This window comes from Lytechinus pictus, chromosome 2 (assembly GCF_037042905.1).
Source record: "Lytechinus pictus isolate F3 Inbred chromosome 2, Lp3.0, whole genome shotgun sequence".
NCBI classification, from domain to species: Eukaryota; Metazoa; Echinodermata; class Echinoidea; order Temnopleuroida; family Toxopneustidae; genus Lytechinus; species Lytechinus pictus.
The window spans coordinates 22,416,029-22,560,207 of NC_087246.1; the positions used below are offsets into that span (position 1 = coordinate 22,416,029).

Below are 144,179 nucleotides of genomic sequence, written 5' to 3' on the forward strand. Positions count from 1 at the left end.
ATACTTTCTAAGTTATGATGTCATTTCAAAAACTTAACCTTTGGTCTAAGTTCATTGACCCTAAATGATCTTTGACCGTGGTCATGTAACCTGAAACTCAGGCAGGATGTTCAGTAATACTTGATTAACCTTATGTCCAAGTTTCATGAACTAGGTCCATATACTTTCTAAGTTATGATGTCATTTCAAAAACTTAGCCTTGGGTTAAGATTTGATGTTGACGCCGCCGCCGCCGTCGCCGTCGGAAAAGCGGCGCCTATAGTCTCGCTCTGCTATGCAGGCGAGACAAAAACGATTGGAGAAATGAACACACGATGATGATGATGATGATGATGAATAAGAAAGGAGATACAAACACAGAGTCTCTGATGGCACAACAAACTTAGGGCAATCTAAAGGCTGGAACATCATAGGAAAGAATAATCAGCATTCGAGCTATTAACAAGAACTTGTATAATGAGGAATTTTGATAGAATAGAGGTATAAATCATCGAATATACTTGTAACAAATTCATTCTAATGAGGAAAAAAATTGCACTATTTTCTACAAAGTAGCAAATACTACTATATTGATAACACAACCCTTATTTAGATAACTTGGAAGATATTTCATTCGCACCACTAAGGACAAACGAAAAAGGATAAACATACAGATTGAGGATGTATTCTTTCAAATAGATAATACGTTTACGCGTACATGAACGTAAGTCAATATCAAAAGCCACATAGATTCACACCAACCCCCCCCCCCAAAAAAAAGGAATACATAAGGCTATCCGCACAGAGAATATAGAAGTGTTACTTACAATACGTACACTGTGACCTTATAGAAAGAAACAATAATTTTGAAATGAACGAGTGCCAGAATAATCCAACATTTAATCGTGGCAAGTATTTTGATTTGTGGGATAAACACGACTGTATAAACATGATTACGTTCTGGAATATGATCGAAGTAAGCATTTTGTAATATAAGAAGACATGCGCTACTCATTTATCATGACAATGGATCAATGACAATAATTGCATATACAAAAAACAATTGTTAAGAATAATAATTTGACGGCGATTGTGTTTAACCGAATTAAGAACTGTCCATCTGACTAAGCTGTTAAAATACATCTTCTCGATTCTAATCGTTAAAGAAGAAGAAAATTGAGTCAAAACTAATCAGTGTGACATAACTGCTTTACTAATGTTTTATTCACATCAAGATAAAATTAGGTTTACTAAGAGTAGCCTGGGCCAGATATGTTTACCAGGCCAGTAGTATGAATTAAATTTATCCATAGAAGCGATTTTACATTTGTAGGCACATGTGCTTTAAAAAAATAAATAAAAACTTCAGCAATAGGAATTTAATGAACCACTTTCGCAATGTGTTGATTTTCTTTTCTTTTCTTTTTTACAAGTTTGATCAATGATTATCCACTCAACCGACAAAACCCTTTCAAAATCCAAACGGTCCAAATGCAAACGCGGGCTCAAACACTATGTAGGTTAGGCAAACATTAATATTCACTCAACCCAGCAACACACGGTGCGTGTAATGTGTATTATGAATACGTATAACAAAAAATGGCAGATGTAAAGGATCTGAATATAACAAAGAAATATGTAAAAAAAAAATTTAAAAAGAAGAACCGATCGCAAGTACGAAAAGGTTCATTATCCATGTTCATTATCAGTTAATGTATGCAGGAGTTCAGCATGTGCATTAATAAAAACAAAGCGGGAAAAGTACTGCGATGACCAGATAACACTGATCGATGCCAATGATAAAAGCTATTATTTGATTTTAAAAAGTATATAAGACCCATACACAGGTAAGTATGTTGTGCTAATACAGCTCAAATGAAAAAGATTTGAAGCTACCATACTGGATAATCCTTATCTTAAACTGCACTACCATAAACTTAGTAAGATAATTGGTGGAAGCTTAATGCCGGGAAAACAATATATACATTCGGAGCATATACTATTTCTGTATAGAGACGTTTTAAAGACAATATAATAAATGTGAACAATACTGATATAATGCAGAAATCTGATCATCAATGATAAAGGTTTTGTGACATCTGCATATGCGTACTATTGAAACATCAGGTCAAACGAGATCATGTCAACTGATAATCCTCAAGTGCAACATCATTTGCTTTATTCTACAGAATAAAACAAGTAATAATTATGTGTTACATGTTTCAAATTTTGAGTAAGCATGAACAAGCAGTAAACATGTTTATGCTATAGCATGTATAGTAGGAACCAATTTACTATTATTAAGGCATGCAAGTGGAAAAAACTGATTTAGATGGATGTATTTGGTCACTTTCCAAGTTATCTATAGTTTTTATGCAATACTTTGAGTTGTCAAAAACCTTGTGAAAAAAAAGAATGCTTGCGAAATACAAAATATGTTTGCGATAAATATCACAACACACTATTTGGTTTGGTATTATGAAAAGAAAATGGTTTTCAAAGATGAATTGTGGGACATAAAAATACCAAACATGCTTGACATGCTTAAGGAGACTATTAGTGGCAATACAAATCATGATTAGCATTAAAAACAATGATATACCTGAAATCAGTCAGTGCATGATTCTAAAGAGTATATTTTTTATGAAAAAAAAGGCATTTTGATATAAAAAATATGGAAGATATTCATTATCATTAACATGACTATCATGACAAAAGATAAAAACAATTTTTTTAATGCAATGTAGTTGTCTTACTCTATGGACTGTAGATATAACTCAAGACACGTTAAGTTTTAGGCATGGCAATTAAGCGCTGCTAAGAAAAAACAAATTGATTTTATCATTTCTCTGAAGTTAAAGGTTCAAAGAAGAGTTTTGATCTTGCTGGAAGCCATATAACTCAGTATATCTATCTCGGCTATCTCGGCTCTTACACAGGATGAGTGCATGGGCTAAAGCAAAGATGTTATGGTTAGAAGCAAAAATAACAAGGACTCATTTAGAAAGAGGCAATTGACAATTCTGCATTCTAAGACATAATGCATTCTCTAGGTTCATCAAAAATTGAATCTGGATAATAAATCAGTGTTAACTCACTTTTGTCAGACATTTAGGCATTACTTGATGCTTTATTGGCTGATATCAAACGTAAATCAGTAACCAAACATCTTTCAATTTGGATGCAACACAAAATATAATTGAGACGAAAATAATCTGGTTGAAAAGACCTTTTTCAGGAATTTTATTGCATCACTGAAGAAAAACATAGACACTCGGATCCACAATAAATGTTAAAATAGATTCATCACTTACATGTGGATCAAAATCAGCAAAGCATTCCAGACTGCATCACTCGTCCCAGTTGCTCCATGGCGATTGGGGCGAACCATTTGGCGCTTTCTTGTGGGTCTGGAGATATAGGTTGATTCCGTTGACGCGAATTCTCGTAGAAAGCTGTTTTGGCGATTGAAGCTAAACGTCCACGTTCACGTTTCATATCCGGTGGGAGATCCGTACGAATCGTAACGCAATCGTAGCAATTATCATGTGTCTGCTGCGGTTGAGGTTGCTGGGAGGTCTGTTGATCTGGATGAGCGGAATTATCAGGACGTTGACGGTTTGGGTTTCTCGAATGATTGAAGCAGTCGATTGCGGTCTTCCACAAAGGCGAATCGAACAATAATAGGGCGTGGCGGCGGCGGCGTTGCCCTCCCAGGATTTCCTTGCTTCGGGCTCGGAAGACGATGTGCATTGACAAGTGGCGTCCTAGCTGCCACGGGGATAGGGATCTGAAGGAAATTGGCAATAACTCCGGCCGTATACTGCAGAATACACATTTTCACTTTTCTTTTCCGGGACTCCATACAACAGCAGATTTTGTTTCCTATCATGTAGCTCTAGCAGCATAAGTTTCTCTTCTATTTTTTTTGTTTTTATTCTCAATGGTTTCCAAAATTTGGGGGATGATTTCCTTTTCGATCTCTCTAATCTCTCTAATCTTACTTGTGTTGAAATTAACCGCATTTTCTAAATCTTGTATGGCTTTCCTTGTTTCACCAAGTTCAACTTTCATCATCCGCATATCTAAGCTGACGTTATCGAAACGTGAATTCATTTCTTTACTCAAAATGAGCAAACATTTCCTTCATTTCTGGCAAAAGATTAGACTGACCTGAAGCCATTGCGTGATATTCTGGGCTTGATTGGGCGTTGGCGGTTTGAGCGGTCACGTGACTGTTCGAGCGTCCACTGGTATTTGAATTGCTGCTATGTTGGGGCGAACCACTCGGGAACCTCTGGGCTGGAATCTCGGTGCGTGCCGTGTTGTGCTTAGCAATTCCTGATGCCCCAGCTTTGCTGGTCTTGGAGGCCGTTAATTTACCCTTTTCCTGAGTTTTTACTGACGATTTGGAGTTAGAAGACGATCTAAGGGTATAGGAACGCTTCTCATTAGGCATGCATCGAAATAAGGTCCTCTAACATAATTCAAAATCTTGAAAATTGAGAGCTCATATGCTGATGACGTCCGCACGTTACGAATGCATTATTATTGATGAGCTATAAGGAGCTATTTCAAGCATCGTAGGAATATTGTGGACATCGATCGTACTTGACAAATTATGCGAGAGAGAAGCGCGAGCCGATTTTTTAAAATTATAATTTACACCATGCACCCGGGGAAATTGTAAGGACATTTTGTCATCATATGAAAATGACTATTTTCCTATTCATCTTTCTTAGCGCGAGATGAAACTTGTCGATACCGATATTCCATTCTGAAAAAAAGGACAATTTCATTATCAGGAATTCATGAAACTGTTACCTTATTTATCAATCTAATATTAATGAGAGCTCGAAATCTGTTGATATTAAGGCCTGAAAACCGGACATTTAAAGCACTTTTTTTACTATTGTTTTACGACCCACTTGAGCGCATATTATGGTAATACTCCAAACCGGTCGTTGATGAAGTGTAGGAGACCCGTGTGCAGGAGAATGTCTTGATGCGCGCACAGTTGAGAGAGCGTGGTTTGCCTACATGCGAACCAACAGAATGCGATGTCACTGCGAGTGGGGCTGTGGGGATCCGTTACGAGGCCGTTAATTAAACATGGGTATAATACCTCCTTCGTACTTTTCTTTGTTTTTCAGTGTTTCTCTCAAGATAAAAGGACCTTTTTTTGTTGCCAAAAATAGAGGATCCTTGGATCCGCGCATGCGAGTGAATGTGTGAATGGCACGACGATGATTCAAGATTTTCGTTTGAAAAGGCCCTCAAATATGTGTTGTCGTATCATTTTTTTTACCGTCAGAATTTTAACTCGACTGGATCCGCTAATGCCGACAAGATGATCACGAAGAACAAAGTCTTACACAATAGTGATATACATGTATATACTAAAGTAATCATATTTTTTTTCAAGACTTACCGTTCCGATGTACTGCAATCGTATGTTTGATGCTGCCGGTCACGTCAGTATTAGTCCGGGCAATTAGTGCTCTTGGTTGTTGATGAAGCGGGTCGAAGTATTTTATTATTGTGTAGGCCCATTGGGGTATATCGAATTGACATCGGTATTGCTGATTGAGTGTGGATTCTATTGTCAGCAATATAACAAAAATAATTTGTAAGGCTTATTGCATTTTCGAACGGGAACACTAGCGTACCTAAAGGTGGGGGGCAGGGGAGACTGCCCCCCCCCCCCTGACGAGTCACAAGCAAAAAAAATAATAAAAAAGGAGAGAAAGGGAAAGAAAAAAGAAAAGAGGAAAAAGAAAAGAGAGAAAAAAGGGGGAAGGGGAAAAAGAAGAAAGAGTTTAAGAGAAAGGGGAAAATAAAAACTGGACTGCAGACTGTCGGAAAAAATGATAAACTGTCGGGCACATGGGGCTGTTCCAACTGATTTGGTTTTTTAGTTCCACCATCTTTGTCGGTAAATGTTAATTAAACAATACACTTTTATTGGTAAATCAGTCTGGCGCACTAACGATTTCCCGCTATTCACGAAAAGAATGGAAATGCGCTATCGCACTTCGCTGAGCCGTCCTCCAAGGTCGCACTCTCTTGACTGCCCTACATACTGTTAGCGTTCTGTTACGTAATAACGCTTCTGTGCGGCCACCACTGGTCCCCCCTTTCTATCCTATATGTACCCGATCCCTTCGTCAGCATATCTATCTTTTTCCAATTTCAATTCCCTCAACCTTTTGACATTCCTGCCAGTGAATGAGTGATTTTCCCCATATCTAGTGATACATCATGTTACTGTCGCATATATTTTCACGTTCATATTTATTTTTTATATGAGTGAATGGATGCATTTATTTTTGTTTTAACTGTGTATATGGAATCAATACATTAAGAAACTGTCATTTTTTTTAGCGGACGAAATATCCTCCCAAAAATTTGCCCCCCTTTTGGAAAATCCTGGGTACGCCGCTCAAGTTAAAGTTCAAGTTTTATTTTCCATTCCCATTATCAACATTATAAGCAAATACAAATCAAACATACATTATAAATATAAACAAATACAAATGGTCGGCCCCCAGCTTATATACCTTTCAGCAAGACAATGACCCCAAGCATAGTTTTAAGCTTTGTAAGAAATATCTATAAATAAAAGAAAGAACATGAGAGTGAACTAAAGGTTATGACATAGCCTTCATTGTCACCCGATCTGTATCCTATTGTGGGATGAACTTGACAGAATTGTAAAGGCAAAGCAGTCAACTTCAGCTGAGCATCTTTGGGAACTCCTCAATAGGCCTGGAAGAACATCTCACCAGACTACAAGAAACTATTCAACCGAATGCCAAGTATTTGTCATGCCATTATCATGATCACTAGCGTACCTACGGGGGGGGGGGCAGGGGGCAGTCACAACCCATGCAAAAACGTATCTTTGCCCCCCCTGACGGGCTTGAGAAACCTTTTTTGCCCCCCTGACGAGCTTTAAGACCTTTAATGCCCCCCTGACGAGCTTGAAGACCTTTTTTTTTTTTTTTTTTTTTTTTTTTTTGCTTGTCAATTTATTTCTGGTACGAAATCCTTTATTTGTTATTTGTGATCGAAGACCTTTTTTTTTTTTTTTTTTTGCTTGTCAAATTTTTTGGTGGACGGTTTTGCCCCCCCTGTGGAAAATCCTAGGTACGCCACTGATCATGATTATAAAAGCCAGAGGTGGATTCTTTGAGGAATCAACGATTTAAGGAAGGTGTATCCTTTGAACCTGTCAAGAAAGTCAGATATTGCAGATACAGAAATAACATTTTTTTACACGGTACATTTAAAAATGTCGAGAATGACTTGTTATTGCTCCAACTCTTTGCTTTTCAATTTCCTTCACTTTAAATTACAATTTTTGAATTTATTCGCTTTTTATGGGGTGGGCGTAATTAAAGTGACATATCGGCCTACGCACCCAAGCAAATTCTCTTTCACTGATAAAAATGAAATACATGGGGCGAGACCGGACCCCTCCCTGAAGTGAAAATTAACATTATATAATAAATTATTGTGATTTTATGCACCTCCACCACTTTCAAAATCATTCCACGGCCCCGTACAATAATTTTTTCATCCATGGAAATCTTCTTATAAAACAAACCTGAATAATCAAACTCAGGCCCATAGGCTAGCCAATGAAATTAAAAGAAGAAAATGAGAAAATCAAATTCAGTATATACTTTAAAGATGACAAAACTGAATAATGCAAAACGCATGTTTATCTGTTTATAATTATGTATAGGCCGGTGTCAGTGTTTGGAAATCTTTGGCATAAAGTTAATATTCAAGCGACACAGACACACTCAGTTATTATACTTGAGGTAACAATTAGGATGATCACTCAACAGCCGACAATTTGTAATATCTTATTCCAAGTATTTGTCAGTTTTGTAATGTATACTCATGAGTTTGCATTCATCTCTTTCATGATATTAGTAATACTATTCTTTGTAGTATAATACAAATTATAATATACTCCTCCCCCCTTTTTCTTTTCCTCTACTTCTCCTCCTTCTTCCTCTCCTTCTTATTATTCTATCCTTGATTTGTTCACATAATATTGGTCCAATCATTTTAGGGTTACACTTCGTAATTCCGAAGGTTCTTTATTCCGACGGTTCGTAATTCCGAAACACGTAAATTGCCTATACCTCGATGTTCGTTAATCCAAAAACGTAAAAGGGTTCGTTAATCCGAACATTTGTGGCGTTATTCCGAAGGTTCGATAATCCGAAAACGAAATAAGGTTCGATGTTCCGAAGGTTCGTCAATCCGAAAACGACATAAGGTTCGTTGTTACGAAGGTTCGTTAATCCGAAAACGAAATAAGGTTCGTTGTTCCGAAGGTTCGTTAGTCCGAAAGCGAAATAAGGTTCGTTAATCATTAGTTTTCGGACTAACGAACCTTTGGAATTACGAACCTTCGGAAATACGAACCTTCGGAATATCGAACCTTCGGAATATCCGAACCTTCGGAATAACGAAGCTTCGAAGCTTCAAATTACGAATGTATGCGCATTTTAGGATCACAAACACGGGCACAAACACCGGCGATATATCAACAGAATATTTCAGCCAGTTTGTCGATCAGCATATTCAGCCGGGGTGAATCATGTCTAGACTTTCCAGAAATTGTTCTATGTTGCGTTAAACACGCATTGTAATTTGTTTACTCTCCGAAATATTGAAATGTTTGCAAGGCAACATAATTAGGCCTCCTGTATATACATAGCAAATAATTTGGTACGACTGCATGCGCGCATTTGATGTGCAAATGTTGTTGTCAACAAACTTTTCTACATTGATCGCACGTTAAGAAAGTATGATCGGATGGTTGCCAGCATTGGAAATTTAAATCAGAAACTTATCAATTAACTGGACCAATGCGTAAATCATTTTCAAATATTATCAATAAAAAGTCATTTCATAACTATCGAGTTATTTTCATTTTGGTTACATCGACGTTTAAACCATGGGGGGGGGGGGGGGGGGGTAGGCTCTATACATGATTTATATGCATTATGTAAAATAAATTATAACAATTATCAAAAGTGAAGAAATAAATTATCAGCAATCGGCGTCATAGTAATTACGAAACTATACGTGAAAAAAAATGCAATCGTGTTTTTTTCGTTTTCGACTATGTACATGTGTCTCGGATGCATCAGACACTGTGATAGGGCCTATGGAATTTTTGAGGTCAACTTGAACACCAGATCATATTTTAACATGTTAAATTTGTTAATCAGGACGTAGACCGATATACATAGGCCTACATGTACATGTTATTTTCAATATTCATCCCTTCCAAATTATTAGAAAACAGAAGTGTATCGAAGTGTTATGACCAAAGTAATAACAATTGGGGATGTATATCGTTGGCCTGTATTATACCCAATTATGTCCTCAGTTTTGTTAGATTTTTTGTTAATTTGAATTTTAATTCAGTGCAATAAATACAATTTTGCTTTTCCATTTGCGCTCATATTATGTCATTATTTTCGGTTCTGTGCTATTACCATGATTACTATACATGCCCCAAATACAAGAGCAGATATTGACCTTTTTATGCAAGTGATTTTCTTTTTGAAATTCAGATACACCCCGCCAAGTGACATTTTGGTATCCCTTTTTCAAATTGTTTTTACTCACTCATGCGTGAATAAGAAGTCTTCTAATGTGTTTCAGATAGTAAAAGATAAGACTCTATCTAAGCTTTACAATAATAGGTCATTTGCCTATTGTATTTGTGATTAAGAATGTGATAAATCACTAAATCTCGGTTTCGTTTATTGTTGGACGCACTGAACATGTATAATATACTTTCGAAGTTATAACTTTTAAAATAATTAATCTTTAATTCACTGTTGATGCCAAAACGGAGCATTTTTCTCGCTTCTGCTATACAGGAAAGAGAAAATTTACAAAATTTTATGTTCTTATGAACTCTTTATGAAGTTTTCACATTGGTTAAAATACCGGATATCCCAATAAAGAATGTATGCAGGTAGCCTACACTTTCATAGAAGGGCCATCATGTGAGGGTCCAGTAACATCTGCCACCAGTCTTGCCATCCGTGTTAACTCCGGAGACTTTTTCCGATAAGGTCCGTACATATCCATGCTATCCGCGTAGACTCCGTACTTGCTCGTACCCTCCGCATTATACCAATTGGGGATCGTATTTATCGGATGGTCTAATACCACTTGGTCTTCTTATCAGTTCGTCCAACTTATAGTCTAAACTCATTTCGTCTACAACCAGTTTGTCTAATCAATTCGTCTAATTCCCACTTGGTCTAATATCCAATTCGTCTAATTTCCATTTGGGCTAATAACCAGTTGGGCTAGCTCACTTGGTACTATGGTTTAATATCCAATTCGTCTAATTCCCACTTGGTCTAATATCCAATTGGTCTAATGAGCAATTGGGCTAAAACCATTTAGTCTAATTTCCAGTAGGTCTAACACCACTTGGTCTAATTTCCACTTCAGCTAATTTCCACTTGGTCTAATTTCCACTTCAGCTAATTTCCACTTGGTCTTATTTTCATTTCGTCGGTTTGACCTGCGACCGATCGCATGCGATGTTTTGAAATCGGCCGTGAATAATACGTGTGCGGAAAAAGATACTGGCCCAAAATCACCAATTTTGAGGATAACCGGAGGATGGACACGGAGTGAAATATGAGTGAAGAGTAAGAAATTAAGCTATTTTACTTTCTCGTTATTTTTTTTTCTATAATTTTTACAATAAATGACATTTCCATCCCACCTTTGTCACTGATTGGTAGCAGCCATTACTCATTAAATTATAGTCTACGCTTGCAGACCTTTATCAGTTATCACCACAGTAATCCTTCATCTTCTCATTCTGATTCTTGTTCTACTTATTCGCCTCCTCCTTTATATAATGGATTGGCAGGGTTCCCAGCCCATCAGGGAAATCAAGGATATCAGGGATTAAAAAAGAAAAAAGTCGGGGGGAAATCGGGGAATTACCTCAAATCAGGGGAAAATGCCTCAAATGGGGGCAAAATCAATTCGATCAGCCCAAAAGTCGAAAATACGATAGTCAGTCAGACTCTGTTATATTTTGTTGTGCATTAAAACAATATTCATAGAATGACATGCTATGGTGGGTTTTTTTTTAGTGTAGCCTCTTTTACTACATTACAAGTAGGCCTACCGGTAAGTCTACTGGTACATATAATTAGAAATAATAATAGGCCTACATGTATTAAAAAATAATACAAGTAATTCACTGCAACAACTTAGAAAACATGAGAAACTGGGAATGGGTTTAAATAATAATCAGGGAATTTTTTAACTTCATCAGAGATAAATCAGGGATTTTTGTTTTCTTGAAAAGCCGGGAACCCTGATTGGGTTAAGCTAGTCGTTAACTAGTAGATCGTATATAGAGGTGGATAAATATAAACCTTTTTTTTCACCTCTATGATCGTTTATCAGCGTTATTTTACAGAAAAATAGCAAATTTAAATGTTTTTCATCAAAACCTTAAAACGTCCCCTTATATAGACAAAATATCCCCAAATCTTGTTTGATCCCCAAATGTTTTTTTTTCATCCCCAAAGGATTTTGAAAATCCAAAAATTTTCTAAATTTGGGAATGAAAATATACGTCGTTCTAATTGTACTCCAATATCGAGGGGCGCGCGAGTGTAGATTCGAAGTCGGCGCGCGGAAAGTAACTTAATAAATTTCACCAGAAAATTGAAAACAAGTCGTCAAACTTTACAAATTACACGAAAAGGCATGTAGACGAAATTAATATTAGACCATCTGGAAAATAGACCAAGTGGACATTAGCCGAAATGGAAATTAGACCAACTACACATTAGACCAACTGAGTAATGGGCCGAATGAGGATTAGACCAACTGGTATTAGACCAACTAATATTAGACCAACCGACTATTAGACAAAGTGGTATTAGACCAAATGCAATAAGACCAGGTGACAATAAAATACATTAGACGAAATGGCAATTAGAACAAGTAACGATTAGCCCAACTGGGCATTACACCAATCGGTTATTAGACCAAGTGGTCATTAGACCAATTGGCTATTACACCAAGTGGGCATTAGACCAAAAGAGAATTGGACTAAGAGGATTTAGCCCGAATGCTGTTAGCCCATCTGATTATTAGACCAAGTGATTTTTAGACCAACCGCGTCATTAAACCATCGTATTAACACTGGCAGTGTGCCGAAAATTGCGCCTTATTGATCCGACAACGAACAAGGTAGATTGATCCTGACCACATGAGCAAAATCGTGGAAGCATCGTGGTGTAGCGATTCTGACCCTCGCCTTGCAATCAGAGGGTCAAGTGTTCGAATCCCACCGCGGCCTAGCGTCCTTTGGCAAGGCGCCAATCCACTCTTTGCCAATGCACTCTAGCAGGTGTTAAATGCGTACCCGGTAGGATGCGAAAGCCTAAATGTAGTATGCCTAGCAATCGAGTCTTGGAACTCTTGTTGGAATGCTCCCCAGGGAGTGGAGAAAGTGCATACATTGTATGCGGGCATGTCAGGATCCGATGACCGGGGCAATATTTTATCTGCAAAGTGCATAGAGACGTCGCGACGTTCCGATGCATTAAGCGCTATGTAAAAGTCGATTATTGTTATTATTATTAGATTAGGTTGAGCGGACCCAAACGATTTATTAACATTGGGAAGCTTGCACAACACGAATAAATAAAGGAAGCAATTAAAATGTATGAAAACAAGATCCAAGATAGAATTGAAAACGTAGATAAAAATCTAAAAAGTAAAACAATACAAATAAATCACTATGTGTTGTTTTCTCGGTGAAACAGTATCATGGGTATCAATGAATGAGATGATGTAAATCTCTCTTCTTCTTAATTTTATCGTAGAAAATTACGATTATTTCAATTGAGGCTACAATAAATCAAAAACGTTATTATCTTTGGTACCTAATTTGTAAAATCATTACTTCAGTATTTTTGCAAAATATTTTTAATCACAGGTATGAAATTTATTAAGATTCAATTTTATGAATTAAGAAATGTCAAACTGTATGAATCCCATTATATCTTTATTTTGAATCCGCTTTCGATGAAAATATACGTCTTTCCGTGTTAAATTTTCTTCTATTTATTTAACTCGTGTCACTTTCGAGCATGTAGGAGTAACATTTTAAGTAGTACGTACAGCATAGAAAAAATACATTCGCTTTTTTAAATACTGCCCGCATAAATATTGCTGATAGTCAATCAAATTCGCAAGGTCAAGGATAAGAAATAATAGACAGCGTCTTCTCCAACAGAACAAAATATAAACCATGCAAGAATTAAATATTACTCCCCAAAATGCCGGAAAAAGAAATAAATTCATGAATGAACAAGATTAGACTATGGTGGTGGAATGAGGTTATAATATGGGTTCGATCCGCGGCCGAGTCATACCAGAGACTAAGACAATCGATAGCTCAGATCTTCAGCTGGTATCACAGGATTATCATCATTATTGTTATCAGGATTATTATCATCGTATAAATTTTTTTTTTCATTAATGATGATAATGCTGATTGTCATCACTGTCATACCATTATAACAACATTGTTTTTCATAATATTATTTTATCTAAAAATGATTGTTCTACAAATATCATTACTTTCCTATTATCAATATTCTACATATATAAACATTCCTTTAAAATGGTATCAATACACTACATTCCTTTAGAAATAGTATATTTTCACCATGCAGTGTTACCCCTCCCTAAGTGCCCTAATCTCAATGAGAACTGTGGCGCAAATTACCCGATGACTGCAAATAGGAAGGTTGAGCAATGTTCCAAATGTCTCATTCATTTTATCAAATTTATTTATTTTATCATATTATCCTATTTACTTGTGGAATGTTGACACGGAGGAATAAACGTGCCATGATTTCTCCAAAAGAAAAAAAAGTAGGGGGGGGGGGTGAAAGGGAGAAAAAAAGGAAAAGCGAAGAGAGAGAAGAGAAGTGCACAGCTTTATTGTTTTCCCTTCTTGTACTTTATCAAAGAATAAAAACCTAAACGGGATATTCTTCTCTCTCTTCATACAAAATTTGCTCCTGCGCTCCGCGAGGGAAAAAATGTCGAAATTGCCTTCCCTCTTTCACCCGGAAACTCCCCCTCCCTGCACACTAAGAAAAATAGGTTCACCTTTGCACCTTTAAAGGTACAGACCAGATGTCACACTGGGGGCACCTTTAAGGTGCAACTTTGTACCTTTTTGGAAAGGTGCAACTTTGCACCTCTCTGAAAGGTGCAACTTTGCACCTCTCTGAAAGGTGCAACTTTGCACCTCTCTGAAAGGTGCAAATTAGGAAAAGCGTTCCATAATACCCCCACCAAAAATTGCAAAAGATTGTTGGAACTTGCGGTTTGTTCACTTCATAATATTTTTTTATGGATTTTTAGGTGTTGCTTGCCTTGCTTGGAACTCGAACTCACCCCGTTGCAGTCAAGACCTCTTAACCTCTTAACTGGTTTGATAGCCGATAATAATGGTGGATTCGATGCTTCGCATCCAGCATAATAGTATGCGGCCTCCGCCTATACAGTGCGTATATAAAAAAACGGGACAGTTTTGAAAAGTCTATAAAAAATTTGTTTCAAATTATTATATCTATATTTTGATGTTAATAGATGCTCTGATAACTTATCTTTGAAATGCAATTTAAAAAAACATATTTTGTTCATGCTTGAGCGAACATGGGACGTTTTTGTCGGGGGTTCAAAAAGAGGCTTGCACCAAAATGGCAGAAATGAGAAATTTGATGATTAGACTTTTGGCAAATCAGCAGACTTCCTCTTAATCTTTTCATTATCTTTGCCATAATTTTCAAATTATGCTGTCAAAGTTCATTTACAAATTTATTTATTTACCTGAATTATTTTGTTTTTCATTTAAACTTCTTTTACTTTTGAATTTTCCTTCATAAGTAAGAAAAGAAGACTTTTTGTCAACCCAAGTAAAAAGATTTGCATTATTAATTAGGAGAATTTGTAATTATTCAAATCCTTTTATAATGTGAAACAAATTATGTTATGGTACCTATAAAAGACATGAATCCTATTTTCAAGGGGTTATTGAATCCTTCAAGTTTAATTATGTCTTATGTGCTTGGCAGGACAAACAGGAAAGGATTCATGTCTTTCAATGGCAATGGTGTAGCCTATTGAGTATATTTTGAAGGAGCAAGATAAGGCAGATCGGGTAAAATGTATTAAAAAGTTGTGAAGCGAGCAAGCAAAACATTTCCACTTTTTTATTAAAATATCAAATTTTGTGATTTTGACATAATATTCAGTAAATTTCACTTTCTATGTTTTCTGTGATTTTCCTTTTCACTTTTTTTCTTGGTCATGATTTTTTATTTATTTTTTATTTTATTATTATTATTTTTTTTTTTTTTTTGGGGGGGGGGAGGGTGGGCACCCCGATCCCCCACCTATCAGTATGCCACAGTTCAAAGGCACCATAACCTTTGTAGCACATAATGAAAGGATTTGAAAAAAATATTGACGCTCTCCCATACTTCGGTTGAAAAAAAATTGTTTTTGCTTAGAGAAGGAATATTCAAAGCTGAAAGAGAACATATTAAAAACGAACAACAACAGAACTCTTCAAGCAAATAAGTAGATTTGGAAACGAATTTTGACCGCATAATTCGAAAATTATGGCAAAGATAATGAAAAGGTTAAGAGGAAGTCTGCTGATTAGCAAGAAGTCCGACCATCATATTTATCATTTTATGCCATTTTGGCGCAAGCCTCCTTTTTAAACCCAGACAAAAACATTCCGTGTTAGCTCAAGCATGAACGAAACTAAATTATTTTGATGGCATTTGAAGGATAAGACCTCAGAACACCTATTGATACCAAAATATAGAGATCATAATTTGAAACTAAAATTTTATAGACTTTTCAAATCTGTCCCGTTTTTTTATACGCACTGTATAGGCTACTCAGTCTCAGGTCTCACTCACTTCTAATACCCGAAGCACTCTCGCCATGCAGTCGTTGCATGTAGTAACTTGTTACGCATAACGACGTTATTGAATGTTAAAATAATTTCCTGAAACTAAATCAGGAATTTACCTGAATGCAGTATAATTTCCTGGAATCGTAAATTTGCATTTGAAACCCAAATTCAGACTACAATACCCTCAAGCATAATGTGTATAAATGTCACTGTGTTAGGCATAACCTTTAGAATAGAAATACATATTTTATCTATCCTTTGTGCACCTCCTAAAAATAGGCAGAGAATGAAATGGGAAGTTCATCCTGAAATTTTATTGGTTTTAATAAATACAGAAAAATTTGAAAAAGTTTGAAGAAAATTGACCATAATAGCGAAGTTATATGTAGTGTCTAGATCTAACGTTAGATCTAGATCTAAAAAGTTTTGATTAGGGTCTAGATTTAGTTCTGTGTGACATCACGTGCGAGCACCTCTCACATAAGTCGTGCATTTAGCTTACATAAAAATTGCCCTTTTTCATGGTTCTTTATAAAGAAACGGGTCGATTTGATAAAGTGGGACATTCTCATGTACGTATTTGTTTGTATTTCATTGATTATAACTTTACATTACATCCCATTACATGTGCAGCCAGTGCTTAGACAAGGAGAGGTCAGAGGTGAGAAAGTGAAAACAGAGGTGATGAAGTGGGAATAAAGTAGAGAGGGGGAAATTATGTTCAGAATAGCTTCAGAAGAGAAATAGAGACAGATTGCAATCAAACCAATAATAACTTGTGTATAACTTTATGTCTAATTCCAAGGTAAAGCCAAGATATGTGTGTCGAAAATAATTTTGTTCATTCCACTCGCATGCGTAAAAAATCATGGGCTGGATCATGCTGGGCTCACGATGGTGTACCATGCATGATTATTCATGAAGGCTAATATACCTTTGAACCAATCAGGGGGCAGGATTTTACTGCCATATGTACACCTTTTTGGGGAAAAAATCGCGGCCAGCCCCCCCCCCCCCCGATCCGCCTACATGTACATATGAAAAAGAGAGTTGGTTATTATGAGTCGTGATAACATAAACACATTTATGTGTTTAAGATGGTATTCAAAAACATACTCTGAATTGAACGCTCCCAAACTAAACTGAAATTTCCTTGTACATGCAGAGTATACATTTCTCTTTGAATAATTCTTCTTTTAATGATTTCCGTTACCAATCGCAGTAAAAACAAAGCGGCGGAAATGCAAGAGACTGAGTGTATTTCCATTTCAATACTATCAATTATCAACAGATACATTATGCAGGTACACTCATACTCGGTTTTCTCGACGAAGCAATAAAAGCACTCGAAACTGAAAGAAACAAATTCTTCAAAATAGGGAATCGATTAAAAAGACTGAAATATACAAGGAAAACACATATATTATCACAATAGGGTTCAGGATTCACCAAAGATGGGGGGGGGGGGGCATTTTCGCACAGAAAAAAAAACAAGCCCCCCCCCCCCACTAGCGTACCTAAGGGGGCCAGACTGCCCCCCCCCTGACGAGTCACAACTCATGCAGGGGACGTACCCCTGCCCCCCCCCCCTGATGACGAGTCACAACTGATCCAGGGGACGTGCCCCGTCTTTTGAACTTGAAGACCTTCTTTTTCTGTACGGATTGTCCTTTATATGCGGTTGAAGACCTTTTTTTTTGTTTTACTTGTTTTACTTTTTTTTCATAAAAGATTCCATTGTTTTATTTGTTAGGATGCAACAGAAAGGCATAAATATAAATGTCAGTATTGGTGAGTGACAAAGTGAAATCTAATATTTGTTTAAACATATCTAACTTGAAATGATATCAGTGAGTTTTGGATGAGGAGGTATACCTTTGGGGATTAAAGGGTAAGTTTTCCCTTACGAAAATTTTATTGTAATAATAGCAGAAAAAGCACTTGTGAAGGTCTGAGGATAATCAATCAAAGACTAAAAGAGTTATTAGAATTTTATATATATATAAATGCTTGAATTATTTACGCCTATATATATATATATATATATATATATATATATATATATATATATGTGTGTGTGTGTGTGTATGTGTGTGTGTGTGTGTGTGCGTGTGTGCGTGTATATATATATATATATCAACAAATAAATGTGATGTCATTTTTTTAATGGAAAATGGTTTTGATTGTAGGCCTATCTTGAGTATATCATCAAACAAATCATATCACACCCGCTCCCGAATAAGGAAAAGGTTTAGGCACCATGAGCCATTCAATTCATGCATTTTATATTACATAATATATGAGGGAGCTGCTTGCATATGACGCCAAAAAATAAACTAGTGGAATGCCTCTGGCGGTCTCACCTGCATCACGCGATTCAATATAGCAGCAGTGCTGACTTTGAAAAACACCATTTAAATAATTATTCACAAAAACACCATTCATATAATGATACAATACTACTCTCATTGACATTGGACCTTGATCATGTGACCTAAAACTTGTCAGTGATACTTGATTACCCCTATATCCACATTTTATACACTATATCTATAAACTTTGAAAGTTATGACAGCAATCTAATAATTACCTCTAAAATGGCCAAAGTTCAATGACCTTAAATGACCTTAGACTCTAGTCATGTGACCTGAAACTCGCATGAGATGTTCAGTGATACTTGACGACTCTATTATGTCCAAGTTTTATGAACTAGACCAATATACTTACAGAGTTATGATGGTAATTCAACAAATACCCCCAACATGGCCAATATCCATTGACCTTTGACCTTGGCCATGTGACCTGAAACTCGCACAGGATGTTCAGTGATACTTGATTACACTTGTGTCTAAGTTTCATGAGTCAGATCCATAAACTTTCAAAGTTATGATGGTAATTCAACAAATACCCCCAACATGGCCAATATCCATTGACCTTTGACCTTGGTCATGTGACCTGAAACTCGCACAGGATGTTCAGTGATACTTGATTACTCTTATGTCCAATATACTTTCAAAGTTACGATGGTAATTCAACAAATACCCCCAATTTGGCCAAAGTTCATTGACACTAAATGACCTATGACCTTGGTCATGTGACGTGTAACTCATGCAGGATGTTCAATAATACTTGATTAACCTTATGTTCAAGTTTCATGAACTAGGTCCATATATTTTCTAAGTTATGATGACATTTCAAAAACTTAACCTTAGGTTAAGATTTTGATGTTGATTCCCCCAACATGGTCTACGTTCATTGACCCTAAATGACCTTTGACCTTGATCATGTGACATGAATCTCAGGCAGGATGTTCAGTAATACTTGATTAACCTTATGGCCAAGTTTCATGATATAGGTCCATATCCTTTTTAAGTTATGCTGTCATTTCAAAAACTTAACCTTCGGTTAAGATTTGGTGTTGACGCCGCCGCCGCCGCCGCCACCGCCGCCGTCGGAAAAGCGGCGCCTATAGTCTCACTCTGCTATGCAGGTGAAACAAAAACAGGTTCTAATAACTTCTTAATCTTTGTTGGTTTTTCCTCAAATATCATCAATATTTTTAGTTATTTTCTGGTATTGTTACAACAAAATTGTCTTCAGGGCGAAATTTCCTTGAAAGGCCTTCCCCTCCTTAAAAAAGTAAATATTAAATTTAACTTAATTTGATGGAGAGAATAGACTGTTATGAAAAAAAAAATACTCATAAATGCTTAAGATTAGAAGACTGAGAAGAATGAAGCAACATTATTTTTTTAATTTTCAAACAAAATCTTATGAAGTAATTTCAACAATATCGTTCACTTGACGGCCAATGTAACACAACTCTATGCCATAAACAAGTAGAACGCCTTTAGCAGCCTCGCCTGAATTTATGTCATTCACTGTGGTAACAGTGCTAATTTGAAAACAATTACAAGTCTATGTGCAATGAATACTTTTTCCAAAAGAGAACAATCGAAATATAATGATAATAAAATCTTAACAAAATTGACCCCAAATAACCTTTGCCTAGTGACCTGAAATTATATCATTATATTCGCAGGGCCCTGGAAACGATTTTTTACTGAGGGTGCCGATGTAAATTTGACAAGCAAAAAAAAAAGGTTTTTACTTCAAAATGAAGATTACTTCGTTCCCAAAAATTTGAGAAGCAAAAAAAAAACGGTTTTCACTTAAAAATGAGTTATTTCTGTCGCGAGAAAACTGACAAGCTAAAAAAAAGAAGGGGGGGGGGGGGTTACTCCAAAATAAAGCTCACTTGGCTTTAATTTCTCCATTTTTTAACACCTACCAGAATTCCAGGCGGTGCTGCCTATGGAGAATGATACACGCAGCACCTCGTAAAAAATAAATTGGGGTGCATCCTCGCCTCCCAGGCCCATGTATATTCGTCCATTTGCTGATACCTGACTAACCTTTAAAGGATTTTTTTTATCTTTGAAATTAAACGACCTTTGACCTTGATCATGCAAGCTGCAATTCCACGTCAGATGGTCAGTGATACTTGATTACCCTAATGTTAAAGTCTCATGAAATAAACCATTACATTTGCAGCTATGATGACATTATATCTTGATTAAGATTTTGAAGTTGATGCCCCACTAAGGTCAAAGTTTATTGTCTCAAAATGACCTTCGGCCTTGATCATGCGGCCTTAAACCTCATGCGAGATTATCAGTGATACTTCATTAACCTTACATCAACGTTCCATGAAATAGGCTCTTATTACTATCACAGCTATGATATGACTTTTCAAACACTTAACCTTGTTAAGATTTTATTGTTCCCAAATATGGTCAAAGTTCATTGACCCTAAATGGCATTTAACCTTGATCATGTGACGTGAAACTCATGCCGGATGACCACTGATACTTGATAACCCTTTATCCCTTTCATTTTATGAAAGGTCATGACACGTTGGAAATTTAGCTTTGGTTAAGATTTCAAGGTTGATGACGTCGCCGCCACCACCGTCAGAAATCTGGCGCCAATAGCAGCCTCACTCTGATATGTAGCCGAGACAAAAATGAATTTTAGGTCACATTGTTCTTGCCGGGCTATTACCCAGTTGCACTAGCTGAACAGATGAATTGTTAAGAGAAAGAAACTTCTCCATTCCTCAACACATGGCTGCATCCAAGACTTCTCACGAACGCTTTTCGAAATGATTTCATGGTAAATAGATAAATGAATGAATTCATACAGCTATTGGCAAGAAATAGAACCATGAAGAAGTCGCTGAAAGCTCCCGGATGACAGTCTGGCTTGGCGATAGCCATTCTGTAGGTGTCAAAGACCAATTCTGGAGCACAGCACAGGTAAAAAGTAAGGACTACCAGAAGTAGAGTAGTTATGCCTTTCACGTTGCGTAGCTTGGGGGGTTTCTGGTTGAGCGTGTCAACCTGTTTCTTGATGCGACGAATGTGATCGAGGACGATTACCAGAAGACATGCATTCGTAAAGGTGATGATCACGGTGACGATGACTGGTATGAAAAGATAAATTACGATGAATCCAGGGTAGATATGATTGCAAGTCCTGACTTGAAAATAGCAAAACGGTTCACCTGTATTCCAATGAATGCTATAACTATATAGATAGCTCCCGAAGGCCTGTAACACTCCTATCACAAATACTACAATGAGAGTGATGACCGTTTTACGACGAGTGACCACTTTGTATCTGAAGGGCATGGCAATAAGAAGATATCGATTAAGACTTACACAGCCGAGGATGAGCAGGGAGTAGTTGATGCAAATGACAGTGATTAATGAACGAATTTGTGTAAACACAATATTGCCGCCTGCAGACGGATCCAGAACAATATCCACTAATTTCCCGCCACTCCCGAAGATACCGGTAAGAAGGTCGACGGCAGCTAGAGCTCGGAACAAAAATACGGTGTTGGCTCCCAGCTCCACCGTAACGTGTGGCAAGGCGAAGAGGTTTCCAATATTACTGACAACGATGATCAAACTTAGGAAACTGTAGATGATAGCAAGGATGATGTTGGAGGAAGTCAACCCTTGCGGCTCGTTGTCAGTCGCGTTTGAATAGTTTGCCGGTGAGCCAATGCAGTCGTTGATGACACTCATTGTGCTTCTTCATTCGCTCACGTTAGTCCACATGCTTGTAAAAAAATGAAAACCAAGCTTCATCTAACGGTTGAGTGTCTTACATGCAGTGCACACGAGGATATTTGAGCATGGCTAACCAATGATTCATCACCATTTACACTGCGATGTGCACCCGGAACATGTTGGAATAATCTACTAGTAGCTAGGTGTTGAGTAGATATTGTCATTCGACATTAATAATTTGTCATCGGATGCATGATGTATTGCTTGCGAGAAATCATATCCACTTTGAAATTAATACCATTCTTTGATTTCACGTGACCGTATCAAAACTATTCTTCATACGAGTTACAAACAAACAGGGAACTGTCATGGGAGTGGATCTGTAGACGAGCATTTCAAAAGTGAAACCAATATTTTATTTTGATAGTTCGTTTTGCCACTTCAGGAAACTATAACTGTGTCAGCTCGGCTATATAGGCTTAAAGCTCGACAGTCGTTGATCGAAGTCCGGGATCGAAGTATCAGTTTGTTGTGATATATTTTGCACTTGTTCTTCAAATATGTCCAAAAAGAAAATATAGTGTTCACATTCAAGTATCGTTAGAGAGAACGAACATGTAACAAGGTCTTAAGTTGTGAAATGATGTCAGACTGACAGAGCAATTATATTCATATGCTTGCATGGATGCCTAGCGGAAGTCGTGTGCAGTGCATAGTTGCTGGCACTACTCCTCTATCTGACCCCTGAATATCTAACAAGAGGAAGTATTTTCTCGAAGAGCGAGAGGCAGAGAGGGACTAGAGGAGAAGTAAGCGAGTGAGCGAGGGGGGGGGGGGCATGGCCGTACGCATATTTTTTTTGCTGGGGGCAGCATGCGTAAACTATTTTGAAAAACACAAAAGCGAGGGAGCGAAGCGACCGAGCTTGTCTTTGGTGCGCTTTTGCCTTTTTAAAGTGGAATAAAAAAATGTCTTGCATACTTTTGGTGAATTTGGTGAAAATTTTCAGTAAGAAATGTAAGTTTTAAAAATTTCCGGAGGGGGGTGTCTGCCCCCTTCTGCGTACGGCCATGGGGGTGGTGAACTTGGGGTGGCGGGAGAGATGAGGCTGGAATGAAAACTATGGCGCAGGGTGCCGGGACTGAATTAAGGACCAGGGTAAGTATTTTCATCATATGATGCTTAAGTAAAAACTGAGGCCAGTACAGTTTAGGGCGTCGCTAGGACTTTTCCCGTGGGGCGGTGGAGGCCCTGATTACCGACAAATATCGGTACCGATTACCGACGTCCGGAGGGTTAGTCCTAACTAAATTTTCATTCTTAGAAACAAGATAAGGTAATTCACGTGACCTGAATATGAAAAAAAATACCATGCGAGCGCGAAGCCCGAGCTCAAATTTATATATATTTCATATATTTCGACCTGAAAATTTTACATTTCGAGCAGCTTTTTTCTAATATGAACTAGATGCGTATCTAACTAGAGGATCCATGCAAGCGCGAGCTGAAATTTTTATTTTTCGACCTGAAAACTCGATTGTGATAATGAAGAGGATGGATATATTAACCAAGCAATTGACGCTATAACGCGAAGGGCGCGCTGAAAATTTTAGTATTTCGACCTGAAAACTCGACTGTAACCATGAAGAGGATGGATATACTAAATAAACAACTGATGTGACCGCAAAGCACGAGCTGAAAAATTTGATTTCTGTCCATACAACTAGACATTCTAGACATTCGGAATAATATGTGTATACGGCAATTCATGCAAGCGCGAGATGAAACTTTTAATTGTTCTGAAAAGGACATGTTAATGACTGTTTGCAGTGACTCGTGAATAGAATACATTTCAAATAGAAATCAAATAGAGCGAGCGAGCGACTGGTAAGGACGTTTTTACATGGTAAACAAGCAAGCGTGAAGCGCGAGTTGAATTTTCTTCAGATTTAGAACTAAAAACAGGACATTCGATGCAATGTTATCATGAAGAACGTGGACATAGAACTATAAACAACTGTTGCGAAAGCGAAGCGCGAGCTGTTTTTTTTAAAGATTTTGAATTGTAATCGTACAGTCATTGCAGTTATTGTAATCATTGAAAGGAAGCGCATCAATACTAGTTATGCGAACGCAAAGCGCGAGCTGAAATTTGTTTATATTTCCAATTGATAATTAAATATGTTACACGTTTTTATATAAAGAACAAACTCAGATATATGCTGCATCTGTAATTGAACAAGCTGTGTATCTTAATAAACAAAATGCGAGCGCTATGCGCGACCTGAAATTTGTGATATACTAACCAGAAAGGGAAATATTAAGCACTGACCAATATGACAGAAAATTTTGGAGAGGATATCGATCTCAATAAATGTATGATGTGAGCGCGAAGCGCGAGCTGATTATTTTGTTTAGATTTAGACCTGACGTTCTAATCACTGTCGGTAGAAAAGCTGACAACTTTTGATATAATAAATTACTGTCGGTACACAGAGCTCCCTACGTTCGCGTTGCGGAAAAATATACAATTTAATTAACGATAACATTATGGAATTTGACATTTATCGACAAATAGAAAGACCGAGTAAGAACAATTTTTTTTAGCAGTTAGATCAATATTTCTTGACCCGATAGTTTGTCATTTTTCCGACAGGCATCAGTCCAACTGCCCTGCGCTTGCGTAACATATATACGTTTTCCAACATCTCAGACTCCGCATCTTTTATTCTCCTTTCGTTTTCCTCTTATTTTCATTTTGTTTTCGTCTCCCTTTTGCCTTTCTTCCTTCCTTCCTTTCTCCCTTCCTTCCTTCTTTCCTCTTTCTCCCTTTTTTCCCTCTTGCCCCTTTTCATCATTTCTTCCCGACGGCAGCCCAGATTTACCGACAATATTCAGAATAGTAGGAAGATGTCGCACCCCCCCCCCTTTAGCGACGGCCCTGCCCACACCATGGAACATTCTTCCTGAAGACATCATGAAATGTATCTCGTTGAGTCTTTCAAATTTGTTCTTAAAACCTGTTTACTTCTTCTTTTTCTTATAAATGCGCCTTGATCACACTACGGAGTGGATTTAGCGCTTTATAAGTCACATGTATTATTATTATTACTACTGTATTATCATACTATTATTATTACAATCATTATTATATTATCATCATTATTATTAAGATTTTATCATACCGGAAGTAAATAATGAAGTCAATTAATCATACGCAAAAACGAAGCCTTTAAAGTGCCATTGACTTGTAGAGATGGCGAGATAATTCATCCCACCAAATCGACATGATAACGTCATTATGTCGACTTGGCGAGATATAAACGTATCTTGCCAAGTTGATAAACTTTTTTTCTGTCGATTGACAGGATAAAATATCTGGCCAAGTTGACATACACTTTTTCGTATGTCGACTTGGCGAGATAAGTTATCTTGCGAATTTGACATTCACCTTCTTGTCGACATGGCGAGATATAAATAAGTATCTCGCCAAGTTGACATGTTATGTATCATACGTCGACTTGGCAAAATAACGTGTCTAGTAAAGTTGACATACAACTATTTTGTTTGTTTACTTGGTGAGATAGAAAATTCTTGCCATGTTGGCACAATAACATTATTATGTCGACTTGATCTCGCCATCTCTACAAGTACAAGTCGATGGCACTTGCCTACTAATACGCTAAAAAATACAATGAAAATTTCATGCACTGTAACAGCTGAAGTCACCTGCTCAGTTTATTAGTAAAATTATTTTCTTCAAATAGAAAAAAAAATTCTCAACATTTCTAGAAAACAAACATTAACAGTATAACATTTAGAAACAAGTGCTTTCCTATTCATCCTACATCCTAACGCTCTGTTCCAGTAAAATACAAAATCGATAATACTTAACTAGACAAAAGATAAGTATTTATGTAGAAATGCAATACATAGTTTTATCCAATATATTAAAAGAGAAATATAAAAAAAATCGGGGATACCATCAACGTAACTGAATAACATATTCTTCTGCATGGTAAAATACTAATCAGAATTATTACCTTTGGTTGTCATTGGTTCATAATTATATTGCAGGTCTTTGAAAATTTGCAAAAAAGTAATAATTCAGGAAAAATCGACACGAAATCCGGGTCTGTTGGTGCCATAGCAACTACCAGGTAAAATGACCGGAGGATCAGTCCCAAGTTAACATAATAACGTTATGTTATCGAACCTTATTTCCGGTCAGTTTTGAACCGGAAAGGGGTGTGTCACATGTAGATCCGGTATCTGTTAATTGCGAGAATGAACATTATACCACGTTTTATCCTGCTCTTCAATATTCTATATTTTTACGACGTCTTAATCAAGAGCTTAAAACACTACATGTACTTTAAGTTCAAAGAGTAAAAATGTAATTTCATATCAAAATGAACTAAAAACTATCTGAAAAGATTAATCCCACCCCCCAAAAATAAACCCATTACAAAATATGATTACATCAGGTCTCTAATTTTGCAGAATACACGAAGTTTATAATCATGTACTAAGTGCCTGTCTTGCCTTGAACTTTCTGTGCGGTGACTCGATGATAGTTTCAATAAAGTTTCAGGACATCGATTCAGAACTCAGAATAGTATTCATTTAAAAATCGACCACAATGATGTACACATGGTATATTAAATTGCTATAACATAAATAAAATCATCAAAATAACATCAGAGGAACCAAACAATCATTGCATATCAATATATTGGTGATACTCTGATAAAGAATTTCAGTGTAGAATAACCTTTATACAACAGCGATAGAAATATAATCTACGTAATAAATTTGATTTTCACCATTCAATGAATTTAATCGCTCATCTAACTGAAATCGTAAAGTAATCGAGTATTGATAATGGTGTATGATGCGTGTATCATTGGAATACCGAATGGAGTTCATTCTTGTGTACGGGGATATTGGAGCCGAGTATTGCGGTATATTGTAGAAATCGTCGGAGAAGTTGCCATCATGTACGTCAGAATAGCAATAAGAAGGAAGAAGATTCGGAGACGAAGCAGCTAGATGTAGTACTAGCCAAGTAGTAATATACAATGCGTCCCACAAAAAACGAAACCGAGATTTATCGATGACTTATCATAACTTAATCACAAATACAATAGACAAATGACCTACCATTGTAAAGATTAGAATCTTTTCTTTCATCTGAAATTACTTAGATTATTTCTCATTCACGCATGAGTGAGCAAAAACAATTTGAAGAGGGGATACCAAAAAGTCATTTGGCGGGCTGTATCTGGGTTTCAAAAAGAGAACCCCATTTTTAAAAAGTTCAATATCTGCTCTTTAATTTGATACCTCAATTACAGAAAATGGTCAAGAAATAAAAAAAGTTCTGGTTATTTGAAATAAGGCTTAAATTTCAATAATTTCATAAAATTAAGAGGTTCTACAGGCTAGCGTTCAAACTCACTTGGCACTCCGTTTTGTTGACGATCAGCCATGCATTAAGTCTTTTGTTAACCATGCGATAGCTTCTGTGGGAAACCGGTGAAAACACGTTTATTTAATGAAATTATGGAAATACAAGCATTGTTTCGAGGGACCATAACTTTTTTACTTCTTGACAATTTTTTGTGATTAAGATATCAAATAAAAGAGCAGATATTGAACTTTTTAGGCATGTGATTTTCTTTTTTGAATTCAGATACCCCGCCAAATGAGTTTTTGGTATACTTTCTTCAAATTGTTTTTGCTCACTCATGCGTGAATGGGGAATAATCTAAGTAATATCAAATGAAAGAGGAGATTCTAAGCTTTACATTGGTAGGTCATTTGTCTATTGTATTTGTGATTAAATTATGATAAATCATCGCTTAATCTCGTTTTGTTTTTTTCTGGGACGCACTGTATAGTAGGAGCAATAGCCAGTAGTGACAACAATGGCAGAAAGTGATAACAGCAACAGAATATATAATGAAGTTTTAATTGTTGATAAATTTTAGTAGTGGTGGTGGTAGTAGTACTGTTGTCGTCATTGTTTTCCAAGTAGCAGCAGTAGTAGTAGTAGTAGTAGTAGTAAAAGTAGAAGTAGTCGTAGTATAAGTAGAAGTAGCAGTAGTAGTAGTAGTAGTAGTAGTAGTAGTAGTAGTAGTAGTAGTAGTAGTAGTAGTAGTAGTAGTGGTAGTATAGTAATAGTGTAGCGTTGTAATAGTGGAGCGTTGTGGCCCAGTGGATAAGTCTTCTGACTTTGAAACAGAGGGTCGTGGGTTCGAATCCCGGCCATGGCGTAATTTCCTTCAGCAAGAAATTTATCCACATTGTGCTGCACTCAACCCAGGTGAGGTAAATGGGTACCCGGCAGGATTAATTCCTTGAATGCATGAGCGCTGAAAGGCAGCTCGAGCTAAAGCCGGGGTAATAATACCAAAGCGCCTCGGAATAGAATATTTCTAGAAAGATGGCGCTATATAAATGCCTATTATCATTATTAGTAGTAGTACTAGTAGTAGTAGAAGGGGGAGTAGTAGTGGTATTCGACACGTTGTCGTTCGTCGCAGTTATGAGTAGACCTATAAATATGCACATAAAAATAGCATTTTGCAAGAGTTGATAAAATGGAGGCTCCAATATCAAACCATCACTGTTTACATGAAAATACATTGAATCAATACAATTTCGGGTTACGATACAATTTGTCAGACAACCCAATGGAAGAACTTGTAATGTAACAAGATGGTTGGTTACGACTACGGACTGATGTCTGATTTTGTCTTAGCAGCCTTCACGGTTCGACAAGTGCATATAGATAGACCAATAAGAATGAGGACCATTACTGCAATCAGACAAATTAGAGCGATCCACCAAGGATCGATCAGCAGATTAGATTGGTTCGAAGTGTCTTGGATTCCATCATCATCTGCAGTAAAGAAGGGAGGGAAGGGGCGAGTAAAATGGAGAGAGTGACAGAGAGAGAGAAAAAAGAAAGAAAGAAAGACAGGAAGAAAGAAAGACAAAGATAGAAAGATAATCAAAAGGGTGACCAAAGGAAAAGGGGCAAGGGAGGGAGAGAGAGAGATAATTTTTTTTTGATAAATACAGAACGAAAGTTACTCCGACAAAGCCCTTGGAGCAAGAACAATGACGTGGAAAACGGACTTTCTTTTCAAGTGGTTGATCACCTTTCAATAAATGTACTAATAATAATTGTCAGAAATTTTGGCATTAACAACTTAATTTGTGAGCAGAGATTTGAAACATTCAAGAACCGGAGGGAAAGACATGAAATGGCATTATTTTCTGTTCTTTATATACAAGTACAATGATTTTCGTGAATTCCTCCAGAAAAAAGAGAATGGCATTTTCGAGGGGCGGATAAAGAGGGGGGGGGGGTTGTACTGGAAAATATGTGCTAATTTGTGAGCAAGAAATAAATTACCTATATTACATAATTCTCCTTTATATCCGTTCATACACGAGCAGGCAAAGCCATCTATTAAGTCCACACATGTTGAAGTTTGTGAAGGGCATGGATCTGTAGCACAGTCATCAATGTCTACAAGGAAAGAAAACCAATATATTCAGAGTTTGTAAGAAAACAAGGAAACCCATTGATACAATCTAAATATATTAAACTCATATAAGAAGTAAGAATTTTTTTCGTTTGCGGGCAAAATGTTTGGTAAAAGGTATCCATGATAACTGGGAGAACAGTGCAAACTTATCCGAGAATACCCGAAGCTACCAACGCGCCGCGTCCGTGAACATTTCATCCACAATGACACAATACCATGTTGTATCTATTTTTAATCCGTAAACGATTTTGTTTTACCTTAATTTGGGCCTTAGTCAAAGGGTTTTGCCCAGCAACGTAAACGGAGGATTCGAGAACATGGTAAATTCGAAAACAGTAATTGTATAAAGTCCGTCAACTGACAAATGACGGCTGAGAAGTCTTTGTCGAAAAATTGGTGTACCTGAACTGCAAGTTCGCCCTTGATTCAGGGCGAACGGTACATTTCCAATTTTTAATCTGCTCTGAATCTATGACGGAACTGATGCTCCGGATCAACTTTTTTTTACTAAGACTTCTCTGCCGTCATTTGATATGCAATTCACAAGTCAGTACTTTGTTCTTGGATCCTCCGTACTTCGCAGAGCAAAAAACACTAATCCTATAGAACGGACGCTATTTCGCTTGCATTATATCCTTCGAAAATAATTCGTACTACATCTTATTCATGCTCAGAGAGATATTTCTCACAGATTCCCAATGTTTTCCAAGTTCTATCAATTAAGATTACAATCCTGTAAAGAAAACATATATACTGCAATCAAATAGTATAATTATATAGGGCCGAGTAAAATTTGTTTTACTTCCTTGCTTGTTGTCAAATGCGTTGATCATAAGTCTATACTGCTGCTGTCAGTACTTTAGTTCAAAACTGAATTCTAATTAATCTGTTGTAAAATTCGGTGTATTTTTCGAATCAAGGCAAAGAACCTTTTTATTATCCGCCTTAAAAGCATGTTTTCTTTTTTAAACAAATGGCACTATTGGAGCACCTGAAAGTCGCTAAATTTGGGTGAAATTAAAGGAGAATGAAACTCTTGGAGCAAGTTAGCTTTTGTGAAAGCAGAAAAATCAAAGAATAAGATCAACAAAAGTTTGAGTAAAATAGGACTAGCAATAGAAGAGTTATGAGCATTTGAATGTCGAGATCACTAATGCTATGGAGATCCTCCCATTGGCAACGCAACCAAGATCTATGATATCACAGATGAACAACTCTCCCCTTTTGGACACTGAAAATATACCCCAAAACATCTCTTTTTGCTAATTCTAATCATATGACAAACGATTCATCAATGATATAATGTTGTGAAACCTCTGTACTTGTCCTCTCATAAAGAGAACACCTTACCTTGTGATAGATTCTATAAAAGTGAGAATATAAGTGAAATAAGTACTAAAGCAATGAGGGAGTTGTACGTGTGTGACATCACAGATCTTGGTCGCATTGCCAATAGGAGGATCTACATGGCATTAGTGATCTCAATATTCAAATGCTCATAACTTTCTTATTATTCATTCAATCTTCCTCAAACTTTCAACAATATGTTTCTTTGATTTTTCTCTTTGATATGGATTCAGCTGGTTTCAAGGATTTCATTCTCCTTTAAGAATGATTTTGTTTAGTAAAATAATGTTAACAGTAGGCAAAATTCTGCAAATGGTAGGTTTGTGATCAAATGAATTGATATATAATCAAATTAAGTTATATTAAAAAAAAAGTGATACCGAGGAGGAAAAAGAACAAAGTGCTCTAAACTAATTCCGAACTTATTTTTTATTCATTGGTGAACGATTAAAACGATTTTTTTTTATATAGTATCATGTGGTGATATTATACACCATTTTGATACCTATAATATATTAAATATTCATACTTCTTTACTATTTTTTTAAAATATATTCGATGGTGAACGATTAAAAAGATATTTTCCAAATAGTATCATGTGGTGATATTATACACCATTTTAATACCTATAATATATTAAATATTCATACTTCTTTACTATTTTTTTTAAAATATATTCGATGGTGAACGATTAAAAAGATGTTTTCCAAATAGTATCATGTGGTGATATTATACACCATTTTAATACCTATAATATATTAAATATTCATACTTCTTTACTATTTTTTTATAAATATATTCGATGGTGAACGATTAAAAAGATATTTTCCAAATAGTATCATGTGGTGAACACTGGTGATATTATACACCATTTTAATACCTGTAATATATTACATATTCATACTACATTACTAATTTTTTAATATATTTATATCTATCGCAATTCAAAGATATCTACATAATCTACTTACTGGTTTCGCACAAGGGTCCGGTGAAACCTGCTTGACAGACACAAAGGTCCGAGAGGCATCTGGCGCCATTCTCGCACGGGAGAGGGCCTCCACAGCCTTCAACTGGGGGCTCCGTCGGAGCTGTGTGAAAACAAAAATCGTTAAGGTTGTATTCAGTGTTCAGTAATTGTGATGCGAGATCTGCCTTGCAATTCGAAATGTTGATAGAACCTAAGCTTGAACATCATGGCTCCAGACTAGATTGTTATGGGTATATGCGTGTCAGAGGAACTGCGGCAGCATGTGAGGTTATTCATTTCTATTGATTTATCCGAATTTGGATATCAAACAGATTGGAATTATAAAGAGTTTGTTTGAAAATGTTCTTGTTTTATACACAGTAAAAAACCCACATTATTTAAGCCTGTCACTCTAACAAAAAGTTGTTTAAATTTTTTTGTGTAATTGTTCAAACTTTTTTAACTACTAGTTTATCAAGTTTAAACAGTTGTGAAAATTTTAAACAATAGTTGTTAGAGTGACGGGCTTAAACAATGTGCTTTAAATTTTAAACAGCATTTTTACAGTGTGGTTTACAAAACGAGATCCAGATCAGATACACCAATGATGATATACACTCGAAATTACAAGGAATAAACGTAAATCCAGATGAACTGTCATTATGGACCAATCGAATTCTGAATCCAGTTTTAATTCTATTTTTTTTTAGATCTCGAGGGATTTGAATTAAATCCTTTGAGATTAAAAAAAATAAAAATCTTTATACTTAAATCCATAATTCGATTGGTAACTAAAGTCCACCTGGATTTATTTTAAATCCCTGCAATTAGAGTTCAGTTTTAACGTAACCACAGCTGGACCAAATGTGTTAAAAACCAGATGAAACACTAAACAAAATTGAAGTTCCAAAATAACCTAATAAATTTTGAGATTTTATTTCTTGCTTGTATTACTCGAAAATAATTATTACCTATTTCGCAGAAGATTCCACTGTAGCCTATCTGACATACACATGTATCGAGGATACAGACGGCCTCATTCTGACATGGAGAAGGGTCAGAACAGTCAATGGGAGATTCAGTGGACACTGGAGGAAAAAAAATCGGTTTCATAATATCGTCCTGATTTTGAAATGAGAGGAAAATTTTGTGATAAATTAATTACCTCGGCCGCCGATCGCAAAAGAGCGCCAAAAACTTCTGCACAATAGTAAGGTGCGGCGACTTTTAAGTTTTCATCATACTTTATTTGATTTTGGCAATTCGTGCAGAATTACTCTGATTCACTAAATAAAGCTCCTAGAATGCACAATTTTGTGTAAATATTCTAGCATTATTTCAGAATTTATTAGGTATATTATTTGTTTTTCTTTTTGAACCAAATCATTGAAGAACATTATACTAGTCATGCTATAGTAATGATATAAAAACTCCATTTGTATTGACTTTTAACACAAAATCAGGTTTATTAACCGTACTCTGACAGGCTTGTATATATAATAAGGGTAATGAATCGCCTTAACAGTTTAGCCGATTCTCACGAAAATGATTTTTAAAAATGCGCGAGAAATAAAGGTAGAAATTACAAAATAGGCACGGTACAAAAAAAACCCACGGCGGAACGGTCATTATAAAATACACCTTCCACTCGTCGCTTGGGTGTTATTGACACCTAAGCCCGGCGCTCACTATATGCGATTCGTTGCGATCCGAGTTTCAAAGAAAGTTTAATAACATTTGATATGGACATTCCAACTAATAAAATCTTCAGATCAGAGCTCATAATAGTGATAGGACTACTGAAATCGAAATTCAGTCTGGCTCGAGCCTTCCTGTAGGAATAAAAGCAGATTCAAATCTAATTATGACTTATTGTTCCTATCTTTATGCCGAACTTAAAATGAAATAATCTTACTTCTTGGAACTTCCACATTTAATGCAAAATGCGATTTATTAAAAAAAAAATCGCGTCTCATCGGATCGCAGCATAGTGTGCGCTGGGCTTTAAGGAGCACGATAGGAATGCGCCAAACACATTTAAAGAAAATGATTCACCAATGAAAACAAACTTACTATCTATATCTTCACATGCGGGGCCTGTAAATCCCGTGTCACGGCAGTTACACACATAATCAGAATTATCATTGTTGTTGGAGCACAATCCTTCATTCATACATGGAGCAGAGCGGCAGTGATCTTAAATAAGATACAATTGGACATTGCGTCAATAATAGTGAGACAAATTTGAAATTTTTAATCTCCCGTTGATGATAGGGGAAAAAACTGTGACAGACCGGGGAAATAGGTACACAATAAGAGGAAAATCGATGGAAAGAAAATAAAAATGAAGAAAGGAGTGAAGAAAAAAAGAAGGGGGAGTAGAAAAAATAAAGGTGGATGGAGATAAGGAAAAGGGACTAAATGAGGAAAAAATGTTGGAAAATACTATAAAAAAAGAATGATAAATAAAGAAAAATAATGAGATACGGCAGAAAAAAATCGAGCAACGAGAAATACAAAACGAAATGACTGTGCGAGAGAAATTTATCATGACGCAGAATAACCAGTCTTTAAAAGCAGTGTGGAAATATATACACACTTTTATATTTCTTCAAAGGAAACGTAATATGTAGCTTTATAAGTTATACAAGAAGGAAATTGGTCATATCATTCACTATTACAGATCTGCTAAAAATGATTGATGACTAATGATAAGAAAACAGAGAGCAAAATAAAATATAAAGAAACCAGATTATGTTAAAAGCATTTAATTGCTGTTGAAAAGAATACATTTCCATGCACATTAAAGTAATAAAATCATGATAAATATAAATGTGTGATAAAAAGCAGATAATTGTAATAGAATTAAAACAAATGAAACAAAGAAAAAAATAAGTGTATGAAACAATTTTATTTCATCTTTCAAAGCATAATCTAAAATCATATACATGTAGGGTACTATAACTTTTTTTAATGAAATTCTTCATATTTCAATTTTACAAACTTGATAGTGCTCCACTCTTAAGTCTGCATACATGTACAGTGTATACGACTACATGCAAATGTTTAAATGTTAGTAAAATAATGGAAGTACACATCATTACTATAATAAACAGTTCAGAATTAAAAGAACAGAAAGATTCATGAAGAGTATTTTAACTATTTATGAAATTCATGCGATGAAAATAGAAATGAACTCATTATAAAAAACATTTTGTTGAATCTAAAGAAACATGGGTTAAGAAAAATGATGATACTATGTTTAAATCTAAGGAATAATTCCTTAGATTTAAACATAGTATCCGGGATACTTCAAGTTCTCTTGAGTTGCATGTGGTGTATCAAGTGCATTCGTGTATTGAGGCTAAACATGCATGAACACTGAATTATAATACATGTATGAGTAATAATTATGATATCAATACAAGAAACTATACTGCAACAAATGAATCCAGAATCTTACTGGTAAACTCGCAATTGTTCCCAATGAATTCATCTCCACAGTCGCATTGGAAATCAGTATTATTGTCGTTGTTTAAGCACGTTCGCTGATTTTCACACGGATCATCTTTGCAAAAATCTACAGAACATTGTGTTCATCATCAAAATAGAAAAAATACTTTCTTTGGACAAAAAAAATATAAATACAAATTTTCATACTTAAATCCCAATGCATAATTTATGATGAACATGGAACATGTATTCAGTTTGTTATCAAGGAAGTTGATATCAATCTTAAAATCAAACATTGATTATGTAGAAGAAAGTTTGAACAATAAAAAAAAAATTGCAAAAGGTTTGATAACTCGAAATCGAATGTTTACACCGATACAAATTAAAATCATATTATTTCAGGAGTTTCATTGTTTCATAATTTGTTAGATGCCAAAACTACTTTGTAGAAATAATTTGTTTCGCACCCATTTTAAACTGTATTTACAATACAAACATATCTATAGATGTAAGTACACAAAAACTGCTGTTAACACAAAAATATTTTTACAATAGGAAACATACGTTAAAGATAGGTTGAAAATAGATTTTTCAAAATGATATGATAGCAGAAAAAACGTACTATTAAATTTCATTCAGAATAGCTTTGATAATACTTTTGTTGAAAATACATTAAAACTTATAAGACAAACATGAAATTTGTTTAACATCTTTCAGCTTTAAATGTTTGACTTTTACGGTTGCTGACTTAATGGTTGAAACGTTCCTTCGTTCTGATTATATACTGGGAAATACGTGAATTTGGCGTACCGCGTAGAACGAGTTTGGGAAGTAAGCCTGGGGAAGTAAGGTCATAATAGTATATAGATGAATACAAGAAGAAAAGGTTTTAGCTGGGTTTTACAGACGGACTTACTGGTGAATTCACATGTATTTCCAATGAATTCATCACCACAGTCACACACGAAGCCATCGTCATCTTCATTGTTTGAACACGGTCGTCCATTCTGGCAGGGGTCGTCAACACAAAAATCTGTAGCTGAAAGCAGATTGTATTCGGTCACATTATTCTTTAAACAAAGCAATTTTAGAATCACTTGGAGATTCTCATATCAATCCTTTTCGCTTTTCATTCATTGTAACATTTTTTTTTTCTTCATAAAATCACACACACAAAAATAAGGATCAGGCAGGGAGGGGGATGTCCTTCCGAAAATAGGTATCCGACCATTTTGTACATTCATATAATGCATATACATCGTTTTATTTATTTTTAACTAGAGTGGAAATACATGTTTCTTTTTTGTTTCTTTAGATTGTGTGCATGAGTCTATAATTTGGAAGATACATTAATAGCATTAACTGTATGAAAAGCAATATCATGACATCAATTTGCATCATAAAATATTTTCAAAGAGAATATGTCACTATCTTAGCAACAAATCCGCGTACATTCCAGCATTCTTTTTCATTTCAATCTACATTTACTAGTACTTACTAGAACTTGGAAATTCACACATTTTCCCAATAAAATCGTTGCCACAATCACATTCAAAATCCGAGTTGTCATCGTTGTTGGAACACGGCCTTCCGTTCTCGCAAGGATCACCAAAACAGAAATCTGCAAATGTTGTAAGAGTTCATATATATGCTGATGATATAATTCTGTCATCAATCAGATAAAGTCGATATCGATGATTTGTTTTGATTCTACAAGATGATAGGACCTACCATAATATCAAGATTTAAAAGAACGCGCAAGAGATATTGGTTTCATTTCATCGAACGTTGGCGAGGAATTGTACAATAACGGTGAACAAGAGCGAACACTTAAACTATCCTTGTTAACACATAAACGTGAATCATCTAAACACCTCAGGGTACAATGATGACAACTTTATTTCACCGAACCGCATATTAATAATCTGAAAATAGATCGTTTCATGATGATTTTCTTAAAAAGATAATGCGAACAATTGAGCATGAAATGTACAAGCTTACTTGTCCATTGGCACCTAAACCCCAGATACTCCTCACCGCAGTCACATCTGAAGTTGTTATTGGCTGCGTTGTTTGTACACGGGACACCATTACGGCACGGAGCACCCAGGCAGAAGTCTGGAAAGGAAGGTGTATTTACATGAGAGATCGTGAGACCGTCGGGATATAGATTCCAAAAGATCATAAACGAGTGAAAGATTCTTCCAAGCGGATACAATATTGGGGTCTTGAAAACCAGAAATGCATACTTATTTAGATTTAAAAAGTTCGAAAAACTCATCGGTAAACATATCCACCTCGGACTTTTCAAGGGCAGATAGCACCATTATGATTATCAAGGTTAAAATGCCCGAATTAAGCATCATATAACGTGTCCAAAAGTAAACAATTGAAATTACCTTGCAATATTTGTTCAGCAAATGTATGATGAATATGTGGATGCGTCATCCAGGTATACAACAGTATTAATGAAAATGTAATAACTGATTACATTACAATTACTTCTTTTGATCATCATTTTTAACTCTTGATAGCCCCTCGATGCCTAAGAATTAACTGGTGAACGCTATCTGTATATACGATAAATCTGACAACTATGACCGAGTCATAGAACAAAGGAGATCAAAGGCTAATTCGAATTACATTTTTTAAGGTATTATGTGAAATCTTACTTGTATGTTGGCACGTATCGCCGATGAAATCATCTTCACAGTTACAAACAAACCCCGTGTTGTCATCATTATTGGTACATGGTTGATTATTTTCGCATGGGTCACCACTGCAGTAGTCTGTTTAGGAAGACAAAAAATCGCAGATTCTCATTGATTTTTCTATCCTTTTTTTTTGTATCTAGGATCCTATCAATCTCCACAAATAGAGCAACACAGAGCACATCATGTTTAATGACATTCAGCAAAGCTTTAACCATATCAACGACAAAAAATCTGTCATTATCTAAATTTGAGTCAAAATGTCTCTTACATTGCTATAGTAAAACATGTTTTTTTCGAGATACGATTTCCTCGAGACTAAATGAAGACAATACAAATTCCACTACATTCGGCAATATCGTTGTCAATTGCTTTCATATTAACAACTTCAATCCAAGACAAACCCAGAAATGCATGTGATCGGCGAGCTTACACAACAGTAACCAAACTTGAAATGTTGCCTTTTTCAAAGAAGTGTTTTAGACAGTAGACCTTACAACTTAAAGTTGCACATCACTTGAAATAAATCTAACATAGTATTCCCAAGCCAACAGGAATTAAAAGTAGATTGAATTGCCATAGCTAATATTACGAGTTTAGCTGGTAAGAGTTAACAACTACATAACATTATTGCACATTTTTCCTTTTTTCATCAGACTGGGGTTTTACGTCGAGCTTCAAAATACTTACTTGTAAATTCACAAGTATCCCCAATGAAGTCATCGCCACAATCACACACGAAGCCAGTATTATTATTGTTGTTTGAACATGGTCTCGCATTTTGACACGGGTCATTTTGACAAAAATCTGAAAGAGCAAAACTTGAGGAATCAGTATTGTGCAAGGAAGTCGCTCCCAATAGGTATAGGTTTCACTCAATAAATACCCTCCTTCTTTTCCAGATTGTGAAATATCAACTGTATACAAGAATAACTAGTACATCCTTAATAATTCTCAACAATTATTGAAAAAAATATATATAATGCATTGTGTTCAAGATCAGAGTTGACTATTTATAAAAGAAAGTGAAATGGAGAAGAGAGAAGTGATTTCTTAACCTTTCAAAATTTGAAAACATAAAGAAAGAAAAATAGAATGTTTGATCATTTCATGTAATCTGCTAAAATATATTATCTACTAGAAAGCTAATAAAAGTCCAGACAGTCTGAAGAAATGTTAAAGAAGAGAACTAAACAACAACAAAAAAAGTAACACGAATCCTTTCTGAATCAATAATTTGAAAGAAATGTTTGAAATAATGACATAGAAACATGAACAAACATGCAAGATAATGGAAGTTAAATCTACATTTATCATGAAACTGTGATACAAATAATGATTTTTTTTGTTAAAGTGAATGGTAGTAGACAGCAGTGTTAGGTTCTAGGTCTAATGCACACGATATCATTCGGTTAAAATTACATTGGAGAAGGAGAATACAACTTACTTGTTATTCGGAAATGGAGACATGCAATCGAAAAGAGATGCACCGATCTTACTCGACTCTCCATTGTGGCACGGCTTTATGAGCACCGCGCAAGGTACCCGAAGTAGCGGACATATACTCGAACTGATTCGTTTTCTTTTCTTTACTATAGTACACTGAATATCAAAGGGTCGTTTTTCACGTTCATTCAGTCAATCAGTTTAATACAAATGTGAACACTAAATATTTAAATTTACTCGCTGCTGCAGCACGATATCTCGAATACTATATAGTTGAAATGATAAACGAAATGACATGCAAATGAAAGATACACCAATTACAAACAAAGTGGAGATATAAAACTGCGTTCGAAAAGTATGGAGTGAAAAGAGGCACGTCATGCAAACTATCTATAGATCATGCTACATCACATTGCAATACGTGATACACTCCTAAAACTATGCATGCAGACTTACTCCTTATGTCACACACAACTCCCAAATATTCATCTCCACAATCGCAAACAAAATCTGTATTGTCCACGTTGTTTGAACACGGACGCCCATTATCACACGGTTCTCCCTCACAAAAATCTGTTCGAAAGACAAAGAATGTACATCCCTCGAATTCAATTAAGGCCGGTGAAATGAATAGGCATAGTGACTTCTTCTTTATAGAGTCTGAATATGATTCCTGAAACACTGAAAATATATGGGGGAGGGGGACAAATATGCAAAACCTCCGATGTCTTAAGATCAGGACCAGGTATAATAGAAAAATTCATTTTTCGATTAGGGAGATTTGATTATTTTGGTGAACCATGTACAAAATTGACCAGTTACATTAAATGTTATCGTATCTCTTTATGAAACAAGGTCCAGTCGATGTTGTTTAAGTAAGAAAATTTCAAATGGAAAAGGATAAAGAACAAACTTATCGGGGACACAGAAACTCCAACTTGCTTCGGGACAACACAATGCTGCAAAAGTTTTCGTTATGTTGTCTTTAGTATATAAAAAAAAATCAAATATAATATATCATTGTGTGCTTGCCAGAATAAGCGTATCATAGAAACCATTGTTTCGACAGTAATTATACTCACTTATTACGTCACAAGTGTCCCCCAGGTATTCGTCGCCGCAAAAGCAAAGGAAACCGTCGTTATTCTCGTTATTTTCACACGGTCGACCATTCTGGCATGGGTTACCACGACAAAAGTCTAAAAGGTTAAAACAAACAGATTTACAAATGCATGTCGTTGTAAATATTGTTAACGAAATCATCTTGAAATACTAATAAAAATTGTTCACATGACATGAAAATCACTTGCATTGAAATGGCAAGAAACGAGGGACACGAAGTTTTTGGCCATATGTTGCACTGTTAATGGTTATGTTAAAGTGTTATGCTTTCATAGCTCAAATTATTATCAACGAAGTTGAATTGAAACAAATGTATACAAGCTTTGACAGAATGCTTGTTATCCCGTAGACTGGTAGAACGTCTTAAATACATGGAAGGGGCGGAGTAGAAGGGTAGAAGGTGACACGTATCACCTTGTTTCTCTGAGATGCCTAAGCCCCTTCAACTTTGAAAGCGAGAATAGACCTGTTTTATTTCTCTGAATTTCTGTAAGGTATTGGTCCTAATAAATCAAACATCTTTTCCATTTTCCATTTACGAAATTACACTCCTAATTGGATACATTAGCCAAGTGGACACATTAGAAGCCCATGTCCTAGACAATGTAAAACATAGCCATACGTACTTGTGAATTCGCATCTCTCTCCTACATAGCGGTTACCACAAGAGCATTCGAAACCAGTATCTTCGTTATTGCTGCACGGTCTACCATTTTGGCATGGAGTATCGGCACAGAAATCTAGTGCACAAAACATGGATATGCGACATGGGTGAAAAGAGGTGGCAAAGAAGACCTACACCTGCTGAGGAGACAACAGTATTTCAAGGTTAGGGAGCAAAAGAAACATGTATATTTATTTCGCTCCGGAGGCAATAAGAACTTTCCGCAACCACTACGCAGAAGAACGTAGAGAATCTATATGCAAAAGACCTTCATTACAAAGCAGTCTTTGTAGAAAATCGGTGAATCAAAACAGCAGCGTCGTCATAGACGACGTCGTCGCAAACGACATATTTGCAATTTTTCGTTCCATCTGAATCTTGGGACGATCTGCTGTTCCAGTCCACCAACTTTCGACAAAAACCACTCAGCGGTCAATTGTGATTTGAATTGCATTTCCAATAGACTTTCTATGTTCTAGAATCCGTTCCCGTAGCAATTGTAGCAAATTGTTGCAAAAATCACCATCACTGTTTTGGGAATTATGAGTTACGGGACTAACGATTATTCAAAATGAAGATTATTGCCCTCTGACGGATCAAACAATAATATAATTCAAACCAATCTCTCGCCTTGGGTGCCAACGGTAACTATATGGCAGTTGTTCTGCAATCGGGTTGTTCAAAATTGCTTTTAAAAACAAAACGTCAGAGGATTTCTTTATCAAAAGGATAGTAGATGCACCATGAACCTGCTATGGTATGTGTGGTCATGTACCTTGTGTCTCACAGGTTGTTCCCATCCAGCCATTGGTGCATTGACATACATAGCCATCATTCTCTTCACTGCAGCCAGCACCATTCGCACACGGATTGGAGTCACACGCAGGTGGGATTATAGCTGTAAATGTAAGATAAATTAAATATTGAATTATCATATTTGAATTTGTACAAGACAAAGTGTATACATTTCTCATAATGAAATATAGGAGTAAAAAACTGTTAATAATAGTGTATATCGTGGCGTAAAATGCGTGACGGAAGGAAGGAAAATGTATTTATATTTTGTTACTAAATAATCTTAAAGACCTCTGTTTCTTTCATTCGGAAGTACCTGAGACACATTGGTTTCCTAATCGATGCCGTGCACATCAATGTAAACTAAGATGATCGGGATACTTTGGTTCTCTAATACCATTGCTTTTCTCCTTAATCTACAGTGCATCTATCTCTCTATCCAAGGAGCTTCCTTACAGCTCTAACCGGATACTTCCTACACATTCGAATCAAGATTTGACCAGGTGTTCTCTGAAGCCTTTCATACACAACAGGCTTGAGGATATGCAGCATGCTATTATAATTATAATTACAGGAGTAACGATAATCGCTCAATGTTCTGTAAATTATTCCATTCAAGCTTAATATATATTCTCAACATGGTGAGAGTGACGTAGGTTATTTTTTTAAAATATATATTCAGAATATATTGAAACTTCCTAATGAAAATTTTAGGCTTCTTCATTAAGAAACTCATCAACTTGTTTTATATTTAGATAATAATACACAAGTATAGTTAAAATATGATTGCTTTATGTCATTTGTCTAAAATTAATCTAATCGTTTTTGTGTATCATTTAAAAAAAAAATTCTTGGGAAAAAGGAATCGCTTTTACATTTCGCAATACTTACGGTCTTCACAAGTAGGCCCTGTAAATCCTGAGTTTTCGTCACATGTGCACACGAAGTCATCATTATTTGCATTGTTTGAACAAGTTGCACCATTTTTACATGGAAAGTTGATGCAGAAATCTGAGAGTAGAGATAAATTTCAACAAAATTGATATTTGTGTAAATTTTGTACATATTTAGATTTTTACGGAAATATCTTTTATTTTGACAGTAGAAACACAGTGTATTGTTTGGTTACAGTACTATAAATTCATCCCAAAAAGTGGAAAATATACATTTGTTAAGTAAAGACTGAATAAAGACCCAGCTAGTAATACGACGGCTCTCGTTCCAATGTATTAAGTACATTTTAAGAATCTCGTTTTTTTTTTGGTAACTCATATATATTTTTATTTAAAGAAAGTATTCACCGCTCTCAGGCTTTCCCAAATAACTGCTGATTTTAAATACAATATCTGAAGCGCAGAGTAATAAATGAGTAATAAGTAAATGAATAATAAATAAATGAAAAATAAATGAATGATAAATGAATAATATATAAATGAGTAATATAATAATAAAAGAGGTGTAATACACGTTTCATATGACTCCTTACCAGGGAAGGGGGGGGGGGGGGGTCGCCAGTGTCATTACAGTTTACAGGTGGATTATGCTCGTACACAGAATCACGGCGTAAAAAGGGTTGTTTTACGGTCAGGCGAGGTACTCGCAAACAAACAATGGAACGAATATATAAAGTACAAACATATATTCAAGGAAAAATAAGAGAAAAGGAATAAAGAAGTTCTTTTAATTTACTTACTGACATATTCACAATTATCTCCTACGAAATCTCTGCCACAGTCGCAGACGAATCCCGAGTTATTATCAGTGTTAGAACATGGGCGACCATTCTGACAAGGGTCACCGGCGCAATGATCTGTGACAAGAATTGAGAGATTCAATAATATAACCATATCTTGTACATTTTTTATCGACCAAAGTACCATGCAATAGTAATATATAAATCAACAAATTGAATTGTAGCTATGATTATAAGAGATGTAAAAACGACATTTGTATTGATAGACAAAATAAATTAATCGATACCTCCAACTAAATTCTTAAATGTATTTAATAGTGTGATGTCCCCAAAATTCGTGTGAGTGTGCAATGTAGTTTAAATGTCAGTAAAAGTTAGAACTTGAACGACAGACCCCAGTTTTCAATATTTATACTTTCAGCAAACAATGTTTTAAGGTAGAAATATTGTTTTCTGAAACCGTTCTTTTCAATATTAAATTTCTTTGATAGGGGATTTAAGATTAAAGATCTGAGATGATACCAATACTATATCAAAACTACCTTTGAAATGATAAAAATAACAACCTTCCAAAATTTATTTGGTGACAAAATAAACTTCTTTGGAGTTATAATTATCGTTTTCTTCTGTTTTAATGGTATCACACATGTCACTGAAGTCATCGCATTATGATTGACAATGTGATACAAATTATTCAATAATGAATCGACTAATTAAGCGCTTACTGATAACTTCGCAGGTGTCACTCAAAAACTCCTCTCCACAATCACACACAAAGCCAGTATTGCCGGCGTTGTTCGTGCATGATGCGTTATTTTGACAAGGCTCCGAAAGACAGTGATCTGTATAAAAGATGAACAAAATGTGTTGTATTGGAACTATTAGCAAACAGTCAAGATGTCATTTTTTACAGGCTATGTAGGTCCTTTTCAAGACAAAGATAAGTATTGTAGAACACACAAAGACGAAAGAGATGGCATTCATATGTAGGCCTATCTTGGATTATAAATGGTAAAATAAAAGACATGAATTTGCTATACTCCCAGGTTCTCTCCTCGTGCCATACTGAATGCTGGTAATAAAATACTGGTAAAAAAAATACTGGTAATAAATACTGGTATCCATGACAAATAGCTATGATGTTTTCATGAAAATTGCCTCAACCCATCGAAAAGAATATAATACATGAATAGATTATAAACAAAATACGATAATGAAAATGATTAAAGATGAAAACCTAACCAAAATAAATATAATAGATAAATATCAATTCATTCAAATAGTGGGGAAGCGATTGAACGTGAGGGTTTGTATTTTGTTTTCTATACAGTAGATATGAGAGGAAGGAGAGAAATAGCGATATATTTCTAAACATGCCAAGGAAAGCTGGGATTTTACATACTTATAACTGTGCAGATGTCATCCAGATATTCGTCACCGCAATCGCAAACAAAATTTGTATTTTCAGCATTAAAGCTACATACACCCCCGTTTCGACATGGCTCGGGATCACACCAATCTGTTAAAATGAAGATAAACGAGACATATTTTGAAATAAGTATATAATAAACTAATGTACAGGACGTCATTTCAATTGCCAGAAAATTCATGTTTATTCCATTAAATGATTATATTTATATTCTTCATGGAATTACGAATGCCATGGAGCTAGCTCCACGGTAATGCTGTACAAATTTAGAATAAAATTTCACCAATCAAATGGCAAGTACTATATTTCCACATTAATCACGCAATATTGATTTTTTCCCCCACTTAAAGTAGAAATGTCCCCACAGACACATAGATTCATCGCACGCTACGTCCATATTACTTCGAACATGTCGAAAGTGTCTAATCACTCTCTCCCTCTCTCTATATATATCTCTCTCTATAGAGCTACTAACGGAGTAGCTCCATGTTATTACTATACAACATACTACTTACTTCTTGTTTCGCAGTTGACACCTAACCAGCCCACTGCGCATGTGCAAGAGTATCCTTCACTGTTGATGGGTGGATTGCAGGTGGCGCCGTTCTGGCAGGGATTATCCGCACACGTTGTAACTTAATTGACCAATCATAGCAGAGAAAGGAAACAGGGAAAGAAATGGTGTCAGAAAACCTACTAAACGGTATAGGATATGGGCATTAGTTAAAAAGGAAGGCAATCCCCACCTCCAAACTTGTATAGCATCGATATCACCATATGATATCGATGTTATATGTGATTTTGCAAGCCTTTATCATGTTTATTACTAAACAGTTATCAAATATTTTTGTATTATTTTAGAAATTGAGCTCATATTCGAATCAATAAGCATCCCTTTCAATACCTTTATTCTTTGGTACTAAATGTTAATATCCCTGCTCACACACACATATATATAGAGAGAGAAATTCTGAGGTCCTGTGAATACCAAGCGATGTAATGCAGTTTAAATAAAGGAATAAATAAAGTGGGAGACCAAAAACGAAGACTATGTTAAAATGAGAGTTGAAAGCAGATGCGAGAGAAAGGAAACTGGAAGAGGGAAATAGGAAGTAAATTAATACTGCAGAGGACAAAATAAACGTTTTTTGTTTTAAATGAAAATTGATCTATTTTCACGTTTTATTTTCATAGGGTATCTATCCCTTTCAGTTAGCAAACTGATCTATAAAGGGGCCCTGCAAAAAAATTGTATCAAGATTTGCGAATAATAACAATTATGATGATATAATAAGTCAATTCCTGAGAAACACCCAGTTGAGAAACCTTCCTACAATGAAATATATACAGGTGAACGAAAGGTTCGATACAAATTCTTTGAAAGGAATGAAAGGATACATTTTTCGTATAATTACAACCTACAGTCATTTATGATGCCCTCGAATTGCTTGATTAATTTCTTCTACTTAACATTGCTATATATTTTGTTGATGAACTTGGAATATAAAGGATTCGATGAATTAAAGACATCAAGGCGAAAGAATTATGCAATTTCCAATAATTTCCAATAATTTGCGAGTATCTTAATACGCTTTTGGCATTTCGTGTCATAACATAGAACAACAAAAGCAAATTCACCACCTTTTTGCTTTTTAGGATAATACAAAGCCAACTTTCAAGTCCATTAGTCCATACATATAACCAATTTGCCACTTAATGGAAGCAAAAAGAGTAAAAATCACCATGACTTTTCGTTAACAGAATCTAAAAGAAAACAGGTGGAAGATCTGCAGAAAGAATGAAAATAAACTTCTCGGTGAACATGGTGAATGTAGAGAAACTATTTAGTTCCAGAAAAAAGAAATCTCAGTAGGAAAGGGAGGATTCAACTCGTCTTATTGTATCTTTTTTTTTTTTTCTGGAAGTTAAACAGTGAATATCACAAACGACTGTGTAATACCTGAAATCACAGTAAAATACGTGAACCCTTAAATACCTTAATGGGAAAAACAAATCAAATTTGCCTCATGTACACATTTATTGTGAAAAATACATCCATGCCACTTAAAGGATGCTACAATGCAAAGATAGGAGTTCTGGGGCCCGTTTCGTAAATAATTACAACTGTTGTAACTTTGCCATTATGGCAACCATGGTAGCCTTGATTTTGATTGGCTGCTGAGCCCTGTTACCATGGTAGTTGAATAATAGCATAGTTTCAACATTTGTAAGTCCTTTATGAAACGGGCCCCTGATGATTAGAAAATATACCTATCATCATATGAAAAAATATTTGATTATCTAATCTAGTTTGAACTCCCTCTTAGTTTAATTACAATTCGTTTTAAACCCTGTATTTTGTTTACATGTTGGTCCGATAACTTCGCGTCTTTAACAAATCAGCACACAACCATTTAGAGTGGTCGAGCTGATAACGGACCAATACGTGATTACACAAATTGAGGATCAATTTCACCATTATCCCTATATCACACTCAATGAGCACTTGGAGTATATTCGTAGATTAATTTGATTTTTTTACTACACAGGGACGTAACTTCAAGTAATCGATCAATTTTAACAATGCATTTAGACACCATTGCTAGTACGTTCTCCGTCTTTTCCAAAAAGCAGTATGCTGGTTGATAAAAAAAAAACATGCATGCACTAGTTTTTGTCATACTTAGGGAATACCTAAAACGGTCACGGTGATATATTGATATATGTTTTTTACTGTAAAAGATGTACATCACAGAAAATGGCAATGCTCGTTTTCCATAGTTGAGATACATTGAATAAATTGTATATTTTGTAAAACACGGTCCGGATGGTTATAAAACCAATAACGCATCTTACTCACCTTTGATAAGGCACTGAGGTCCCGTGAAGCCAGTTCCCTCACAATCACAGGTAAATCTACTGAAATCATTATCGCTACATACTCCGTTGTTCTGACAAATTCCCGGGTTTAGAAGACAGTAAGAATCTGTAAAGGAGAAATAATGGAAAAATACAACTGATGTCAATGGAAAAGTCCATCTTTAGTTATCCATTTATTTCATTGTTCTGAAGTCGTCTATACCATTTTCCGAAAAGTGTTTTACCATGATATGAATGATCAGGGTTTTGAATTTTTATATTCACATTCAGAACATTACTGTTTTGAGAGGGCGCACTATGAGGTAGGTACAGAATTTCTTAAAGTCGCCTTTTAAATAAAAATCAAATGTCTCAATGGACGTTGACATAATATAAAGAGATAACATTTCATATCATATTTCTATCGATTTATGAAATCGAATTTCAACCCCACGTTGAAAAGTTCCACTGGATCAATATTCTTTCATGTATAAATATAAGAGTTTGGTCAATCATAAAAATTAAAGCACATCTAGCTTGATAGAACTCGATACTATATTAATCATAAGAATTAATATTTGTTTGTATTGTCGTATTGTTCATTGAGATATTTTGAATATTAAGTTTATTTGAAGAAAAGGATAATAAAAAGTAGAATTATCTTGAATTATGGATAAGGATAAATTTAGTGAGGAATTGTAAATTGCAACTATTGTGTCCAGATACGTCGATCCATGTTTCGGATGGGGGGGGGGCAAAAATGAAAACAGTCACTTACCAGTCCTGTCACAATAATCTCCTTCCCATCCATCTACACAGTTACAGGTGACACCAGTGTTAGAAGCAGTACAAGTAGCTCCATTAAGACAAGGATTGTCGTCGCACGTGAGAGCTGGAATTGAACAATCAGAAAGAGTACGTAATAACTTTGACTTTGAATAATTAAGACAGCAGCTAACAAATAGAGAGAGTTGGTTCCAAATTATTGCCGATCTGAGGAAACCCTGATCAACTTAGAAAAGATAATTAAACCGACCCAGAGGTATTTTCAACTGTCCAAGCCTGCACTTCTCCTGCATAGAAACATTACTTACACAAGTCATGATACCTTTGATATCACAATGGTTGCAGAGGGGCAAATACGTTTTTCTATAACTTTAAGCTTACTTCCAAGCTTGATTTAAATAAAGGTATAGCACACATATAAATATAAAACAGTACTAATTTACTCACTACTTATTTCGCATCTCTCTCCTGTCCAGTCTGCAGTACATGTGCAAGTAAAGCCGTTACCACTAACAGGAGTTGTACACGTGGCGTCGTTCAGACATGGGTCATCGTTGCACGTGATAGCTGTAAGTAACCAATGAGAAGCAGAATCATCATATGAACCAAATCTTTTTAGTGTATTTTCATTATGTATCATTTTTTTTCGATTAATCTGTTTATGCTGTACTGTACTTTTTCTACTTCCCAGCCCTTTTTAGTATATTTTTATTGTTTTTATGCTTCTACGGTGCACCCATTACAAGCCGTGCTTTCAGAGTTGTCACATCCATTATATTTAAAGTGAATAGCCTTTAGAAAAAATATAATTGAACTGATTGAATTTATTTAAAATACAAATATTGTCATCGATGATATTATAAAGAAATTCTAAAAGAATGATTATCTCCCCTTTTATAACACACATATAGTAAAATATGACTAATTTACTTACTACTTATTTCACATCTCTCTCCTGTCCAGTCTGCAGTACATATGCAAGTAAAGCCGTTACCACTGGCAGGAGTTGCACACGTGGCGTCGTTCAAACATGGATCATCGTTGCACGTGACAGCTGTAAATGACCAATGAGAAAGCAGATTCATGATAGGAACCAAATTTTTGGATGTATATTCATTATGTAACATATTTTTTTGCAATTGAATAAAAAAAAAACCCTATTGCAAATATTGTCACGAATACTTGTTTAAAATTCTGAAAGACCATTATTATAAAAGTATTTTCTTCTATTTTCCGATACACATAGAGAAAGTAGGACTAATTTACTCACTACTTATTTCACATCTCTCTCCAGTCCAGTCTGTGGCACACATGCAAGTAAAGCCGTTACCACTAACAGGAGTTGTACACGTGGCGCCGTTTAAACATGGGTCATCGTTGCACGTGATAGCTGTAAATAACCAATGAGAAAGCAGATTCATGACGGGACCCAAATCTTTATAATGTATATTCATTATGAATCAAATTTTTCTTTGCAATTTAATAAAAAAAACTTATTGCAGATATTGTCACGAATACTTGTTTAAAAATCTGAAAAACCATTATTATAAAGGTATTTTCTTTAATTTTCTGATACACACTGAGTAAAATAGGACTAATTTACTTACTACTTATTTCGCATCTCTCTCCGGTCCAGTCCGCAGTACACATGCAAGTAAAGCCGTTACCACTGGCAGGAGTTGCACACGTGGCGTCGTTCAAACATGGGTCATCGTTGCACGTGATAGCTGTAAGTAACCAATGAGAAGCAGAATCATCATATGAACCAAATCTTTCGAATGTATTTTAATCATGCATCATAATATCTTTTTTGTGCAATTATTCTGTTGAAAAAAAATATTGTGATCGGACGGACGAGAACCGGTGTATTCAGCATAGTATGGTCGTAGGCGTTGTCATCAATTATGAATAAATCCTGAAAGGCTCTTACAGAATGACTGTCTCCCCTTTTATACCACACATAATAGATAAAAACAGTACTAATTTACTCACTACTTATTTCGCATCTCTCTCCAGTCCAGTCTGCAGTACATATGCAAGTAAAGCCGTTACCACTGACGGGAGTTGCACACGTGGCGTCGTTCAAACATGGGTCATCGTTGCACGTGATAGCTGTAAATAACCAATGAGAAAGCAGAATCATCATATGAACCAAATCTTTGAATGTATTTTCATAATGCATCATATATATTTTTTCATGCAATTAATCTGTTATAAATCAAATATTGTGATCGGACGGACGGCAATCGGTATGTTCAGCATGGTATGGTCGTAGGCACTGTCATCAATTATGAATAAATCCTGAAAGGCTCTTACAGAATGATTTTCTCCCCTTTTATAACACACATAGATAAAACAAGACTACTAATTTATATAACTTCTAAAGGTTTCCATGGTCAAGAAGAATAGTGTAGTAGGTTTCACGGTACTCCATGTATCTTTCTTTGGTAATTGTTGATCCTGAAAAGGACCACCCAACCTCGACGTTTCGACAAGTGTGTTCTTGCTCATTCTCCTGAAGACGACAAGAACACACTTGTCGAAACGTCGAGTTTGGGTGGTCCTGCTCCAAAAAGATACACGGTGTACCGTGAACCTACTACACTAGGACCAATTTACTTACTACTTATTTCACATCTCTCTCCAGTCCAGTCTGTGGCACACATGCAAGTAAATCCGTTACCACTGATAGGAGTTGCACACATGGCGCCATTCAAACATGGGTCATCACTGCACGTGACAGCTGTAAATGACCAATAAGAAGACACATTCATACATGAACAGGATTATCATGCGTGTGTGTGTGTGTGTTTGAGTTTTTACAGACGTGTATCAATCGGATTTGATTATTTATGTCTGGGACCGACCTCTAACGTCACCATCCGAAATGGCATGATATGTCTACAAGATCTCCGGTTTGAACACAAAAAAGAGGTGTAAATGGAATGCAAGATCAACAAAGTTTCAGAACAAAAAAATACTATGAATAAAACGGAGAGATAAAAATCAGACCCCGATAGAAGAGTAGAAACAGTGATGTGATATCCCTTTGTTATGTTTAACATTAAAAGTTACCATAAGAGTGCTAGTAATATTTCAAAATTTATTAGTCATGACACACATTGTGTCTCAGTACTCTCAGATAAAATGAAACAAGATATTCCGCATATATTCATTGTATTTGCATTTTGGATAAAAATTAATGCAGGTACTAGCAATAACAAAACTAATCAGTTTGATTGATATTCAGAGGGAGGAATAGCAACTCAATAAGAACATATCCTTTATTACTTACCATTGATTTCGCAAGTTTCTCCTGTCCAGCCCGTTACACATGTGCAATCAAAACCGATGCCACTGATCGGAGTTGTACATGTGGCGCCGTTCAAACATGGGTCATCATTACACGTGATAGCTGCAATAGACCAATACGATTCAAAGAAGGAAGGCTAATCAATATATGCATTACCAGGGGCGGATCCAGTGTTTTCCAAATGGGGGGGGGGGGCACATTTTTCCGAGAAAAAAATTGACAAGCACCAAAAAATAAGGTTTTTAACCCAATATCAAGGAGATTTCATCCCAGAAAAAAATTAAGCAAAAAAAAAAAGCTCTTCACTTTCAAAGGGGGGGGGGGGGCACACTTCTGTTTCAACGGCATTTTTACATTACAAATTTTAATTTTGCTTCTCAGGGGGGGCACAGGCCGACTGTGCCCCCCCCCCCGGATCCGCCAATGTGCCTTACCATGAAAAAGACAGAATACTTGTAGCAAACCTGCGAATCCATGTAATAAAACAACGCAAACAAAGCGTATATGCAACATTTGAGCGAGAACTTACTTTGAAACGGATTTTTAAATCACGGACAAACGTCAAAGAAATGGCTTTTCTGTGTCTTTGGTGATTAAATGCATCGTTTTCCATTTTGCAAAATATGAACACAAATGATAAACAATGTCCTAAGTTCACCTAATTTTTTGTAATTGTGTTATCGTAATCGTTATGTAATCGTTATTTATCTTCATATCCCCATTATATGCAAGAAGGAATACATGATAACACCTTCATTGGACAGCATGAACTCAAGTATGATGCCTAAAATATATATTTCCAAAAGAAAATGAAAAAAAAAACTTATGCATGCCCAGCACGTTACGCACATGCTTATTTGTGGGTGAATAATAACAGCTACTCATTTTTCAAGGTGATAATTAGGAAAAGATATCCAACATAAAATGGTATGTTGAAGATTATAAAATTTGTCCTGAACCCAAAAGCACATGTTCGGATCCACTTATTACCTATATCACATACACGGCCAGTCCACGCAGCTGTACATATGCAAATGTACTCGTTATCAACACCGACGGACGATGTGCAGGTAGCACCATTTAAACAGGGGTCATCATCACACGTAATACCTAAGGACAGAAAATAAACAAACCTCAATTGAGTCCAGTTGCAATAATGAGAAGTGTAACAAGGTGTTAATAATCTCGTGCGTATATATATACACTAAACTTTGAAGTAACTTGAAATGTTTGCTGGTTTTTTTCAAATTACAATTCTTGTCCCCCTTTTCATTTCCATTACATGAATTACGATGAAATTGTATATGATCATGCAAGTAATATAAATTGAGATGTATGTATACTGTTATACTTTCTTCGTGACTTATTATACATTCTAAAAACCCAACATGCGGAAAGGGAGGAAAGGGGTGGAAAGGGCAGAGGTGTGGCAGCGTTTTCCACCTTTATTAAAAATATTGTGACTATTTTAAGTGACTCCCTGTGACTGCATCTAAGTGTGATTTACCCCTTCCCATCCTGTAACAACATGTAATAAAAATATCTGTTGAAATTGAGGTATCCACTAAAAGGCGATACTTGTAGTTTGTGGAACCCTATCCCATATACCAGATAAAGGTTTAGGTTTTATGCACTTACGAGTTTCACAGTTTGTGCCAGTCCAGTCATCCCCGCAGATGCAAAAATAACCTGCACCAGCGTTAGGTGTGAAACATGTTGCTCCATTTTGGCACGGATCATTAGCACACGCGATTGCTGAAATCGACAAGTGTGAGAAGGGTTCGGTTATGTAGGCTGTACTCGATGAAGAGGTTGTATCTTTTTTTTAATAAAATGTTAATTAGTCTCGTCTAAACATAACTTTGATTGTATTTTTCAAAAAATATCAACGATATTCAATGAATCGATCATGCATGACGTATCAAAATAAGTGCACTTCACATTGATTACGCACTTAAATATTGAATACAGCATTAAACCCTAAGGCAATTGGTTGACGCAGAAGGGATTATTTTAAGTTTAAAATTAATTCTAATTATTTTATATTGACATACCCTTTGACCCTTTCGAATCTTGGGAAAATTATCAGAAACAGAATTTAATAAAGAAGACTTGACTGTGAGTTATTAACTGTTGAATTTAAGCGTGATAGGAAAGTAGATTATGATGAATCATGACATCAGACATTGGCGTACATATTCTATTTGCTGAATGGACGCCTAAAATACAATTACAACAAAAGCAACAACAGCAACAACCAAAACAACAACAACTACTACTACTACTACTACTACTACTACTACTCCTACCACTACTACTACTACTACCAGTGGCGGATCGTGACCCGGAGAAGACAATGATTGGAGGGGCACTGTATTGTTTGTGAACAATGCTGTGCCCCTCCAATGCTTTGTCTCCTCCGGGTCACGGTCCGCCACTGACTACTACTACTATCAGACAGAGATGTAGAGCTGCGGAATTCCGAAATGATGGGAATTCCAAAATAGAACAGGTTGTCAGTTCATCAGTGGATCAAGAGACTCTAAGAAGAGCTAGGCTGGAATGGAGAGACGTTGATCGGTAAAGTAAGAAACAGTCAAGACAGATTTTTTTAAATCTAAGGGCGTGTGATTAGACTGAACAACGGTCATAAAACCCCTGTCTGGTCGGGAAGACAGAGAAGCGAAGTGAAAGGAAAAGGATGAACTGACTTGCCAGTCTTAACATGCTAAACACATTGGTTATAAGAGAGGTTAAAACATAAAACAAATGAAGTTAGTTCATTAGAAACCGATATCTCTGACACACAATCGACCCCATCGTATGTGCTGATGTTAGCCCTCAAAGCTGGTGGAAAGAGAAGGTTGTTAAGTCAGAGAACTGACATATATTTTTATAGTAAAGACCAGGCTGTTCAACAAATAAATGGTCTGGATACCTCGTCATTCACTAGAAAAATAAAGGGAAATAAGGAAGAGAGTGAGAGAAAAGACGGATCATTTGAATAAACACAATTATGGGGAAAAGGTGGAGTTGATTCAAAGGCTAGAAAAGGGGATACATGGTACACGCGTACGAAGAGACTTACGACTTTCGCATGTTCTGCCTGTCCAGTCACCTACACATAGGCAAACAAATCCAGAGTCACCGTTGGATGTGAAACAGGTGCCGCCATTCTTGCAGGGATCATCGTTGCACGAGATGACTGTATTTGACCAATGGAAAGATGGAATAGCAAAAAAAAAAGGAACGTTACTTCTGTTCATAACTTATTTTTTGGGGGAAACCTGATTACTCATTTACTCAAGCATGAATAGGCATATAAATATAGAATATACTTTGTTAGAAAGTGAGGTATGGTCAATAGCATCAAGAATTTAGAAGAATTTCCACTTTTGAGAATTATGGAATGTGGTCCCGAATGATATGGAACCATAGACAGATTGACACATAGACTCAAGTGGTGCTGAATAGCTAGTGGAAAGATGAGGTTGCTAAGTTAGAGATGTTGCAGATTTATTTTTATAATATGACGGCACGCCGTTCAGCAATAGATGGTCTGGAAATATTGACTAGAAAGCTAGATGGATATTAGGGAGGGAAGTGGAAAAGAAGACAAATATTTTGAATAAACATTCTAAGTGAAAAAAAATACAAATGGAGCTAATCCAGAATGCTAGAGACATGATCTGTGGCACACGCTTACGAAGAGACTTACGACTTTCGCATGTTCTGCCTGTCCAGTCCCCAGCACATAGGCAAACAAACCCAGAATCACCGTTGGATGTGAAACAGGTGGCGCCATTCTTACATGGATCATCGTTGCACGTGATGACTGTATTTGACCAACGGAAATATGGAATAGTAAAAAAAATGTTACTTTCATTCACAAGTTATGAGACAAAGATGTATTATATTTATTTTGGAACCTGATTATTCATTTACTCAAGCATGAAGAGGTATACAAATACCTTGTTAGCAAGTGAGGTATCATCAGTAGCATCAAGAATTCAGAAGAGTTTCTACTTTTTTTAGGAGTTGTGGAATTATATGGACTACTTTTCAGATTAACAGATAGAATAAAGCGATCCTGAATAGATGGTTGAAAGAGAAGGTTGTTTAGTTAGAGAGGGAAAAAATCATATAGTATGAAGACACGCTGTTCAGCAAAGGTTGGTCTGGAAATCTCACCATTGACTAGAAAGCTGGAGGAAAATTAGGGAAGGAAGTGGAAAAGGAAAAATAATTTGAATGAATACCCTAAATGGAGAGAACTACAAGTGGAGCTGATTCAGGATGTTTAGAGACAGTGATCTATGACACACGCGTAGGGAGAGACTTACGACTTTCGCACGTTCTTCCAGTCCAGTCCCCAGCACATATGCAAACAAACCCAGAATCACTGTTGGATGTGAAACAGGTGGCACCATTCTTGCATGGATCATCGTTGCATGTGATGACTGTATTGACTAATAGATAAAGTGAATAGATTAAAAAGAATAATAATTTTGTTCAAAAGATATGAAATAAAGATCTGATATAATCATTTATATGGGAGCTTGATTACACACTTACTCAAGTATGTCTAGCAATATACAGTGCTATTCAGATAAAAAAAAAACATTTTAAATACCCTTTGTATAAAAGGGGCATTAATTTTGTTAATTTTGTAATTATATTTGCTGTTATATTTCCTGTTTCTTTTGATACCAAATTTGCTAGGATCCTATTCAAGGTTGACTATACAGTAGTGAGTTATATTGACTGGGTGAAAACCCATCTGCGCCAACTCCAATCAATGCACTGCCTGATTTTGAGCTGTTACGCCAGTCGGTTATTCGATAATATAGTAATCTCTGTGAAAGGCCCAATCCATTCGTTGCCACTTTCTGGTGGTTGCTGCAGTATCTCCCGAACAGCTTCGATGTTCTCTGGTGTCTGCCTTGCTCTCCGACGACCAGATTGTCTCATGTTTAGGTTGTGACTTGTTCTTGTACTTCCTTGTGTTTAGGTTAACAGCTTGACAGATTGGCCATCGTGTGCTAAGAAATCGACGACGAAAGTTTCGGACAGCCGTAGTGACACTGAGTCCTTGCAGTTTCGGTTACGGGGAAGACATTCTGCCCTGGGGTAAGCCAGACGATGGTAGCAAGCAAGCAAACACGCAGTGTTTTCAAGTGCACTAGCTTCAATAATCTTTTGGCTTATCTAGTATAAGTATTCATAACAAAGATCTGTGATCATTGTGGAACATCTCCAGATCAGGCAATGTATCATAGGGAGTTCGCGTAAATGGGTTTTCGACCAGTTAGCTTCACTCACTCCTGTTTAATCACCAATGAATATGAACCCATTTTGGTATCAAAATAAACAGAAAAGACATCTTTTTAAATCCGCAAAAATAATCACATCATCGATCTCACTTTTTAAAGGGTAATTAAAAAAATTCTGAATCGTACTGTAGTAATGCAATTTAAGAATATCAACCTATCATTGTCAAAATACAGGCAAACGGTGCGAATTCTGAACTGTAGAATTATGGCATCTTCGACGGACTGACGTAGACATTCCAAATAAAGATGGAGTTGAATTGATTTGATGAAAACAATGTGGTATTAAGCATCCGAGGGATAAAATGTCAGAAGCACTGACCTATATCTATATCTTGGAGCCGTAAATGATTTAATTCAAGAAAATAGCGTCACATAATTGTCAGGGAATGGTTTTAGGAGGGAAGTTTGCGGTATAAACCCTGTGTAGTCCTGAAAAGGACTGTTTGTTTATCTTTCTTGGCTAATTGATAGTTCTGAAAAGAACCTCTGTGGACCTTTCGATCAGTGTATTCTGATCGTCAACAGGAAGAGAGTTTTAACTGGCTTGTCAGGTGCTTGACTTTACCCTAAATACATTCTTGAGAAAGAAGATGAATGAATGGAATAGTGTAATTAGCAAGAAGTAAAGATGATTCAGATGCCCGTTCAGATGACGGAAAGAAGATATCCATGGCATAGAAGGTAACTCCTGCGTATCTAGATATGGCACGTATGGAGAGACTTACGACTTTCACATGTACTGCCTGTCCAGTCCCCAGCACATAGGCAAACAAATCCAGAGTCACTGTTGGATGTGAAACATGTGGCACCATTCTTGCAAGGATCAGCGCTGCACGTGATAGCTATATTTGACCAAATTAAGGTACGTTTAACAACATAGTTAAAACATGCATGGATAGTATTAATCATTATCTTCATATTCTAAGGGGCAAGCGGACAGTACATGGTTCACCCGGAATCCGGTCCAGCCAGTAAATTTTACCCTTCCTGACGAAGATAAAATTGCCAGCAAATTTAATCACATATTGTAGGCTGACGTATGCATAGCTAGGGAGCACGACGATGGTGTACTAGTTAAAAGAAGATGGTAGTATTTATCATTATCATCGAGCTTTAATCCGCTCTATTTACCTGGCGTCTCACACGTATCACCCTCCCAATCAGACGACGGACACAGACATACGAATCCGGAGCCAGAGTTAGAAGTGAAGCAAGTCCCTCCGTTCCTACACGGCTCGTCTGCGCATGTCACCACTGCATGGATAAATTATGTAATAACAATGTTATGTCATGACATTACAGATGTCAACAAAATGACGCTTTTACGAGGCGTCGTCACCACAAAGCGTATATCAGGGGATCGTTTCATGAAAGTTGTCAGCACTGAAAAGTTGTCGTTCTCCGACAGTTACCATAGTAACAGTCAGAGACTAGTGTCTCTCAGCCAATCAAAACCAAGGATTTCACTGAAATAGTCAGCACTGACAATTTAGTCAGTGCTGACAACTTTCATGAAGCACCCACCTTATAATCGTGATCTATGGTCTCGGTCTCACATTGACAAGCAGTTTGTAATGTCATATGCATGACTCTAAGAACGATTCAAAGTGCAGCAATGTGAGCCGACGGTTTTCTTCCAAGAAGTGCAAACATTTTCATATTCTATCTCAGGTAACTCATGTACATTTTATCAGTTTTATTAAAGGAATCTACATTGCCACGAATATGATATGTAGGGGGAAATGAGAAAATGAGAATATGGACAGATTGTTTGAAACTTTGAGATTGTTATTTCTCTCAGTGAATTAAAAAGAGGGACTAGATTTTTAATGATTTTTTTTTTGAAGAACTGTTATTTATTACTGATTACGTTCGTGAATAGGAGTCTGATTTAATCGTGTGTACCCTTTTAAGCATGCACATGCATTCCTCCATTCTCAGTTATGACTCATGTTTAGCTTGTCATAGCTCAGTTTTTTGTAAGATAATAATGATTTAACGAATAAAGTCATGAAGCGTTGTGGAGCGTTGTGGCCCAGTGGATTAGTCTCCGGACTTTGAAACAGAGGGTCGTGGGTTCGAATCCCAGCCATGGCGTAATTTCCTTCGGCAAGAAATTTGTCCACACGGTGCTGCACTCAACCCAGGTGAGGTGAATGGATACCTGGCAGGAATTTATTCTTTGAAATGCGTGTGCGCTGTAATCTTAGTAATTACGGCTGCCAAGCTACAGCTGGGGTAATAATATCCTTTGGAAGCGCATAGAGACATTATTCATAATTGTGATATGTGCTATACAAGAACTGTTTATTATTATTATTATGAAATATATACCCTCATCAATGAGATATTTTATATTCATATGAGATCTTCCATTTAAACATTATTAAACGTATCACTTATACGAATACATCGTGAAATTCCATGATGAGGTTGAATGTGTATCATTAATTTGACAATATAAATAGCCGTCAAAAGACCCGGGTAGTCACTTCAGTCTTTCTGTAATTACCTTATATTCCACCCGTTAATGTTCCATTCTTTCAAGTCGAGGGCCATGGAAGAGAATGTCTCATTTTGTGTCACTCGGCTTCGGATTGAACCAAGGACTTACCGTACTTATAGAAGAGACTCTTATATCATTAAAGGCGACCGCACACCTTACGATTGGTCTGCGACTCATTTTTGGAATAAAACGTAGTAGAATTTGATGCTAATATTGAGACTTGGAATATGATCTTAATGTGTAATGTTCGAAATCATCGTACGAATACCTATGTTTTAATCTGTGACTATGCTATCATCCTTCTTAGAATGAAAGCAAATTTAATCTCTAGTCGTAATGACGTCATAGCAGTCGTAAGATTGGCTACGATATGAAACTAATTTGGCCTTTACTCCAAAATAAAGGCTTGCAATCTTTCAAAATGGTTATATTAGTATTTTTTCAATTAATTTTAACCTCAAATAAAATGATATGTTCCATTCACATTTTCAGAAAATGAGCAAAATGCGATTTGTTCCAAAATCGGATCGCGAACAGTCGTAAGGTGTGTGGTGGCCTTAAGTCATAATCACCAATGGGAACATCATGTTTTAAGGGCTTGACTTACCCATTGTTTCACAGGTCACTCCAGTGTATCCGTCCGCGCATACACACACAAATCCTTCTCCGCCATTTGAGGTGAAACAAGTACCTCCATTTAGGCAGGGTCTATCTACACATGTGATTACTGAGAATATTCAGGATAATAAAGAAAGTACATAGAGATAAGTTCGTTCAAAAAGAAAAAAAAATCAATGCACTTTGGTTTTTTTTAATATCGTAGAGTATAAATGTACATTAATCATCTAGTATTATTGAACCAGTTCCTTCACAGCGTGTCTTGAAAATTTGGGGGTTATAAAGCGAACCAGAAATTGCCAATTGCAAATTGCTCTCAGCAATCTTTGTCATTTAAGTTTTCACAAGCAAATTAATGAAACGAAATAAAAATAAATAATGTTCCACACGTTAAAATCACTCATTGATTATGCATTGGGTTTTTTTAGCTTAGAACATAAATATATATATATATATTTAATTTCAGTGATTCATAAAATTAAATATCATACCTTTCACACGTTCCCTCAATCCACTATAGTACTCATAAGTGAAAAAAAATAGTATCATTTGGGCAAATGCATTCGACTTGCCCACAAATGACATCTTAGAATTAGCAACAAAAATTGTACTGATGATAATGATTGAGACAATTATTTTTTGTGTTAATCAAAACGCCAGAAGAAGAAAAAAATATATCATACCAGGAATGGGATTTTCAGTTGCAGGTGGATCGGTGGGGTCTGGACCATTAGGCCCGTAAATAGGAGATGATGCTACGTTTACCCAATAAATCTGATTAGTCGATACGAAGCTTGCTCTGTGAAAAAAATAAAGAATAGCGAAAATAGATAATTATTGAGCAGTCATGGCAAATATATATATTTTATGTACTATCATGGAATTCGAGCACTTGATTAACATTTTCTTAATTTAAAGCAAGGATCAATGACTGATACAGTATAAAACTATCAATTATTCATAATAGAATTGATAAAAAATATATGTAAGTGTTTCTTCTAGTCTAATCATTTGTTTAAAAGAAATTGTAGATTCCCATTGCTAAAATTTGAGGTATATCTATGGAAACGCAAATTGACATCTCCGTTTAGGTCGTAATGTTCCAAATTACACTCAACTTTACGTAAGTCTAATATTCAAATAGGGGAAATTTGCACTTACTCATCAATTAAAAACAGTATTCAAGAACTTATTCTACCACAAGTACTGATGAATCAAACGTTTGGCGTTATATGTTTGTTCATTTTAGCTACCCATAGAAGGGAATGTGTAAACCATGATTTAATTAATTAATTTGCACACCTTTGAAAATATTTATACAAGCATGTAATAATCATCATTTTCTTTCACTAACCTCAGAGTGAATGCCACTTGAGAACTAGAATTTAATGGACATAAATGCCAATAATTATAAAATGACATCAGAACTAAATAATAACTTACACGAACTCCACATCGCCGACGTCCGATGATGGTGCGACCCAGACGACGGTCACCGAACTTGGCTTGATATCATTGTTCGTATGTGTGATCGTATCCGAGGTTGCTTCGCAGTTGACGACCTGCAGGTAATCGTTGGGGAGTAGGAAGAGGGATCCGATGGGCGTGGTCTCCCCCCTCTCACGGGCTTGGAGTATTAACCCTCTATAGAAGGATCCGTTTACTGCTTCAATTATCACTAGAGATCAAAACAGAATGGCAAATTAATTTCAGAGTGAGGTGTCGGTTGACATTGAAAACATGAAAAAAGTAGTTTGCATATTTTAGTTACATTGCAGTACGGTCAGATAATTCAAGGTTAAAACGGAATTTGATCGAGTAAGCTGACGAGGCTTTGAATTGCACCATTTCTGGCTTGCAATAACACACGTATAGGTGAAAAGAATTGCAACATACCACTGTACTGGTCAATAGCAGAAATGTATTTATCTGGATGTTACACTATTTAAAAAGGAATAAGAAGTGGTCGTGATATGTATTAATCGGATCTGTCTCCACGAAAGTCACTTATCTGAGAAAAGCATGATAAATGACAACTGATTTAACCATCCACTAATGAAGTGAGAAATAAATTGTACCTGATCATGTTAATGACAATGCCCGAATTTATGATGGAATGACTGGCGCGTGTTAGGAATTATTTAAGACTAAAATTTATAGATAATCTCGATATGTAGATGCACACGTAAATGTCAGCATTATAAATTATTATTTCAATATTTGAAGAGCTCACTTGTAAAAGGGGTTAGGTCCATTTTTCATCAAATTTGATGTTTATGTCTTAATGTACAGATTTTTAGTAGCTCTATAAGATGATACCAAAGAAAAGTTGAAATTCCTATTAAAAAGTGAACTAAAATGGCAAAGAAAAATCACCTTTTTTCAAAAGGGGTTAGGTCAATTTCAGTTTAGTTGCAAAAGGGGTTAGGTCCACACAGAATTTTTTTGGAAAAGAATATCTGTAAAGGGGACTCCAGCCTTTGCCATAAAATGTTGTGTTGGGAAGGAGACAAATAAATTGAATAGAATGGCGAAAGTTTGAAAGAAATCGGACAAGGGATAAGAAAGTTATAGCTGCTTTTAAATTGAGATCACTAATAGTATGTAGATTTCAAATTGGCAACTGGGTAAGTAAATTATGATAAGTGGCAAGGACAACTTTCCCATAGGCCATGTACTTTATTATCAGGGATTTGTGGTTTTCTCTTAAGTACCCATTCTTTTGGGGCAGTAATCTAAATATGATCCAGGTATATTATTTTATGTCGTCATGATGAAAGAAAAATATAATTTGAAATAAAACTTTTTGGGAAAATGACATTTTAGCCACAATATGTATTGGAGTACATGGAAGAGTAGTCCTTGCCTTACATCACTATGACATCCCATATGCGGCCAATTTGAAGTCTACATGGGTATAGTGATTACCAATATTTACAACTTTTAAAAAATCATAACTTTCTTGTTGTTTGTCCAATATTGTTCAAACTTTCACCTATCAACTTGTCTGATTTTTCTTTTTCTTATAAAAACAAGTTTTTATTTGGGTTGGATTCCCCTTTAAAAATATGAAGACAAATTTTATGTTTTCATGGTAGGGTAGCATAAAAATTCAGTTTCGCATACACGTAAGAATATTGCATTATGGGAGGATTACAAAAATGATTTTCTTGGAGTGGACCTAACCCCTTTTGCAACTAAACTCTTCTTAAGAACTCATTTGTCAAAGGGGGTTAGGTCCATTTTTCATAAATTTAATTGTTTTCTGTCTCTAAACCTCTAAATTTTTTGTCACTATGATGATACCAAAGACAATTTGAAATTCAAATCAAAACGTGAATGAAAGTGGCAAAGAAAAACCACTTTTTTAATCAAAAGAGATTGGATTCATTTCAGTTTACTTGCAAAAGGGCTTAGGTCCATGGACCATTGTGCACAATGATAAATTTTTAAAAGATATATATAAAAAAATTGAAGACAGGTAGATTCTTTTATACCCAATTTTATGTTCACATGATGGGGTAATACATCGTGACAATTTAGTTTCTCATAAGAATATTGCATTAAGTGAGAATAAAAAACATTGTTTTTCTCGAAATGGTCCAAAGTGGACCTAAGCCCTTTTGCAACTAAACTCTTCATATACAAGTACACATAAAACGAAATAAAATGCTTGATAGTAATCATGATCTACGTACAAAGAGTGTTATATTACTATCAGGTTGATTGTATAATCATTGCAGTTGCATATGCATAGAAAAATGAAGAGCTACCAAAATTTACAATCAAATATTTTCTCTCCGCTGTATTAATGTATTATCATTGGAGACTGAATTTGCAAGGGGTTCATCATACGTACATCCAACTTTGAGAGGTCTGCTACTCTGGTAAATTGCATATTTAAGTAATTTACCAAAATGTGCCTTAACAGAGGTGCTATTTGAAATTATATCAACTGCTAAACAAATGAATCCATGTCAGTTTGGGTTTGGAAAAATACACCTGGGAAATACACATTCAGCCCGGGATTAATATGAGGAATGTGGGATTGTCTTATAAGTTATGTAGTGGCGAATGCAGCTAATGTATTGACAAAAGGCCTATACCATGATTTCGATGTCAATATTGATTTCCTAAACAAGTTACGTAAACGTCACAATGGAAGGAGACAGAACGTTGGTAATTTGAATAATAGACAGACTTGCAGAGGACCTTGATGGCATTGTTTGGATAATTTCCTCTCGATAAACCCAATGAATGCATTATGAATAATACTTAACAAAGAATCAAAGATAAAGACGTGTCGTATCTGCCACTATTAATGTTGCGTTTACTCATTGAAATTCTGGGTATATTATTAACACTTCCTATAGCAAAATTTAGGGAAATTTTGTAAAAAGATAAATGAGGGTCCTTCGCCATTATCTTGTTATTTTGGCGAAGATTTCACCGTACGGGTGGGGATCCGGGGGAGGGCAGGGGCACAGTGCCCTTATTTAAAAGTTTCTTTTTATCCTAGAGAATGCCCGCTAAACGTGTTTAGCACCCCTTTTATCTTCGGTTCATTTTATGTGTTAACGAGTGCCTCTTTGCCTTCTTTTAATACCCGATCAGCGCCCGTTTTTTCTTATTTAGCGATCTGTTCCATTCTGCAAGTGCATTTTAATTGAAAAATCACTTTCAGTTTATTGCCCTCTTTGTATATTTTATAGTGAAATTCCTCTTCTACAATGTGCCTCATTTTAACTTCTGATCAAGTGCCCCATCTAATTTTTTTAAATATTCACTTATCCTAAATACCACTTTTGTTTTCTAGTTTAACATTTTCTGTCTGATAATATATAGTAATTGCAATATGCGTCCTTCCCTTTTATTCGGGGCAGCAGAACGGGGGGTGGTAAAAATGTGCCCTTTGTGAGTTAACATAATTTTTAATCTACATGTACTCATTTTCATCCCTGAAGTTGATACTAATTTATTTGTTCTGTATTTCTTATTGCGAAACATTTCCTTCTCTTTTTTTATTCCTTTGCTTTTCACCGCTGAATGGGAACGTATACAGTAATAAGTAAGAAGACATAATCATGATAATTGGGCGAGTACTATTCAACGAACATTTTATGCCCCAAAAGGGCATCAAATTGTGGCATATCACCTTAAAGTGTACTCTGTGATGCAAAAAAAAGGTGTCAATGACTTCTTTTTTCTGTGATAACATGGTCCTAAGTTTATGTGTTGTTTAAGTGATAAAAGGTGTCTTTTGTGAAGACATTTACCAACGGTCACATACACTTCAAGCAAAAAATAATATAGAGTGAGAATATTTTTAAGACACTTCAACACAAGATCAGAAATATAATCATCGCCAGAATAGACATGATAGACAACAGAGCAAATTTTACAACTTAACATTTCATTTGTTTTTTTTCTTTTCCTTATTTATAAAAATATTTCTGCAAAATATCAAATAACACATGTGCTCTCATCTGGCAATGGTCATCAGATTCATTCTCAATGATCAATACCATCCTACTGCGGAGCACTGAGCCTATCCCATGTAGCTGTAAAATAATTCACAATAAAATCTTGAAATATCACCCCATTATAAAATTAATCAAAATGGCGGCTAATAACATGGTCATCATGAATTTTTTTGTGGTCACTCAGTCTGATAAAAGGTCACATTTTCTCAAACCAAGGACTTACCAAAATGCTTTGGGTGACCATAGTAATATAATTAGAAGGTATGATACCTTTGTTTAATTTTCCAATCAATACTCGCTTTACTTAGATCACCTTCGGATGAGGTTTTCAGAGATTCCACTAACCAATAACCACTATACGTGCAATCAATGTAGACCTGTGATTGCAGAACGTTCCCTCTCTATTGTAAATGACCTTCTTTAAAGAGGATTTAAAAGATATTTTACTGCCATATAATTTAAACTGTTGACAGTGAAGTGAAATAATCAAGTAGAAATGTAATATTATCAATCAATAAATAATCACATTATTATAGAAGAGCAATATGTTTGTATATTTTCTTTCAGAAGGCATAAACATGATAAAGGAAAGAGAGGAGGGGAATGGATAGACCATGTACTGCATGAGAGTTAAAGATCTCAACGCCCGACTCCCTAGTACAATGTATTATTGGACGATTGTGAAATTATTTCTCTATTTTCTTATTTAATTTTGAAGTTGTAGTGCTCTCAAATTATTAATCCTTCAGCAGTTCATGGAATGACATAAGAATGGAGAAAATTAGATCATACTTACACAATAGTTAATGTTTCTTTTTTTGGAATTCCCCATGAAGAGACTTGACTGTTAAAACAGCAAAATTACTGCGATCAATTTGAATAGAAAATATTTTGGGGATATTGGTGGAGTTCTCCAGAATGTAGAGAAAAGGGTACTTACTCTTGGCGATCCAGGAGCATTATCGCTTCAAAAGGGGGAAACTTATCATAAAGTTTACATGGTTTACGTGCAATGTGCATTATACAGTGAGGGAGGGGGGATGGTAAAATGTGTGCCCCCATCAGTGGTTTATTAACTGATGAGATACTAAGCAAGCAACTGCGACAGGTCGGAGATGCTTTTATCCACTTTTATTTTGCAGTCACGACAACGAAAACGTTTCCAAACCGACCGAAGGTCTGATGGTATAATGTAATAACTCTGCCGGTCTAGAATCAGTCCCTTCAGCGTTATTGCGGCCTTACTCTGCTCTTGGCAAATCCGATGAAACGGTTTCAGTGATGTACATGATTGTATTAATATAGGCCCTACCAAGTTCCCACTGTCACGATTAAAACGATTATTTTAATCGTAGAGTAATCGTATTGATCTTATCGGATCGTATTAGATCATATTAGATCAGTCGTGGCAATCGTTTTGATCGTAGAAAAAAATGAATGGTCCAAAACTTTTCGCGATAGGGAACGGAACGGCGTTCGTAACGGATCACACGACAATGGGAACGAGGCATGAGCAAAGACGATAAATATCCAAACTTATTGACAGCGCCTTTATAAGCAAAAACCATTGACCCTTCTTGATTCATCAGAAGTCTCAGAAACAGTAGCATCGACCATTGATCTTGATCATCCAGTTATGACTTTAAGACCAAGATCCTTTCCCATTCAGTCTACCTTAACGAATATGGATAGCACTATTGTCCAGCATTAGTTTCCGCCACGCAGCAAACCGTGAACCGCGCACTTCCCTTTCCTACAAATTATGAAAAGCAACCTTTTTCCAATTTCTTCATTCTCTTCTATCCCATTCCTCCCTGATTCTTCTACTATTATTGTTCCTATTTTCCATGATGATAATGTTCAAATTTAAACCCGAACCCGAGTAACTATAAAAAAAAAAAAAATCAAACTTACACATTTCTAATAACTCATTCGACCAAAAATTGCAACCTAAATCTGCAGGTTTACTGTATTTATTTCAACATGTTTACACCTATACAGATTCACTGATCCGCCTTATTACATCCATCTGCCAATGTGATCAATAAGCATCATGGATTACATGCAATCAAAATATGCAAATTGGAAATGGTGGGTTATTTACTCTTTCGTTGTCTTGTTTCCGATTTCCCTGAATGTAGAATAAAAGGAAAATGCGGCACTCCAAAAGAAGTGATCGGATGATAGAAGCTATGTCTGATTTTGTTTACCATTTTAAAATTAAAGTTTGGGAGTTAAGGGTGATTGTCCGGTGTGTTACAGCGTCTCTCATTTTTTTTTGTTATTATTACTATTTTTAGGAAATGCGGTTTAAACGAGGTAAACATTAAAATTATATTATATATTACCCCCCCCCCCCAGAGTAGAATCTATAGAGGTACATGTACGAGACCCTACCCTACATGTATGCACTTGTTCACTGCAACCACCCTGCCTGTGGGGAATCTACAGGTTGGACTATGGCATGCCAATGCTGTACAGAGCACACACTTTAAAAAATGATTAAAATATCACTTTTGTGACCAAAATTACTAATTTTAATACAGTTGCAATTTATTTTTCATTAGAAACTTGGGAATAATTTTTTTATTCACTAGAGCGCTCAAAAACGTTAATTTTGGGCATATTTTTGTACGCCCTCTATTGGTGGAAAATAATATGGCAAGAAAATTTTCATTTTTTATCTCTATTTTTAATTAAGAAAAAAATAATTTAAAGAATCAAATTTACTTAAGGGCCAAGTTGTATGACAAATAGGTGTAATGTAAACTGTCAGTGTAAAAAAATCAAGCATTTGTCCCAAAGAAAAAGAGAAAATAAGCCAAACATTGCCATCCTTATTTTGCCACACATGGAGATACAACTGAGAACAAGGTTATATCATAACCTTGTTCATTGAATGAGTGCATGTATGCTTCTTTTGATCAAATTTGACAAACTTACAGGGAACATTTCCATTAGGAACATACGAGTTGACTATCGGTGTGATCGTGAACGGGGAGGGTGAAGTCTGTGGTATGGCACCGTGTCCGGGTGTCAGGCTGCTACAGATCCCAGGGTTCGAATCCACAGGAGCTCCTGTGGGATATCCGCAAGAGTGGGTCACCAGAATAAATAATGTCCCAAAGAGAAGAATCGGTGCTGTGGGCACCCGAAGGGTTATCCGTAAGTGCATGGTGATCCCTTGAGGTAACATTTGTCTTATAATTGTTGTTGTTTTACCATTCCACAATAAATGCAGGACGTATAAGATTAGTCTATTTCTAAAATAGACTGTTGCAATGCAGAAAAGAGTACTGATACTTCACATTACCAGAAACAGGTTAAGAACCGATCCTATTTGAATAAGACAGGAACAGACACTCAAGTCATCAATGCTATGAGTATAATATTACATAATATTGTCTTATGAGAGAACTAGAGAAAGATATTAGATAACTCCAATTTTAGACCGATTCACAGAGCGATGGATGAAATTGTTTCCTGATGAGTGTTGTCCGTAAGAATGAAGAAACACATAATTCCTTAACGCTCCATGAACTATCATTTAGGCGCCTTTTCTTCAGTCCTCTTCCACTTGTTATCGTAAACGTCTTCCCCTTGTCCAATACAACGTTTTATGAGATTGGCGGTTTCTCCTTTTCAAGCTTTTCCCATAAGTTTTGAAGATGTGCAATGTTGGGTAATGTCCATGAGGGAGAATACAAGAAGCGATAATGATGCCCAAAACATTTCCAGCATGTTGTAGCACGGTGTTACCAAATCTTTGCTATACAGATAGGAGCACCAAATGTATTAAGACGTCCGTCCCACACGTAATGGCCATGAAAGGGATGCTAAAAGAATGGGAGCGAGAATCAGCAAAGCAGAAAGTCTCAACACGATAACAATAGATGCACAGGGGGACTATTGAATTGTTAGGTAATAGGACAATTCAGGAGGGCTTTGGTGAAAGAAAGGGAAAGGAATAGACTTGGGTGGAGCGGCGAAAGGGATGAGGTCACCACTAAACCAATTCGGAATGTCCCCATTGTAGGGTGGAGTCTGGATGGATTGACAGGCCTACTGTTTCTAACCTAACTATGTTATGTTTCATATTGGAAATTATAGTAACCGTTTTATTTTCATGTGAACGGTCGTGTTCCGCTAGATGAATTACATTCAAAGAATTCTGTCTTAGATCGTGTTATACATTGATAACATTTTATGAAACATATGTTCTTTGAAATATGTTCTCTCAGTATAGGCATACAAATCAGCTTGGGTATCCACGAATAGAATTTGAACTCAATGTTCACTCACTACCCTGTTATGAGCGGAGTCCAGTACTTTCCTGGAGTGGAGGGTTTGCACAGTAAACTAGTTTTGCCCCAACATTAAATCATTCTTCACTGACAAGTTAATTCCATTTTTATTCGAGCACGATTCATGCGAGATTATATATGGTAAATATGCATTAGGCTCTTTTCCTTGCTGGTTTTGATATTTAACAGACATATCTAAGGGTTCAATTATTGTTTATTATCATTTCGACAACCATTAATCGCCAGGGCTCTTTTATCCTACATCTAAATATCCGGGGGGCACTTACATTGACGAGTGGATACCATGCGCGACCAAAAAAAAAGAAACGTAACAAGGATGTCTTTTTAAGATAGGGCACGTTACGTATGTAACGTAATAAGGGTGTCAAGAACTCTAAAATAATGAAAAAAGTGTATCTATTTTTGCTAGGAAAGCTACGTGTTTATGGTCAAATTTGCGAGGGTATAAAAATTAAGACTAAAATGTTTATAAAGGATGTACTTTTTGTCCCAACAGTCAACGTGTTTAGAGAACGATTTGCGCGAGGTTGTGGGAAATGGGGCCGTACTAAACCCAATGATGTAGGAAAAGGTAAAGCCGACGACCGACTTCCGTGACATAACAATAAAAATATCGCTGTACTTGTTTAGAGTATCGAATTGTTTTCAATACTTGTTAAGGGTATGGTTTCACACGCCAATACTTATTAAGGGGTGCATTTTCAGAATATGGAAAGTACGTGTTTAGGGTGCTTTTCGAGACCCCATGGTCGCGCATGGTATCCACTCGTCAATGGAAGTGGCCCCCGGGCTAAATATATGGATGAAAATGCCATAGGCATTGTTGGAACCAATGTGCGCTCGTGACTGTAAAAAAGGACCATTACATTTTGCAACAGATCTTCAGATTTACTAGCAGGCGTAGCAATATAGTCTTGGTAAGGTGTGGTTTGTCAACTATTCAAACACGCAAAACATTCACAACTTTGTAGATCATGTAGATACAATCTCTGTCACATTTCGATCGATAACTTTTTTCCCCATTAATATTGTTGTAAAGGCTGTCTGAATTTGACCATATCGGAATACACACACTATCAATATTTTCTGTATTGTTATCTGTCATGCAGAAGAAATTATTTATCCATTTCAAGAGTCTTGAAGCAAGCCTGCTTGTGCATTGAAGTCACCAAGCAAGTACAATGATATTGAGATGCTAAATTTTGACCCTGATTTTGCCGAGGGACCAACAGTATCCAGTAAAAGGCAACGGGTCAAGCAACCGTAGAGATACCATTAATCAAATCATAAGTTGCGGGCATCAAACATATCTCGTTGGTAATGAAATTAAACTATAAATGTTTTTAACCAAGCTAGCACCGTCTTTTGGGCCTGTATTCTATTGAATTTTATAAAGTCATAAAATGAACAAATCCACAAGCAAATTAGTTTTCATCTTAATATCACGCGTACGCTTTAGTGATATCCACAAGTAGTTAACAGCAGGACTGATATTCCACAAGAGCGGAGAAAACAATAACAATATAAGAAATATGGTCTCTTGTTAACGAATTTACACCACAATCACCACGAACAGATGTTTATTGAAGAATCTTGGTAATCAAAGAATTTGATTAAGTAAAATTGTATTATTTGTCCAGTGTCAAAACATATAAATACAGCTGAGTTAAACAGCATTGCACTTCAAACTAAGGTGAGTAAAACCCGTGTAACAAGTTGGCGTAGATCTGTTCCTGTTTACTTTCGAGACTGATATCAATATGAAGTACGCATTCTCTCTCTGTCTGTTCGTGATTCTGGCACTTGGTGTCTACCAAACTGCTTGTCAGCCTAATCCTTACCGTGAGTATCTTCCTCAGAATTTAATTTTCGTATTATTTGTCTTAACAGTAGGTAGTATTCGCACTGCGGACGTACAGGAGATTCAAGAATATAGAAAATGTATGGTCAGAAAATAGAGGTCTTTGTCGAAAATTGGTGAATCAAAACAGTGAAGTCCTTGACTCGGGACAAACGACGTATTTGCAATTTTATGTCAGCTCCGAACTTATGACGATATTGCTGGTCCATCGTGAACCAATTTTCGAGAAAAACGTCTTCGTGTGTTTTTTTGGGGGGGTCATTTGACGGGCATTTTTGTGTCCTTGTTGAATGAATCCTCGGTACATTGCTGAGCAAAGTATCCCTATAACGAACGAAATGTGCACGCTTATACTTCTAATCAGGGGCGGCGCAATATGATTTTTTTTTTCTTATCATTTTTTTTATCAAGAGAGTTAGATGTGTATTGTCGAGTGACACAACACGTACTCTCTTTTTAATGGTCTTCATTCGTCTTTGTTCCTTTTTTGATCGTTTTCCTCTCCCTATTTTCACTACTTGAATAAGGGGATGGTCGACCTATCGCTGAAACAACGCCCCTGCTGCTAAATCCTTTTAAAAAAATCCAATCCAAGACCAATATGAGCGGTATTTTATTAAGCGCCTTTTGGGTTGTGTAACGCTGTGCAGCAATTATCGATAAAGTCATTGTTGAAACCAATTATTATTCATATTTTCTTTCTTTACCAAACCCTATCGGTGTAGTTAGTTTTTTTATTCGTTTTTTTTTCTTTTGCTGTATCAATACTTCACAATCCTCTGCATTTCGAGAGTTAAGAGTAATTGTAACTTTAAAGCTATAAATGCCTTGAAAAAATGTTACATATTTATATAATTTCATTATTATCTGTATACAGCGTCTCCCGCTCCAAGTGCCAGCATGCAAGCAGAAACAAACCAAGGTAAGAAAAAATGATCCCACCCTCTAATACTTATTATTTTCCCTGATTCAATTAAATTCATTTTATTTAATTTATTTATGTTTTGCCTTAAAAACTCAAATAAAACAAAACCATAGTAAATAAACAAAACAGAAATCCGATGGACCACAAGAAAAGCATAGCTTACGTGGATGGGTGCCCTGTCTCCCCTTCCCGTTCTCAGTCAGACTGCAGGTCCCAAGAAAGTGGCTTCTTTCATCCAAGTGATATTCATGACTTGAGATGTTTTGCATATTTAATGAGCTTGATGCGGACCAAAACACCTCTTTTCATTCGGTCATTGCTGCTCTAATTATGCATTGAATTTCATGAATTTGGTACCATTGTAAAGAAGAAGAATCATTCTTTCAGGTCATGTGTTTGGATTTATTCAAAGATTTTGTAATGTAGATTAAAATTTTGATCTAAAATATGCTACAAAATAAATATTTTCACCTGACAAAAGCTGCTAATTTCACACTTTATTTTTGTTTGAGCCCAAATGATATTTATATCATGATAAAGCTGAATATGTATGCTTTGAAATGATATAGGTTTCAAAATAAGAATTGGTTTAATCGGGTCAAGATCACACTTTTCATTTGCCAAGTACATAAAGCAGCTTGAAAACAAGTATACTTCACTCTGATTGGTCAAAAAGACCACACAATGGCAAATTCCAACGGTTCCAGTGTCTGGGTTCGTGGAAAGGTCACACTTCCCATGTGGTAATCTCCTCAAATACCCCGCGCCTGTTGTTCTGTGAACCTTATCCAGCCAATCAGAACTCTGGATTTCATGCAAGTACAAAATTTCAGAAATCTCGTCTTGTACCTTGGTGGGAAAAGTGTGATCTTGACCCGATTAAAAGGTGCCGCATATCAAGAGTGGCATTGTGAGAAAGTACAGAAGTTCAGCTTTATGGTGATATAGATATCATTGAGGCTCAAAATAAAAAGTTTTGCACAATTTGCAAAAGAAAACAGAGGAAGAAAATTCAGTTTTGAGGCACAATTTCAGACCAGAAATTTACTTATTTAACAAAATATTGTATACAAAATAAATGACCAATAATTATGAAAGAGTAACTTTTACTCTATCTGATGGTGCAATAATATTTCATTTAACTTGAGGTTAAAACAGGTAAATTCTTAGAGAAAGAAAATCTCACGAATCACGAGATTTTGCAAGGAGGAGGATTCAGCCACGAGATGATTTGGATGAATCTGGCCTTTTTGCTCATTAGCATAGGGACCTGCGGTCTGACTGTTCTCCCACTCCCTCTCTCCCCCTCTTTATCTCTCTCTCTCTCTACAAAATGGAATGAAAACAAGGGGCGAATCAAAGTGAACGTTGTGAAAGTTATTACTCTCAAATCAATTATGATGTCATTAATCAGTTTGGCGATCCCTGCGGTAACTCAACATTTTGAACAATTTCATTCTGGCAAACTTTCTAGTCCAATGTTCAATGTCTAAAATAGTTCGAAGTCATGACTGGTTTCGAACCCTGACGCGCGTCATCTCTGTTCGATTTTAGGGAAGCATGGCCTGGACTGAAATCCCGTATTTTGTGATGCTATTCTCCAATGACAACCGTGATTTCTCGATTACGATGCTAATACCAAATGTATTTCTCAAATCTCAATCATTATTTTCATTATATTTTGCGTCATATATCTGAACAATAATTACTGGCATTCTAAGACGAGAAGAGAATAATATTCACACCATAATGATAAATACATAATAGTTTCATTTCATTTCTACTCAAATTGATAGATATCGACGAGGCAGCCATCCCCCCATCGGATAAAGACTGCCTGTACCATCCAATCAATTGTTGGGATAAGTGTAAGTCAACAATGAGGGCGCTACACAATCATGTCGTGAAGCTTCTTGTGTCTCGGTCACAAGTTCTTTCATAATAAAGAAATACACTTGTAGGATTAATTGCTTGATTTCGCTGGTGGGGTTGAGCTTTGATTACATGTTAGAAAAGAGTTTGTCAAACAACCTGTTGTTAAGATGTGATTTAAAATCTGATAGAAAGGGTAGAAATAACGATAAAATAATTCAGGTTCTAAGGTTTGGTGTTTATTTCTTGTTTTCAGAAAACAACATTTCAACCATCGAATCAGACGAAGATACTACCTTAATTGACCGATTGTTTATTTGCAATAACAAAACAAGTACAATCTTAGTGTTAAACAAGCATTATGCCACCGAAGTATGTAACGACCGATTCCAAATTACACGTAAAATCAATCAGCAAAGATTGAAACAAAATCCATATACCTTTGTGCAATTTTCATGTTAGAACAAGACAAGATTACCTCCAGATGTATTTGAATAATTGACTATGTGCAAAAAAAGTTAGTTCTGTACTTTGATATGACTGCAGCTACACTCTCTATTTCTCTCCTTATTTGGTGAAACAAAACTATTCACATTCCCCTGATTTAACTGGGCCCTTCGACTATGCCGCCATTATAGCAATTAGCAGATATGGAGGGGAGGGGGGGGGGCATGGGGCGCTTGCACCCCAAAAAAATTATGACCAAGAAATAAAAAAAAGAAAAGGAAAAAAAGTAGGGTGAAATATAATATTATTTATTAAACATGTCAAAATCTATCACAAAATTTGATTTTTGTAATAAAGACTGTCGAAATTTTTGCTCGATCGCTCGCTTCGCTCTCCCGCAACACGTTATAAATTTTGTCCGCTCAATATTGTTTTGCTTATTACACCACTGACCATAAGTTATCTTGATCTTATTTTTCTATAACCCTCATTGTTCTAATCAACTTGTTATTTTATTACCCTTCAATTATTGAAATATTTACAATAATTATTGATTTTTTTTATTTACAATTCAATTTAGTTGGATTTAGGTTGATGTAACTCCATTTAATTGAGTAAAAGTTTGAAAGCCTATTACTGTATATAAATTCTAATCAAATAGAATTAAAGCATTTTTCCTTCTCAATTCCTTATCTGTTTACTGCTTTCATTGATAATCATTATTACAATCAAAGTCTTATTATCAAATTCCTGTCAATGCTGCCTGTTAAAATATACGTTTACTAAATAAAAAGGTTTGTGACAATCTGATAGTCTTCACCAATTGTTAATCCGTATTAACTATGTTTTGTTATTTTTAAACGCAGAGTGCTGCTGGAGTTCGTGACGTCATCAATAACGCTGATGTGAAGGTCATGAGAACATCAAAGGACGATTATCATCCTTATTATTTCTGACGTAAAAAAAAGAAATGGGGAAAGAATTTCAATAAAATGTATAACACATCAAGCGTAATACAACTTGCTGTTTATCATTTATATTGTTGTGTCTGTGTGTATTATTATTATTGAATGATACTTTTAAGTAATGAGATGGGTAGATATACTGAGGAAGGACGAGGGAGAGATGGATGAATAGAAAGAGCGAGAGAGAGGGGTGGTTGAGGGTGGCGAAGAATGACAAGAACTTAGAATATAACAGAATGAAAAATAGAAGGAAAAGTAGTGAAGGGAATTGGTGAAGAGCATTATTTGACAAATCAGCAAGACGTTCGGGTCGCAAAATTACGCATCTCTCCATGTTGACATGCAATTTTGTACATCGACTTGGCGAGCCTATTACTTCGCCATGTTGACATACAACTTTGTGTATGTCGACTTGACGAGATAACGTGTAAGGTATGTTCGCAATCACTAGGCAGACGCTTTCTACAACGCTCTAATTCTTTTTAAAATATAAGTCAAATTACAATGGACAGCTGAAAGGTTTTTGTAGAAAGTTGGGGGACCAGGATAGCAGATCGTCCGAAGATTGGGTAGGATTGCAATATTATGTCGTTTATCCGGAGTCCAGGCAGGACGACACTGTTGTTTTGGTTTACCGATTTTCGACAAAGGCTATTTTGACATTGAAAGGCTTTTGAAAGCGTTATGGGAAGCGTCTGCTAGTGATTGCCAAAATGCCCTGTTAATAACTCACCATCTCAACAAGTCAATGGCACTATAAAGCTTCCTCAATGAGTGATTAATTGGAGTCCAATTTCACCGTATGCTACGAGTAATTAAACCTGTTTCTCTTTTGAAATAAAGAAAATAAATCTTTCAAAAGAGTTAATAATTATGTAAGCAAATAACTTTCATTGCAATATCACGCTTCACTATATTCGAATAATAAAACAGATTTAAAAATGTATATATATTACTGCATGGCCTGATTACGAAGTTAGACCGAAATTACCATGATTACCATAAGCAGATGTTTGAAGAAGAATACTGGTATCAAAATTAATCAACCATAATGAAGTCATAATTAGTCCAGTGGCAAAAATTATAAATACAGATGTGTGCATCATAACTTCGAACACTTCTGTGAATACAGGCCGCGTGAACAAATTGGCAGAGTTTTTGTGTCCTGTTTATTTTCTAGTCTTAAATCAATATGAAGTCCGCGTCATTCTGTATATTCGTGATAGTGATTCTGACACTTGGCGTTCACCAAACCACTGGCTGTAAGTATCGTCATCAAAATTACCATGAAGTTGTTGTTTGGTCTAAATCCTATCCATGCAGGCAGGGCTATACTCTGACCTTTGTTTAGTGGCTGACGGGTATAGGGGGGGGGGGGGGTTATCAACCCTATATACATGGGCGTCGGAGCAGAGGACCTATCTTTTTTTTTTTTTGGGGGGGGGTTGGGGGTGCACAACAATATAGATCCCCCCCCCCATAAACAAAGGATAATCCTCTGCGCCGACGCACATGCATATATAATAACGGTTTGATTTTTTTTTTGGGGGGGGCATTCAATAACTCGAAATTGTTTGTTTGTTGTTATCATTATTATCGTTACCCCCCATCTCTGGGTTGTTGTTTTTTCAAATTAAAATTTTCAATCTTATATTCATGATTTTACGTTTTCATTATATCAAATTTTGAATAATTTTTCATCACATTCTATATCATAAGTGTACCTGATGTACAGTGCGTTTGAATGAAAAGTTTACACTCTGAAAAAGTCCTGGGAATTGAAAAAAAATACAACATGGGGATAATTTTTTCACATAAATTCTTGGGTTTGGGTCTCATTCATTTAAACGAAAGTAAAAACTTCGACAGAATGTTACACTTGAGTGAACACTGTCCATTTCTGTAAAGCTCGCAGAAATCGGTTTGCGCAGAAATGATCATTTTCATGCTGTGTCAAGGAAAGGGCGAAAGCAGACTGACCTTGCAGTACAGTTCTCATACATTTCTTTTGCATTTCAGCAAAATGATTTAAAACAGATGAATTCAAATATTTTGTAACAACTTTGCCATCCAAATTAACCTTTTATATAATCCTACATAAGTAAGCATTATATTTACCTTTTTATGGCAGCTGGATCTCAGTGAGGATAAAACTGAATGTAACAAAAGTTTATTTCAGACAGCTCCAGCATTGTTTCAAGTTTTTAACATTTAAATTGGGACCACATTTCATATTTTACTTAATACTTGTTTCTGCACACTTTCTCCAAGCTTGGCAATGATTAACAAAATGAAAATCAAGCCCAAGCCATTTCATGTGAATCACAGCTCTGTGTAAAGCAGATATCATCACGGTGGCCTCGTTGTGTGGCGAGGGGACGGGGCGCATTATGAAGTATTTTGGGGAAAGGAATCAAGTTAAAAAGGTAAAAGATATCGTCAAATCGATATTTATAGCTATAAGGTCCGTGTGTTCTTCATGATTAACTTTTACTTCAATTATATATCTATTTCCAAGTTCTGTGCAATTCATTTTTTACGAACTTTTCAGTAGTAAGTGGTGCTCACTCAAGCGGAAAGATTTTTCGACATTTATATCGTCATTTGCTTAAAGAGAACTGTATCAATGTTTAAATGTGGAACAAAAAACTTCAGGATATCTAATGTATAATGTTGCAGGATTAATTCTAAGTGTGTAAACTTTTGTTTGATACGCACTGTATATACATCACATTATATTTGCTGATATTTTGTAATGATCGGTAGGACTTTGGTTTTTTTGTATGTGTGTGCACGCGAGTGTTTGTTTGTGGGTGGGTATGTATGGGGATGGATCTTCTTACCTTGGTTTACATAAATGAAATTATTATGAATCCAAATCTGTATTTTTTTCATTACACAGCATATCCCTCTCCATATCCCTCTCCATATCCATCTCCATATCCATCTCCATATCCCGCTCCATATCCAGCTCCATATCCAGCTGCATATCATGGAGATGCTGCGGCAACAAACCAAGGTATGAAAAATAGCACCCTTCTCTCTCTTTCACTCTCTCCCCATCCTCCCTCTCTCTCTCTCTCAGGGGGGGGGGGTACACTGTAAAATATAAAGTGCTAATTTAGCACTTACAGTGCTTGTATAGTGACTGCACTACGAGTGCTGATTTTCTAGTTTAAATTTGAACTAAAAATCAGCACTCGTGGTGCAGTCACTATACAAGCACTGTAATCATTTTTACAGTCAGTGTATATGATGGGATGATTTTAAGTGCATGATAATGGGTCAGATGCATAAAAAGTAGCAATTGCTGGCAACTGGCAAGTATTATTGCTTCAAGCACAATCAATTATTGATAGCCAAGCAAAGTAGCATGCCTCCGCAATTTCTTTAACCCTTTGCTAGTGCATTGCTTGAACACTTTTCTTGCCTTCATAAAGCAATTGCTAGCGGTTTGAACAACAGCGACGTCACGCTCTGGAACGAACATGACTCATAGAAAAGGCAGGACTCGAAAGCAAAGGCATGGCAGTTCAAATTACTTCTTTCAAACTAAATTGTTTCTTTTCAACAAATTGACATACATGTATTTGGCATTTATTCCCGGCATTTATTTTGCACTTATTAGGAAGAAAACATTATGCAGGCTACTGAGTGGATTGGCGCTGATTAGAGAGTGGGAGTCATGTGCCCTCTAAGTTAAGCTTTGGGAAAGAGAACTTCCGATCACCAAGATCCAATCAATATGGATCCAATCTGGACTATAGGATCTGCGTAGAGTTGCGTAGGGAGTGCGCGAAAATTTGCTGCGTACTTATGACAAAAACAAACAATGGATCGGCGCAGTCCCGACGAAGTCCCTGCGTATGGTAGCGTAGGGTTGCGTAAGGTTGCCTTACTTGTCTACTTACACTTACATAGGTCATAGTCTGCGTGTATAACGTTGCGTACGGAAAATCGCATCACCGCTGACGTTGAAAACAAAAAACTGAATAATTATTCACAAAAACACCATTCATAATTATGATGATAAAATACTATGTTCATTGACGCTAAATGACCTTTTACCTTGATTATGTGACCTAAAACTCGTGCAAGGCGATCAGTGCTATTCGAATACCCTTATATCCACATTTTATGAACTATATCCATAAACTTTCAAAGTTTCAAAGTTATGATGGCAATTCAACTAATACCCCCAACATGGCCAGAGTTCATTGACCTTAAATGACCTTTGATCAGGATCATGTGACCTGAACTTCACGTAGGATGTTCACTGATACTTGATTACACTTGTGCCCAAGTTCCATGAACTATGTAAAAATACATTTTAAGTTATGATGTCATTTCAAAAACTTAACTTGGTTAAGATTTCTATTACGATACCGCCGCCACCGTCGGAAAAACGGCGCTCTGTACTACAGGCGAGACAAAAAAATGATAAGAAACGGTATGATCCAGCGTGGGTACGCCAAATTGAAACGGGTACGCCAGGCTGACGATAATATTATCTAAACAAATGAAGACAAATCAGCCAAATAAAAAACACTGAAAACTTGACCAAAATCGGACAAGGAATAACAAAGTTATTTGCATTATAATATTTCTGTAAAACAGTTCTATGCATGTCTTCATGAATATTGAATAAGAGAATTGATGGTATTTTATTCCTACTTGTTCCATTGTATTATATGATTCTAAATTATGTTTATTCAAATTTTGTCACCCGAGAAGTAAAAAGAGAGACTTATCGTACACACATCGTACAGACATATTTTCACAAAATATTTCTGATGTTTTAAATGAAATTTCTGCATTTTGCTCAGTGAATTTTACTCTATTTATTCAGATAATTATTTTCAGCCATCCCATGCGCATCCCAAGTTTTAAAAAGTGTTTTAAGAAACATCATTTAGGCGTAGCGTTGCGTAGGAATGGCGTACAGTTGCGTAGGAGTGGCGTACAGTTGCGTAGTTTTGCGTAGGTTTGCGTAGACTTGCGTAGACATGGCTCTATACACCAACAGTGAGCAAAAATAAACATGTTTTGCGTTGTGTTGGGTTGCGTAGTCTCTACGCAATCTCCGCAGATCTCGGTGTGAAACCCGCATAAGGCGTGATTTTAGTAATTTTTCTTATTCATTAATCTACTTTCTTGGTAACTTTCGTATCTGACGGAATTGTTGACAATCTTAGAGTATAAGTGAAATTGTGTTATTATATATAGGCCTAATGAAAAAAATAAATACATGTACATAACTTTAATTTTGTTTTTATTAAATTTGATAGATGTCGATGAGGAACTCATCTCTCCAGTACATTAGAATTGTATACTTCATGCAGTCAACTGGTGGGATTGTAAGTCAACATTGAGAGGGTGCTATTACTTCTGTGTTAATTATCAATACGGAATGGCGCTGCTGTCCTGATCAGAAATGCTTAACCGAGGATCATGCCGTCAACAAATTATTAACACAATCATACTTCAATATCAGGAGAAAAAAAATCATGAAAAATTGAAAACTTTGGAAAATTAAAGAAAATTGATAGGGCTATCTAACATTACTCAGTTACTTGGTGATTATTTTATACCTTGCGTAGTATTTCAAGTATTATTGATGATTGTAGTTTCAACGTTTTGGAAATGAGTTGGAGACAGACCATAAAAAGATAATCCAGGGAAAGAAAGGTAGATAGGGGAGAGAGAAAGGGAAAAAGAGAGGGAGGCGAGGAGGAGGGGAAGGTGAGAGAGAAAGAGACTGGGAAAGGGGTGGGGTTATTTCAAGAGGTGAAAGTGGAATACAGAGAGTATATAAGGTGATACTAAGGTACAGAGCAAAAGAGGAGAGGGCTTATGATACACTGTAAAAAATGAAGTGCTAATTTAGCACTTACAGTGCTTGTATAGTGACTGCAATACGAGTGCTGATTTTCTAGTTTAAATTTGAACTAGAAATTCAGCACTCGTAGTGCAGTCCCTATGCTAGCACTGTAAGTGCTAAATTAGCACTTCATTTTTTACAGTGTAGAACACAGATGGGGGGCGTGAGTAAGAGGGGGTGTTACATCCACAATGTAAAAAAAAACGCCCAAAATGTAATAACACTTTTACCCACAAATGCAAAACAAAAAAATGGAGGGAGATATTTTCCCCCGAATTTGTTCAAAGCCCAAACCCTGTAAATAAAGGATAAGTATGGTGCGCAGTATTAATGCAGACCCGATCATTTGAAGAAAAAAATATTCCAGATAGGGTCGAAGTAAAGACTAGCGCTTTACCAATGTTATATATTACAGGGTTTTATTTTTTTCAACAAAATATCCCTTCAATTTAATTTGTGGGTAATCATTTATTTATTTATTTTTCATTTGTGGATATTTTTACATTTGTGTGCATTTTTTACCTTTGTGGGTAAGGTGTTTGTACATTATTTTGTGGGTGTAACAGGAGGACAGAGACAGATGAAGAATGATATCACGTTTGTACGGTGTTGATTTTAAATCTGGGGTGTGGGTGGGGGAGTGCGAGTACGTTGTTTAAAGATAGAAATACATATTGAGAGGGAACGAACAGGGTTTAGGGTGCTACCCGAAACATGCGAAAGGGAAATTAATGACAAAAGATGTTGAGACTTTTTGTTTATCACGATTTTAGGTCGGACTTCGGGCATGATCAGTTTAATATGGTGACTTTATCAGCGTCTTTATTGGTTTTAACGCCCACTGAATCAAAATCTGTATTCAGCATTCACCGCTTTTCAAATAAACGGAAATTCATGCATACGATTTCCATGTCACTGTATTGAATAATATTCACAAGAATTCTTTCTTGAATTACCTCTTTTCAAAATCTTTACCTTTGTCACGTTTGGAGCGGACTTTTATCAACTTCAACGAATATCAGAAAGGAGGTCATTTTGAGAAAGACGAGGAGTGCAAACAAATTTCTTAAAATGAAATTTATTGTGTCGAAGTGGCATTCCTTCATATTTGTAGGCCTGCACAGATTTTAGTCGATCAAACAAGTTTAGTTGAAAACAACCAATTGAAGAATTCATGGTCCCCCTTTCCATTCATTTTTGGAAAGCATTATCTTCATCGTGAAGTACAAATCTTGCTCAACCCTATTTATATTAATTGGTTAATAAATGACGAATAGACCATGTTGATAGGACGTTGTGAAGTGGAATTGCTGATTGTCTGTGTCGTTCTCTGCCGTCATGTCCATGCAGATGATAGCATTCAACAAGATGTCAACGGTACGTATACCCAAGTAGATTTTGCTTTGTAATTTGTTATTTATTTCCATCCATACGGAATAACATTTTGTTTCCCCAATTTAAAAACGCGATTGTTATCATGTAATAATTTGTTTTGCAATTATACAGGATTATTAAATTGTCCCGTGTAACATACATTATCCCGTGTAACATTCAAATTTATCTAGCATGGTAAACATTTGGCATGCATGTGAAATTTAGCGAAATGTAATGAAATAATTATTCCCTTCTTGTAAACCTATTTTGAGAGATTGGTAATTGTGATTTTAAAAATATAGACTGATATACGTTGATTTTAAAGAATGTTAATTGCATAGGGTTAGAATATAAAAAAAGATAATTTTCTTTGAAAGAAAAATTACGATTACGGGAGGGGGCGGTTTATAAAGAATTACGATATTTCTCTAAATGATAATCATTAATCACTATTAGGTAAGTATCCAAACATTGATCAAACTTATAGGGTTGTCTGTAACATAAGGATTAATGTATGGTAAATTATAAAACGTATCATTAGTATAGCCACGATAATGATTGATCAGTACAAGGGCGGCAACAGGGTACTAGCAGTTGATAGAAGAGGTGTTGGTTCAAGGCCATGCACCTTAATATGACGCCTTTTCTAATTGAATTTAAGGATATTTAGAGTTTCACGGCCCAGACCTCTTCTTTTCATATTTTTGTTCTTCTTCCTTTCTCCCCATTTTCTCCCTTTATTGTTGTCTTTTTTGTTCTCACTACTTGAAAAATATCATAAATATAGGGGACGGTGGCCCTCTGCCCTCGTGGCGCCGACCCCGGCTCAATACATTTAGCGACTGTGATGACTTCAAACATTCATTTTTTTAAATAAGTTACCGGGGTTTTTTTGGGGGGAGGGTATTTGACCAATATGTTGATTCTTATTATGGGTATTATTTTCTTCTTTAATCCTTTTTTTATTGTATTTTTATTCAGCTGAGAACAATCTATACCATGTATACAGATCATGGAGTATTGTGGTTGGTGTGTTTGTAGCGATGACCTGTATTGCAGTAATCCTTCTCTTGGTGTTTTACCTCCGGTTCAACATGACAAAGACAAGGGAAGCAAGCGCAATGAAGAACAAACGACTCACAAAGAGGTAAGAATAAGATATTTTATCGTGTTTATTCGAAAATGTACAATGGGGATGCCTTTTCAATTTCAACATTCATCACTCCATTCCGACCATTTAAGGACAAGCCAACCCCAACATAAATAGATTTGAATAAAAAAAATATAATAAGCATAATGTTGAATAAAAAACACGAAAATCGGGTGTAAAAAAGAAAGTTATTACATTCTAAAGTGTTGCTTACTTCACAAAACCGATGTACACCACGAATGATATGCAAATGAGAAATCTGATACTGTCAGAGTGGACACGGACCAGTGGCGTACATAGGATTTTCCATAGGGGGGGCAAATTCGTCCGCCAAAAAATTTGACAAGCAAAAAAAAAAAAAAAAAAAAGTCTTCAAGACTCGTCAGGGGGGGGGGGGGGAGGGGCAGGGATATGTCCCTTGCATGGGTTGTGACTCGTCAGGGGGGCAGTCTGCCCCCCCCCCGTAGGTACGCTAGTGACACGGACTATTGCTTTTGTATTTTATTACACAGCTAGATATCGAACATTGGTCAGTGGGGAAAGGATCCAGGAACTCTTGGGAGTCTTGGTATCGAGCTGCTTTCTTACAAAGTGGATGTGGCATCTTGGATGATGAATGAAATATTATCTATAAGCAATATCCAATTATCCAATTACCTGTTGAACCATGACTTGTGATAGATAGGTACATGTTTACGTTTCTGATGAAATCATTTACCCGAGAATCAGAATGTAAAGACGTGGACGACTTTAGGTTACAACAAAGGGCCTGTCTATACAGCAACATCTCTTTAAAGAAATTACTTGATTTTAAAGCTACCTGATGGTTTTTTTTTTTCAAATTAGAATAATGATAATTATAAAACATTTCGGCTGTCGGATTATCTCCACTACATGACAGATATGCGTTTGCTAATAGTGGTTGGGCTCAAATTGTTAATTTTTTTTAATACATATCACTTTGATGTTTCTCTATCTCGTAATAGGATCGGAGTGGTATTTGCCCTCAGAATTGTAAAACATGTGATTTTTTTTTCAATTTTCTTTCCGAGAGGGTGGTACTGGCATTTAGTCGCAACATTATCCAATCGTCCATGTCGCAATAACAGATCACCGGATAGGGGAAGTTTACCCCAGCAAAAAAAAATTGAATGAAAAGAGAAAATCATTCAAGCATAATCAACACACTGTCAATTTCATCAAAATCTGACGGAAATATTAAAGAGCGTTATGAAATTATCAAAGCTTCGTTTAATTTTACAACACATACACAATCCTTCTCAGTATGCAAACGAGGGAATACATGACGTCACCCACTCACTAGTTCTTAAGTATTTTAGGCTTATGAAATATCCTAACTTTCCTCATCATAATTGTGAGAGAAAGTTTGATTCCTCTCTGCATATTGTTTGTGATTAAGCGTAATTTTTTATAAATATCATAACTTTCATATTTTACATCCGATTTTGATGAAATTTTCAGTATTTAGCCTTTCTTATGTTTTCTCTCTCTCTCTCTCTCTATCCCCCCTCTCTATATAATATTGTAAGAGTTGACTTGCCCATTAAAGGCCGGCATGGGCAAAATTAATATGAAAAGTCTGTCAAAATTTGATCTTAACTATCATATACATCATTTGAAGAAAAAAAAAAGGCAATCGGTAATCCTGTCCCTGTCTCTAATACTCGTTATGCAGGAGTCAGAGAATGGTTCCTTCCGACTTTCGTCCAGGGGCTCAGCATCAACAAGACCGCTACGGGGATCGTCGCAACCAACACCGTAACCTCCAACCACCAGCTCATATCGATTACCGCTTCGATTATCGGTCGACCTCGATCCTCCCCCCTGACAGGAAAACGGATTATGCTATCGGCTCTGGCTCACCTGTTAATAACAACGGTTTACCTCCGTCGACGAGGCTTGTCGAGATCGAGGAAACGGACGAACCGGTAGCCCACCGCGAACCCGTAATGTCAGTAGAGCCATCTGCTTACCACTGGAGGGTCGGTCTGACTGGGTCCACGGTGTCATACAACCCGCTGGCTGAAATGGCGCCCCCTCAGAGAATGCATCTAACGTATTTCTGAGCATGCACGGATCATGTTACATATAGACCCCCTCGACATTTTCGCGATAGATCCGATTTTTTTTTTACTTTTTATTTTCAAGTCTCGTGCAACTTTTGAGACCAAACTTGCGACCCGGGGTTCCGAAATTACGCAACATTTCATAAATGCATGCAGACCAAAAATGTCTCAAAACGTTAATTCGTGTACAAATCCAATGCAAATAATGTTTTAGCCCAATTAATTTCCTGTTTGTTTATGGTGAGAATAAAGTCACTGACGATTTCCATCGATGAAACAATCAACAACAAAAAGTCGCAAAGCAAAGAAATACATAAGAAATTTCTAAAACAATAAAATGCATAAGAAAATAATTGTGATATTGAATTTTCTTAAGTAAATTTGATCAGATTCCTATCAAGAGTCGGCGAATTAAAAAGTAGCTTTTTAGGGGCCTTATTTACTTAATGAATGCAAAAAAAATATTTTACGCATAAATTAGCATAATTCATTAGCAATGAGATTTTTTGAAGAATTTGATTCTACCATTTTGTAGATTATACAATGGGTAATGCGCATGTCGATTTTTGTTGCGATCGCGCGACCGACAGCCGAGATCATAAGGAGGGGGGGGGGGGGGCTGAATCAGCCCCCAGTCTTCTTAGGCGTCGAAATAGCCCAGTCTATTCAGGGTTAACAGTTAAGTCCCTCCATGAAAACTAGTTAAGACCAAAACCTTACAAAGGCCTCATTTGAACATGAGAATATGCAGGCAAATGCTACTTTCACCTAACATAATTAATATCTAGAGAGTGTGGGTGTTGTGGTTTCGTAGTAGATTTTAAACTACTATATAAGCAGGTAAGAAATTCATTAGAATAGGCTATTATAAGATCCAAATTAATCAGTGTCGCGACCACTATTATTGCATTTAAAGATTCGATTACTCAGCTTTTACTTGCATTTCTACTATTACTTGGATAGAAATGATAGGTTCCTAAAAGAGTGGGCATCCTTGACGTCTTTTCGGTCATATGTATTGATTTTGAAATGAGGCAAAACACTTACAATGTATAGATCCCGGCAAAATTAATAAATTCTTACTGATTGCCAGCTGAGAAAAACATAACACAGAACATGCATTATTGAATTTCGTTGATAAAGTGGCCCACGCTTTTGATAATTGCTCACATCTAGTCGGCATTTTTCTGGACTTCTCCAAGGCCTTCGACACCATTAGCATGATATCTTATTACATAAACTTTCTCATTATGGGGTGCGCGGGAAGGCCTTAATTGGAGTGGTTCAGAAGCTACTTGTCCGATAGACGTCAATTTGTATCTTTGAATGGTCATGCATCCAACATGCAATATATTAATTGTGGAGTCCTGCAAGGCAGTTTGTTAGGCCCTTTATTATTCATCATTTATATTAATGACTTTTGTAAATCATCTGATGTCCTTTCGTTCATACTTTTTGCAGACGATTCTAATATCTTTTATTCCCATAAAAATCCATATACCTTAGTAAATGCTGTTAATAACGAACTTTTAAAAGTCACACAAAAATTGTCTCTTAATCTACTAAAAACTAGATATATGCCATTTAGCAATTCCATTATAACACTTCCCATGGACATTGTTTTAGATGACACTAATTTAGAAAGTGTCACATTCATTAAATTTCTTGGTGTTACCGTTGATAATAAGCTTTCCTAGAAATACCACATAGATTGTACATGTATAATTTATAATGACAATAATTTGTATCGCAAATATTTGTTACAATGTATGAAAATGATTTATATCAATATCTATGTCATTTCTGTTGGAAATAAAATCTGAATCTGATCTGAATCTGTTAATAAATACCCTGTACCATATAAATCCAAACTCATCAACAGGATAAATATTAAACAACACAAACTTTTTATGGGAACTCGAGAGCATAACACCTTTTTTTCTTCTTTTTTTTTCTTTCAATCTTTATTGATAAAAAAATAAATCACAGTACAAATCAAACAAATCAACAAGCTATTAACATGATTAAACAGAGCAGCACTTACGTACATGTAGGTATATACTTGTCAAGACAGATACATAAAACAAATTATATATCAAATCTCCACTTTTTAAAATGTACAGGTAATTTACCATTTTTCTTCGCCAAAACATATTCAATATCCTTAATATCTTTGATACGAGCTTTGAATTCCACAATATTGGGGTTTTTGTTATTAAATTTAAAAAAAGTGAACATAGTATTTGAAAGCAAGGAAAATGATTGTTAGAAAATTATCACCTTGAATACCAAAAATCTTTACAAAGGGGGAAAGGATAATATTCGAATGTTGTTTTTGGTTTATTATAGATAAAAGATCATCCCATACAATGTTAACCACCGGACAATCGCAAAATATATGTACAATTGTTTCAGGGTCTCTTTTACAGAATGAACAGTTTGGGGAATCTTTTCTCTTGATTTTAAATAAAAATGCATTAAGAGCAATTGTCTTATGAAACACCTTGAAATAAAATGATCTGAGGCGGCTATCAATAGTACTCTTAAAATTCAGCATATGTATTTTCTCCCAGTCTACTTTGTCGTTAGAAGGGCACGACTCTTCCCAAAAGGAAATACAATTGTCTGGGAGACATTGATCGAAAAATATCGATTATGCATAACTGCTAACTTTCCTTTTCTCTAATAATTTATCTACAACTTCGGAATGGATATCTAAATCTGGATTATTATGCCAATCTAACCATGGACCAGGAATATTTTGTAATAGAAAATTATATTTTCTTCTTTCTTTTGCTGAAATTTCAAAGTCGAGAACTAACTCTTCAAATAACTTGTAACCTGGATGGGGTGGATTAAAGAGATCACTTATAAAAATTATGCCCTTTTAAACCAATTTTTTATAAAAGAAAAATTGTTTAGATTTGGATCTGACATTTCTATTAAACCAAATACAATGTGAATAACCCAAATACAAATAATCATAACCAAACTCTTTTCTGGAAGCTTTATCTCTAAACAAGTACCAGGTCCGGATTGAGTCTGCAAGTAGGGAACAATTTAAATTATTCAAAATTTCTTCAGGTGCATGGGCCTTCCACAAAATGTCCCTCATTGCATTAAATTTGTCTAAAAAGGAAACTTCAATTAATTTCCATCCACTATTGTAATTATCATTTAACAAAAATTTTACCCAAATCATTTTCTGAGCCAATGAAAATGTATAGGGATCAACCATCTTGAGCCCACAGGCAGAAAAGTCATTACAAAAATATTTCCTCTTTACTCTGTCCTTGCCTCCATTCCAAATAAATCTGTAAAATAAAGTATTTAGATCTTTAAAAAAATTGCTTGGAATTTTAATACACAAAACAGATAGTAAATACAGCAACTGAGGCATTAATAAAGTTTTAATAACACAGATTTTTCAACAAAAGACAAATTTCTTGAGCGCCAACAATTCAATATATTCTCTATCTGCCTCAGTTTAGGAACATAGTTAAGACTATACAGTGAATTAAAATTCAACGAGAATTGAATACCCAATGTTTTGAAAGAATTATCTCTCCATGTTAGACCTCTTTCAGCAAATGGGAAATCTTGACAACCTTTTTTCCTTCCTATCCAGATAGCTTCTGACTTAGATAAGTTAAGCCTACACCCTGAACTACTGCATAACACCTTTTTTATTACCGTAGTCCAATATTACAGAAATGACCCTAAAATAGTAGATCATTGAAAAATGAGACCAATTAAATGTGGAAACAGCAAGAAATTGAGAGTTCCTCTACGTATATAGATTGTTCAATTATACATGAATGTTCACCATACGAAATTATAAATACGATTCCTAGTCAGCCATTATGTCACGCACCTTCGACTTTTGAGCGATAGGTTTCCTAATGTAATCACTCTCAATCAAACGATAAAATAAACCTATGTTCAATAAGAGCAAAATAAGGCCCATGGGCGGGAAAAGGAAATTAACCTCCGTCCAATTCGCAAACAACCACCACGTGTCGTAAGCTAAAATACCCAGGCGAAGCACGACGTATGTGATGACATTGAAAACGTTGTTGATCTTGAAGACTAGATCATCTTTCTTGTAGTCAAACATGAGAAGGATGTGACGGAGATGAAGAGAGATGCCGTTGATTTCTATGCAAGAAGTGATGGCAACTATACCAAACATTTTCTTCTCCACTATTACCCAGAATATGATAAAAATATCCTGCAAAACGAAACAAAAAAAATGAAGAGAAGAGTGTCGATCAAGAAGAGAAAGTTGGAGGAACACCATGTGGTAGGACAAAAAATAATATGGATTTTTTTTTTCGCTCCACGACACACGACATATTCAAGAACATAGAAAATGTATTGTCAAATCCCTTCATGACAATGAACAACCATGGAGTCTTTGTCGTAAATTGGTGAATCAGCAGCTTCACCCAGGATTCTAGACAAACGATATTGCAATATTTCGTCAGCTCCAAAACTTACGACGAAATTGCTGTTCCGGTTCACTCATATTTTCGACAAAGACCTCCCAGCTGTTTTTGTCATTTTGACGGGCATTTTCAATACTTTTACTGTGTGTTTGAATCCGTTGTGCGTTGCGAGTGAAATCTCCCTAATGACGTTTTCTTTGAGAATAACCCTGCTTTTACATTTAGGATAATACACATTGTTTACACTTAACCATGCTCCTTATTTATAATGAGAACATTGTTTTGGAGACGGTACATACCAATTCAGGTAATTTCATCTGAATGAAATTTAGATTCAATCTTTATATCTGCTGAAAATAAATAATGTTCAAAATCCTCTATGACGTTGTATATCAGATTAGATTTGTTTGAGATACTTCATTGTATGAATTATTTTCACCGCTCTACCACTGAACAATATACTTTTGAGTGAAGTAGACTAAAGATTATTCGGTTTAGGGTTCAGTGACATATTTTATAGAATTAATCTAATAAATCAGTGAATGACAAATTAGATCGAATTCAATACACATTTGTAAGATTGAAATGGAAGAATGACATCGAAAGTAAAATTTACATCAATTTTTACCAAATCTATAATCTGGCTTGAACAAATATTTTCAATTTTGATGTGTTACTTAAGTCAGCGCTTCTCAACCTTTTTTACTCGAGGACCACTTTGACTCTCAAATTTGTTTCGAGGCCCACCTACCAAAATTTTAAGAAAGCGATATGACTACTTGTCTCGACTCAAAGATAGACAATGATTATAATGGGCATATTAGTGCGTATAACTTTCAGTAGCTCGGCCTTTGAGCCCCTTCTACAAACGTATACAACCATGACAACATAACAACTTAATAACAAGAATGCTGAATAGCTTCAACATTCGACACACGTTGCTTATGATTTTGCATCACTGCCAGTCATGATGAATCCAAATTTAATGTATTCAGGGTCATAATTTCTCACAGTTATATTCAGAGACTTTTCAATTTGTTTCCTCCCTCGCCCTTTTTAAATCGCTTTAAAAAAAGGTCAATTTTGATGAAAGTATGTTTTCGTGAAATTTGAACACAAAGCCCTGAAGCACGTTCGAAACAAACAGATCAAGAACTAACTGCATTCGCAAAGGTCCGGAAAATGGGCGACAATTAACTAAATTCTACACAATATGCATACATGATAAGGTTCACATCAAAGTTAGATAGAAACCATCATAATCTGTATGCATATTGCAACATGCATAAAGCATGCTTTACCTTTGTTTGACCCACGTAGACCGATCAAACATAACATATTTGGGCTGTTGGACAGGTCCAGGTGTGTGAAACATATTATAGTTTTTTCCCCATTTTTTTTTCTTCCTCCGGAGCTTCTCGCGGCCCACCTGCGTGGAAGAGCTTCGCGGCCCACCGTTTGAGAAGCGCTGACTTAAGTTTCGTTGCAACGAAAAGGATTATTACTGCTAATAGAACATTATGTTAACAGGACATTGATGAAAAACGGCTTTGCAGATTCGATTGCTTTTTTAAATCCTGTACAAATATGTTTGATAAATGAATAGATAAATAATTAAATGAATAAATTTATAATAAATGATTTCATACCAGAATATGATGTATCATCAATGGAAGAAAACTGGCCAGTTTGGTGTTCATCGCAAGATCGATAAAATCATACATGTAGTATCCTGTATGAATATTAAAATGAGGGGTGGAAGGATTTATATAGGACAGGTAAAGGAGACCAATACTTCGACAGTACATGGTATAAATGACAGCAGAGATTTTTTTTATGTCAAATTACAAGAGGCAACCAAACAGGTGACACGACGTTTGCTCCAGCGACAACTGCTTCGGGTTTTGTTTCGTCTAAGACATGGGTCAAACAAAGGTAAAGCATGCTTTATGCATGTTGCAATATGCATACAGATTATGATGGTTTCGATCTAACTTTGATGTGAACCTTATCATGTATGCATATTGTGTAGAATTTAGTTAATTGTCGCCTATTTACCGGACCTTTGCGAATTCAGTTAGTTCTTGAACAGTTAATGTTTGTTTCGAACGTGCTTCAGGGCTTTGTGTTCAAATTTCACGAAAACATACTTTCATCAAAATTGACCTTTTTTAAAGCGATTTAAAAAGGGCGAGAGAGGAAACAAATTGAAAAAAGTCTCTGAATGTAACTGTAAGAAATTATGACCCTGAATACATTAAATTTGGATTCATCATGACTGGCAGTGATGCAAAATCATAAGCAATGTTTGTCGAATGTTGAAGGTATTCAGCATTCTTGTTATTAAGTTGTTATGTTGTCATGGTTGTATACGTTTGGAGAAGGGGCTCAAAAGCCGGGCTACTGAAAGTTATACGCACTAATATGCCCATTATCATTGTCTATCTTTGAGTCGAGACAAGTAGTCGTATCGCTTTCTTAAAAGTTTGGTAGATGGGCCTCGAAAAAAATTTGAGAGTCAAAGTGGTCCTCGAGTAAAAAAAGGTTGAGAAGCGCTGGTCTAAGATATATGGTTAAGGTAAGAGTTGCAATAGAGTTTTATGTTACGTATATGATTAGGTTTTTAGGTATAGTGTTATACCCGAAGTTGAAGTCGGTCGTTCCATTAATGTGTGGAATTTACAGCGGAGCAATTGTCGCCGAAAGCAAATGTCACGGAACCTACAAACTAATGGTACCGAACTAGGAGACGAATGTTATCCAGGTCAATTATCAGATAGTTGATTTATGATTACCTTATTTCTCAAATAATTGAAGTAATATCATAAAGTATTACAATCTAAAAAATGAAGTGCTAAGTTTTCTTAAGGAGCTTATAATGTATTCACTGCACTTGCTGATTTAGTAATTTAATTTTGAACTATAAAAAAAGCACCCGAAGTGCAGTCACTATACAAGCTCCTTAAGTCCTAAATTAGCACTTCATTTTTAGAGTGCACATTTTAAGTAAAACTTTCAAAAAACATATTGAACTGAAAAAGGATACTACTTTGATAACATTTAATCTTTTTTTTTACTTGCGAAGGCAGAAATATAATTGTCAACCGTCGTATAAAGTTGAGTATCATCCTTACCATTGGTAACTGCCATGGATATTAGGATTATGGCGGACGTAGCATTCAAATGATCACTAAGCAACTCTGGAGAGAAGTATATACTGTAACCATGGTAAGAGATGGAGGAAGAGAGAGAGAGAGGGGGAGAGAGAGAGTGGGGGGAGAGGGAGTGGAGAAAGAACGAATTTTAAAACCAGATATTGCTTCAAACATAGACAAAGTGACCCGGGTCACAGTTCTTTTATGGCGGGTCTAAAACTAGATAACATTTTCATTGCATTTCATTTACACAACATAAATATACAGAGAAATTATGCGAATAATACTTATTTTTATCTATTCATATAATATATTAAAATAGGTTAACAAAATAAGAAATATGAATATTGCTTTGCATGTTTCGTCTTGGCACTTAAAAAGAACAGTCAATGGTAATTACAATAATAAAGTACACAAATCATTTCAATAAAAAGAAAGCCAAGGTAATACAGAACCCTGGAAACATTCAATTAAAGACCCTGGTTTAACGAATGGTAACTATAAACACAGTAAATCTATTGAAAACGCCCGTCAAAATAATCACAATGGACAGCTATATAGAGGGCTGTGCCGAAAACTGGTGAACCAGGATAGCAGATCGTCCTGAGATTCTGAGCTGACGAAAAAATGCAAATATTTTGTTTGTCCAGAGTCCAAAACGACACTTCTGTTTTGATTTACCGATTTTCGACTGCTTTGTCACGAAGAGCTATTGAGAATAGATTCTCTGCGTTCCAGGAAACGTCTGCGTAGTGGTTGCAAAAACTCCCAAATACCACTAAACAGCAACACAGAATCATAGTATAGACCTACCTTGCTAATCCTCCTGTTGAAGCAGACACTGCATGTATGGTGGAGATGACCACATTTTTCCACTTGTGTCGACGGGATCTATCCGCATATTTCGGGGGCACAGGCAGCTTGTCGATGAGAATGTTGAGTAAGAAGCACATGATCATCGATGTCGCCATGATGGCGAAACTGACAGATGAGGAAATTTCCATTCTGAAGAGCTTTAAAGATGCTGGGTTTAAAAGTGGTTTGTATAGCGATCGAGTGCATCTACACACCCCTTGTGGGTCGGTTCAATATCACACTGGAAATTTACTTTTTAATCCTGTTGAGAAAGAAAGAAAACTTTACATTTGAGCTATCATGGACCTTAAAGCCCCTTTCACAATTGGTGGTGCGACTGCTTACAACCGTTGCGATTGTGTTGAACATAATTTTATATTGTGACCGAATGATCGTAAACGATCGCACTAGCAATTGTGAAAGCCCCTTTAGGTATGGAGACCCAATTAACCTAATATAAATGAATTAAGATAATATAAATACTAGAGAATTTCCGAATGCATTCAGAAACTTGCGAATCAGTGGCGTACCTAGGATTTTCCACAGGGGGGGGCAAAATCGGCCGCCAAAAAATTTGACAAGCAAAAAAAAAAAAAAAAAAAAAGGTCTTCAATTAAAAAATGAAGGTTTTCGTACCAGAAATAAATTGACAAGCAAAAAAAAAAAAAAAAAAAAAAAAAAAAAAGGTCTTCAAGCTCATCCAGGGGGGGGGCAATAAAGGTCTTCAAGCTCGTCAGGGGGGGCAAAAAAGGTCTTTTAAGCTCGTCAGGGGGGGCTGGTATATGTCTTTTGTATGGGTTGTGGCTCGTCAGGGGGGGCAGAGTGCCCCCCTGCCCCCCCCCCCCGTAGGTACGCTAGTGTTGCGAATGCCTTCTACAGAGTGGATTTCGATACAGCCTGATGAAAGTTTTATTTTGAGTACGAGCAGATGGGACCGCCCCCGGGAATATATGTCCGAGGATTTCGGAAGATAACCGCTTTTTAGTATTTACCAAAAATTAAATGAATACAATGAATGGAGCAAAGTTAAATTGCAAACTTATCAATTTTATCCATATCGTAAGCCGAAATCCATGTAACATTGATTTAAGCGGTGTTAGGCCGTGGCGTTGTGATGTTTAGGGCTAATCATGAAGGGATGGGAAACGGGTCATATTGCAGGAACTCAGGCATGAGAATGATGAATAGACCTCTGTCGATTTTATCATGGAGCTATTATCATGCATTCAATATTATGTCTATTATGATGGTGAAATGGGTGAATGAGATCAGAAGCTAAATAGGCATGCACGATACGTGGTGGCTTTAGCTGAAATGCAAATCTATGGACAATATCCCAGCAAAAAAATCTGATGATAAATTTAACCATAGAACAGTGTGATCATATCACTTGAAAGCTTACCCAAATAGATTCAAGAATCATTTTCAAAACAAGCATTGATAATTAATCAAAAGGTTACTGCTTCTTTAAACAGCAGAAAATAAGTCCTTATCAAAGGAGCTGCGTGTTATTCTGTTATTAGGTGACTGTTCGTGCATAAATTATATCGAAACAAATATATACAATACGAATCTACATGACCTATTATAAGACATTGCTGTATTGAATGATTTTCACTTACCTTGAAATAAAAGATTAAATCCTCAGTCCCCCATCAACACTTGCACATCACGTAGCTGAAGAATCTGGAAGACATTCGATGTGGTGAATGGTAGTCCTCAGCTATATCAGTCATGTCAGTCAGTCAACATGGTCAATAGCAAAATAATGCAAGTTTGTCTGCCAAGTTGACTGTACAGTTGATTGCCTTTGGAGCGCTACACTATTCAAAGGGTCATCAACAAAGAAAGCACTCAGCTGATGCCATGGTCATACACAGATAGTTTTTACAGGGGGGGGGGGTACGTAAAAAATCGAAGAAACTCGAAAACGAGGACTGAAGCGACCGAGCTTGTCATGGGGCGCTTTTCCATATTTTAAGGTGAAATTGAAAACAAAATTGCAAGTTGAAAAATGGCGAACTTTGTGAAAATTTTCAATTTAAAATGTAGGTTTTCAAAATTTCTGGGGGACTACCCCCCTCACTGCGTACAGCAATGGCTGTAGCATCACATTTCATGTTTGCAAAGTTATGGGGAACAAAATCTGTTGCATTTAGCATTACTTTGATGAGTCACGACCTCTGATCGTGGTAACCTTAAAGGAGAATGAAACTCTTGAAGCAAGTTAGCTTTTGTGAAAGCAGAAAAATCTAAGAATAAGATCAACAAAAGTTTGAGTAAAATAGGACTAGCAATAGAAGAGTTAGGAGCATTTGAATGTCGAGATCACTAATGCTATGGAGATCCTCCCATTGGCAATGCGACCAAGATCTATGATATCACAGATGAACAACTCTCCCCTTTTGGACACTGAAAATATACCCCAAAACATATCTTTTTGCTCATTCTAATCATATGACAAACGATTCATCAATGATTTAATGTTGTGAAACCTCTGTACTTGTCCTCTTATAAAGAGAACACCTCACCTTGTGATAGACTCTATAAAAGTGAGAATATAGGTGAAATAAGTACTAAAGTAATGAGGGAGTTGTACGTGTGTGACATCACAGATCTTGGTCGCATTGCCAATGGGAGGAACTACATAGCATTAATGATCTCAATATTCAAATGCTCATAACTTTCTTATTATTCATTAAATCTTCCTCAAACTTTCAACAATATTTTTCTTTGATTTTTCTCTTTGATATGGATTCAGCTGGTTTCAAGGGTTTCATTCTCCTTTAACGTATTAATTCAGGATTTGCATTTTGACACCGCGCAGGTAGGTTTTAATTATGAGATTTGATAATCTGTTGATACCAATCTTCTTAAATTATATGACTTACTTTATTTGTCCGGTGTATAGATAAATCTCCAATGAAAAAAAATCACAATACAGATATATGATTAGTGGCGGACCGTAACCCGGAGGAGACAAAGCATTGGAGGGGCACAGCATTGTTCACAAACAAATACAGTGCCCCTCCAATGCTCTGTCTCCTCCGGGTCACGGTCCGCCACTGATAAGTACTATGATTCATGCGAAAAGGAGTAACCGTGAACAGTGAACATAGAAAGTAACAAAAAACATCCAAAAATAACTATGAGTTTCCAGCAAATGTTCATATTTCAGCAAATTTAGAAAATATATTATTATTGCAATAAAAACATATAATTTATAATTAGTTCTTATATTTGAATGTTATTTTAATTTTATGAATTGCCCTCCCATCCTCTCTCCTTTCTATTTTACTAAAATATAAAATTAAAAATTCAGCTTATCTTATACCTGCTTATAAAAACATTTCTATAGTCCCATAGTAAAGCAGATTTCCAAGGATATACAACATACGCAACAACCCCGCTTCCAGGGGCCATGCCTACATCTCATCCAGGTAAATCCAGTATCGTATTTTTAAGTGACACGGACTCTCATAACATGTGTTTGCTTACAGAAATATGTATTTGAAAAAAAAATTCCAGAATGTAAAGAATCTAAAAAAATAACCTCATTTTAATCGAATACCATTAAACAGATACACTGCATCACAAGTTGAAACATTTATTTGAAGATAATATACTGACCATGCTGACGATTTGGCCCAATTGAATTGTATTGAATTTGAAATGTAAAATCAGTAGGATGTCGTGTAAATTCCAATCAGTAATTCAAAGTGTCGTGGTTTTCGGCAAACAGTACAACATATATTTTTTTCATTTCATTGACCCAAAAAAAAAGCGATGGAGGATCTTTTATGAAAGTATTTATATTTCCCGAAAGCAGCTGCTAAACTCACTGTACGCGTCAAGTCGAGTGATGGCGCGATCCCGAGAACCTGTCCGCCGGGAGAAAAAACTCCGGGCGATCACACTTGGTACAAATTTGGTACTTGGTACAAACAATCTCCATGGTACCAAAAAAATCAAGTAAAACCACATGCGTTTTGTTAAAGATGATGAGGTAAAATGTCATCTTGGGATCAAAGGTTCAATCTTTTTGTTTAACTTGCTCCCTCATTTCTTTATTTTTCCATTAAATTATGATCACACTTGGCAGTTCAAAGGTCATCTATAGGGTTCAAAAGATCATATTGAATATTAAATTGATCTTGAAATCAGGCGGTTCACCAGCCACCTTGTATTATCAGCGTTGGATATGTTCCTTCATATTAAAAAAAATGTCAACCCAATTAAGGGGATCTGCATTACATGTATTAATGGGAGAGCTTGTCATTTATTCAAATCCTTTCATTGTGTGCAACAAATGTTGTTTTGAAAGCATTGAAACATATTGACAAACATAATGAGAACGTTAAGAGGAGTTTCATAATTACCAAGTTTGATAATCATATTTATCATTTTCTGCAATTTTTGCGCAAATATTTTTATGAACCCCCAACAAAAAAATTCCGTGTTCGCTCAAGCATGAACGAAACTTGAAAGATGAAACTTTAGAGCATCTATGAACACCAAAATATAGACATCATAATTTGAAACAAAGACTTTATCAAAGATTTTATAAACTTTTCAAAACTAACCCGTTTTATTGATATGCACTGTATACATCAAGGGCCCGTTGCAGAAAGAGTTGCGTTTAAACGCAAGCCAAAAAATCAGTCGCAAGTCCCAAATGCACGCTGTTGATTGGTTGAAAATCAAGTTGCGCATGATTTTTAGAGTTGCAATTGATTGCAACTCTTTCTGCAACGGGCCCCAAGGGACTGGATTCAAGCTAATATCTCCACTCATCAAGGGAATCAAAAGACGAGTTCACCCCCCCCCCCCAAAAAAAAAAAATGATTTGAATAAAAGGAGAAAAATCCAGAAAGCATCAAAATCGGATGTAAAATAAGAAAGCTGTGATATTTTGAAGTTTCTCTTAATTTAACAAAACAGTTATATGCACATCCTGGTCGGTATGCAAATGAGGTGAGTGATGACATCATTCACTCACTATTTCTTTTGTATTTTATCATATGAAATATGAAATATTCAAATTTTCTCCTCATTGTCCTGTGAAACAAAGTTTTATTCTTCCCTGAACATGTGGAATGCCAATGTTTTAACATTTCATGGTTCAGACAAGTAATGAAAATAATGAAAAAAAAAATCGTGTGTGATGGTCATCATCGACTCTCTCATTTGCATATCACTGAGTTGTGCATATAAGTATAAAATCAGTATGGCTCCCTAAGTTTAAAATCAAATTAGCGCACTCATAAGTTTATGATCAAGTTGGTGCCCCTATGCATGACCCTGAGAAGCGGGGGTGCTGATGCACCCCAAGATTTTCCTGGGAGGTGCTGCGTGTATTATTCTCCATAGGCAGCACCCCCTGCAATTCATTGCTGGTCCTTGATTGAGAAATGAAGCTTGTAATTTTTATTAAGACGCACTGGCTGAATATATATAATGTATTTGCTTTGTCCCTTTTGTCCCCTATACTGCGGTATAGTTTTGAATGTTTTCATTCTTCGCTCATCCCCCCCCCCCCCCTCTATTTCACATTTGTCCACTATCCCTTTTATTCTTTACCCCGCGATTATACGCGGCTAATCTTTGGCTTTTCCTTTGTACTCTGATTTTTTTTTAGTGTCCGATCTCCTTGATTGCTAATTTCATAATTACTTTAAGGAACCTGCAGACATTACAAGCTCTGCTTTTTATGCAGGTTCCTTCATATTTGACTTTATTTACTGCCATTATCTTTTGTATTTTATTTCTTGTATTATGTTATTATTTTTCTATCTTGTGAAGTATGAAAATACATTCAATTCAATTCAATTAATGAAATATCATTTCAATGACATTTACTTTTCGTGTTACATGGAAATAAATATGAATTTTCCTTGTATAAAATGTCACATAATATTTTATTTAGGGGAACTTTCATTAGCAATCTATGCTTTCGAGAACGTTCACATTTATGCCAGATGAGCTTCCTGACGATACTCTTTAGGCTACTTTTTAAAAAATATTCCTGCGAGTTGTATTTATGAATATTCATGAGGAAATACCTTCATTTTGATTGGTGGGAATGAGAGATGGCAATCCAGTCTTGATTTTAAATCAGTCTCTCGCGAGTGAGAATTGAATTTATTTTCACGAGTGAAGCTTCACTCACTGGTATGAACGAGTAAAAAGATTTATTTATTTGCCATCCTTGGAAATGATAACAGTTGGTAATGAAAATATTGAAATGATAATAACGATTAAAAAAAAATGTATTTCATCATGTATTCTTACCTGCCATGCTTTTATTGCAGAATACTTTTTCAGACATGATCACTTGTTCTATTTCTTAATAATTATAACCTTTGTGATATTTTTTTTCTATTCTATCCTAGTCTCAACTTTCTCCACAACTGATAGATTTGTTTTTTAACTTTCAATGCTTGTTTTACCGTTAATCATCACCATATGGTACATTTTCTTCTATAAATTTAATTGTAACCTTTTTTGTACCGTGTTCCCTTATGTATATATAGTATAATACAATATATCTAACTTATTCTCGGCGAACAAAATGAAATAACAAAATAATGTGCGATTATGTCGTGGCTTTATTAAACAGAGATGAACGCTTTTCGGATTCTGGTGTCACAATGACATAACTATAAAACATGAATATGAACAATACCTCTGATTAGAGACTTACATACATGTATGTCTGGAACCAACCGATAGCCTTGTTTTAGCTCCCCGAAGGGGGGTTAAACCCCCGGCTAGAAGGCCCCCCGTCCCAGTACATTATAAGTTTATTCTGGATTCATGTGATTGCATAACATTTTTGAAGGATATTCTTCCTCTTTATTCAATTTCAACTCATGCACTTGAAGAAAAAATAGCTGAACAAATGAACTTTGATAATCACATTAACTTGTTTCAGCTTGCTTGTTTGTCGAATGTATTAAAATGATCTATTGATATCAAACTTACATGGCCATGCGGAGATTTATTTAGAGAAAGGAGAGAGAGGGGCGAGAATTTGTATTGGGGGACAAGAGCCAAGCTGATCATAATGGGTGAGGTGTTTATGTGAACAGATGCTCAACAAGTTCAATTGAATTTAATTGAAATTTGAAGATGGTCCGGCGCCTGTTGAAAATTTGTTGGTATTTTTCAGCTTCATGAGAAGAGTCTTCCCTTGCCCCCCTCCCCTCCTACTCCTGTGTAAGGAAATGCATAGGTATTACACGATGATGATGAGATTGGAATGTTTGTTTAACGGTAAAGATTACTCGCTTGATTCCAAAGGTCGCTTTGTAATTGAAGACTTTTGAAGTGTATCCTGTTCCGAAAGAAATACTCTGAACTTTTATTGTCACTTCAGAATGCAATGTAACTCAGCTGTACCTGTCAGTCACTTATTTGCATAAAAACACATATTTAAACAAAATAGAAAGACAAAATAAATTCTTACATTAGAATTATGTTTCGGGAAATCCCTGAACATGGGGAAATCTTTCATTTGATTACTCAAATAATTGTTCCCTTATAATTATGTACAGTATATATATATATATATATATATGGACTTTAGCTAAGGAGATTGATTTGAAAAATATATTTTACCTTTTTAGCTTGTTTCCTTGCCCAAAACACTTCATCGAGCGCCGATGCGCCACCCCCCCCCCCCCCGCCACACACACACCGAGGCCATCGTGATGATATCTGCTTTACCCGAAGCATGTGATCCAGGGGGGGCCACTTACATTGACGAGTGGATACCATGCGCGACAAAAAAACACGTAAAAAGGATGTCTTTTTCAAGATAGGGCACGTTACGTACGTAACGTGATAAGGGTGTCAAAAACACAAAAATAATGAAAAAAGGGTATCTATTTTGCGAGGAAAGCTACGTGTTTAGGGTCAAATTTGCGGGGATGATAAAACAAAATTGAAATGTTTTATAAAGGATGTCCTTTTCCCCCCAACACTACGTGTTTAGAGTCCAATTTGCGCGAGGTGTAGAAGGTGGGGCCGTAATAAACCAAATGGTGTGTAAAGGTAAAACCGATGACCGACGGACCCGTGAAATAAAATATCGCTGTACTTGTTTAGGGGTTCATTTCAGGGAATACTTGCCAAGAGTATCGTTTTATTTCCAATACTTGTTAAGGGTAGGGTTTCAGACGCCAATACTTGTTAAGCCTTTTTCAGAATATGGAAAAATACGTGTTTAGGGTGCTTTTCGAGACCCCATGGTCGCGCATGGTATCCACTCGTCAATGGAAGTGCCCCCCCCCCCCCGGGCATGTGATTCACATGACTGAGTGGCTTCGGCTTGATTTTCCGTTTGTTAATCATTGTCATGCTTGGGAAAAGTGTGGAGAAACTAATATTACATAAAATGTAAAATTTAAACCCACTTTAAATGATAAGAACTTAGTTTTAAAAATGCTGGAGATGTCTGAAGTAAACATTTGTTTACATTCAGTTCTGTCCTCATATCCAGCAGTCACAAAAACAGGGTAAAGGTTGTGCTTACCTAGCGTTAAAATGCTAATTTGGGTTGCAAAGTATTTGCAATATGTTAAAATGTATCAGTTTTATTTCAACTGGCTTGAAATGCAAAAGAAAAATTTACCTCACGGTCATTTTTTCACCGTTTTTCCTTGACAGTTGACACGGCATGAAAATGAGCATTTCTGCTCAAACTGATTTCTGCGAGCTTACAAAAAATGGACAGTGCACACTCAAGTGTAGCATTCTGTCAAACCTTTTACTTTCATTAAAATGGATGAGACATAAACCCTCGAATATTATGTTGAGATTACCCCCATGTTGTATCTTTTTTTATTGATCTGCACTGATACGTGCGTAGTTGGAATAATGTATGATGTAATACATTCGGAAAGGGGATTTCCCTTTTGATTCCAAATCTTGCTCGGAGAATGAACAATCAAAATTATTCAAATACTACCCCGGTCGCTTGTTTGCAGTCATGCTTGACTGATCAGATTGTGTCCTTCGTATTTACCTAATAATAATCAATATTATATTTGTATGGATTGTACGAACAGTACCAACAGTGGTGACATCACAGGAGGGGAAAGAGTAGTCCACCCCCTCCTTCAAAATATATATTTTCAGTTATTTTCTTACACAGTTGTTACTAATGCTAATGCTTCCCTCTCAACGCGTATGATCAGCATGACTACCAAGAAGATGCCAGTATGGGCTAGATTTTGAAGAAGACGCGATTGTTGCCATATTTGTATGTTGTTGTTTTAAAGTATGTTGCTTGTCTGACTTTGTCCCGCCATCGCCACCCCGCCCCCCTCCATGAGAATGATCATGCCGCTGTCGTTGTTCATACTTATGTAAGCAAACACAGGCTAAAACCATAATTGTATTTATCTGGGATCACATGACGATGATAACAGGCACTGATTCCTTTAATATTGTAGACAGATAATGCAAACAGAGTTTAACATTCACGCTTTGCAATTGCTATTTGTTTTTGCTTTTGTGTTTTTTTTTCTCGATTTTTTTTATAAGGGAAATGTCCATCCTGAGGTGAAGTCGGTCATAATATTAGCAGAAAAAAGTGAGAAAATAGCAATGGCATTTTTCTTTTTTAAACATCCAAGAATTTATGAATTTGAAAAATATGATTATTATGTGATTATGTGACATGCAGATAGCCCCCTCTAATGTAATACAAGTTCCATAAATTACAATTTTTTTGGTTCATGGCACCTAGAATAATATAGCTATACATCCCGATTCATACGGTACACGTAAGTACACAGCACTGAAAAAATGAAAAACCATATTTTATTGTTCGATATAGAAATCTGAAATATAATTACTCCAAACATTCATTTTGCCCCAAATGAGCCCGGCATCCACTATGCAGCGCCAGAAGTACATATCACAGTATAATGTTTTTCTTTCTTAATCTATTAAACAGATACCAAAATCAGTAATAGTTGCAAATAGTGGCAAACACGTTTTTTGTCCATCATTTTTTAAATGTACACTCTAATGCTGACAGTTGTAATACATTGGCATATCTTTATGTATTAGTTTCATTTTATCGTCCTCTCCTACAAATTAAGACTTCTTAATTTTTTGGATTCTGCAGCCCTAACAAGCTTTGCTTTTTTATGCAGGTTCCCTCATATTTTACCATATTTTAAATTGTCTTTGATTTCAAATTGCTGTATTATTTAATTATTTAATGTTATTTTTTATACGATGTTATTTCTTCGGATGTTATATTGTTTTTGTATTATGTTCATAATTATGTGAAATAAAGTCAATATCAATGAATGTTTTTTTTTTTTTTTTTATACTGAAAATATTCATTCAACTACCAATGTTGCTCATAAAAGGCTATTCCATGTACAGTCAGTGATCAGTATTTTTAAAGCCAAAAAGTTGCACATAAAACAAAAGTTAAGATTGATGCATTGCTTTCACACAAAGTTGTGGTTGGAAAAGTCCCTTATATCGAAACAATGTCATCTTCACTCTTGATATCAAAGAAATCACACAAAGTTGTGGTTGGAAAAGTCCCTTATATCGAAACAATGTCATCTTCACTCTTGATGTCAAAGAAATTCGGGGCTTTTGGGGGAGCGCCAATATGAAGCAAAAACAGGCCTATTGTTTGCTCAACCGCCCACTAGCAGTACAAGGAAATCGCTGTGAGATCAAACTTCGTGCGTTTTTTCCCATCACGATCGATATGTGCCCGTTGGATCTCGGCACAGTGTGCACAGTGCAATACCTGATCATTTTTACGAGAGATATATTTTCAATCAGGTGCGTCGGAACTGTTTTTCCTTCCGATCTTTGACAGGAGTTAGTGTCTGTGGACTATAATATCGGATCAGTCGTTTAACCAGGGAGCTGGAAGGAGATCGGCCATGGCATATCATCTAGAAACAATTTATTTAGAGAGAGAGCTGATGTTTAAGAACAATGCTGAGGTAATTCAAAGCTAATATTCATATCAATATCCATATTGCTACCCATACCCCCCCCCCCCATACCAAAAGTTAGACGTCTGAAAAACAGTTAAATTCATACACATTTTTATAAGATTTTCATTGTGAAATAATTATGTTTCCAGGTCAACAAGAGTCATTCGTTGTATTTTTTTTCTTTTAAGATAATGCCTTAGGGGGTGGCGCCAAGGTATGTTAATAAATTATAATATTGGGAAAGACAGACTAAATCATGACTTGTGATATCATTCCTAGTTCTCCTTAAAATGATAGATATCGTTCTACTGTACAGCCCTTTCAATGCAGTGCTCTTAGATAATATTCTTTCTGGCTTCACGCATAAACTATAATTATGTAGGCGTACATTTAACATTTTATGGAGAAATTCCAGCAAGGGTATTCTAAGTCAGTTCCTAGGCAGGCGAAATTGGCTTACACGGTGCACCCTGGTTTGAATCAAAACTGGGACTGCAACATTACATTGACAGTGCATTTTCTTCAACTAATGCAATCTTCATGATCTTGCTTTTAAGTGATAAATGGCTTGGTGCAAAATGCAACTTTTTGTCATTGTTTGCACCTGGAATTACCCCCAAAAGGTGCAACGTTAACTTCATAGGGTTTATAGACTCGAGTGCAGAGATATTGTGCTCTCAAGGTGCAATTACTGGTGGGGATAAATCTGCTCCCTAAACGGTGGCGAAATGTAGGTGCAAAGGGCTTCTTCAATCCTGTCAATTGCAATATTGCGCCCCAAAAGGAGCTCCGAGTGTTCCATTTGAAGAGTCCTAGATTGCGCTCTTTATCTTAGTGTTTAAACCAATTAATCTAGGAGTTTATATGGATTTCTCTTTCCTAATATATTTTTAAATAAATTATTGACAAGCAGACATACATTGTTTTGATGCTGGTAAGGCACAGAGAATGATGTGTTGGAGGGGGGGGGGGAGAAGACAAGATAATCCAAAAGAAAAGGAGACCGTCATCATAGTTAAAATGCATTGAAATCAAACTTTTTCACTTTACAAAATTCGCGATCCTCATGGATTTTCATACAGGGCAACGAACAAAGTGAAATTTTAATATGCAGAAAGTAAATTTATCTTAATTATTTACTTAAAAGTAAGTATGTGAGGTGAGTGAACGAGTGAGTGGGTGCGTGAGTAAGTAAGTAGTACTTAAATAGGAAACTGAATTATTAAAGTAAGTAATACTTGAACTATAAAATAATAAGTAGTGATCAAATGCGTAAATTACACAAATAGATTGATGATTGCAACCATCGCCAGTGCCGGTCCGTCGAGACTGAGGCCTATAGTTTGCTCTAGTGAATGAGGTCTAACTATAACTACTCTCTTAAAACAAATCAGTCAAATTGACTAGTAGTCAGCTGGGTGCAACTGATATGACAATCACTGAAAGTCACATTTCTGATATATATTCTAGTCAGAAATAGCTCTGTTCTAGTCAAATTCGACTAGAAAATAGTCAAATATGACCAGAATAACAGTTGCACCCGCCTGACCCTCTTAACTAGTCATTTTTGGCTGATTATTTTGTTTCTAGAGTGTATATACGCTTAAAGTTAAACTTCAATATGGAATAAACTAGTTTGTCTATCTAGCAACATAATGTAAGGGGAATAAAGAGTGTATATACATGATATAGACGTATACTTTCTCTCAAATAAGTAATCTCTCTCCCCTCTGTTTCTATGTCTGTCTGTCTTCCCCCCCCCCCCCCCCGTCTTTCTCTTTGCAGCCATCGGTTAAGTATCAACTTGGAAACTGCAAACTCGGTGTCTATTCTGACCATGTCAGAATAGATATCATAGAAGGCAACAATGCTTATTACCACTACATCTCATCCGTCACAGTTGGCCAATATGAAAGCATATTATGTGTCGAAAGTCAGAATGGCAACACATTCCTCATGTTCGAACGCAGGTAACAATAACTAATGTCACTGTAAAATACTGTTATAGTCTTAAGGTTAACCAAGGTGAACATGTTACCATAGTAACAGTGTCCAACATCCATTCAAAATTAAGGTTTGATGGTCAGAATGCAAAGTTATTATAAAAGTATTTGTTGTTTTACGCTTAAGTCACACGGCCATTCACGATAGTTACATATGCTTACGGATAAAAATCCGTAAGCATCCGCAAGGATCCTTATTATCCGTAAGTATCTGTATCCATCCGTAACTCAATCCGCAGGATCCGCAGACATACGCAGATCCGCAGCGGGAATTTTGAAAATCTCAATATACGTTATCCATACACAACTCATACGTAAGATGCGTAAACCCATCCGAACAATATGCAAGATACGTAACTGACCCTTAAACTTAATTATCATTAAGTAATATTAAAGTTTTGATATATTCAAATGGGCTTATAGGCAAATATTTTTTTTTCTTCAAACATATGGCTTTTTGAAACTTTTAAGGGGGGTGGAAGTCTTATAATAAGTTAAATCATCTAAAACCAACCTTATTTCTATACAATATTGAAATGAAAATGATTTTTTTTTTACCATGATTCACAATTTCCAATCAGGCAATTTAAACGGGAAACATTATTTTTTCATCACCATGACACGTTATCACATATATATCATATTTCTGAACAATATTTGTTATCTTTTAACCAAGCACTTAAAATATGTTTCCCATAGCGGCTACTACCGAAACAGAATATTCATTGCAACTTTCTTGGTTAATACTCTGTCATATCTGCTATACCTGTCGAATGAAATAAATGTTTGCAAAAATACTCCTAAAATATGTTCTTACCATGCAAGAAGAAACTAGCATGAACAAGGTAACGAAAGGATGAAAATTTATATATGTTTTTGTAAAATCTTTAAAGCTCCCATTTTACAAAACAAATGGAGGAACATTGTTTCAAAACCAATTTTTTTTTTTTTGGGGGGGGACAAAATTTATGATTCCTTTCTTTATCATAATATCATTGGTGTAAAACAAATACCTATAAAAAGTGTTGGTATATTAAATTCTGATTTGTGTTCCTTTTGTTAAAAATAGTCTGAAAATATTGCCCATTTATTTTAGGAATGCCCCTTTACTCGTCGATTTTTAGATGATTTTGAAAATTCACTCTAAAAAAATTAAATAATGTTGTCTTTTAATGATATTTGCATTTGGCATACCAAATTGAAATTGTTATGCTAAATATTATATATTTTCAACTAGGTGTTTAAATGGTTATTTATCGTTTTCATCATGTCAAAATAAATTAAAATATCAGCATGAGATAGAACGCGTTATAAACACGCAACAAAATAAGTTTATTGTTCATCTTGATGGGTCGAGGCAGATCGAGTTTAATCATTATTTTTTTCTATATTTTGTTTCTATACATGTTTAATATTGTTTGTAATATATCACATGCACTTTGCATTTAATCATATGATTTGTCGAGAAATATTGAATAAAGACTTTCTTTGAAAAAAGGGCTGTATTTCTGCAAGCAGTCTGTAAATATAATAATAATAATAACAATATGTCCATTTATAAAGCGCATTTACTATGTGCATATTACCCCGGCTGTAGCTGAGCCGCCATATTAATAGGCGCTAAAGCGTTCAAGGAATAAATATATTAAAGCTCATTATGGTAAATATCATAAAAACAAAGTATTCTAGCTCTCAGACTTGATGAAATGCGACTGAGACAAATTCCGATCCACATGGGTTGATAAGCGGATAGTGCGGACGCCAGAGAAGCCGACGAGCGCAGACACGAGCGTAACATATCCGTATCGTCCGTAAGTCATCCGTATGACTTCCAGTCTTCCGTGACATGTGTCAGCGGGTCAGGGGCAGCGGATGGGCTCATTCGCAGGTTTTACCCGTAACACCCGTAACTACTAGTAATCCATATCGTTCGCAGAATATAGGTAACTTTTGCTCAATTTCCGTTATTTTGGGGGGTAAAATTACGCATTATCATTATCCAAATAAAAATATACGCAGAACCGTAACATGGCCTTGCGACTTAAGCAATACGAATCAAGGTAGCCTGCAGACAGGTAGCCTGTTAAAAGGCTTAATTTTAACCACCATCAAATGCGTTCAATACACAGCTTAATCGATTTTCAGTTTCCAGTAAAGTGTTCATCGACTTTGTTTATAGGTATGCACAATAATATAGAAACTGTCTTGTATAGTTTCAGAATCTATACATGTAAAAATCCCTAAATAAGAATTTTGCGGAGAGTTCCATTATATTCATTTTGTGGGTGCAAATCAGCCTAATGGGTTTAGGCTTGCCTCCCAAGCAGGCAATGAGCACAACCATGTATTTATTTGGTATAAATTGAATTTCTCGTAATTTTTTCAGCAGGACAGTGAATTTAATACGATTCAAAAAAATAAAGCGAGGGATAATAGAAGATTGTGTCTTGTAATACGCTTGAAAGTAATAATTATTTACCAATGATTAAGGAAATATTTTGTTTATGCTGTGTGGACATATCATTAAAATACATACAAAGGAGGGGAAGGGGGAGGGGCTTTGCATATCAGGTAGAGCATTTAATATCAGAAAGAAATGTTAACTTGATATCTGGGCGCCAGGGTTGTAAGGCAGGGATGGAATCTGTGATAACTGAATGTACATACTTCTTCTATTTATTGAATTGCTTAATATCAATTATATGTACGTTTTAAATCATTTTTTTCATAAATTGTCATTTACCTTCCAAATGCCTAATCACTAAATTATTGCTGGTCAATGTCACTTGATTTTGAAGAAAATAAATAAAGCCATGCATGTAGGCTTAGCCATCACTGAAATAAAAATAGTGTAAAGTAAACCATCCTTAAAATGACATCAAAGAAGTTATACTTTTGAAGCGAATTGTTTTAAGTGTCACTTTCTAATGATCCGACACAACCCTGTTATAGAACATACAAGTAACAAAAGCGAGCGAGAAAAAAGACACTTTAATGGCGGCTGTAGTGTAACTATAATATGCGACCAATACAGTGCGTATAAAAAAAGGGACACATTTGAAGTCTTTAAAATTTTTGTTTCAAATTATGATGTCTATATGATAGGTGCTCTGAAGTCTTATCTTTCAAATGTCATTTTAAAAATTAGTTTCGTTCATGCTTGAGCGAACACGGAATGTTTGGGGTTAAAAAGGAGGCTTGCGCCAAAACGGCATAAAATGATAAATATGATGATCGGACTTCTTGCTAATTAGCAGACTCCCTCTTAACCTTTTCAATATCTTTGCCATAATTTTCAAATTATGCGGTCAAAATTCATTTTCAAATCTATTTATTTGTTTGAATTGTTCTGTTGCTTTTTTTCTTTTTGATATGTTCTCTTTTAGCTTTGAATATTCCTTCTTCAAGCAAAAAAAAAAAAAAATGTTCAACCGAAGTATGGGAGAGCATGTATTTTTTTTTCAAATCCTTTCATTGTGTGCTACAAAGTTTATGGTGACTTTTGAACAGTGCCAGATGGGCGGGGGCTCGGGGATGCTTCCACCCCCCCCCCCTCAATAAAAGAAAATCATGACCAAGAAAAAAGTGGAAAGGGAATAAAAGGAAAGATAGAAAGTAAAATATGATATTATTTTCTGAATATTATGTCAAAATCTATCACAAAATTTGATATTGTTAATAAAAAAGTGGGAATATTTGCGTGCTCGCTTCGCTCGCTCACAACTTGTTAATACATTTTACCCGATCTGCCATATCTAGCTCCTTCAAAATTGACTCAATACACCTGTCATTGCCATTGAAAGACATGAATTCCTTCCTGTTTGTCCTGTCAAGCATATAATTAAACTTGGTCAAGGAATCAATAACCCCTTGAAAAATGGATTCATGTATTTTAAAGGTACCATAACATAATTTGTTTCACATAATAAAAGGATTTGAATAATTGCAAGTTTTCCCAATTAATAATGCAAATCTTCTTGCTGGGGTTGACAAAAAGTCTTCTTTTCTTACTTATGAAGGAAAATTAAAAGGTAAAAGAAGTTTAAATGAAAAAATGTATAATTCAAGTAAATAAATAAATTTGTAAATAAAATTTGACAGCATAATTAATTCGACAATTATGGCACAGATAATGAAAAGGTTAAGAGGAAGTCTGCTGATAAGGAAGAAGTCTGATCTTCATATTACTCATATCATGCATATTCTGCCATTCTGGCGCAAGCCTCTTTTTGAACCCCCGACAAAAACGTCCCGTGTTCGCTCAAGCATGAACAAAATTTATTTTTTTAAATTGCATATCAAAGATAAGATTTCAGAGCATCAAAAACATTAACATCAAAATATAGATATCATAATTTGAAACAATTTTTTATAGACTTTTCAAAACTGTCACTTTTTATACGCACTGTATTTAGAAGTAGTAACCTCTTTAAATTTTGTACGAGAGAGAACGCAGAGTGAGCTAAAATAAATTTACTAATGTGGCAGAATTTTTTGATAGAATAAAAGATGATAGAAGTGATATGCCTATACATTATTGTATATTGGCTTGTAAGGTATTTAATTGATATTTTCAATAATACTTTTATGTGCAGAATGTGAATCTATTTAGGCAACTTAAGAAATGATAATCATTCAAATGCAAAATATAAATTATGATCATGATAATTAATTGCAGTTTGATTTGTCATTTGATTTCCTAAATTATTTTGATTATTTCATGAATTCGTACCAATCTGCAGTTCATCTGATACATTATTATTCAACATCATCAGATTTCATAATGTAGATAAGACTTTAAAGATTTAGAATTGGTTGACTTTTACATTCGATTTTTTATACCATAAATAATGCAAGTGAACAAAGCAAACGTATTACAAGACATCATCATTGAAGAAACACAAGGCACAAAACATAACCTTGTTTTATCGTTGTTTTGGGGAAGAATTATTATTTGCCGCTGTATCTCAAAATAGTTTTTATTAATTATCCGAAACATGAAAAGGCAAACTTGGTGCTTTCGATGATTGATAACAGAAACCAAACTTTATGGTGTATCTGGACTATAAACCGAAATTAAAACAAACTTTTTCTGAGTGTTTATACAAAAGGATTATTATTTCACCTTATATAGGTTTCAGTCCAGCAAAACGTCAAATACCTTACACATTGGCGATGTTTGATGTTTGATATTTCTGGTGCAATCATGCAATAAGCTGATAAGACATTATCATTTATTTTCATGGAAGAACTTCCTCATTTGGAGCCGGTGAAAAGCAAAGAAGAAGTCGGGGTGCATGCTGGAAGTGGGGCAGATCAAATTATGTGAAATGGGGTTGAGGACGAGGAAGATTTTGTGCATGGCCTCTAGGCTGGCCTCAAGACCAACAACACTGGATTTCGAACAGTAACTACATTGGAACCAATATCCATGCTGTTCTTAACCTATCCCTTTAATATATTAAGAAGTTGAAACCCGATGACCGTTGATGAACACTAGCGTACCTACGGGGGGGGGGCAGAGGGGGCAGACTGCCCCCCTGACGAGTCACAATCCATGCAAGGGACATATCCCTGCCCCCCTGACGAGTCTTGAAGACCTTTTTTTTTGCTTGTCAATTTTTTTGTCTCTGGTACGAAATCCTTTATTTGTGGTTGAAGACCTTTATTTTTGTTTTTGTCAAATTTTTTGGAGAACGAATTTCCCCCCCCCCCCCTGTTGAAAATCCTAGGTACGCCACTGTTGATGAATAATTAGGACTTGTGTCCTTTTGTCATATCTCATTGAATAGAAGACACGCACATTTTGAAAACACGCGCACATCCACGTGATATATGCCAGAGATTATGTGATATTGAACTTTGATTTAATGATGGCTTTCTTTTGGTATGAACGAAAAACATAATCACCCACGTCGATAGAAAACACATTTCTCCTACGATACAAATTCATTTCTTTTGTTAATCGTAATCAATCTAGAAAAAGAAAGAGACATAAATTTGTTTCCCCATATTTATTTCTGCTTGATTTATTTTCAAATCCATCCAACCTTTTCAATTGATTCAGATGGCAAACGTCGGCTATGGGTGATTTATCATCGAAAGCGTAAAAACACAAATTACAAAGAAATGTATATCTTTTCAATTTTTTTCATTTAAAATACGAATATAGGCCTATCTCATACATATTTTTTTTTTCCAAAGCCGTTGAAATCACATTCTTCGTCATTATCGTTTGATTGAAATACGTGCCCTAACCACATTTTTGTTTTAACTTGACCGAGATCATATAAATAGACTTGTTCCCCATCCCCGCAGAAGCAAAAGAAGGAAACGTGACAAAGAGTCGTCATTGATTTATACGGGATATTTTCTGATTTATTTTAACCGCTGAGATTGAGGAAGTATATCTTGCGTGGAATTTTAGAATGGAAACATTCCACATCAGAGTATAGGAAGCGAAAAAACAGTTTGCTCGCGTCATGAACTAAACTACATGAATGTTAATTCTTACAATATTTAATACATGGAAAAAGATAGTCAATCATACCTTGCAGCATTGCTTTGTTGAAGCAGACCGTATGAGATTTTTTTTTCAGTTTAATAAAATAGGAGGAATTTCAATGAAAAGGAAGCAGATAGTGATAGTTTGGAGGAAAACATCTTTTAGAATTAAAAATGTATCAAATTTGATAGTTTTCGGTATACACCTGCAGGAACGATTTTTTTTTATATGGATGGTTGTCCTCCGTTTATTTTTAATGATCATATAATAGCTGTCATCCTTTTCAAACTCGGTCTGTATCTATTATATCTTTATGTCATAGAGACACTTGTCACAATTTATATTCCATACTTGCTATAGTTTGGGATTTGCGTAGTCTTTGTGATATCATTCTTTTAAAAAGTATAGCTTTCTTATTCTTGGATGATCCCTTTTAAACTTTTTACAACTCCGTTCATTTAAAAAAAAATCTTCTTTTTCATCTTTTACATGAATTATTTAAGCTGCAGAAAGCTTTAATATTGTGTCATTCGAATAATTCATAATTACGATTGCATAACCAATAAAAAAGAAATGGTTTTGGTCAATTATGATCTGTTCTTTGACTTGATTTTGGTTGATTTGATCTGAATAGATAGATTTAGTTAAAATGAATTGATCTAGGTTGCTCTTAATTCACGATTTACATTTTTATAGCACATCGAATTTTTATCTCATGATATCTTTTTATATCAAGTCTGATTTTATAATTATTTTTCTGAGCTGATGGACTCTCTTCCATGAAGGTTAACTAATCCCAAAGTCGTGCTATGTAAACTTAGCCATATGCAAGAATATATTTTTTAAGACACAAAATTACAGTTGGCCTAATAAATGTTACTAATTCTGTAACTCACATCTTCCAAAACAGAAACAAGTGTTTGATAAAAAAAAAAAACGCTAGTGTACACTGTTAGAAAGTGTATTATTAAAATAAAAGAAGTTCCTGCAGCAGAGTCTCGAGAACACCTGTAATCTTGCCAGATTGCATAATCTTACATTATATCATGTAAAATTGGTATTTGGTGTATGGAACCTTCAAATTTCCTTAAATAAAACACCCTTTTCCCCTTTTTAACAGACCTGTTCTGTTAAATTGCAGAAAAATTCATGTTTTATGAATTTACAGAATGATTCTGTTATTGCTTTCTGCAAAATCTTTTTTTTTCCTGTAAAATCAGGGTTTTTTTAACAGTGTATAATATGATATTGAATATGCCTTTTATTGTCATTTCATATTATTTAGAGCTGATCGTGAAGAATGGTATTCTACAATCAAACAGCTTCAGGTTGGTAAGATACCTAGCTTTCCTACCAAACGTGAATCTCTGCCGGCTCGTCTTGATGATACCACCACCAGGTCAATAGACAGGTCACAGGCATCAGTATCATCACCATCTACTCTTCAACAAATCTTTAAAGAACAGCTCGTAAGATTATCATTCTTTCAATATCCCGATTCAGTCCCAGTAGTTAATCATTAATCGACTCGGTTATTGTTTGTAAGGAAGACAATGATGACAATATTTTTCCGCCCCCCCCCCCATCCCCACTGGCGAAAGCTGGATCCGCCGCTGGCAATAGCGAGTAGACCCTGATTTATCTCGAGTGATATGATATTTGTATTGTCTGATATAAATTGAAATGATGGATTATTTGTTAAACCCTATACAGATAGAGATTCCTTTTACCTATTTCACCTTCAAAATGTATAGAGTTCTATCGAAAAAATATTTGGAATTGCATCAATGCACCTATTATATATTACGTCATGATAGGAAATGTTGTTATACACTTAGGCTCTTTAAAGCTAACAAAAAATCTGCCCCTAAAATTATGACTTTTGATCAAAATACCTGCATTAAGGAACAATAACATACATCGTTCTCATGTAGCGAAAAGAAAAAAAAAGTTATATGTATATAGTACAGGTATCTTATGTAGTCTAGATGAATGAACTAAAATATTGTAATCATATTGCACTGCATTTATTAGCCCCCATAAACTGGGCCCTGGAAACGTTTTTTTTTTCAACAGGGTTGCTGATTGAAATATGACAAGCAAAAAAAAATACACAAAAAAGGAATTCACTCCAAGAAGAATGTCATTTTTCGTTAAATTACTGCCATTTAGCAGACCTATCACATTTCCAGGGGGTGCTGCCTGTGGTGAATAATACACACAGCACCCCCCCCCCCTCCCCGAAAATCATGGGGGTGCTTCAGCATTATACCCAGCACCCCTGCTGCTTCCCAGAGCCATGCCCATGAAAATAATTACCTGTAGTCGGCAGGGGAATCATCGAGACATTCGAAATGGTTTAAACATTATTGCTTATCTCCTTGAACTCATTTTAATAGGAAAGGGATATAATGCTGAAGAAACCAGAGCTGAATAAAGGTAAGAAAATATGAAGCATGCTTTTGATATTTCATTGCAATCAATTTTCTTAGGTTTTAATGTGGTTCTATACAGGTGTCGAATCCCCGCATATTTTGTGAGACGTCATCATCATATTCTTCTTTCTCAACGTGATATGCCCGATCAGTGGCGGACCGTGACCCGGAGGAGACAAAGCATTGGGGGGGGGGGGGAGGCACAGCATTGTTCACAAACAAGCAGTGCCCCTCCAATGCTTTGTCTCCTCCGGGTCACGGTCCGCTACTGTGCCCGATCAACAACAAACAAGTATTTTATCTTCTATCATGATATATACATGATCACTGCAACACATTATTCCATTCCTTTAACAGTGGCAATGGAACAAAATAATATAATGGTTTTTTTTCCGTCCAATGTATCAAATTAAGCTGTAAAAATACATCGCGATTCGCGAGGTGTACGCCTATGAAATTTGTTATAGAATGATCAAATTCATCTGTGTAGGCTTTAATACATGTTTATCTTCCATGTTCAAATTTGTACTTTTCGTCATGACTTAATATAAAAAGTCTTGTGTTGTAATCATCATTATCACCACCCTGGCGGCCGTTTCATAAAGCTTTTCGTAAGCTAAGAGCGACTTTATGAACGACTGGTGATCCTTTCTTACGCGCTAAACCATCGCCAATTCAATATACCGCTTATACCGCAAGAAAGGATCACCGGTCGTTCTTAAAGTCGCTCTTAACTTACGAACAGCTTTATGAAACACCCACCAGTGGTCGTACGCAGAGGGGGCAGTCCCCCTCCCCCCGTAATTTTGCAAACCTACATTTTTTTTACTGAAAATATTTACAAAATTTACCAAATGTGTGCACGAAATCCTTCAATTTCACTTTAAAAAATGCAAAAGCACCCCGATGACAAGCCCGGTCGCGTCGCTCCCTCACATTCGAGTTTCATCGATTTTTTTTAGCGTCTTGCCCCCCCCCCAGAAAAAAAAATCTGCGTACAGCCTTGATTACCACCATCATTCATTATTATCATCATTATAATGGTTATTATTTTTCTCCGTGACAGGATCAGGATCCTATATTAATGTGGACTATAACAGAGCCCTACAGAATTCCAAGGAATCCTATAACATGTTTAATGCGTTACATGTAAGTTTATATTTTCCCCCTTTATATACATTTTATAACTAACAAAGTCGTAAGGGGTGAATTAGGCTAAATTATTCATGCTTTTTTTTTTTTAGTTATCCTTACTTTTTAATCAGGATTTTTATGATCTATATGTAAAAGTAATTAGGGCCTCACATATTTTGGGCCCTGTCGGGTTAATTTGGTCAAGCTGCTTTTGTGAACATCAGTGTCCTGTCCAATAATATACGTCATTTTATACATTCAACCAAGGATTCACTTAATTCATTCAAACATTATGCAACTAATTACTCTTGACTTAGGTGATAGCCTTTAAACTGTCCATATTTTTCTATGCAACCACGAATCTGTAAAAATTAAGTGGGCAAATTTGCATTGAGAAAATACAACGATATCGAAAGTAAAGTTTATATAGTAACAAGTTCCTCTTTCAGACCTGAACTCGGGCAGCATATTAACACAGTTGAACATAAAATGAATCACAAAGCAGAGTTATACTTATGCCCATAGAAGTGCATGCATTCCAACCACATTTAATTGAAAACATCAGTGTTGCATGACTGTCATTATATGAACAATTTATGTTTATTTATCGACCCGTATATAGGTAGTCCCAAACTAAACCTTTACTCTCAATCTAAAAATACCTGTAATACTGCATGGCCGACACACGCGAACCGTGTGCTAATTGGAACCGGCAAAGGAGATTTTTAGATATTGTAGAACTTTTATTTCAAACCCACTGAGAATATTTATGATGTTCCCTTGATCTCTTATATTATACCCGTTATGATTATCAATTGGTCCTGTAAGTCATAGCTATTTAGAGACCCGAACTAACGTGACCAATGTATATCTGATCTTTCGTCTTCTTATTCCTTATCCCTCCTTTTTTGGTCTCTTGTTCTTGTTTAAATTTACAACGAAAGGGGCATCAGAATGCAGCAGTAGAGGATGATGTTTACGAGGATGTACCCGAGGGAGATGATCCTCCTGATGGCCTCATCGAGGAGGATGTATACGAAGACTTGGAGGGCGACTCAAACGCGATAGAGGAAGACATTTATGACGATCTAGACAATGGAGATGATTTTTACGAGGACAGTGCTGTACCTGGACAGCCCGGAGCATCGGGATGGAGCTCTGAAGCGGGGCCCCCACCACCACCCTTACCGCCAAGACCAATGCCACCACGGGTAAATAGACACTATATGAAATAAGAAAGGGGGGGGGGTAAACGTTGCACCTTAAAAATTCTAGCCCTATGCTACACTGAGAGCATCTTCAAAGGTGAACCTCGCACCTGAAAAGGTGCATCTTGCACCTTTCTGATCGTGGAGCCCCATAAGAGGTGTAACATCGGACCTTTGATATAACAAAGGTGCTAAATTGTACCTGTAACATGTGTAAGGCGCTCCCTTGCAGGGTGGTATTTCTAAGGGTGTTATTTTGAGCCATTTTTCTTGGAATATTCTGTGGTATTGAGAATGACCATTGGACATTGATAACTGAAGTTTAGAACCATTGCATTATTTTCAATTGGCTCGTTTTTAATAGTCATGTTAGTTATCTTTGTTTTTATTGCGCAAAATTTCGTTAGTGGTTTTCAAAGTGGTAGGTCCTGTGTCTTTGGTTCAAAACAATTAACATAATTGTTTCATGGTAGTCCACTGAAATTTTCAAGAAACGACGTGAAATCTGACGAATAATTGAAAATGGTTTTTATCATTTAATAAAATAACCCACCGAGACGAATCTCTAATCTCTTTACAATCTCTACATTCTTAAAAACATGTTGGTCAAACTTACAAAAGAAATGGAATCACCGCGCTGATGGTGAGTAGTAGAAGCCTCTCCTTTGATATCTAAACAACCATGCAATCTTAAACATGTAAAAAAAACAGTAATTAATGTCTTATGTATATATTTATGTATTGAACAATATAACTTTTATACCACGATAGCAGATGGTTGCTGAGGAGGAGGATCTCTACGAAATGCCAGAATCTGATGTTCCTCCACCGATTCCTGCTCGACCTCCGGCAGCCAGCAATAGCAATCACTCCGACCAAAATACAACAGGAAAGCAGTCAGGAAGGATGTTTTCACGTCAGTCAAAGAAAAAACCAAAACAAACGCAGAACAAACCCCCAACCAAGGTATGACAAAACGATAAAAAGATGACGGCATATATAGAGAAAATCCATGTTCAAACTCTTCCTGATTTTTTTTATTTCAGTTTGATTTTCATCCTGTGAACTGAAGATGTTTGGGATCTATTGGCTCTGTAGACATGATAGACGGATACAAGCCCAGTTTTATTGAAACGTGATCTATAACCAATAGTGATAATTTAATTGAAAAAGTAAATTGTTAGACTTATAAAATAAAAAAAAATGAATAGCTGAATTCATAAAGAAATTAGGAATAAAAAATTGATATGAGTTATAACTAAAAAAAATGTGTAGTATTACATTGTAAAGAGGATTTCCTTCCCTTTTCCTTCTTTTGCTTTTAAACCATGGTGGTGAATTTCAAGAGCACCGCAAGTACCATCATTTTTTTCCTCTCCTTTCAACTTCCTCTTGAAATTAGTCAAGGGTTTCCCCAAATTCAAGTGTGAAATCGATAGAGTGGGCCCTTATCGGACATAAATGGTAGAGTACTTAGCGCATTGAGATAAAACAAATTGAGCGGACGTCACATTACGTGTGTGACAAACTTCCTTTCGAAAATGTCCCGATCGAGCGAAGCGAGTGGAAAAAATGTTTTGAACTATTGAAATAAAAATCTAATATTGTGATAAATTTTTACATATTCATTCAAAAATGGCATGATATTTTGACCCATTTCATTTCTTCTTCTTTTCTTCTTTTTCTTTTTCTTCTTCTCCTCCTTCTCTCCTTCTTCTTCTTCTTCTTCCTCTTCTTCTTCTTTTTCTTCTTCTATTTCTTCTTCTTTTCCTGATTTCCCTTCTTGATCTTGGAACGTGGCCCCTAATCAAGCACTCCATATCTGTACGCCAGTGTCTGACATCAATATCTTAAAGAATAAATGGTGTTTCTTTCTGACAGATACCAAGCATACCTACAGATGGTGATGGGAATGTACCGACGGCCCATCCAACTGTTGGTCAAAGTCTAGCAGATGAACTTGCCACGAAGTTAAGAGCTCGAGCAGCGACTCTACCAAACAGACCACATTCACCAAACCAAATCCCACAAAGCAGTAGCAAGGTAACCAAATCAAAAACAAATTTAGACGTCGGCAGTGTGTCAAAATATGATTAATGATGTTCTGCTTCAAAATTGGAACGCCTTATTTCCATAAGAATTAGGCAGGCCTACAGTTTGTCTGATGAGTAGGCGTCAGCATGGTCAGTCAATAGAGCTGAATGGCATTTCCTCTATATTGTCCCCACAAATGAAGTGATTATTCATATTGCAAAGCGTAAAATTATTATTAGAGACATTTATCATTTATGTGTTCATGTTGTTCCTAAAAAGTTGTTGATTCTACACGTGCTCGAAGTCAGAAATATGGATTTTATTCTGTAATCATGTTCACAGGCTTTTCGTTTTTATCCAGTCAGATTTCGTTTTTCATTATTTTTATTTTCCAACTCTTTGGTGTCAACATGGTTAAGGGGTACGCAGTGAACCTATTGTTCGAGGAGGGTGATCTATTGTTCCATCCCCTATGACGTCACGGATTTACGCCAATGTGCACTGTGTCCTGCTTACATTAATTTATTTATTTATATTATCTTTCCATCTTTGTTTAACCCTTTAGAAGCCGGTAAATCTACCGAATGATTTTGAAAAGATGCAGCTGAGAAGTCCAACAGACAGACACAGTAATAACCCAAGGCCAAGCAGCAGTGAGATCTCGGATGAACTAGCAAGAAAGCTTGAGAAGAGGAGCAGTGCCATCTCGTCCGACTCTACAGGTTCGGGTTTGGATGGACAGACATCGTGCAAACAAACGTGTAATACAAATGACAACCGCAGAGGATCGGTGCCATCTTTCGAACAGCACGTAGGACCTACAAGTCCTCCGTGGAATCAGCATCAGGATCAAACCAGTCAACCTCCTCAGACTCTACCCAAAAAGGTCGGTTTCGTAGTAATGTTTTTTTTCATGTTCTTTGGCTTTAAATGCTCATCAACATGGTCGCTGAAGGCCTTCATAATAAGTTTCCCGACTTGCAGTTAGATCATCAGCTCCTACTCTTCCTTGATATTTCACACAGCTTGAGTTGCTCTTAGTGTATTTCTATTAGGTGAACGCCAATACTTTATATTCCTGCCTGACTTGTTCAAATCGGATTTATGTTTGTTTGAAGTCAAACTACGCTTTTCTGATCCCGTCATCTTCATTACTGACATTTACTACTTCTGTGAAGAAAAAAATTATTAAAAAACTTATGATTTTAATTTGAATATTTTTTAAAACTTATGTAGTGATTGTGGCCAAAGAACATAGATTAAGGTCATTTATCTCGGATAACGCAATTGAACAACGAAAAGGTATAACATAATGCCAAATAAAAACTCAATTTTCTCACATCTAAACTTTTATTAAATAATCCACCTTTGGACAAGAACCAACTAGTTTAGCGTAAAGAGCTCTGTTTATGGACAAAAATCGGAAGCATCATAATTATGGACATCATCATTAGGTTATTTGCATTTCTTCATTGTTATTTGACAGAAAGCCATCGTTCCCCCGCCGACCCACTCAAGGCCCGATAAACCTCAATCGAAGTTACCTATTGATGATCAGGTGAAGGCACTCAAAAGCCCGCCACCAACGCCAGCAAAGAAACCCGTTAAGCCACCATCAAGTGATGAAATATGTAAGATTCATTCATATTCTATTTTTTGACACTGTTTGATGATCTGCTTCTCTAACCTTGAATTAATTCCCGCCAGTTCAAAGAGCTCTTGGACGATCGTCATTTATTCCGCTTATCATTGGTAGATATGGACGTAGTAGAAGACAAATTCCAGAATAATGGAGAAATGATGATAAAGAAGGAGGAAGACGGAGATGGGGGGAAGAAGGATAAGGTTAAGAAGGAGAAGAAGAAGAAGAAGGGGGTGGAGGAGGAGTAGGGTGAGAAGAAGGGGGAGAAGAAGAAGAAGAAGGAGAAGAAGAAGAAGAAGAGAATGAAGAACATGAACAAGAAAAACAGAAACACAAAGAACAAGAAGAAAAAGAAGATGGGGAAAAGAGTTGAAGCACACAACATGCATAAGTAAAGAAGGATTGTACACTACGAAACACTGATTTACATTAATTTGAATTTCCTTTCAATTTTCAGACGAGGATACAGTAGTTGTACAGCCGAAGCCAAAACGGAAACCAAGCTTGCCAAGGTATAACTTCCCATTTATTTATCAAAATTCTCCGGTAATCGTGCAACTAGTGTTTGATTTCATCATTCAATTATTAAAAATTTCATTGTGTTTTCGCTTGATGAAACGTAACTTTGTATCAGATATTCCAGACAATACTTCTATGAATACAATTCTTGCATGTCTCTTGAACTGTGTGAGAAGTAAATGTTCTCTGGCGTAAAGCAAAAAAAAAACATCATAAACCAAGGATAAAAGAAGACATAGAACGGAAAGGAAAGGTAAAGACTGAAATATGGTATGATTTGTTATGTATATAAAATATTTGTTCAAATCTTTCATAAATATAAGATTTCATTTTAAATGGGTCAAAATCTTCTCTCGCTCACGACTCGCCACACTTTTTGCCCCCTCAAAGTTATTATAGTTTATTACACTACTATAGCTAGTCCTACTAATGATGAATGCTGTCCTTTTTTCTCTCCCTGTATAGTCCGGTTGGTGGCGGAGTCGAGTTAGATGTTCGGATTCCTCTTCATGCGATACAGGATCAGATAGCCGGATCGGTTATTTTCAAAGATCAGTCCGATAATGTGGTGTAAGTTAATGTACCTCAACAATGAAAATCTAATTCAATGAAAAAGATGGTGATTTTATGATAATATGGATATGACAACAGCGCCATGATCTACAAAAATATTCAAAAAATATGTATTTTTATTATTATATTTTCTTTGTTGCTCATGTTCTCACTTTCAGCCGATTACCAAACACCAAAGGAAATTGAAATAAACGTGTATAAATATTGTAACGTTCAATTTCAATTCAATTCAATTTAAATAATCATTCATTTTCTACCATTTTTCAATATAAATCATAAAAATTCTTTGACATAAAAATATTAATATATTTATATGTTAACAGAAGAAGACGTAGTTATATGAAGGCAAAGCTTGTGACGGGATACACCTGTAATACAAATACGATGTTCTTATATTGCAGGTTTTTAGTGTCAGTGAAATGCATCAACTTAATGACACTAAATTTACAAAATTATTTGAATCAAAGAACTAAATGGAATCACCCTTGTTCATTCTATTTTTTTTTTGCAAATTGGAATGGAAGGAGTAAGAAAATATCTTACCAAGACTAAACATTTTCAGTGTTCTTCCCAGTTGTCTATTTATTTGTCTGAAAGTTAGTTTTCATATATGTTCCTTATATTTCTTGTGTTCATGCAGTTTCAGCCTTTATCCTAACGCTTATTTTTATTTTTTACCTTTATACTCTGTTTTATAGGATTGAAAGAAGTAACTTACCAGATTACTTGCATGTTGGAGACCAAGTCTTAAAGATTGGAGACATTGATGTTCGCGACTCCTCTGCCATGTTTGTTACAGAATGCTGGAAAAGGGTCAGCGAGAGCCAGGTAGGCCCAGTATTCTCTACTCTGGTCCTAGATAAATAAAAGCAGCTAAAATCCATATAAATATTGATTTTATCCATCAGCGATAAGAATAGTTTTGATTACTATGTATCTTATTGTTCAACATCATTTCTTAAGAAAATCGCAATGTGCCTTTTTTGTTTATTTTATTCGACTTGTATGTTTAGTCTTTTCACTCTTTGAATTTTTATCCTGATCGTAAGATAAACTCTGCAGGTCATTTAAAACAAAGTTTATTATCATAATTTCTGTCAGAATTTCTGTATACCGTATATCATTGTCAAACATTGAAATTGACAATTTACAGTAAGATTTTTAATGTGTGTATATATAGACCTATAAAAAAGGACATATCACTTTCGGGTGTCGAGTGCCGTACTACAGATCTCATGAATTAAAAAAAATCAATGGAATGCATAATAATGTTATTTTTCTACTTTCACTCGCTCTTTCTATCACTGCACAATTAATCTTATATTTTATTACAAGGTTTTGTTTTAAGTGTAAAAATGAATGCCAGTGAAAAAAAACATGGTTTTTTTTTTGGGGGGAGGGGGTCATGTTTTGCTGAAAACAATAGTGCTGATAGCATTATTTAAAACAGTTATTCTGAAAAAAACATGATTTTAAGAAAGTTGACGTATGTAATTGGTGACATTCTTATATTATTTTTTTGTCATAATAGGTCCGGGTAAGAATTTTACGATAGTGGTCCGGAATACATATGACCAGCCATCATGCAGCTCTTCACAGGCAGTACTGAAGAAGTATCTTCAATCACACAAACTTCTATCTACCTTCCCACAACCCCTCTTTCTCCCCTCTATTCTCTCTCTTTCTCTTTCTCTCTCTCTCGTATTCATCGATATAATATATCATAAAAAGGATCGATAAATTATATCTGACTCTTTATCCCTCTATCTGGCTATCTACCGTCTGCCTTTCCAAACTATCTATCTACCGTCTGCCTTTCCAAACTATCTATTCTTCTATCCATCTATCTTTTTTTCTGTCTTCCTGTTTCTTCCTTCCTTCCTCTATTTCTCCATATCTTGTCTCTATGCACCGTTCGAGTATTTAATAAATGAAGTTGTATTCATTTTACTTGTATATATAGTTGTTCAATTCAAATTTACATTCTGTTAACTTCAAGTTTTTAAACAGGCATTAAGGTATTTTGTTTAAATGGTAATAAAATCGTTCAAATCTAATACTGGAGTTCACCATATTCTTGTTTTTGGTTTTCTTCGCCAGTTAACATTAAGCCATAAGGATAAAGGTAACATTATGATACGCTCTCCATCGATACAATCTTTTAAACTGTTCCTTTCTAGAAACTGTAAATTTGTGAATTTTTCAACAAACGTCATCTCTCATTCATATCTTTGTATCATGTTTTTGTTGCTGGTGTACAAATACAAAATTTATGGCAATGTTATATAAAGGGGTGTATATTATGCTTTGATTTACTGATAAAACTTTGCACTTGGAAAAGTAATTGCAATGATAAGTTCAATCACCAATGATTATTCAGATATTATCAGTATAATGTGATAAAACCCTTTTTATCAAAGCATAGTTTTACCTTATTATCCAGATATGTTATGTCTGAATGCTCATATCACGGTACTTTGAAGTTCTTTGTACTTCTCTTTGGAGTCGGCAAAATGTTTAGGTCCACATTTTTTTTTTTTAGCCAAACCTTGCCATAGCCTATTTTGCTGTACTTCTCGTCAAGATAAATAAGTTCCATAACTAATATTGGGCGTAATAATTGCTTTCAGTAAATAAAGTTGGAAAGAAAACGATACAAAGGTCTATGATTCAGATGTACAAAAGTCTACTGTCTTCTAGTAATCGCTATAATCGTAGTAGATTTTTTTCAGACAGAACATATAAATTCTTATGTATTGAACTTACTGAACCCAGAAATGTCTCTACATTAATAGAGTATATCGCTACACAAACTTTTCGGATCTTTTATATGAAAATGTACAGGTGTCACAAATATTCTTAACCATGTGCGCCGTTTCTTGTTTTGTATGCCTATTGATCTATCTGATTATGATTTAAGAAACTATCCAAAGTACAAACTAATGTTTTGAGACCTATGATAGATTTATACATAAATTCTATCAATTGAAATAATAATAGTCAGTTCTTGTATAGCACATAACACTATAAGCGCTTCCAAAGGACTTGGATATTATGGAAATGATGAACAATAACGATTAGATAGAGCCTCGTCGATCTGGCGCTGCACAGCGGCTGCCGGGCCCACGATCAATTGGGAAAAACAAATTTCGGTGTATTTCATTTCATGTCTATTTCGAACAATAAAATATTTTTTTCAACTGTTTCATTGTATACTCCTTCATAAACTTACACGTATGGTTTCTTTGTCATTCTGCTAACCATCATGAGGGTTAAGGGCTACGTAGCCTAATAGAATCAATATTGACGTGCTGTACTACTCTTCTTTATTATTTAGGCCATATTGGTCGTTTCTCAGCTGAGATGATTTCACTAAGTATATATAATTTATGTCACTGTATCATATCTGATCCATGATGATATAGTGACAATAATCTTGGTTTTACAGACATTTTCATGAAAAACAGTGTTTACTGCAACTACTTTCATTTATCTTTCAGGGAGAGGCATTTCCTATGCAATTAGTTTCCTATTACGAATGATACTAACATGCACGGACTCTTACATTTGGTAACCATGGGAACATTGGTGAATAAGATGCAAGTTTCAAAATCAATATGAACATACATAAGATACAGTTTAAATCATTTTTAAAAGTGTATCATAGTAACAAACAGCAAGTGGTTCCCAGCAATATGTTAAAAATGTATATTATATCATAAACATTTAAATATTTTGCTCTCAAAGGAATGAAAGGTCAAAAGGGTATTGAAGTTTAAAGCTAAACTAATGAAGTATAGTATTATATTGTGTGAGAATATTGTATATAAGAGCTTTATATTATTTTGCATATTTTATACCAGAAAACAAACGAAATGTCTTTAATATATTCAATGTGATAGAAGCGTATTGTGGGCCTATGGACTTGAATGCTTATATTAAACCAGAACGTGATATCAAGAACTCTTCAAATAGAGACTTAAAACATTTATACCTTGTTATGTTATCATTTAATAGCATATTTTTTTCATCTTATCTTCTGTATGAGTTTACATTTGGCAGCAATAAACACATGTAATTAAACATGTACAAATAAAAAGAGAATGGAAGCAATTTTGATTTTTGTTATCAATGTAAGTAGTGTGTAAACGTGATTAAAAAAATATCCAGAACAATGGTGCAGCATTCACACTTTAAAAACACGTATTACAAGTTGATTAGATATTGAGTCACCATGGTCACAGCTCGCTGTTCCAAAGATTCAAAAATTCTAAACTTCGTCATGTTCGTAGGCTAAGTTACTCCAACAGTCCACTAAAAATATGAAGGTTTATAATTCCGAAGAAAATTAACTAGCGTTCGACATCCCAAAAGTTGGTTCAGCCGAAAACGACATTCAGTTCGTTATGAATGTGTCATAGTCCGAAAATGAAGTAAGGCTCGTAGTTCATTAGTTTGTTTGTTTGTTTGTTTTGTTTTAAACAACACGTGTACACGTTGGTATCAATAATGCAAACAGCTTGATGCAAGATAATACAAAGACCGATGCAGGTCAAATGCCTTTCTCAAGGGCCGTGCCGGCAATCGAACCTCTGACTGCCAGGTAGTAGTCGGGCACTTTAGACCACTCGTCCACGGCACCTTTCCATTTATTAGTCTCGTACTAATTAACGAACATTATTTTGCCATATGATCAAAGAACCATTCGGAATAATGAACCATATATGTTCTTTTTTTATTATTATTATTAATGAACCTTCAGAATATAGAACGCTTTGGAAAAAATGCCACAAATGTTTGTATAACGGAACCTTCCTCATTTTCGGACTAACGAACATGTTTTTATATGATGTAACTACACAGTGCTCATCAGTCATTTAAATTCAAGGATTCCAATGAAAGTTACCATTGGATGGCAAAGTTACCATAATAGTAACTTTTTTGCAAGGGGCCCTCGTCCATGTTGTCTGTCATGTTCACGAACAAAGATTATGATAACCACGCAAGAAATATAAGTTTTCAGGGTTTCTTTATTAAGTAAACTGGAATTTTCAACCAACATTAAAATACATGTCGGTTGGTTGTAGGGAGGTGAACGTTTGTGGGGTGTGTGGGATTACAATATGATGTCAGGTGAAAGAAAAGAACATAAGGACTTCTAGCATGTCTAGGAAGAAGTGACGGCACCAAGAGGGGACACGGGGGCATTTGCAATCCCCAGTCAGGATCGTCCCCCCCCCCCCAATACATTTTGAAAACTGAAGAAAAATGTGTATCAATGCTGTCATAGGCATCCTACTCAAGCTTCAAGGTGCTCCAAAACAGCATTTTCACTCATCAAATCTTGAAAATTTTCCCACCCAGTCACTGTTAGCACAAATCTTTCAAGTCATCATATAAAATGAAAAAAAATGGCTCGCGCTTCGCGCTCGTTGTGACTGTTTTATTCTCGTGATTCCAGTTTTCATTCTTTGTTATAGCAAGATAAGCATTCTGTATGTTCATGATTACAAAAAAAGTGATGAATATTAACAAATTTAGCTCGCGGTACCCTCTCGCATCAATTTTTTAGTTCGATACCCTTCCATGTTCATGGTTAAAAAAGTGATAAAAACGTTCGGTTATCATCTCAGGATATTAGACATTTTAGGCTCGCGCTTCGCGATAGCATTATTCATTTGTATGAGATATCATCTTCACAGGTTACTTGCAAAAGTCCTTGACCATGTTTACTGGTCCCTTTTCAAGTCAGTAGGGCCTATATATTCAGAATTTTAGCTCGCGCTGCGAGGTCGATTTTTGGAAACGAGCAAAAAATGTCATGTCCGCATTTACCCCCCACCATATATTCTTTTGCTCCCCAATTTTAAAATCCTGGTGCCGCCACTGAACGGAATAAGCCATTTATTCTCATATTAAGTTAAAGCAATGCAAATGGTCTTATAACCCAGCAAGCTACAGCCAAGTATGTGTTAATGCAATTCAGCCTTATACCTCCCCCCCCCCCGCCCGACAGCAATGATGGCATTGGCGTAATAATTAAACTATTGAAAATAATAAAATGGAATCATTCAAGGTATTCAGCAGGCATAGGTTTGTTTTCAATGGCAGCTCTTAAATTATTCAGACCAAGTCCATATATTGCATCTAACCCTCCCTCGGTAAACACCCCCGCGTGGGGGCAAACTATCACGTTAGGCATGTTCAGGAGTGGGTGTTCTTTGGGTAAGATCCCAGGGTCTGTGGCGTCTAATGCAGCTCCAGCGATCAACTTGCTTCTTAAAGCCTCTACTAAGTCATCTGTTTTAACTATTCCTCCTACAAAAAAGAAACAGATATAAGGGGATGGACGAATTCTTACAATCATTTTATTATGAATGTCTTTGATTCCTCTGATTACGTCAGAATTTCTAGCAGTATAGTCCAAGAACGGTCTAAGAGGAAGAATAGAACGAATCGTCTTCTTGAAAATTTAATCAGAAATTATTTAATAAAATATACAGATTCAAAAGAAAATGGTTTTTGTGCGTGTGTCTATGTGTTCGCTATTTGCATTGCGTGGACATGCTTTCCTCGACAGGATTTGATAAACCATTCAAATATAAAAACAAGTTTGGTATGGTGCTAAAGCTAGATATGAAAATTGGGCCGTTGTTTCAATATTTAAATTTTTACCAACCCCGAAACTAAGCATATCAAAATGAACATTTATTTTAAGATCATCTTTGGGCAAATTAAGACTAATTTTTGTTCATTTGTTTTAAAATCGTTTAAAATTGTTTAAAAACTTTAAACCACAAATGTATTTTTATGGTCAGTAGCGTACGCAGGGGGGGGTACAGGGGTTCAACCCTCCTAAATTTTTAATCCCTTTTTATACGCAGGGAGGTGGTTGCAGGGGTCCCCCTAAAATTCAAAATTTGTTTGAAAGGTGAAGACCTTTTTTCGGGGGGGGGGGGCTTCTCAACTTTTCATTCACCTTGACCCCCCCCCCCCCCTCCTTTAAAAAATCCTGCATACGCTACTGTTTATGGCAGCCATTCTCAATTACTTTTTTTGAAGCGCCATATTTCTTGTTGAGAATCTGTAATGCGCCACTATCCATTACGCAAACCAGTATTTTAGAAGGGGTCTAGAGGCCCCTGGTAGGGTCGAGGGGCAGAGCCCCCAGAAGTTTTGGAATAATAGGCCTTTTAAATTGCCCAGAGAGGCTTTAATTAATATCAACAGAAGAAAATACGAATGCCAACAAACTACACATTATATTTATTAAAAGAAAAATGATTAGTGACTTTTTCACAACATACCAATGAAACAACTAGTTCAGATTGTTCTGCACCAGATCTATTGGCTGAAGCAAGTGGCGTAATGAGTAAAAAGAAAATGAGGGGACTAAAATGGCAGCTGAAGCAAAAATCTTGAACTTTTCAATACAAAAATATATATTTTGACATAATATTCAGAAAAAAATACAATATTCCACTCTTTCCCTTTCCTTTTCTCCTTTTCCCTCCTTGTCCTTGAAACACTTTGGGGCCCCAATCCCCACCCCAATCTGTACGCCAGTGGCTGAATTTACAGTCCCTGGATTTCCATGGGCTGAAAATTAGGCGTTGCACTGCACTAACGCCAAAAACTGCCCCCTCTCTCTCTTTCTACTACTCGTGTTAAACAAGAATGCATGCAGGCAATCGTGGCAGGCAATACATCAAACATATTTCACTTTTAAAACTTCGGATTTTAATCGGCTTCGGAAACAAAGTTTCTGCTTATTATGTCCCTAATTCATTATCTTTTATGATCAGGATGTCCTTTGAATATCATATTATTTGATATTTAACTCTTAACAAAAACGTATACTCTGGCAATGCAAAATTACTCGCCGTAGAAATAGAAATCCTACATGCGGGGCTTTCAAATCACCTGTGTGGCACAAAAACTTTGTACAGCATAGAATAAATAAAAAGAACACAATCGATCCTCCATTATAGGGATTATCGAGTGCTAAATTTGACAAAAGTTGAGGAAATCAATAAGTACTTAAGTTTCAAGTAAAGATTTTTTGTTTTCTCTTTGTATTAAAATGATCACCAAATCCTCATGTTACTGGTAGATACATTTTCTCCCCAATTTTTCCTTATTTTTATTTTTTTAAACCGGCTCCCAAGCGCCACTCCACAAGGCTTGGTGCGCCACAAGTGGCGCGCGCGCCACCATTTGAGAATCCCTGGTTTATGGTATATTACCTAAATGATTGGCACCTATATTTAAAGAGTAAATTGCATTAAGCATACTATTTAGATTACATACCTCTTGCTATATTGATAAGAAATGATGATGACTTCATTAGTTTGAGTTTCTCTATCGTAATCATGTGTCTGCTGTCAGGTGTTAAAGGGGTGCATAATATCAAGAAATCAACTTGCGGCAAGATTCCCTCTAAGGTCGGAACGTAGGTGGCGTGAACAGATTCTTCAATTTCTTTTGATCTGCAGACGTAAATCATGAATGATAAATGACTTAAATTTTAAACATTGCAGGGAGATAGAATAAGAACAAAGTAAAATGACCAACCGACTTCTATCCGAGACTAACTGTCAATGAAAAAAATACAACAAGCAACAGTAATTTATATTTTAAGTAACTCTACTTAGGGGCTGATCCAAGATTTCCCAAAGGAAAAGGGGGGCACATTTTGCGGATGAAAATTTGACCCAAAAAAAAAAGTTTTTCACCTAAAATCAAAGGTCATTTCGTCCGCGGAAAATGTAACAAGCCCCCCCCCCCCCAAAAAAAAAAAAAAAAATGAATGAATAAATAAAAAATAAATAAATAATAAATAAATAAAAAAATAGAAATAAAAAAGGTCCTCACTTTCACTTTCAAAAGGGGGTGGGGCACACTTGAGTAAAAACGGTATATTTACATTACAAATTTTGATTATAGCTCTTAAGGGGGGCATGGGCCGGCTATGCCCCCCCCCCCTGGATCCGCCACTGACTCTACTACATCGCATTTTAGTTATCACGAAACATGCTCTGTGCCTGAATTTCGCTTGAGAAACCCATTTGATTTATTGTTAGAAATCGACCTTAGCGAAGACTTAATTTATTTCTAAACTTATGGAACTCTATACATGACGTTTTGTTCATTTGACATGTTCATTTGTCATTTCTCGTTTTATTGCAACAGAACTTTTTGGAACGTTTCAAAATCAAATTAAAATAAATAGGAATTTTATCAGAACAGATTGATGTTGACAACAGGCATTCTAGAAATGTGACGATTCATGAGAAAGCCACCGAAATAGATCTGTGGGTTCAAGACTGTACCTTTGTTTCCTATTATGATAGAGTATTTTCATTCTGAATCCCATCGCTCGTTTAGCAATCTCCAGCCCTATTTTACCCAAACCTATGATGCCCAGCGTCGATTCGAATATATCCTGTCCACGACGTCGAAAACTTCGCTCGATTTCGAATTTTTCTCCAACCTCGTAACTTCTAGCCACTTCCATCACTACAACAGTAGAAAAGAAAAAAGGATACGATAAAAAAAATTCAAACAATAATAGCCACCATATCCTACTCTATTTTCAACCCATGAAATAGCCAGCGGTCTTTCATCCTTTGCGAATCTTAGTATTATTTTACGAAAGTTTAGCACAGGGATTTATTCATTTTTTATGTATCTCACCATTGCGAGAAATTGTTAAGAAACCCAGGCCTGATTGCTTAGTAATGTTACATTTACGGGATTTTATTATTTTGATATTGGTTTGTTTATCATACCCTGTTCTGAAATGTGTTGAAAGAAGCAAAGTCCAGTGCTGATAAAATAAAGGTAAAGTTCATGTTTATAAAGCATGGAACAATATCTAGAAAATCCGTTGCTAGCAGCTTATATCAATATGAACATCTGCATAGTTTCATGATCAAGTATTTATCACTTTTATCACTTTTTAGACATTTACTTCGATCAAAGGCTATATAGTAGTAGTGGTAGTAGAAGCAGTAGTGGTAATAGTAGTAGTAGTAGTTGTAGTAGTAGTAGTAGTAGTAGTAGTAGTAGTAGTAGTAGTAGTAGTAGTAGTAGTAGTAGTAGTAGTAGTAGTAGTAGTAGTAGTAGTAGTAGTAGTAGTAGTAGTATGTCGAAGTAGTGGTATTACTAATTCTAGTAGTAGTCAGTACGTCGAAGTAGTAGGTATTTGTAAGACTTTTTATCACCATCCTTTTTAGTCAGTTTTATGAATATTTCAATGGCAAATTGAAATCGATCTTCTTTTACACTAAAATGATATATTATGTTCATTATCATATATCTTCTAAATGAAATATGCGAATTAGTAGCAGAATCGGGATATCATCGGGTATAGGGATAGATAATTGTTCAATTTTGTTTGGCAATTTGTCTATACAAGCAAGAAAGGTTTCATTTGCAATTACCAAATTGATACCTACCCCCCCCCCCCTTTCCAAAAAAAAATCAAGCCTTATACTCCTCCCTCAATACCATGACTAACGGCTCTTCCGTACCTCGTATCGAAAGTTATTCTTAACTCAATAACAGAGCTCGAATCGAGCAGTACTAGATATCCAAGTATACTGATGCAGAGGTTTGAGGTTCAATTTCTGGCCAAATTTCATCAAAATTTGCAGCACTCACTCACAAATATTCATTTTCTGTCAGTTCATATAGTGGCAGTCAAAGTCATTCCTGGCATTTGTCGACCGACAAATGCGGATGACCTCCCCCCCCCCCCCCTCGTTACATTTTAATTGTGACGTCAATTGACGGTCCCAGACGTAATCCTATCTACTTGATACACATCTATAAAATTCAATAACACCATTCACAGAGAAGTTAATGAGCTTATATACTTTCTGGTATTCTTCTCCCTATGGCCATTAGTAATGTGAAAGCTAGATCAGCCGTTGGTTGGGTGATTACGTCAGGTGCATAACCGACCTTAATACCATACTTCCTTAAGAGGGGTATATCAAGATGATCTACACCGACACCTACGGACGATACTACCTACAATGAAGGAGAAATGTTGAAGAAAATAAAAATCAACCACCACGCAATAATACTCACAAGAAAACGATGAAGATGACGACGACGATGATGATAATGATGGCGATGATAGCGATGATGATGATGTTGGTAGTGATGATGATGATAATGATGATGCTGATGAAGATGATGACGACGAGGACGATGATGATGACGATAATACTAATGGTGCATTATGATGATGATGAAGACGATGATGGTGACGATGACGACGATGATGGCGGTGGTGATGATGACGATGATAAAGACGATGACGATGATATACATGGATGATAAATTTCCATACGCAATAAACAAAATAACAACGACTAAGAAGATAATTATGAAAATAATGATGATCATGATGATGATGCCATTGTGGTGGTGGCGTTGATGATGATGATGATGATGATGGTGGTGGTGATGATGATGATGATGATGGTGGTGGTGGTGGTGGTAGTTTTGGTGGCGTTGATGATGATGATGATGGTGATGATGATGATGATGATGCTGGTGATGGTTATGATGATGATGATGATGATGGTGGTGGTAGTTGTGGTGGCGTTGATGATGATGATGATGATGATGATGGTGGTGGTGGTGGTGGTAGTTTTGGTGGCGTTGATGATGATGATGATGGTGATGATGATGATGATGATGATGGTGATGGTTATGATGATGATGGTGGTGGTGGTAGTTGTGGTGGCGTTGATGATGATGATGATGATGGTGGTGGTGGTGGTAGTTGTGGTGGCGTTGATGATGATGATGATGATGGTGATGATGATGCTACCATGATGATAACAATCATAAAACTGATAAACTGATAAAGATTATTAATGATAAAGGAAATGGAGTCTGTACAAAACTAGCCCAGGACTACCCCTCTGTAATGTGCCTGCGATGCTACTGTCTTCTCGGTGAAACGGATCCCAAGTCAACATTACCAATGACAATTGGTTGATTTGGACTCGGTTTCAACCGAAACCAACCGATGATGTCACTGAAAAAAAGGGAATAGTTTTGTATCAGTCTGTGGTTGGTTTGATTGGTGTGATTGCCATATCACTGCAAGTCCAGTCCAAAAACAAACATAAGAAAAAAAAGGCAGGAAACGAAACAGTAACAGGAAAAGTACTAATTGGAAAACGAGAAAATATCAGAAGATTAATGATAAGAATAACAGTATACTTAGGTACCTTTAGACTCGTCATCTTGGTCAAAAGTTCACCGGTGAGTGTAACATACTCTATTGGAGATACAATCAATCCTTGGACCCTTTCGAGGTATACATCCGGGCTCTTGATCACTTCTGACCACTTGATAAAGTTGTAGTCATCTTTCCTAGTTTTCTGCTTTTTGATCACATCAAACATGCTAAGTGATACAACTGTCGCGATGCAAACTCTTTCCTCGCCCGCCATTGTTACATTACTATCTGATTTAAAAAAAAAACGTAGACATAACACACAAGACACTTCAAGGCGAACCTCATCCCAACAAATAAAAACAGAAAAATCAAACAGACAAACAGGATAACGCTGAATATATTTATTTTATTTATTCATTCATTTAGATATTTCTTATATTTATACAGGGTGGCACATATGTCTTCCATGTGGCCCTGTTAACAAAAAGAACAACAAATAATATAATTGATAATGAAAAAATATATCATCAACGAAAAGGGAATTTACTAAATCAGTCATCAAACGTGCAATTTGCTAAAAGAAGTTTATATATATATATATATTATTATGATGGAAGGGAAATTTACCACTACAAATAAGATTCTAAACAAAGGATCAGACTTTTGCAGCTAAGTACCATGTGAGAAAAAAACGCTGAAATGTGTTTGTCAAGATACGAATGTGTAACTATGTATTTATTATTACATTCTTAAAAATGTTGGGCAACATAATTTCCACAACACAACAATCGGTTAAAACTTAATCCAAGTCTGGGTAGTTTTAAACCAATAATGTGTGTTTGGGTGAAAACTACACCGTACTGGTTGAAAACTACTCAGAGTTGGATAATCATTTTAAGCAATTGTTGTGTTGACAGTTTGTTGCCCAACACATGTAATTTCGGTAGATCACTATTCACAGCCGACGTGGAATTATTTCAAATCTTTGAAATTAAGAGTGTATGGGATTATCGTATGGGATTTGGGCATATTGTATAAAATGTTATTTCTGCAGATGTACGTTATTACAAATATGGATAAATTACTTAATTTTTAACTGTTTTTTTTTTCTAGTATCATCTATGTATGTTCTTTGCAGTAACCTAGTAGCAAATTAAAGTTACAATGACTCTAGAAATAGTTGGGCAAACAAATGCACAATTTGCAACCAACATTGCTTAACAAGCTGTCCGCCCAACTATTGGCTAAATTGTGTCCAGCTAATGTTGGGTATTAAAGGACAAGTCCACCCCAACAAAAAGATGATTTGAATAGAAAGAGAAAAATCAAACAAGAATAACACTGAAAGTTTCATCAAAATCGGATCTGAAATAAGAAAGTTATGACATTTTTAATTTTTGCTAAATTTCACCAAACAGTTATATGCATATCCTGGTCAGTATGCAAATGAGGGGACCGATGACATCACCTACTCACTATTTCTTTTGTATTTTATTATATGAAATATGAAATATTTGAATTTTCTCCTCAATGTCATGTGAGCAAAGTTTCATTCCTCCCTTAACATGTGGGATTTGACTGTTTTAACATTTTGTGGTTCAAACAAGATGGTCCTAATGGTCATATCCGTAAAAAATGAAATATTGTATAATTCAAACAATAAAAAACAAAAGAAATAGTGAGTGAGTGACATCATCAACTCTCTCATTTGCATATCACTGAGGTGAGCATAGAACTTTTTTGGGAAAAATAAGTGACACTTTAAAATGCCATAACTTTCTTATTTTACATCCGATTTTGATGAGGTTTTCAGCATGATGCTAGTTTGATTTTTCTCTGTTTATTCTTACCAACATTTTTCTTGGGTGGACTTGACCTTTAATCAGTTTGCTATGAGGTTGGGCAAATCCAATTTCCCATCAGTTGGTAACCCATCAGATTTCATCCAAATCTACAATTGACAAACGGTTGGTTAAATTTCCGCCCCAGACCATTGACCAATTAAAAAAACAACAACAAACTATTGGGAAATAGAACATTTAGTTGGAATGCCAACTAGGGAAACAGTCGAAAGTTCCAACTAAATATGGTTATCTCATTTAACCTGCTTTAAAAAAAACTGATATGACTGTACGGGTTAGCTAAACTTGAAACCACATTACAATACAAATAAAAAAATTATGGCCACGTCCTGGCCACCAGCTACCCATTGCCATTTTTTCGTCTCAGATACCAACATTAGAACATGGTACATGTGGTGCTACTTAGTACAGTTAAACTAACCTTTTATTTATGGCCAGAAAAGCAATGATATCGTGCATTCCGTACAAGCCAATTCTTTAAACTATTGTGATAAAATATGTATGAAAACTTTACAGTTTTACCTTTCTCTAATTATTAATATTTCACCATGCGTCTACGGCGATTTCACAAAAATGCAAATGAAATATAACGAATATAGAAATTGCCTAACTAAACTTCCCCCAACGTAAATTTATATATATATATATATATATACACACACAAAGATGATCAGCCCCAATTAGTAAAATAGTGATGATGATCTTTGCGAATTACTATCAGATGATCAACCCATACGGGCCAAAATGTTCCCAACTATATGTTTACGTCAAGATATTGGTAAAATATCATCCAAAATTTGAGTAGAAATAATCATCCAATAGTGGTTGAATAACTGGAATGCTCAATAGAGTAATGAATTGCCCATCATTGTGATATTTTTGACCAACCAATGATTTACAAGTTAAATTCACCCAACGTTTCAGTGTAAAAAAAATTCCCATGAAGGAAGAGGAAAACCTAAGGTGAAAATTTCAAATTAATAACAACAACTTTAAAAATGGGAACGTTAATTTAAACGGACCGAGGCAACAGCTAGTATAAATATACACTGACTCTATCTCCCCTGTCTGTGTCGCCCCCTTTCTCTCCCCCCCTCAAAACTTAATTTCTTCCCCTGCCCGACATATCACCAAGTACCCATTCACGTTTACGTACCATGCATCCGTTTTCTATACATTTGATATTCCAATATCAACATTATAGAAATCAAATCCATTGTACCAGAATAATGTTACTGCAGACAAAGGACCAATGGTACGTACCTGAACATTCGTTTCAGCGAATTCAAATTCGATCTTCTGATGCTCTTAAATATCAACGTTCCACTTGACAAGATCTGTAATGTAATAATCGCATTGCACATGCAGTCTATATTTAGCTGACAGTTGCAGTTACTAGTCAGACTTCGACTGTTAGGCCTGAAGTATTTGTCTCGTACTTTGATCCGTTGACAGCTGACATGCTTAAAGGTATTGTTTAACTTTGTGAGCAGCCGATTTAAAAAAATTATCAAACCAAGATGAAACATGTGTACAAGTGCATGTATTAGAACTAATAAACCCTGAAAACAACCATTATTGAGAATGAAAAGCTAAAACTACAAGGTAAACCCCGATTTTGTAAATAGGCGTCTTATAGACGCCTAAATAGTACACATAAGTGTATGGGATGAAATCAAGATGGTGTTTTCGGTCACTTTATATTTCAATTTTTGAAGCACTAAATAATTATTTTCGAACGCAAATTTTTCTGTTCTTCATTTTTGTAACATATCACAGACACAGGTGACAAGTGTGACCTTCTAGCTCAGATTTTTTAAAAGTCAAACCAATGATAACCAATCACTTTAACTTGCGCGCTTACAGGAAATTAAAAAAAAATGGGTAAATGGTCATTGATTCCTATCGTTCATGTGTATCGATAGTTCTTGTCAACTGGTCTACTGGACCAGAACAGCACTTTGGCGGAAGAATGCATATCCGGTCTGTGGATAGCTATAGTAAACGAAAAAAATATGTATGTCTGAAATAGATGGTAACAAATAATATGTAAATTGGATTAAAACAAGAAAATACACTCTAAATTTCAAACTTCATTAATTTTTAGGATTAGAAATGGATCTTATGTTCGGCTGGTCACTAAATTCACATGCGACATTAATGCATTTTAAATCTGTGAAATGTAGAGCAATACGAAGCCTATAAAACATACTGTTTATTTAATATATTTGGTATCGTTTAATCATTCTGATCTGTGTATATTTGGACTAATGTGGTAAAATACTTTCAGCGCTGAGCAAATATCACTATGAGGTTCAAAACTAAGCCTCCTCCTCTTTTAAAAGAACATCTAGTAAACCTACAAACACCTACTTTCCAATCCTTTATCATCAAAATAAGTCAGATGTCAGTTTGGCACAATGCATCCAAATATTATTATTGGAAAAGAGAAATCCACAATAAAGTTAAGCTTATATCCCCTGATTGAAAAATGGGGGGGGGGGGGGGGTCACTCTAATAGTAAACATACAAAGATTATCATTTGTCACAAAACTTGTGAGCTAAAAAAACCTTGAGATTTGTATCGAAATAACCTAGGAGCAAATAACAGAGATGTGAGATCATTGAATTCAAGTGTATATAGAACTTTTTGATAGAACATTGAGACGTTTCTAAAACACACCAACGAATTTTGAAATAATTTGAAGTAAAAATGTACGAATTTCAACAATGGTAAATGTAATAATCTGTGCATGATTATTTCATTTATTTCGTCTGTCAAACTTGCAGTAACAGGTGTGACGTCCTTTAGGGGGCCTATATATTACAAAATTCGAAAGAAAAAAAGAACTTGTTTGCTTCTATCAACAGATCAATATAGAAATACATAGGGAAATGCTGTAAAAAAACTTCCCGACTAGCACTCAACCGATGATCAAAACAAATATTCTGAACATCTACAGGAATAAACATTGAGGGGAATACAACTTGTTGATATTAACACTCGTATCAGTTGGTTCAAGATTACGTTTTACTACTCTTCTCTTAGAAAAATGAGTCTCAAAGATATCGAAGTTAAATAAATGCCGCAACCAGGCGTGAATAAAAGCTATTACCAACATGTTGCATTAACTTGTAAGAATGAAAGACATATTTGTAATAATTGTCCAGGCGCAGATTTTTTTTTTTTTTGGGGGGGGGGCTGAAGCTAGCACCCCCCCCCCCCCCCCGTAGGATAAAAAAAAACGAATTGAGCTTAAATTTAGGTGAGAACCTTTTTTTTCTTGCTCGTCAAATTTCCAAAGGGTAAAATTTGCCATCCCTTTTTAAAAATCCTGGATCCTGGTAATTGTAGCACCCCGTAAAATTTCAACTCCGGATCCGCGCCTGATTGTCGATGACTTAAACCTCAAGAAGGAAGAAATGTTTTATCATCAATGTCAAACAGATACGCGTGATGTATAAATAGCATAAACACTGCATCATCGACAAGATTCAAACGTTTTCTATTTCGTTATAACATTCATTATGATCTAAGTTTGATGCATTATGAATGATATTCGGTTGCATTCTGTATAAATACTGCAGGAGCCTAAGGAAGAGCAGCTTTCAGATTAAAACATGTTATTTAATACATGTATACAGGATCAGTAAAGGATTGTCTTATTTATCATAAAATGGGAAGCCCTTTAAATAATTTATTTAATTAAATTGAATTAATGAAATAACCGAAGGCCTATCTATTATACTTAAAAAAACACCAGTTGCCTGTGAATTACAAAACATGGCTTCAGAATGTCGATGTGGTTTCACAATAATCGTTCTTTCCAGAACCCGATATAGTTGTCGATTGCGGAGACGACTTGTGGACATTCTTCTTTCTTTTCGAGCGTACAGGGAATCTCGGAGTCGAAGTGAGGCACGGGAACGAGTCGCGCCAGAGCTTGAAGACACGCTTGTTACACACAAAGGCTATGAAGATGTAGACGCCTTGAAGATAATTAAGGATAATGAAGATGTACCACAGAGCTGTGACGTCAGTGAAAGCAGCTATAAAACCAAAGATCCAAGTGAAACCAAGGATGGTAGACATCTGCGTCGGAATAAAAAAACCACACACACACACAAAAAGGGTAAAATATGTGACTCACTCAATGGATTATAAATTATATACACCTTTAGGTCCAAAGTATGAAGTATTTGTAAATAATTAAGTTTGTTCTGACAAATTGATGTTCAGGGAAGAATGTTCTATGAAATCTTTGAAATATCGGAAATTCAATTCGAGATATTAATTATTTGAATATGTGATTCGAAGAATTCAATTTAGAGATGTAAGGAAGTATTAGCAAAACTGCCTGCCACATTTGCATGTATTATTGGGATAATCTTCGTCATTCCATGAGTAATGTGAACATTGCAAATCATTTGCATGTGTATATTAGTTGAAGAATGGTCTAAATTTACCTTCACATAAATCCAAAGGTCACTGAGTTTCCTTTTCGAATGTCCACGTGCCATGGGGACTGTCTTCATGCGAATGCCTGCGATGATAGATGTAAAAATTATAAGATTGATCAGAAGAAAGAAGGCTATTGGAATCCCAAACACATACAGATTCGCTAGACCGTCGCCAATCCAACAATTCCTTTGACCATAGGACAAATTGAAACTAGGGACATTGAAGCCAGTGAAGAATAAACACAGGCAAGGGATCACTACGAGCAGAGGACACGTCCAACTGAAGACAAGAAAGTACAAAAGAACTGCAGCGCCCTCATCTACCTGACCAACACTCACGGTTACACCGAAGCGCCTGTGAAGATCAACGGCAAGGGCGGATGTATGGGAGAAAACGACAAGCCACATGTAATGTCCGAGAATAGCCACTGCAATGCATGTACCAGGGATCAAAACAGATACCCCGCTTAGTAGGAGAAAGATATGGGCAAATACCAAGGAGATACAAAGGCTTATGATGATGATACTGAAGGTGTTGTTACGCAGGCTCTTGAAGCAACCATACGTAGCTATAGTCAGCAACATGGTTACGACTGATAAGCAAGAACCAACGGTACTGAGAGTAGCCTGAGCTGCAGAATAGTTTATGAATGGCATGTAATCTTCAAGAAAATTGCAAACTTGCACGCTATGATTCCCTATTTTGGTAAATTCCCCAGGTGTGAAACTAATGTTGCTCGTAAGGTACAGCAAGGATCCATCGTGCATTTCTTTAAACAACGATGCGTTGAGCGTGAGTAGTGGGCATGGCGTATAACGGGTTAAGTTACAGACGAGGCTGTAATCTTCTTTGGTGTAAGAATTCGTTGAAGGGTTAAGACTACGCGTAAAGTAATATGTTGAATTGTCAAGGGAAAACTCAAAATCATCATCGTCACTAACGATTGTCAGGTTATTATGATATTTGGGATTTGAAGCAATGATGTGATTCGGGCAGTCGTCGATTTTGATCATACATCCGTAGGTCACTTGAAATCTTGACACCCGACAAAAGAATGATGATAATGAAATATTAGAGGGATCGGT

At 35.8% G+C, this 144,179-nt stretch overlaps 6 protein-coding genes and 2 long non-coding RNA genes across 20 annotated transcripts in view; 4 read left to right on the top strand and 4 right to left on the bottom strand.

Moving 5' to 3' along the window:
• Window positions 1-25,815: 25,815 nt before the first annotated feature.
• On the bottom strand, window positions 25,816-70,020 carry LOC129254554 (neurogenic locus notch homolog protein 1-like). 11 transcript variants are annotated; one of them, XM_064113343.1, is made up of 40 exons: window positions 69,129-70,009; window positions 62,146-62,380; window positions 61,386-61,501; window positions 60,692-60,811; window positions 58,710-58,832; window positions 58,304-58,420; window positions 56,589-56,714; window positions 55,964-56,080; window positions 55,334-55,450; window positions 53,884-54,000; window positions 53,236-53,355; window positions 52,228-52,347; window positions 51,556-51,675; window positions 50,925-51,044; window positions 50,540-50,659; window positions 50,203-50,322; window positions 49,867-49,986; window positions 49,380-49,499; window positions 48,925-49,038; window positions 48,148-48,273; window positions 45,803-45,922; window positions 45,261-45,377; window positions 44,584-44,700; window positions 43,859-43,975; window positions 43,057-43,176; window positions 42,146-42,268; window positions 41,333-41,446; window positions 40,667-40,783; window positions 40,041-40,157; window positions 38,829-38,945; window positions 38,100-38,216; window positions 37,429-37,545; window positions 36,926-37,048; window positions 36,344-36,466; window positions 35,438-35,554; window positions 34,048-34,170; window positions 32,946-33,062; window positions 31,976-32,095; window positions 29,522-29,638; window positions 25,816-29,002 (listed from the first exon to the last, which is right to left on the bottom strand). In XM_064113343.1, the coding sequence occupies exons 1-40, from the start codon at window positions 69,379-69,381 to the stop codon at window positions 28,833-28,835; spliced, it is 5,064 nt and encodes a 1,687-aa protein (XP_063969413.1). In that variant the 5' UTR covers window positions 69,382-70,009; the 3' UTR covers window positions 25,816-28,832. The 11 variants fall into 11 exon arrangements, with proteins under 11 accessions (XP_063969413.1, XP_063969420.1, XP_063969432.1 ...); XM_064113350.1 differs by lacking the exon at window positions 58,304-58,420; XM_064113362.1 differs by lacking the exon at window positions 50,203-50,322.
• Window positions 70,021-72,196: 2,176 nt separating this feature from the next.
• On the top strand, window positions 72,197-76,623 carry LOC135153282 (uncharacterized). The gene is made up of 4 exons (XR_010292742.1): window positions 72,197-72,352; window positions 73,249-73,293; window positions 75,093-75,164; window positions 76,482-76,623. It is a non-coding gene; the product is annotated as an uncharacterized LOC135153282 (long non-coding RNA).
• A 1,085-nt stretch (window positions 76,624-77,708) lies between these two features.
• On the top strand, window positions 77,709-82,168 carry LOC135153283 (uncharacterized). The gene is made up of 3 exons (XR_010292743.1): window positions 77,709-77,842; window positions 79,483-79,599; window positions 81,869-82,168. It is a non-coding gene; the product is annotated as an uncharacterized LOC135153283 (long non-coding RNA).
• A 1,164-nt stretch (window positions 82,169-83,332) lies between these two features.
• LOC135157521 (uncharacterized) lies at window positions 83,333-88,934 on the top strand. Its single transcript, XM_064113396.1, has 3 exons — window positions 83,333-83,838; window positions 84,817-84,982; window positions 86,682-88,934. The coding sequence occupies exons 1-3, from the start codon at window positions 83,742-83,744 to the stop codon at window positions 87,070-87,072; spliced, it is 654 nt and encodes a 217-aa protein (XP_063969466.1). The 5' UTR covers window positions 83,333-83,741; the 3' UTR covers window positions 87,073-88,934.
• A 48-nt stretch (window positions 88,935-88,982) lies between these two features.
• Window positions 88,983-97,382, bottom strand: LOC129273599 (TLC domain-containing protein 2-like). Its single transcript, XM_064113401.1, has 5 exons — window positions 97,153-97,382; window positions 95,489-95,792; window positions 94,655-94,737; window positions 93,170-93,252; window positions 88,983-91,303 (listed from the first exon to the last, which is right to left on the bottom strand). The coding sequence occupies exons 2-5, from the start codon at window positions 95,677-95,679 to the stop codon at window positions 90,923-90,925; spliced, it is 738 nt and encodes a 245-aa protein (XP_063969471.1). The 5' UTR covers window positions 95,680-95,792; window positions 97,153-97,382; the 3' UTR covers window positions 88,983-90,922.
• An 8,832-nt stretch (window positions 97,383-106,214) lies between these two features.
• On the top strand, window positions 106,215-128,674 carry LOC129282950 (atrophin-1-like). 3 transcript variants are annotated; one of them, XM_064113410.1, is made up of 14 exons: window positions 106,215-106,518; window positions 108,298-108,482; window positions 116,306-116,489; window positions 117,420-117,459; window positions 118,522-118,604; window positions 119,534-119,800; window positions 120,569-120,763; window positions 121,679-121,840; window positions 122,397-122,717; window positions 123,318-123,462; window positions 123,931-123,985; window positions 124,458-124,562; window positions 125,264-125,393; window positions 126,097-128,674. In XM_064113410.1, exons 1-14 carry the CDS (start codon window positions 106,456-106,458, stop codon window positions 126,118-126,120), a joined length of 1,959 nt encoding a protein of 652 aa, XP_063969480.1. In that variant the 5' UTR covers window positions 106,215-106,455; the 3' UTR covers window positions 126,121-128,674. The 3 variants fall into 3 exon arrangements, with proteins under 3 accessions (XP_063969480.1, XP_063969486.1, XP_063969491.1); XM_064113416.1 differs by having other exon boundaries at window positions 106,283-106,518; window positions 120,572-120,763; XM_064113421.1 differs by lacking the exon at window positions 108,298-108,482 and having other exon boundaries at window positions 106,307-106,518.
• A 903-nt stretch (window positions 128,675-129,577) lies between these two features.
• Window positions 129,578-140,098, bottom strand: LOC129273587 (glyoxylate reductase/hydroxypyruvate reductase-like). Its single transcript, XM_054910647.2, has 6 exons — window positions 139,896-140,098; window positions 136,820-137,058; window positions 135,446-135,602; window positions 133,898-134,084; window positions 132,876-133,054; window positions 129,578-130,883 (listed from the first exon to the last, which is right to left on the bottom strand). Exons 2-6 carry the CDS (start codon window positions 137,042-137,044, stop codon window positions 130,633-130,635), a joined length of 999 nt encoding a protein of 332 aa, XP_054766622.2. The 5' UTR covers window positions 137,045-137,058; window positions 139,896-140,098; the 3' UTR covers window positions 129,578-130,632.
• Window positions 140,099-141,824: 1,726 nt separating this feature from the next.
• Window positions 141,825-144,179, bottom strand: part of LOC129282939 (uncharacterized) — an 8,316-nt gene continuing 5,961 nt past the window's right edge. The window contains exons 2-3 of the mRNA XM_054918796.2: window positions 143,100-144,179; window positions 141,825-142,725 (exon numbers count right to left, since the gene is read on the bottom strand). The exon at window positions 143,100-144,179 is cut by the window's right edge and continues 1,334 nt beyond it. Coding sequence (XP_054774771.2) covers window positions 142,423-142,725; window positions 143,100-144,179 — 1,383 coding nt within the window. The 3' untranslated portion in view covers window positions 141,825-142,422. The remainder of the gene's footprint in view (window positions 142,726-143,099) is intronic.

Bases quoted from the DNA above. Each gene is read 5' to 3' on its own strand.
- LOC129273587 (XM_054910647.2), bottom strand. From the start codon at position 137,044: ATGGCGGGCGAGGAAAGAGTTTGCATCGCGACAGTTGTATCACTTAGC. The intron at 135,603-136,819 runs GTACCTAAGTAT...CCTTCATTGTAG, and splicing joins CCAAGATGACGAGTCTAAAG to GTAGTATCGTCCGTAGGTGT. The intron at 130,884-132,875 runs GTATGTAATCTA...TCTTTTTTGTAG, and splicing joins TCTTATCAATATAGCAAGAG to GAGGAATAGTTAAAACAGAT.
- LOC129273599 (XM_064113401.1), bottom strand. From the start codon at position 95,679: ATGGAAATTTCCTCATCTGTCAGTTTCGCCATCATGGCGACATCGATG. The intron at 94,738-95,488 runs GTAGGTCTATAC...CCATGGTTACAG, and splicing joins TCAACAGGAGGATTAGCAAG to TATATACTTCTCTCCAGAGT. The intron at 91,304-93,169 runs GTATGAAATCAT...TTCGTTTTGCAG, and splicing joins TGATGATACATCATATTCTG to GATATTTTTATCATATTCTG.
- LOC129254554 (XM_064113343.1), bottom strand. From the start codon at position 69,381: ATGTTACCTCAAGGGATCACCATGCACTTACGGATAACCCTTCGGGTG. The intron at 49,039-49,379 runs GTGAGTAAATTA...GTTCAATTCCAG, and splicing joins AGAGAGATGCGAAATAAGTA to CTCTCACGTGCGACGACAAT. The intron at 45,923-48,147 runs GTGAGTAAGATG...TGGTCAATTAAG, and splicing joins ACCTCAGTGCCTTATCAAAG to TTACAACGTGTGCGGATAAT.
- LOC129282950 (XM_064113410.1), top strand. From the start codon at position 106,456: ATGGCATATCATCTAGAAACAATTTATTTAGAGAGAGAGCTGATGTTT. The intron at 118,605-119,533 runs GTAAGTTTATAT...TTACAACGAAAG, and splicing joins ACATGTTTAATGCGTTACAT to GGGCATCAGAATGCAGCAGT. The intron at 123,986-124,457 runs GTATAACTTCCC...CTCCCTGTATAG, and splicing joins CGGAAACCAAGCTTGCCAAG to TCCGGTTGGTGGCGGAGTCG.
- LOC135157521 (XM_064113396.1), top strand. From the start codon at position 83,742: ATGTTGATAGGACGTTGTGAAGTGGAATTGCTGATTGTCTGTGTCGTT. The intron at 83,839-84,816 runs GTACGTATACCC...ATTTTTATTCAG, and splicing joins CATTCAACAAGATGTCAACG to CTGAGAACAATCTATACCAT. The intron at 84,983-86,681 runs GTAAGAATAAGA...CTCGTTATGCAG, and splicing joins AACAAACGACTCACAAAGAG to GAGTCAGAGAATGGTTCCTT.